Source organism: Cydia strobilella, chromosome Z, assembly GCF_947568885.1.
Source record: "Cydia strobilella chromosome Z, ilCydStro3.1, whole genome shotgun sequence".
Lineage (NCBI taxonomy): Eukaryota > Metazoa > Arthropoda > Insecta > Lepidoptera > Tortricidae > Cydia > Cydia strobilella.
The window spans coordinates 19,860,276-19,975,381 of NC_086068.1; the positions used below are offsets into that span (position 1 = coordinate 19,860,276).

The following is a 115,106-nucleotide window of genomic DNA, read 5'->3' on the forward strand; positions in this document are numbered from 1 at the left end:
TCGAAGTTAATCACGTTTTAATTGTTTTAGAACAGTCATTAAGTTTCGGCATATAAGTAATAGTATTTCATAATAAAATTCATCAACTGATGTAATACGATTTATAACTAGAAACAATTAAGGATGTAGTAAAATGGTTGTACAGTCGCCATCAGATATATCGTGCGAAGTGGCTGAGGGACTCACAAATATCTGAACACGTCTCTTGTCAAGGCGTTAGAGCGCGTGTTCAGATATTTTTGAGCACCTTGGCCGCTCCGATATATGTGATGGCGTCTGTACAAATTTTATGCGCATTCATATGCTTACCTATACACTCAGGGTGAAATACTTTGTAGCAACCAAAGTAGTCAAATAGTTCGTTACACCATATATTTAGTATGGTGTACCGAACTATTTGGCCACTGACTGCTACAAAGTATTTGATGCTGAGTTTACAGTCAAGGTATTAAAAACCGACATGGACAAAGTGCAAAAAATATGTACACACTACCTTAATGCATGGGCAATAAGGTCAATGGTCATGTGTATAACATATTTTGATACTCCGTCCGTGTCGATATTTACTACCTTGACTGTACTTATCATTTTACGGTTCTAGGACTCAAACGCCTTATAGGGTGCCTACTTCCCGTTGATCTTGTAAAGCCCCCTCCACACTCGTGCGCATCGCGGCTTCGCGAACGAGTGTGGAGGGAGCTTAACAGGAATTAAAGACTGTACACGATGAAACCCGGTCACGCATGATGTGGTCAATCTTTAAATGAATGTACATTTTCAAGCAGAAGTTTTCGTGGTTATCTGGGGGCACGGTAGTGCCCCCGCCAAGACGAGCAAAGCGAAAGCGCAAGGGCACTACCTACCTTTTCTCGAAGCGCTTCGTCGTTTTTTGAACCCTCATAACTTGGGTTTGGATTACACCAGATAAACAAAATTCTCGGGATATGATGCCAATGGTGGACTTATTAAGCATAAAAAATTTCAATTGCATAGGTCTTATACTTTAGATTTTATTCATATCTAAAAAAAACCCGATTTCGTCACTCACTCACTCACTCGCTCACTCATCAAAACCTTTTAGGGTACTTCCTGAAGTCCTAGGAAGCTGAAATTTGGTATGTAAGATAGTCTTAGTACACAAACAACAAAAAAATTCAAAAAATTGAAATTTTTAGCCCCTAAGGGGGTGAAAAGGGGGGTGGAATTTTGTATGAAAAGTCAATAACCGCTATACCGATTTAGTTAAAATTTGGTATGTAAATAGTTTTTGTTATGGGGAATGATATAGAATAGTTTTCAACCCCAAAATCACCCTGTAAGAGTGAAAAGGGGTGGAAAAGGGCGTAATCAGCAAAAAGCAGATTGTATAAAAGATGCCACCAGATACGAAATTTCAGGATTTTTAATAGTAAATTACCTCCAACCCTTAAAATTAGGGGATGGAAGATTATCATAAGCAACTTACAAAAAGAAGTGAAATCCCACCAAAAATATTTCATGTAAAATGTTGCCAAGACGAAACCATAAGGCTCGCACTGTCAAAAAGTTATCAGATGTTTTGTAGAGCCAAGGTTCTAACTCTACAGGCCCTAACTTCACAAACTCTACACTGCTCTACACCTTAGTTAAAATATGTGACTTGGTGGGATCAATGATCAAACTGACAGTTAGGTTGTCTATGACTTTGAGCGTTATATGTTCCACAGTAACTATATGTGGGTCAAGCAAATCTTGTCAGTAGAAAAAGGCGGCAAATTTGAAAAATCGCGGGTTAGCAACACTGTGTTCGAATAATCCCAAAATCGCGTGTCATCTGTGTCTTATCTGTGGAATGTGGATCGCCATCTTGCTTGTTTACATCATGTTTACATTCTGAATCGTCTCTATTTTATAAGAGAATTTCTGTTGTCATCATTAAATACCAATATATTAAATAAGATTGTGCAAATGTGCATGAACTTAAGGTGCCTACAATGTATAATCATGCTCATTGATGGTAAACATTTCTAAAATTTGAGGTTATGATAATTACTGGAAGAAGTTCAGTTCTTCCAGTAATTTTAAGATTATGTGCTGTTTTTTTTTTGTTTTAGGGTTAAAAGGCATAAATAAAATTACAAAGTATGCCTAAATCTATCTAATAAGACCACAAATGGAGTTCTGGAAACCGTCCATAGGCCCAAATGTCTAATATTATCAGCGACTGATGCGACTTTTTACAAATAATTAAAACTCGCCCAATATAAGGCGTTCGTGGTATTTTCTCTTCAGACAACTTACCTACGGCGGTTTATGTACGTGTACAACGCAACCAAGGCGAAAAATAAACTTATTATTTGAAATTTAACAAAAATATTGAGAGCAATGGATTAGATTATTCTTGTAATATTGGTGACTGTTCATTATTATATTATTTCAATGAACCACCTGAATTATAGTGTAAGCTAAAGTGACCCATATCTATTTTACCTTTAAAATAAATAAACACCAACATATAAATTGTTTGCTTTTATTTTTTTCCCCTCACTAGCTCGGAAAGCCGTCTTTTATCCTTTAAAACAAGCGGGGAAAAACGCATTTTATCCACTAGTGGGGAAAGTAATTTAACCTTGGATAAAGCGTGTTTAAGTAGCTTGACAGATAACAAAACGTAAAACGCTCATAATAATGGTTCGTTCGATATGAATTATCATTAAATAAATGGTTTGAGAATATAATAAAAAAACCAAATTTTGCTTTATTTAATAATTTTAAGTCATAAACCTTAAATTTCCATAAGAAACGTTAGATTTTTTATTTATATAAATATAACTCTGAACGCACAAGTTGAGTCGATGCAATTTCAAAACGAATCGTTGACATTTCATACGTCAGAACAGAAATGTCAACATTGTCAACAAATTTTTTACTTGAAAACACTTCTCACCGACTCACTTAAAAATCAGAATTTCCAGTGTTTTCTGTTATAGTATCGTAAAAGAATAAGTGATTCCAGTGATGAAGATGATCTAACGCCTGTGGATGTTGCACTTTCCTCGCTATAGTGAGGGGAAAAGTTTTGTGTTACACACGGGTGCAAATGTATTTCACTTCTCGTGTGTTGAAACACTCGCTACGCTCAGGATTCTATTTTAGAACCACTCGCTTCGCTCGTAGTTCAACTATAGAATCCTTTCGCTAGCTCGTGTTTAAATTCCACACTCGCGGGTAAAATACAACTTTGCACCCTTGTATAACAAATAACTATAATATGTATAATATACAACCGTATAAAAAAATTACACAAGTATGTGACATTCTTCAGGAAAAGTACAATTATTCTCTTCGAGCTCCTTCAGTTTCTGAACTGGCGTTAAAAACAGCCCCCTATCGCAGTGCTGATTTTCTGTTTGCTCCCTATCTGTCTTCTAAAACAAAATCATATCAAAATGTAAATAGTCCATATATTTGATATTTAATAAGTCCTGTAAAGTTACAGTGATACCCTCTACCAGTTACTGCTCAGTGGTTTATACAAATACAAAATTCTTTATTTCATAAATTAGTTTTACAAAATGATCTAAGGGGATGGAGCCGCCCAGTAAGCATAATAAAATATTAAAATCCAGTAGGATATGTACCTGCGGAAACAATGATTTGTTTCACATTCTTTTTTCCAACATAGTCCGTTTCTAAATATTTTTTGATCTTGTCAAACAACCATATTAATTAACAATATTAACATCGTTTTTACTCCATAATAATAACAATTTCAAAATGTTTCAATAAAGTATAAACCGCGAGCGGCAATTTAAGTTGACGTATATACGAAGAGCGCGCTCAGCGGAAAAAAAACCCATTTTGTACTTCGATGTACATTGCTGCTTTTCTTAGCGCAATACTGCATGAATACTGCTCTTTGAGTTTTGCCCTACTTTAGTTTGCTTTACATTGCTACTGACAAGATTTGCTTATGCACAGTCTAATCCTCTATGTTGCCTTCAAAATTCGTAAATAATGGCCAACATTAAGATAAACTGTTTTGTTATAGCTAATTTTTTATCTGTGAAAATGTTATTATTGCTAAATAATAACTTGGATTTCGATAATATTATTTCATTCAAATTTCGAACATCAAAGAAATTTGATTTGACCTCTATTCTACTCATTTCTACTTATGGTAATGCAAACGCGCATGTCACGCATCCATTTTTTATTTATTTAAAGATAAACGGACTATTTCACTATAAAATTACCTTGTTTTGTTAAAGCTTATGATATTGATGAAGATAAAGCGGTGTATATAACTGTACTGTACATAATTAGGCATTAAAATACTCGTGTGATCCTTTTATGAAACTCATTTCATTCGTTTCATAAACCGACACTCGTATTTTAAATAATGCCTTTCGTTTTGTACAGTCAGCTGCAGAGAAAAGGTACTCCACGTCCATACCAATTTACAGAACTTTGTTTGCAGGGGGGGTGCCTTTTCTCTGCAGCTGACTGTAGCAGTCACATAAACTACTACCTATGTATTATGTTTATTGATTAAAAAACCATTTGGGTAATGTAACTATAATTATATTCAGTTTTCTTTACTTGTGCAAGAAGACTGTACACTGATCAAAATTATTTGCAACTGACACTTCATTTCGAATAAAACGTCATCTCGACTGATATTAGAATAGAGGCCAAATCAAATTTCTTTGTTTCTCAGAGATGTTCTAAATTTGAATGTAATTAAGGTATCGGTTATCGATAACTTAAATATTTTATCTACACACATCATAAATCCTCTATGTTGCCTTCAAAATCCGTAAATAATGGCCAACATTAAGATAAACTGTTTTGTTACAGCATATTTTTTATCTGTGAAAATGTTATTATTGCTAAATAATAACATCGATTTCGATAATATTATTTCATTCAAATTTCGAACATCAAAGAAATTTGATTTGACCTCTATTCTAATATCAGTCGAGATGACGTTTTATTCGAAATGAAATGTCAATTGCATACAATTTTGACAAATCTCGCTTGTTAGTTGGTATCGAACGATATGGCAATCCACCCCCACTCTAGTTTGTCTTTGAATTAAAAAAAGACTGGCCAAGTGCGAGTCGGCCTCGCCCGCCGAGGGTTCCGTACTTTTTAGTTTTTGTTGTTATAGCGGCAACATCAGAAATACATCATCTGTGAAAATTTCAACTGTCTAGCTATCACGGTTCATGAGATACAGCCTGCTGACAGACAGACGGACAGCCAGACGGACAGCGGAGTCTTAGTAATAGGGTCCCGTTTTTACCCTTTGGGTACGGAACCCTAAAAACTACGGATGCGTGACATGCGTGAAAAAAGTTTGCCGCCATTTGACGTGCAGTTTATCTTTTAATTAGTTTGTAAGTAAAAATAATAATTTGCTTTGGTGTTTTTAAAGTAACTAGCAAAAGTTTCGTGTAAAATGTGCGATAAAGATATTTCGGAGACGCCACCTCATATCCACGAACTCCGCCAGAGAGTAAACTATGCCCCAATGTCGGCTGTAATATGAAGTTAGTGAATATATCATAGAAAGTTTATAATATGTGTGTAGATAAAGCAGTGTATGTGACTGTACATAATTAGGTATTAAAACACTCGTGTGATTCAATTATGAACTCACTTCGTTCGTTTCATAAACCCACACTCGAGTTTTAATGCCTTTCATTATGTAGCAGCCACATAAACTACTATTAAAATACTGCGAGCATCCTGCTTAAACACTTGCATGAATACTTACCTACACTTGCATTGTACCAATACTAGCACAGGTCAAAATAGTAATGTTATGCGACAACGGTGACAAAGTTCAGGCTCGCGCGCACTCGGGTGCGCTGGGCGGTGCGGTGGCGGGCCGCGGTCGCACTTCCTCGTTGCCCAATCGGCGCTTTGCTGTAAGATGCATCCTGTGATGAGCCGAAGTAGGTATGTTGATGACCCCTAGTGTCTATCTAGGGGTCATCAACATACCTACTTCGGGCTCTTTCATTTTTATTAAAAACATACTTTGATGTTTAGGAAATATCTAAGAATATTTACAGTTTTTTTCTTTATTTGTTAGGCATTTCCCGTTTGATATACTTTGCCTGCTTTAAAGCCGCACTGTTAAGGGACTAAAATTCCACAAAAAATCTATGTCACAATTCATAATTTAACTTATGGAATTATAACTCACTTGTGACTGTGACTGCCGAGGATTTACGTTACAATGTCCTGAAGGTGAGGATACCTAACGTTAAAAGTTGTATGTGACCCAACTATCAAATAAGATACCTGTCTGACATTGCTGATGTGTTTGTTTTTATTATTACCAAACATCCATCACATCTTCTGTATAAAGCTAAGGAGGAACATAATGTAGTACGACATTTTTGCCCTTAAATTATTACTTCATTATTTTCTCGGGCCTAGTATTTAGGTAAGGTAAAAATAGTGCAACATAATTTAATGGCAAGCAACGCATTCGTCGTATGTACTAGCATACGACGAATGCGCAAATTTCAGCGTTCAGCGCACGTTGATGTCTTTCGCAGCTGATATCTCGAGAGCTATCGTAACGTGGTTATCTTTTACTTCGCAGTCCACCTCTTAACCGTAAAGAAATAGATAGAAATTGTATTTGTTACGATGATCCTGCTCCAGGACATGCATAGTAAACCATGTAAAAGAGGGAAGCACATAAAAAAATATGTTATATTCATAGTTTTCAGTAGAATAAAACACGCGTGTACGGTATCGACATTGCAAGCAATTAAATTTGTGTTAAGGTACAGTCAATAGGTAGAGTAACTATTTGTACCTACGGTAGCAATCAAAAGTATTTTGACAAATAAATAAAATACCTATACATTCAATATGTTGATGAAAAAAATATATGTTTAATTTTTACATTTTATTCACCCCTACTTGTGGTTACAAGTTAATTTTCAGTTTTTATTATAAATCTGTTGTTTAGTTTTAGTTATTGAATTGCAAACGTATTTCCAATTAGATAACTAAAACCAAAACTAAACAACAGATTTGGAATAAAAACTGTAAATACACGTTTCATGTAGGTGAAAAGTATTTTGACATTTATATAAAATTGTTTTGCTGAACTTGCAAGAGGGTAAATAAAACATTTCGTTAATATTTAGTTGCATATCCTCTGGCCTTCCTCAGCAGTACATCGAGCCGGCACGGCATAGACGGCATCCACTAATTTCTGTATACGTTCATATGGTATGTTCGCCCATTCCAAAGAGGATATAATAAGATAGAGCGGTACTGTCATAGTAAATTTTGTAACCACTGTAAATTCACTGCCATCTATCGATATACTTTAAAACTAAAAATGAAGATTTATAAAAATACGTTAAAATGTATTTAAATATGGATAAATGTTTTTTTTATATGCATTAATTATTTTTATATGATTTTGACCCATGTTATTTCACTGATATGCGTTAAAATTGGTAAATAACAAACGAAACCGTCAATGCCCTCTATACGAGAGTAGGCCAAAGGTAGTGGCGCCATCTGATCGAGAATCAAATTTTCGTAATTTTCGAGGCACGTTTTTTCCTTAGACTGTATCCATCTATTACGGAGTTATATCTATCTTTGCCCATTCTGACTGAAGTGCTTGAAAGAAAGCTTCTTTGTTAGAATAATTTCTGCACCTCACTCGACGATCCAACTCTTCCCATAAATGCTCAATAGGATTAAGATCAGACTTTGACTAGGCCACTCAAAAACTTTGACTTTTATACGCTTTAAGAAATTCTTTAACATGATTGGATTTGTATTTGGGGTCGTTATCATGCTGAAAAACCCAGCGAGGTGGCATATTTTCTTTAGCTTAGGGTACTATCATATCATGTGTGTATTAAGTATATTTTCATACACATATCGATCCATTATCCCGTCAATACGTACGAGAGGCCCGACACCATGGCGAGAAAAACATCCCCAAACCAAACCATTACGTTGCCGCCACCACATGCTTGACTGTGGGTACCTGGTATAACACATCGTGTATTTTATTGTGAGGTCGAAGCACATACTTGATATCATCCGATGACATTAAGTTGAACTTGCTCTCGTCACTCCATAAAATTTTTGACCAATCGGCGCTTGTCCACGACTTGTCAGGTGTGACGAATCGCGAATGCTAATCGGGATGCCTTGTTCTTTGCTGAAATATGTGGTTTCTTTGATAGGCGCCGACCATGTAATCCTTGCTCTATTAAGCGTCCTTTAACAGTGGAAACATTAACATTTATGTTAAAGTTTTCTTTTAGTTCATCTTTAATTATTACTGCACTTTTCCGTGAGTTCTATGGACAGCTTTTTTATTACACGAATACACGATCAGTCGTAGAAGTCGTTTTTTGAGGACGACCGCTTCTAGGCTTATTGAAGACGCAGTTTCGAGCCTTGAACTGTTTATTCCAGACACTAATCAGTTGCTGTGATACACATAGAATTAATCTTTAAAAAAAAGTAAAACCGACTTCAAACAGGAAAAAATAAAATATTATCCTTTTATATGCGTTAGCATACTGATACGTTTAAAGTCGGTGCCAAGCGAAATCTTAAAAGCGTCAAGTTGCCGTCAAACCGAATGCCAACCAATAGTTTGATAAGAACAGAAGAATCAGTATTGAAATGAAAATGAAATGAAAATGTAACCAGTGTTGTAGCTGGGCACCGACTTCAAGCGTATCAGTTTGCTTGCGCATATAAGACGAGATAATATTTAATTTTTTCCCGTTTTAATTCGGTTTTACTTCTTTTAAAGATTAATTTTATTTTTCCATTTTTAGTGTTTCTTCATCTGTCTGGCCAAACTGTCACTAAACATTTTTGCACTTCGGGTAAGTTTCAAGGTCTGGATCTAAGCTATCAAGATTTGAGGAGTTGGACCTCATGGAACCCATAATCAGAACTAGACCTTAACACAAATGTTCCCTCAGAACTGTTTTGGATGAAAGTGCTTGGTTTGTTGATGAAAATACTAAAACCGATATATGTATGCCTATAAGATTTGAGGAGTTCCCTGAATTCCAAATGGATTCCTTCATCGTAACGTAAAAATAGCCATGACAGACATTGTGTATGACCATTGGCTGACTATTTTCGACAGAGGGGAAGGCAAGAACTATAATGTATACAATTTCAAAGTTTTTGTCGTTGTCAAAATACTTTTGGTCGCTACTGTAGATATATTTTCAAATGCTCAGACTTTTTTGAAAATGTCGTCTGGGATCATCACTTCTGCGTTATTAGCTAGCCATATACGCACGGATTTGCCCGTCGGATCTGCCTGAAAGATGTGTCTGGCGGAAACATCCGTCAATGTGTGGCGAGAAATAGACACAGATGGGCAGCGGACGGGCATCCGGCGGACAAATCTGTGGCTATTTCTCGCCACACATTGACGAATGTGCCCTTCAGACACATCTTTCAGGCAGATCCGACTGGCAAATCCGTGCGTGTATGGCTAGCTATTGTCTCTAGATTTTTAGAAACGCAGTTTTGGAATAATTTCACATTGCGTGTGATATGCTCATAATCTACTACTGCTGGGGAGTGCGCACACAATCTCTGTGGGTATTTTGGCTTAGATCTGAAGGACGACTACCTACGTGCTTAAATTATCAAACATGAAATTTCGCGTACTTTCTTTGTAAAGACAATGTTCCAGATTATTTATAGGTAGAACAAAAATGTTAACTAAAGCCTTGTTGTATGTGTGTGTGTGTGAAGTGTTAAGATAGTGGTTCCATACTAGAAATTTGTAATATAACGTGTACCTAAGCAAAGATAAATATAACTCCGTAATAGATGGTATACAGTCTGAGGAAAAAAGTGCCTCGGAAATCACGAAAATTTGATTTTCGATCAGATGGCGCCACTACCTTTGGCCTACTCACGTATAGAGGGCATTGACGGTTTCGTTTGTTATTTAACAATTTTAACGCATATCAGTGAAAGAACATGGGTCAAAATCATATAAAAATAATTAATGCAAATAAAAAAATCATTTATCTATATTTAAATACATTTTATCGTATTTTTATAAATCTTCATTTTTAGTTTTAAAGTGTGTCGTTAAATGGTAGTGAATTTACTGTGGTTACAAAATTTACTATGACAGTACCGCTCTATCTTATTATATCCTCTTTGACCTAAGGTTTGCAGTAAAGAGTAAAGTAAGCATTGCTACTAAGCTAAGTTTGATCAAAAAATTCATAAAACTAATAATAAGTTATAGCGCTGAATATACGACCGACGACCGGTCCGGCTTAGTGGGTAGTGACCCTGCCTGTGAAGCCGATGGTCCTGGGTTCGAATCCCGGTAAGGGCATTTATTTGTGTGATAAGATAAGCACAGATATTTGTTCCTGAGTCATTTCATACTCGTATATCGTTGTCTAAGTACCTACAACACAACACAAGCCTTGTTGAGCTCACTGTGGGGCTTAGTCACTTGTAACAATGTCCATTGATTTATTGTTATTATTTATTTATATACAACATGCTTTATGAGCCACGACAGAAATACAATATGTCTGTACCTATATGTGTTGTTAATATCTAAAATAAATTTTGCTTGCTACGTATAATTACAATCTATAGAAAGTGAAAAATGGGAAACAAAGGAAAATAAACTCCATTTTTCAAATAATTTCCTTTAAATTTTAATGGTTTTAACTGAGTATACTGAGTACGGTGGGCAGGACGAGGTTAAACATTTTTAAATATAAATTTAATACACAAATTCTAACATTACAAAGCGTTTTCGATGTACGCGTGTTTAGTACGAAATATCGACTAGGTATCGAACTATTTCGTGTTCACTTTATTCTTTTGATATGCATAAAATTTTATTCTAATCACACTGTCAACCTCGTTCTAAATACCAGCGACAGATAGTAGTATTGAGCTGCACTATTTTTCTTAAAAAAAATCCTAAAAATGCTATGTATGATGTTATTTTTATTATATAGGTATTAGGTAGGTACCTATTAACATATATTATTTCTAAATAGTACCTATATAGGTAGGTACGCGATTTGTGAAACGTGTTGCTGTTTATTGAAAGACTTATGGACCACTGGTAGAATAAGTAAGCAGTCAAGTGAAGATTCTCTAAATATGATTTTCTTATAGGCATGATTAGATGCTAAGTTCTCCTCTAAATATGATTCTCTCATAGGCGTGATTAGATGCTTTTATTAGAGTTGAAGTTTTGACGCTGATGTATATATGCTAACTGCCGCGTTTTCAGGGTGTCGGTTTTGGCCATCCCGCATGCTGAAGAACGTACTATAGTATGTAGCACTTGCAGGCTGTCGGCGCCGACGGGACTGACGGGAGTGCATTCGGGAATAGTCCGGGCGGCGACGGCACGAGTGGGCGCGCGGCTATAAGTATGAGCGGCGCGCGCGGTCGCGAAGTTAGTCGCCGATCGGATCGGCAGCGCGTCGCAAGCGGTGTCACTCTCCCCTCTGGTGCGTCCCCCACACACTGCCTTTCTCACACGACCGGCGATCCTCGCTTGCGCAACACCCGAAAGGTCGCCGCTATTGGCATTTAAACGCTCTCTGACATTAATGTTGCATTTAAATGTGCGATGTAGCTTCCTCTTTGAGCTCTGACTGTCTCTCGCATACTGTCGCAACAGTGTTTGGGAAAGGTGCGTGTGCTGATGAGAGTTTCTGTTGCAGCCCCAGCCCGACCGAGCCGGGCAGGCGCGCGCCCCATAACCCGCTACACCACGCAACGCAACGCCGTCAACATGATCATCAGGATTACGCTGTAAGTCATATACATAAGTACCTACTTCAACCCTGTCAATAAAAATCTTCAAAGTAGGTAAATTTAGATAACCGACGATATCGCAATAGTAATACTGCGCCGAGGTGTTTAACAAGGATAATTAACGCGATCACTTTCTAAAAGTAGGCTTATCTAATTTAATGCATCATCAAAAACCCGGCAAGCACTTAGCATAAAAGACCTGTCAGTGCGATGTCACTTTCATCGGATGTTTGCTTAGATCGTGCGGTAACATAACATGTCGCGGCTCCGGTTGCACAACCGTTTCTGGGATAGAGATGTCGCATCACATTTGATACCGTGAAAATATGATCTAATTTCTTGCAAGGAAAAATCAAGTTTCCATTGCTCAACGGCAGCTGGCTGGCATCACGAATGAGGGCACGAGTTTCTCAATGAAGGCTGCGAAACATTTGCTTTTAATATGCACGACTTAGTGAGTAGGTACATTGTCTGCAACGTAACACCTCGCTGCCCTCGACGCCCTCCGCCGCCCTCCGCCGCCTACCGCCGCCGCCCTCCATTTTCGCCCTTAACCAATATCAGCTTAAATTCCACTTTTAATCTGAGTTCACTATTTACATATATCACAATCTCATAACAAACAAATTCCTAATTTTGTAGTCTAGTTTGAAGTAGTAGATAGTTTATAAATATTTTACCTTTTTTTTACAATTAAACTCGTAACATCTAAGGTAAGATGGGGTAAGACTAACATAGTTTATTTTTCTCGGGGCGAGACAAATAGATACAAGTGATATTTAGTCTTATCCCGGTGATAGTCTTACCCCACCTTACCTTACATATTCTTTATTGTTGTTTGACTAAAGCTCTTTATTTGTATTTTCTGACCACACAAATAAATAATACTTAAAAAAAATTGTGGTATTTAAATCTTCAGTAAATTCCTTTTTGGTTCCACAAACTATAGAAACGATAAGAAAAGAGGAAAACACCGCAAATGGGTGCGGTTCAAAGTTAACCACCATGAAACTTTCTGTTATTGTTAGCACCAAGAAGCTCCGCCGGCAGTTTCCCTCGCAATGTAAATGTAACTTGTTTATTGATATGATATTACAGCTGCAAGCAAGTGGTAAACTTGTACTATTTCGCAAGAGGGTGTGTCTGCGGTATTCACATTGCTGTTATGACACAAGAGTTGATAAAACATCTACGGTCTGGACAATCTAACTAACGGATCCCATTGTTAAATATGCCAAGCCAGTGCTTGCAACACGAGGTGTTAACGATGAGGTGCATGACGTGCGGTATCGTTGTAACACAATGACAGATATATATGTTTGCATCTCAACGTTTACAGTCATGTAATAAGGCTGCGTAGGAAAGTGATAAAAATTCAACCACATGCTAGTGATTGATATGCACATGCAATGAGCGGGATTTTGAAGAATTGTTTATACTAACAGTAGCGGCATCTTATTTTTTTCAGATACATTTACATGGTAATTTCTTAAAAACGGCTTTAGCGATTTCGATGAAATTTACAATAAAGGGGCGTATGAAAACGACAATTCATTCAAACTAGGATACGTTTTTAAAATAACTACTGTGCCCGAGTTTTCGCGGTGGATATTAAATTGTAAAGTAATGATTCGATTTAATTTTCAAACCAGAGGCCAACAAGGCCGAAACGTCGTCGATCCATCTAGGTTTTATTGTTAGTTAAATTCGCTTTTGAGTGTTTTCAAATAAGAAATTCAATATTTATAACATACATTAATTGGTGTGTGTGAAGTCCCCAATCCGCATTGTTTTAACGTGGCTACCTGTTGCCACATGCAGTGGGACGTATATATATGTATATATGGTCGTGATGATGATACAATCATTCTTTATATGACATAATAGGGAACACCCAAATATTCCGAAATACGTTTTTCCGATTTTTATAACCACGATTTTCATAATCCCGATTTTTTTACAAGTCCGAAATATCTAAATTACGATTTTTAATAACACGATGGAATAAAATCACGTGTGCTATTTCCGAAAACTTAAAATCCGATTGTCATTTGACCGAAAGCTTAAAGTTCCGATTATACACTTTTCCGAATTCTTAAATTCCGAAAAATCATTGTCCGATCAGAAATAAAATAATTCGTTATTCAGAAATTCGGTCTTTTGTAAGGTCGGAAAAATAAAATTCGTAATATTCAAATGAATACTGACGTTTTAGTAATTATTACAAGTGCCTGTCGTGCCGCATCATGTTAAATTCGGCAGAACTGCGACCCTGCGAACCCGAACTGTTGCCAGAAGTGGGTTAGGTTAGGTTAGAACTGCGGCCCCCAAGAACACGAACTGTTGCCAGAAAAGTGGGTTAGGTTAGAACTGCGACCCTCAAGAAAACGAACTTTAACAATATATGCGGAATATCGTTATTCGGAAATTAAAAAATTGGGATATTTAAAATAGGAATATAAGGGCAATTCAGAATTCGTGATTTTGAAAATCGTAAATGTTAAATTCGGCGTTTGTCACTGTCGGAATTTAAAATTTCGGAATAATGGCAATTCGGAATTCGTGATTTCAAAAATCGTAATTGTTAAATTCGGTGTTTGTCACCATCGGAATTGTTAAATCGGAATTTAGTGGTTCGGAATTTACAAAATTCGGCTTTTTGGGCTTTTTGAAATATAAATCTTCGTAATTTTCATCATTCGGAATTAAATTCCGACTGTCGAATTTTGATGGGTCGAGCATTTAAAAATCTGAATGATAAAATTCGACATTCTAAAATTCGGAATAAAATTTTTCGGAATTATGTAGTGTACCCCGAACACTGAAATTAGAAATTAACAATACATTGTGTAATCAAGGCGATGAGACAAAAAATTTTTTTTCTATTTAGGCAGATTCTAAATAAAAACTTCACACCGAAATGGAGGGTTTATATGACTTGAGTTTACAATAATGAGGGCTAATGCGTATGAATTCGCCGCTAGGGGCGCTAGTGTAGATGGTGGTCTTTTCCATAGTTCGAAATGTCAAATGTCACTTGTCACTTCAATGACTGACAGCTGTTCTTTAGTCTTTTGGACCACCATCAACAGAGGCGCCAACTGGTGAGCAAAAAAACGATAGCCCTCATTAGTTAATAATAATGTGGCCCGTGTTACAACGTTGGCACATTGTACGCACGAACACGAAAATAATGCTTTTCGTCACATTTTCGACATAGATTTATAAGACAAAGTAAATGTTAATTACTTACCACACCACATACTCTAAAAAATATAATTATAAAGCGCGATTTTGTAAATTTTTGTTAGGAGTATTTTTATAATCATACTGCCATTTTATTTACTTTTACAATAACTAAAATTCATAAAATTATCAAAAACAAAACAAAAAAAATAGATAAAATTAAAACAGAATAATAAACTGTTAACATTACTCTAAGCCTAACCCGTTAAAGGTAGTAGCTTTAAATTTGAACGGCATATTTTTTAAAGATTGTAGGGCTGTACCAAATTATTAATTTCTTTAAACTAATGGATTGAAAATATTGAAATTATTTTACGATATCTACGCAAATCCCTGATCAACATTATGTTTCTGAGTGTCTTTTATTGGATAATGTCAAAAAATTATTTTGATAACCTATCCTATCTATTTGGATACTTTTGGTGGGTATTACCCTTTTGAACACGCTTTTATTAGGTCGACCTGTATGTAACTATGTAATGGAATCTAAGGTAACTAATTTAACCATCTTCCCGGTTTCCGATGAAGCTGAAAATTTGCATACGCATGTAAGTCGGGTGACAATGCAATATTATGGTACCATCGAGCTGATCTGATGACGAAGACAGGAGGTGGTCATAGGAACTCTGTGATAAAACAACGCAACCTAATCGTGTTTGGGTTTTTTAGAATTGTCTCGATGAGTATTAGTTGCCTGTGGAAAAAAAGTACAGTCAGCGAAAAAAGCTTGTACCAAAAATGTCATTTTTGCCAAAAAAATATTCCAAATAACACTCGTTACATGCCAATGTTTTAATTGTTTATATTTTGTGGAAATAAATATGTATAGGTAGGAACTAAATGAGGCACGTCTGGATCTCTGATATCAACATTCATTATACTGCATAAGACACTTTATATTTACTATTACAAGGAATGGTTCTGGTCATGAGGCTTTTAACATCTTGACAGATGATGTATGCAGCGTCTGTATGCGAGAAACGTCTCTCGTGGCTGTATAAATCAATGAGGGATCGGCACAAAATTTAAAAAAAAGGCTTTTTTTAAACTCCTCTTCACGTTTAAACCGCTGAACCGATTTCGTTGAAATTTGGTATAGAGATGGTTTGAGTCCCGGGACAGTACATAGGATAGTTTTTATAACCAAAATCATCTTTTAAGGGTGTGAAAAGTGGGGTGGAAATTTGTATGGGGAATCAATAACCGCTGAACCTATTTAAATAATATTTGAGTAATCACGAGTAATCACGAGTAATCAGTGTGTTTATTGCTGTCATAGGTATACAAGTTGGTACATTTTATTGGTTCAGCTATGAAACCCTGTAGGGCAATGCAATACTTAAATCTAACCTAATTACTGTGGCTTAAAGCTATCCCTAATACATTGCTTATAATGACCATGCATCATATTATATTATATTATATACATCTTTCAAACGGTTACAAATATTTTTAACTTGCGATATCAAAACTACTATACTATACATGTTTTTTCACAAAGAAATGCAAATATTTAAAATGTCATGTGTATTGCATGCTCAAATTACTTATACCTACTCTATTACAAATGTATATCATTGAGATATTCTTGAATAGTATAATATGCCTTAGAGGCTAAAAAGGTATACAATGCAGTTTTAAATTCTTTAATGTTTTCTAGTTTTAGGATGCTTAATGGTAAGTTATTAAATATTCGGGGCATCATACCAATTATGCTTTTAGACACAAAGGTGGTTCTGGATGACTTATAACTATTTTTTTCCTGATGACGCAGGCTATTGTATTTTGTAAATTTATTTATATTACATTTGACATAGGTTGCTATTTCATACACATTGAGATGGTCTACATGTTTGATTTAGTTGAAAATGATACCAAACATGACTTCAAACCTAAATTTAAACCCCCCGCGCGGGTTCGTACCTGGTGCAAAGGTTGTCCATCGCAATTCAACGTGGTAACGCGGCTAGTGTGATGGGCACCTTTGCGCCAGGGACAACTCGGGGGGGACTTTTTGACTAGGCTTAAGTTTAGTCTTAAGTTGTTATGGAATTGTTTTTTTTGTATATTGACATTTATTGAATAAATTTTACAATTTAAACAGTAGGTATTAACCTCAGTAATTCAACTTCGGCAAAGAAGCTGAATTCCCCTCACACCAAATTTCACACCTTCAAAGTATGATTTTTGAGATAAAAACTATATTATATCCTGTCTTGGGACTTAAAACATCTATTTACCAAATTTCGACTAAATCAGTTCAGCGGTTTAAGCGTGAAGAGGAGTTAAAAACAAGTTATTTGTTTAGTTTATATGTTTTTACTTCGGAAAGGTGTCAATGTTGATACCATAAATGAATTAAGCACTCCCGATTTATACGAAAACGTAACCAGACCCGGCCTAGCAGCTTCACTGATATAGATAATCAAGATAAAAATGAGAGCCCTAAATAAACCTTCAAGAACGGATGTCTCAAAAATTATACAAGATATCAAAAAACTTGACCTAATAAAACTTGTAACAAATTAAATCACTTTTCATTTTGTGTAAGTGGCCATGTCGCTCAGACGCATAGTTTCCGAGATATAATAGAAAAACCGAAAAATTGAAACTTTAAACCCCCCTCCCCCCCTGCACCAGGGTTACGGTCGGGGACTTTTGATATGTTCATCGCCTGACTAGTCCAAACAAAGCTACGAAGTCAAAAATTGTGTTCCTAGCATTTCCCTCTATACCTTCTTATTGCTTGGCCTAATTTGGAAAAGCACTGTGTTCAAAACTGTTTCAATAAACATAAAAAAATATCCGTATGTAGGGCGCTTGTAGTAATAAATAAACAATTCCGTTATGTATCTTTAAGTATCGTATGCCTCCTAAATAGTAGGTACTATTTTGATTCAATATCAATTATGACTATTGTGAGACCGAGAATGGATAATGCTAAGCGAAATTCTGGGTATTCAGTTGCTGAGGGGGCAACATTAGTAAGTAGTTATTTTTCCATACAAACGTTCTCGACATTTTCCTCGCTGGATTTTGGTCCTAGATGTTTTTTTTTATATGAGTACATTATTACCTGTGTCTGTACGTTTAGATTTTTTTGATATTTTGGTTTTTACATATAAGAACTAGGTCACTTCAAACAGCGCTAAAAACGGCCATAAATGCGCCGTTAATAGACGCCTAGCATACAAAAATGGCAACAATAAACGCAAAAATCAAAACGGTCTCACATAGATCATTTCTTCCTTATTCCGTTCCCAAAATTTCATTACGATTGGTTAAGTTTTGGAGGAGGAAAATAGCGAGAACGAATCTTCGATTTCTGAGATTTTTACGCAGGGGTTTTCGCCTAAGCTGCATGCAGTTGTCCTTGTCGCACTAATTTCGACTCGGCTTCGTCAGCGCAACGGAGATATTTACCTAAAATTCTCAAATCGGGGAAGGGGCTGGTATTTCCTCTTAATTACTTACCTTTCTATTTCAGAAAAAGATGTTGTCAAGTTCATCAATCGAATATTTAAATGCATTCGCACCTTGGCGTCACTTGTTCGCGTCTCGGGCAAACACGTTTTTATAAAGTTCGTCGATAAATCGTGACTGCAGACGTCATTACGTTATACCCCGTAGGTAGGTATTGAAAGTGACAACGACTTTTTATGACCCAGACTGACCTTCGTTTTAAATAGTTCCCGGCATCTGCGCTGGTCTTGTTTTCCTCAATCCTCGAACACTACCTTGCCCTGTCACTAAAAATACCAAGAATTTTTTTAAAAATTAATCGCCTGTTATCCTATTTATACTTTTAAGTTTCAGTATTTGTAACATACATAGTTCTCTGAAACGTACAATATGCTTTCGCCTTTCAGTGAGATTAACAAGTTGCTTACGATGATAAACACAACTAGATAGGCTTTATACATACGTTTACCCAAGCGTTATCGTCTAACATATTACTTACATTAGATACAATAGTTACGGTAAAAGGCGAAAAATTTCATTGTATTTTATAACCTGTATAAACGCTCTTTGAGCGTGTGTGTAAGAATTTTTATAATCAGCCTATAAATATTTTTTCCCCTCACTAGCTCGGAAAGCCGTCTATTATCCTTTAAAACAAGCGGGGAAAAACGCATTTTATCCACTAGTGGGGAAAGTAATTTGACCTTGGATGGAGCGTGTTTAAGTAGCTTTACAGATAACAAAACGTAAAACGCTCATAATAATGGTTCGTTCGATATTAATTATCATTAAATAAATGGTTTGAGAATCTAATAAAAAATACCAAATTTAGCTTTATTTAATAATTTTAAGTCATAAACCTTAAAATTCCATAAGAAACGTTAGATTTTTTATAATGATGTTAAATATAATTCTGAACGCACAAGTTGATTCGATGCAATTTCAAAACGCATCGTTGACATTTCATACGTCAGAACAGAAATGTCAACATTGTCAACAAAATTTTTACTGTTCTTCTCACCGACTCACATAAAAATCAGAATTTCTAGTGTTTTCTGTTATAATATCGCAAAAAAATTAGTGATTCCAGTGATGAAGATGATCTAACGCCTGTGGATGTTGCACTTTCCTCGCTATAGTGAGGGGAAAAGTTTTGTGTTACACACGGGTGCAAATGTATTTTACTTCTCGTGTGTTGAAACACTCGCTACGCTCAGGATTCTATTTTAGAACCACTCGCTTCGCTCGTGGTTCAACTATAGAATCCTTTCGCTTGCTCATGTTTCAATTCCACACTCGCGGGTAAAATACAACTTTGCACCCTTGTATAACAAATAACTATTACCACAAACTTACTTTTTAAGGTACTCCACTATATATACTTATGTACGTATTTAAGGTTAAGCTCGTGTGATCCGCAATGTACTTCGACCCCACTTGCCGTCGTTTCTGGCTTTCTGAATACCTTCAGATCAATTTTTTGGCGTTTTCTAACTACTTACAATTGTTTGATTACTGATAAAACCTATGTTAAACACAACTGTAATATGATTTAAAAAAACGCTTTCTTTTAAACTAAAATATTGAGCAATAGGGGTAGCTTTTCAAGACGACACATATAACGTCAAACTCACTCCGTTTGATAGGGACGGCGGGGGGTATGGGGACCAGAACTGGGAATGACATTTACAGTTGGTCAAACCAAATTGGCAGTAAATAAGAACAAAAAAAACTATATTCATCCTTTTCTTTAGGGCTCTAGTACTAGTGTAAGACAAAGATAGTATGATTCTCTCTGTCTATGTTTGAAATGAGACAGTCCTTTGACAAACTATACCTGATAATTTATAAGAAAATATCTATCACAAATTGTATCCTGCGATTGAAAATAATAGTAGATTATATTCTTTAGGTAATAAAAACACTGAAAGGGCGTGAAAGTCGTGATATATTGTCAAACTAACAGTTTAAGATTGAGTCGGCCAACGGATGGTTGATATGAGCTCCAAAACTCCTTAAAAACCGGCCAAGTGCGAGTCGGACTCGCGCACCGAGGGTTCCGTACTTTTTAGTATTTGTTGTTATAGCGGCAACAGAAATACATCATCTGTGAAAATTTCAACCGTCTATACTATCACGGTTCATGAGATACAGCCTGGTGACAGACAGACAGACAGACGGACAGCGGAGTCTTAGTAATAGGGTCCCGTTTTTACCCTTTGGGTACGGAACCCTAAAAAGTAAAGGTATTATTGTTTGTAACACTTCTGATAGTGAAAAATTGGTTTGGCATTTAATTGAGAACCTATTAATCACATGGTAAGTATAGATAATCTTTGTTTTGTTAGTAAAAAGTGTAAAACTAGAGCTTCTTGCGTCTTGAAATTTGCGTCTTGAAGTATTTTTTTGTAAACTCCAGGTACGAAGTCGGTAGATACCTGCCTACCGAATATACATTACATTAATAGTTATCTCATTTCTATTTTTGTAAATTTTTATGATTTTCTACAACATATACTTGAAATTTAATTATTTAATCACAGTTTTATTCATGTTTTAACTTATAATATTAACCTAATCATTTTAAAGTACCTTAGTACAATAAGCACTACCTAGGTAAGTACTAAGTACTTAATACCTGTCAGCTTTAGCTATTTGTACAACAAGAGAGCAAAGTTTGATATTTCTTCGAGGGCTTATGCACACGAGATGTAAATAACTGATCTCATGTAGTACACAAGACTTTTCATCTCAACAGTGAGAACATATTTAGGGAGGAAAAATACAACCTGAAAAAATGTAATCCTTCTTCATAAATTTTTCGCTCATCTTTTCTTAAGATATTCTAACAATTAAGTTTAATTACCGCAATAAAACACAAAAACAAAACGAAATAAATTTCAGTGAATTAATATGGAAATAACGAATATCATTTGACAGTTCAATCGACAACTTTTTTTGTTAAAAAAAACTTTGTAAGAGAGTCCGAACTGTAGATACTACTATTTGTCAACTATAGTAGAGATCGTTAAAAATAGAATTATTTATTTTGCGTTATAATCTTTGTATTTTTTTAAGTTTATTATTTTAATTTTACAATAAAATACGTAAAATATAGTGTTTCGATGAAATTTGAAACTTTTTTTTATTAAATATTTATTACGAATTCATACTCATAGGTGTTTTGGAACGATGCGTTCTGACTTATTTCGGGGTCTATTATAAACCGTCAACGGTATCGTTGAATGACCATTGAACTTTTTTTGTCTCTTTCTTTTTGCTAATGACGTGAAAGGGACAGAGGGAATAGAATCCAAGTATTTCGAACTTGTATTAGGCCCCACTCGTCGAAATGATTTTGTCTCACTCAGTGAGCAAAATGCGATTTTGCTCACTCTTTTTGAGCAGCAAAGTACCCTTGTTCGTGCTGCTGAGGTGAAATAGTTATTTGTTATACAAGGGTGCAAAGTTGTATTTTACCCGCGAGTGTGAAATTGAAACACGAGCAAGCGAAAGGATTCTATAGTTGAACCACGAGCGAAGCGAGTGGTTCTAAAATAGAAACCTGAGCGTTACGAGTGTTTTAACACACGAGAAGTAAAATACATTTGCACCCGTGTGTAACACAAAACTTTTCCCCTCACTATAGCGAGGAAAGTGCAACATCCACAGGCGTTAGATCATCTTCATCAACTGGAATCACTCATTTTTTTACGATATTATAAAAAAAAACTTTGTAAATTCTGTACTTTTACGTGAGGTTTTTAAGTAAAATTTTTGTTGACAATGTTGACATTTCTGACGTATGAAATGTCAATGATGCGTTTTGAAATTGCTGCGAAAACTTTTGCGTTCAGAATTATATTTAACATAATTATTAAAAAACAAACGTTTATTATGGAATTTTAAGGTTTATGACTTAAAATCATTAAATAAAGCTAAATCTGATATTTTTTATTAGATTCTCAAACAATTAAAATCGAACGAACCATTATTATGATAGTTTTACGTTTTGTTATCTGTCAAGCTACTTAAACACGCTCCATCCAAGGTCAAATTACTTTCCCCACTAGTGGATAAAATGCGTTTTTCCCCGCTTGTTTTAAAGGATAAAAGACGGCTTTACGAGCTAGTGAGGGGAAAAATATATTTTACAACCCTGTCCCTATCGTTACCTTATTCATCCCTATGTACCCTGGATCCAGTATGAATCGGCCTGTATTTTTTTTTAAGGAAATTTAGACTAAATTATTAAGAAAATGATACTAATCGATTTTCAAACATAAGACTTAAACCTTAACATTTGTGACGCTCATGGAAATATTCCTTTTAAATAACACTCAAAGTTCCAAATTGTCCCTATTCACCCCGTACGTAGGACGGTATTTAAAATGTATAGTGCTGTTCCTAAATATATTTTACAGTACCTACATACATTTGGTGCTACTTTCCTGCACTGGTGCGGGAATGAGCACTTTCCGTGCGTATGTCGAAAGTTTAAGGGCCATATTAGGTATGTACTGTAAAACGTTGTACGGGTACTCGTACAACTCGCACCTCCTCCCTCCTCCTTCCTCCTTCTTCGCACTCGAATTACCTAGTCGCACGTGTATACGTGCGACTAGGTAATTCGTAACTCGAGTCGTTTTAAAACACTCCCTTCGGTCCTGTTTGTCAGTATTTATCGCCAGTCGTTGCGAATTTCCTACTTTCCGCACTTGTATCGTAAATAAGTATTCCTAAACAACTACTTTAAAAATATTTACACGCCTACGTATGTATTTAACATCACCTATAAAAATGACCCCTTACATTAAAGACAATGCATCAATTGTGCACTTCAATTTAACAAATTACATACTACACGTACCTGGTCTATCTAGAGTTCAATCGTAAGTTACGTGTTTGTATTGTACGTAAGAATAACAATTGCTCGAGTTGTTATTGTTTCGTGACACTTCCTAATTAGGCAATTTAAGCAACCACGTCTGCATTCCAGAATTGTTTCACTTTCGCTGCTTTACAACAGAACAGGCTCACTGCGTTTTGTCGAAGCTAATGTGTCATTCTGGACGGTGTTTGTTTACGAATACAAATCAGTGAGAAATTTCACCGTGATACAGATTTTCAATAGAAGTGATGCGAATTGCTTCACACATAAAATAGAAAGTGAATTAATCATAGCGGTCGATTTTTTTGATTACCCGTTTTCTGTTATTTTACAAATCAAATAAAAATGAACATTTTTCACACAAGCGATCTTATCTTTGTAGTGGTTAATTTTCTGTCCAAATCCAAACTTGTGCTACGTATTCGACCGCTGCGGTATATTGTTCGTCCTTCTTGCATAAGACCGTCCCCTTTCCCTGCAACAACCAGACGCGTTGCATTTTATGTCTTATTTTTGTACAGTTTCGCCACATAATTGTTCACGCTCAACTGTTGATTATGCCTGCATGTGCGGGAAAATCCTGCAGTAGCGAGTCAGGCAGGGTAGGGATGAGATGGTACGGGCCGCCACGGTAAGTGGTTTGTCCCGGTGCCGCCGCACGCCTTTTTCACGAGACGCGTCTCCGCGCGACCTTCACTTTCGCTTTTAGGCGTAAGCTCCGAGACCGGCGTCAAAAGCTTTACTCATTTATCAGTTACGTTATCAGCTCAGAGAAAAATATTGCAATTATTGAGTTCTTTTTTTCGGAAATAAAATGGCTTCTTGACTTTGGCCTAAAATGAGAACAGCCATCATCAACATCCGCCTAGAGAGGTACATATAATATTAAGTTTCATTTAAGGTTGCGCTTTTAACGTAGGTAGGTACCTACAGTCTCGCTCCGTGATTGTTATGCCAATTAGGGTTCTAGCTAAATTGGGCATTCCATAGCGGAAGTATTGAACAACCAATTTACCTAGAATCCTAAATGGCTCAACAATCGCGCAGCGTGATGGTATAAGTACTACCTATATTCAAACAAAATCCAAAACGGATGTTGATCCCAATTCGCCTGTTAGTTTTTAATATGAGTTTTAGTTAGTTACCTACCATAAATTTTTGCGATTCACTTGAACACATTACGATTATATCGGATTAAAGAGAAAATATCATGTTTATAATGAAATTTACATACCTACCAGATCACAACGCTAGGTACAGTCAGCAATACTATTCACTTAGCACCTTTGCATACAAACTTCTATGCAGGGGGGTACCTTCTCTCTGCAGCTGACTGTACATAGTTAATGAAGCAGGTCCTAGTGACAGCTTTGACTTCATCAGCAAAATAATACTTAGTTTCGGAGAAATTCTTGTCCGTGTTAGTATTGCCAGAAAGAAATAGCTGATATTAATAATGACTAGGCAAGTTACGCAATGATTTGTTCATATCGATGAGTCTGCCTCGGGCGTCAGCTGGCCGGCGCGCCGCGCGCCGCGCCGCCCGCACCGCCTCGTGACGGTACGACCCGTACGACCGGCGCGCGCAGCTTTCGCTCTCATGCCTACAGTAATCACGAATCATCTGCGCCATCATTCATGGCAACCATTAACCATTAACATTAAATAAACATAAAACTTTTGCGCCCATTAGAACTCTTCTTCTCCAAAGAGTTCTAATGTGGCACCCTACCGATGGGTCAAGAGCGCAAGGCCCTCAATTAACACGATGGGAAGACGAAATTATACGTACAGTGGGACCACTCTGGACAAGGGTGGCAAGAGAGAGGAAATACTGGAAGGAGTTGGAGGAGGCCTTCGCCGACAGGCATACTGAACTAAGAGACTTCATATAAACACTCAAAACTACAACCACAAAACAAACATGTTCAGAACAAAGGGCTATATAACAATAATAAATTTGCGCCCATTAGTAACCTACTTATTTATTTTACAGATGGTAAAATAATATTTTTTTCCTAAAAAAGAATTCCTGAAATATCTACTAATCTACCTGTGTACTTATATCTGAAAATGTACAGTAATAAAGTACAGTCGAAGACAAAAATATCGATCCAGACAAATGGCTCAAAAATATATGTGAACACGACTTTATTGTCTAAGGTGTAAGAGCGTACACATATTTTTGAAACTTTGGGAATGTGTATATATTGACTGTACACTTAAATTATTTGAAAGTATGAGTTTTCTACTAAATTCTTACCATATAAGGTTAGGGCAAACAAACTTCCTTTTTGTACTTAATTGATACAATACCTAACCAGCAAAGCAACGAGAACAATGGACTGTGTTGACTGCGTGGGAGTGACATTGCCGCGTCACGCACACGGGGAAAGGGTTACGTTACGCGTTATCTACCGGCCCTTGGCTGACCGCCGCTCAAGGCTATCGGGCTAAACTTTACGTTGACTTGCCATTTATGGTTTATCAAATGGTTTGCCAGTAACAAGGATATACATTTTCGATACAGTTCCGGATTAGAATGCATTAAATACGATGATGGTTCATTAAATTTTAATTAGCTGATTAACCTTTTGAGTGGTGTGTGGTGGTATATAGTAGATTTGTAGCTGCGGGTGGTATGTTTGTTAGAGTGGTCGAGTTTGATGCTTTGCACTTTCTACAGTGAACCGATATGTCAAGGGCAGCCGGTGGGCAGCGGCGGGTCACGCGTTGACCCAACGCTCGCTAATCGCTGCGGTTACGTAACAAGCCAAACTCGTTGTCCAAATGACACACGGCGCGGTGCTCCGGGGAGACGAGCGACCTATGCTTAAGACGCTAGCCGGCCCAATGCCCTTGAGCGCCGGGGCGGAGCTAAGCGCTCTGTACTGTACCCGCACGTCGCACCACCCGCTTACCCCGCTCACTGCGATCGTACGTGAATTTTGTTTTACTGCAGACTGCAGCGCAACGAGGTTCAAAGAATAAGATACAGCCCAGAGGCGCGCGGTTGGCGCTAGACTCGTATTTATGCAACTTTTGCAGATATTTTGTCGTTTGAGTATGAGTAAGTCATGCGCTTAGTGGAGGTCGTAAATGATGAAAAAAAAATCCCTTTTGCATTATACTTTACAAGCCTCAGTTAGTTAATTAGTGTTTTATCTGTTTCTTACAAATAAATACCTAAGTCAAATAGACAGATTAAGATTAATAGTTAGCTAGAGCTAGATGCTAAATTGAGGCGTACAATGCGTTTATTTTATACACACAGTGTTTTGTCTCCTTGGTAAATAAATAAATACATATAAATATTTAATGTCATAAATAGTTAACTTATAAAATTAAGTACCTGTACCTACATATAAAAATTTTGGAATTGTTACCTAACTAGTACTAAACTAGTGTTATTTTTCGAAGTTCGAAGTTTTCTCAAACATTACGTGGGAATATCATTACATTTGTAGTAATAGACAGCGAAACACCTTGTTGCGCGCGCTAAAGCGCGCCATAACCAAATCAATCAAATAAAAAAACCGGCCAAGTGCAAGTCGGATTCGCGTTCCAAGGGTTCCGTACATTACACAATTTAAACAATGTATTTTTTATGTGAAATGTCTTTAAAATACCATTTTAAAGACTTTTAGGGGTTTGGATCAAAAACTAAGTAATTAAGTCCGACTCACGCTTGACTGCACTTTTTTAATAGGTTTTCCAGTAATCTATAGGTAAAGATCTATTTTGTGTATTTTTTAAAAAAAATTTGACCTAGTAGTTTCGGAGATAAAGGGGAGATAAATGGTCATTTTTTGCCTATTTTCTTGAATAACTTCTAAACTATTTACCTTAAAATTATAAAAAAATATATTTGAGATTCTCACAATGAGCTCTTTCATTTGATATGTAACACGATATAGTTTGATAAACTTTATTTTTTAATTTTCTCATTTACTCCCCCAAAAATGGCTCCCGTGCTTAAAATTAATTTGTTTACGTGCCATGTTCATCTTTGGGTTACAAGCTTACATATGTCTACCAAAATTGAACTTAATTGGCCAGTAGTTTCGGAGAAAATAGGCTGTAACAGACGGACAGACAGACAGACAGACTGACAGACAGACATACATACAGACAGACGGTTTTTGAGGTACGGAACCCTAAAAACCGGCCAAGTGCGAGTCGGACTCGCGTTTCAAGGGTTCCGTACATTACACAATTTTTAACAATATATTTTTTAATGTGAAACGTGAGTTTTTAAAAACCCGTAGGGACGGATCAAAAACTAAGTAATTAAGTCCGACTCACGCTTGACTGCACATTTCTAATAGGTTTTCCTGTCATCTATAGGTAAATAACTATTTTGTGTATTTTTTTCAAAATTTTTGACCTAGTAGTTTCGGAGATAAAGGGGAATGGAAATTTTTTGGCTATTTTCTTAAATAACTTCTAAACTATTTATTTTAAAATTACAAGAAAAATATATCTGAGATTCTCAAAATGAGCTCTTTTATTTGATATGTAACACAATATAGTTTGAAAAACTTTATTTTTTAATTTTCCCATTTACCCCCCAAAACTGCCCCATGTTGAAAATTCATTTGTTTACGTTACATGTCCGTCTTTGGGTTACAAATTTACATATGTGTACCAAATTTTAACTTAATTGGTCCAGTAGTTTTAAAGAAAATGAGCTATGACAGACGGGCAGACAGACAGATGCACGAGTGATCCTATAAGGGTTCCGTTTTTAAGCGACTTCAAAAAAGGAAGAGGTTATCAATTTGACCGTATTTTTTTTGTATGTATGTTACCTCATAACTCCGTCATTGGTGAACCGATTTGGAAAATTGTTTTTTTGTTTGAATGTGTATAGTCCCGTTTTTGTCAAAACCCAGTTCTGATGATGGGATCCATTAGGAATATACATTGATTCCTTATTATTGATTGATTTTAGAATTTTCATCAACAAACCAAGCACTTTCATCCAAAACAGTACCATTTGATGAAGTAGAACTACTGATGATGACCAGAACGGGCCTCATTAACAACGCATATTTAAATTTTGGCGATTTAAGTCCTCTTCGTTATATTTGTTAAGCACAAGTAAGTTCTGAAGGAACATTTGTGTTAAGGTCTAGTCCTGATGATGGGTTTCATGAGGTCCAACTCCTCAAATCTTTATGGCTTAGATCCAGACCTTGAAACTTACCCGAAGTGCAAAAATGTTTAGTGACAGTTTGGCCAGACAGATGAAGAAACACTAAAAAGGGAAAAATAAAATTAATAAAAAAAAACCGGCCAAGTGCGAGTCGGACTCGCGTTCCAAGGGTTCCGTATATTACACAATTGAAACAATGTATTTTGTATGTGAAACGTGGTGAAATGTCTTTAAAAAAACCCGTAGGGGTAGGATCAAAAACTAAGTAATTAAGTCCGAGTCACGTTTGACTGCGATTTCTAATAGGTTTCTCTGTAATCTATAGGTAAATATCTATTTATTTTAATTTTTTTCAAAATTTTAGGCCCAGTAGTTTCGGAGATAAAGGGGGGAATGGTCATTTTTTGCCTATTTTCTTGAATAATTTCTAAATTATTTATCATAAAATTATAAAAAAATATATTTGAGATTCTCACAACGAGCTCTTTCATTTGATATATAACACGATATAGTCTAAAAAAACTTCATTTTTTTTTATTTACCCCCTAAAAGTGGCCCCCATGTTTAAAATTCATTTGTTTTCGTTACAAGTCCGTCTTTTGATCACAAACGTACATATGTATACCAAATTTCAACTTAATTGGTCCAGTAGTTTCGGAGAAAATAGGCTGTGACAGACGGACAGACAGACAGACAGATAGACGCACGAGTGATCCTATAAGGGTTCCGTTTTTTTCCTTTTGAGGTACGAAACCCTAAAAAAGTAAAACTGACTTCAAACGGGAAAACATAAAATACTATTTAGCTTGGCACCGACTTCAAACGTATCAGTTTGCTAGCGCATATAAAACGAGATAATATTTTATTTTTCCCGTTTGAAGTCGGTTTTACTTTTTTTTAGTTTTTTTTTTCCTTTTGAGGTACGGAACCCTGAAAATACCCAAACTACATATCTTCATACCAAAGGGTCATCTAAATCGTTTCAGCTGTTTAAGACTGAAATGGTAACAGACAAACACAGTTACTTTCGCATTTATAATATTAGTAGAGATTAGTTGGTATCCAGTTATTTTTTAGGTAGGTAGTATGTCGCCATATCAGCCGAAAGACGTCTACTGCAGGACATAGGCCTAGGTAGTCTAGGTAGTATGTATGTCGGCGGGATCGTAAAATCGGGCATATCGAAATATTCCTAGGCATATCATGAAGATCAACTGTATCAAAGACAGTAAAATAATACCAGGCGAACACCTTACTTCACAGCATAGGCTGCTTGTAATCGATGTAAACATTAAAATCCAGTTTTGTATCAGAACCGAACTGCCCCCTGCAAAGATAAGATGGCATATGCTAGAGAAGAATGAATGTGCTATAAAGTTTAAAGAACGTGTGATAGATAAAATGATAGAAATGAATGGAATGGAAGGATTGAATGCAAACGAATGTTGGAACGAGATGGCAAATTATATACGAAGAGTAGCAAAAGATGTCTTGGGAGAGTCGAAAGGGAAAGGTGTGATAGATAAGGAAACGTGGTGGTGGAATGAGGAGGTACAGGGAGTATTAAAGAAAAAGAAGCAGGCATTTAAAGAATGGCAAAGTGTTGAAACTGGGCAGGAAGTTGAGAAGGAAATAAAGAGGACAGAGTATATAGAATGTAAGAAGAAAGCAAAGCGTGCAGTTGCTATAGCCAGAACCGCAGCACAGGAAAATTTGTACGAGTCTTTAAATAGCCCTAAAGGCGAAAAGCAGCTGTACCGCCTAGCGAAAGCGAGAGAAAGAAGTTCTCGGGATATGGCTCATATAAAATGTGTGAAAGATGATGCAGGTAAGGTGATTACGAAAGATGAAGCGATAAAAGAACGTTGGAAAGTCTACTTCGAAAGGTTGATGAATGAAGAAAATGAATGGGGCAGGGTGCTAGAGCACAGGCTGATAAATATGGGTGCAGTGAAAGAAATATGTATGGATGAAGTAAGAACGGCTGTGAGAAGTATGAAAAATGGAAAATCTGTAGGACCAGATGATATACCAGGAGAGGTATGGAAGTTATTGCGTGAGGATGGATGTATGTGGCTGACTTTATTCTTCAATAAGTTGTTACATGAAGAAACAATCCCCGACGAATGGTGTGACAGTTTGCTGGTGCCCATTTTTAAAAACAAAGGGGATGTACAGGAATGCAACAACTATAGAGGAATAAAGCTCATGTCACATAGCATGAAAATATGGGAAAAAGTGATAGAGAGACGCCTGAGAGATGAGAGTGATATAACACAAAACCAGTTCGGGTTTATGCCGGGGAGAGGTACAACAGACGCCATTTTTGCACTTCGCCAAATGTGCGAAAAATACAGACATGCCAAAAAGAACCTGCATATGGTGTTTGTTGACCTCGAAAAAACATACGATCGAGTACCCCGAGAGGTTTTGTGGTGGGCTCTGAAAGAGAAATGCGTGCCTGGGAAGTATGTGGAGCTAATCCGGTCAATGTACAACCGATGTTGTACACGCGTCCGGTCAGCAGCGGGCACCACCGACAGGTTCAGTGTCACAGTAGGCTTGCACCAGGGATCGGCTTTAAGCCCTTACCTCTTCCTGCTAGTTATGGACGCACTGTCATCGGACATACAGGAGGAGGCACCTTGGTGTATGCTGTTTGCTGATGACATTGTGCTTGTAGGTGAAAACGAACTAGAGGTGCAGAGCAGACTTGAGAAATGGCGGCAAAAATTTAGTTTTTAGAGTAAGAGTTTAACTGTTAGTTTATCTAAGGCATCATATGTGATTTAGCTGATTTTCCATTTTGTTTTGTTGTGAAACCGTAAAATATAGTCGCTTAATACAATATAATTCTAATTTAAAATTGATATTTATCTTTCCACTTGAAACCCTTGAAGATAGCACGATATGGCTAGTTGTCGCTAGTCAGATCACGAAATGCAGGCGTTTCATGATCTGTCTAGGAATATCACACCTTGAAGTTTGCACGATATGGCTAGTGGTCGCTAGGAAAATCATGAAATACCGGCGTTTGATGATCTGCCTAGGAATATCACACCCTACTTATTTGATATGCCTAAACGTCGCCGGGCAAATCGTCAAACGTTGAGGTTTGAACGATATGGCCGGTAGTCGCTAGTCAGATCGTGAAATGGCGGCGTTTCATGATATGCCTAGGAATATCTCGATATGCCCGGTTTTACGATTTGCCGCCGACATGTACAACAACAAAAAAAGTGTAAGGATTTCCGTTCGTTTATATTAGCGACTGTATTCTAAAATAAATCGTAGGGTTATACTTACTTGCTTGTAAAACAGGCAAACATTACGAAAGAAATGTGTAAAATAGTTTTAGAGCGGTCGAGCTCGTAGCGGCAAATTACAGGAGCAACTTGACTGAAGGAGTATTACTTTTGCAAGCTCATATTTCAACTACACTTGCGTGTTTGTGTGTTTTGTTTTTTATCTTAATGTTGTTTTTTTGTATCTCCTGTGTTTCTTCTGTTTTAACATGTGTGTATTGTGGCAAACGAATAAATGCTTTATCTATCTATCTACACTTTTTATAAAATATAAAACCTTCTTTGCTCAGGCTAAGTTTGCTTTAATAATTTTAAAATCAAGTCGGGTATTGGTAAAAAAATAACTTTTTCTCGGCTTGTGCCGGGCACTTTAATAGTTGCAGTAGCCCAATGATAGAATCAATTCAGTGTTGCAACGGCACGCAACTTCATCGTAGCGCGCCTGGAATGCGGTCAGGTCGTACCCTAAATAAACCAGCTATGCACACTTTGGTATTATCCATCCGAGATCTTCGCCTACTTAATAATCTATCAACTATCAAGTAGGTATATACAGTGTGGAAAAAAATAATGAGCCCTGGAGAGAAAGTGCCTTAAAACCTTAAGTTTGCTCATTTTACTTAAAGGAAACATTCTTTTATTTTTTAAAAGAAACAAAACTGCGTTCAAAGATTTTTTAAATTCGCTTGTCTCGCCCGGGAATCGAACCGATTAAAAATTCCAAAAAATAAACACGCTTTTTTATTCTACTAGTCTATACAGTCAATGTTAATATGATAACATTTCTCCAAGAAACATTAGGTCTTACACTCATCTGTCGTACAAAATATCCATAAAATCAAAAGCTAAACAAGCGAAATTGAAGAAAAAAAGAAAAATCTTTGATTGCAGTTTTGTTTCTTTTTAAAAACAAAAGAATGTTTCCTTTAAGTAAAATGAGCTAAATTAAGGTTTTAAGGCACTTTTCCCCCAGGGCCCATTAATTGTTTCCACCCTGTATAACTAAGACCTATACTTGTTCATATCTTGTATCATGGTCCTTTTCAGGTTTCAGTTTTGTTGGCGAGTTTTGATACGAGTACGACCTGTTTTTGAGGTCGTTTTTAATAGATTTGTTCAAATTTAGAGTGGTAGCAAAAATCTTGCTCAATTATACAATTGAGTTAAATCGGCATTAAAATATCGTCGCCTACCTATATAATAAAATAACTATTTACTTGCCATCTTGACTTTGAATTGGTATACACTGCCCCGTCAAGTCGAAAAAGATTCTGCTTTACCTATAGCTTGAGAGGAGGTAAACATTACGAACAATAGCTATTGGAATGTTGAGAAAGCCGTTACATAATATTGTTTCTATCAAGTCATGTATTCAAACGATCCATCTTCCTTTCAGAAATATAAATTGTTGTTGGAACTTTTAAAATTGTATAGGTTGGTATTGGTCAAGTTAAACGAAGGTTGGCTACTATACTATTACTGGTCGTTAAAGTAGGTATATCGAAGAAAGTAGATCTATAAAAAATGTTCACAAACGTGTGCATGTCACGCATACTCTACCTAATGTAACACCTTCATGTCGTGACTACACTGACAGCCCATGAGCCGGTGAGCAATTAAATAATGAACAGATACAATACATGTGGCGAAAGGAAAAGGTGCATCTCTATAGATAATCGTTTTTTAACGACTATGAATAAATTAAACGTTTTGGTCCTATATAATTAATATGTTTTGTATGTAATGAGTTAAAATAAAAACACTCTTTCGATGGAATCGATTGTTCGGTTAACCCAGCTCTAATATGTACGAGTAGGTATAGTCACGAGAAAGACGACGACTCTTAGTATATTGCACACCAAATTATCTATAATAGTTGGCAATGGCAAACATGTATGAAAATAACTAATAAGTAAATGTTTTTATGTACCTACTAAGTTAGCTAAATAAACAAAATGCATCGGAATTGCTGAAATGATTCATTAAGAACCACCCTTCTGTTTTGGAGGGAATATAATTTATAAAACAAATTACAATGATCTCTTAAAATTTTTAATGTTATGTGGTAGTATCTAATGAAACATATACCTACCTAGTACTCCAATATACTAAGGTCATGTTGGGTAAGAGAAACATAGTCTAATCCCAATGTTTCTCGTACCCTATATATCTAACCTTATATGTATAAGACCCATCATAATTCATTTTAATTTAAAATGTCGTAATTGTTAGTCAGAAAACTGATAATTGGATAAAGCTCGTTGCATCAGTGACAATAAGTCCGGCGACGCTATCCAACGTAATCGGATATTTATGTGCGTCTTCATATTTTGTAAGCGTCACTTTCGGTCTCAACAGTTTCACTTTCCTGCCGATGACCTTTAAAGGAATGCGTAGCTATGTAACAGATGACTAAAACAAAATGACGGTTAAGTCAACAAGGGACGGCCTGAAACTTATACAGTCAGCAGCAGAAGTTGCTAAGCGGGCGAGGTGTTCAAAATGATCTTGACGCAACTACATAGGTATATTTGTTAAGAGAATAAGAGCGTGTCAAGGTAATTGTGAACAACTCGCCCGCTTAGCAACTTCTGCTGCTCTGCTGCTGACTGTACAGACATACATCATCTGCGATACAGACAGATACAGACAATTGAGACTATTTAAATACTTATGATCCTGTCAAAATGACGTTCTTCTTTTTAATGTTGGTCGAAAGATACTAAGTTCTTACACCCCTACTAGTATATTTATTTTCGAGAGAATAGCGCAATTGACCGCGACCTGCCTGGCCTAGTGGGTAGTGAACGATGGTCCCGGGTTCGAATCCCGGTAAGGGCATTTATTTGTGTGATGAGCACGGACATTTGTTCCTGAGTCATGGGTGTTTTCTATGTATATAAGTATGTATTAAATATATTTAATCGGGTCACTCATGTTTATAAAGTCGATGATTGTTCGACATGTTTCGACGATATAACGAGCAGCATTTTCAATGAGCGCTGAGATGATATATAAGTATGTATTTATCTTTTTAAGTATGTATGTAAATATATTGTCGCCTAGTACCCATGGTACAAGCTTTGCTTAGTTTGGGGCCAGGTCGATCTGTCTAGGATTGTCCCCAAATATGTATTTATTATTTATTTATTCAATTCAATTCAATTCAATTTATTTATTTCGCTTGAACATACACAGTTGTTATGGTTACATGTCATTGGGATGTTATAGGTACATAGTGTAGCTATTAAGTGTTACATGCATGTATGGTCTACCACAATATGGCATGCAAAATCTTAGACTAACTTAAAATAATAATCTAAATAATCTAATTACAATGTTTTAGGTTAGTTTAATTTTTATACTCTATGTTTAGGTAGTTATTTATTTAATTTTAAATTGTATTTCAATAAAAATTCCTTAAATATTACAATTAAAATGTCAGGTTATCAAAATATTCATTCAGATTATAAAATGGTCTTATTAGTAGAAATGATTTTAATTTCTTGGAAAAGTCAATAATATTATCACATTGCCTAATGTCCTCATTTAAAAAATTATAAATTTTAATTCCTATGTATTCCAGACTACTTTTGAAATGTGAATAATTTTTAGATTCTGGTAATTGTATGTCAAATTTATGTCTTAATCTAGGGTGTCTATTTTTGTTTTTACATGCAAGTCGGGTCTTATTTTTATAAACAAAAATACAGACTAAGTATATGTAAAGCGATATCACTGTCAATATTTTATGCTTCACAAATAGAGGACGGCAATTTTCAAGTGGCTTCGCCTTATCAACATATCTCACAGCCTTTTTTTGTAAAATCAAAACAGGTTTCACATGGACACTGTTACCCCAGACCTCAAGGCCATATCGCATTAGGCTTTCAAAATATGCAAAATAAACTGTTTTAAGTGCAGATGAGCTAAAAATTTTAGAGAGGCTTTTCAGGGTGTAACAGGCGGAGGCTAATTTTTTTCTTAGAAGTTCTATATGAGTGGACCAGCGCAATTGTGTGTCTAAATGTATACCTAAGAACTTAACATTAGCGGCTTTTGCTACTAGTAGAGGCAGATCATACGGTATGCTATTTGTGTGTCTAAGAAAAGGAAAATATACCGTTTTGTCTAAATTTATTTTAAGACCATTGCAATCAAACCAGTAGGATAATTCCTCCCAAGTTTCGCCTATTTGAGTTTCAAGTAAATTCATATTTTCATTACCTATTATTATACTTGTGTCATCTGCGTAAAGATAAGGTGTACCATGAGTTATATTGGATTACAAGTCATTGATAAAAATAATAAATAGTAAAGGCCCTAAGACAGATCCTTGGGGGACTCCACAGTCAATTGCTGTCTTAGTAGAATTAACATAACTGACACAACCGGAATTATCTACTTTAACTATTTGAACAAACTGGGTTCTATCCGTTAAGTAAGATATCAGTAATTTTAGAGTTGGTCCACGGATTCCGTAATATTGCAACTTATCAATTAATATTTTGTGGTTGACACAGTCAAAAGCTTTACTTAGATCGCAAAAGATACCCGCACATTTATAATTTTGGTTAAGATTGTTCATAACGTCTAGGACCAATTCAGTAATAGCTGCTACTTTATTTCGATTCTGTCTAAAGCCAAATTGTTGAGAACAAAAGTAATTGCATTTTTCTAAGTGATTAATAATTCTATTTGCAATTGCCTTTTCAAAAATTTTGGAAAATACAGTCAGCAAAGAAATAGGACGATAATTCGATATCTCCTCTTTACTATCCTTTTTATGCAAAGGAATCACTTTTGCAGTTTTAAATTGGATTGGAAAAATCCCATCACAAATACACGTATTGAAAATGTCACACAGCGGTGCGCAAATAGCTTCTATGTTATGTTTGATCAGAGTCGTACTTATATCATCCGGACCGCATGAACTTGTGTTTTTCAGTAGCTTGACGATTCTTATGATTTCAAAATCATCAACGGGTGACATGAAAGCAGATTTAGTATTATTTATGTGTCTGTTTCGTAAAAGATTCATATGTTCACTACCATGATCTGAATTGATTTTGAAGACTTTACCCACGTTAACAAAGTATTCATTAAAAATGTTGCTTACTCTTGTAGGATCATCAATTATATCATTATTAACCCGGAGTTTGATTGTACTTTTGTCAGAAATTGATTTCTTGGCAGTATTTTCATTCACTATTCTCCATATGGCCTTACTTTTTGACTTTGCCCTTTTTATTGCATTTTTAATGTGTATGTTTTTTGCTGTAAAAATCAGTTTCTTTAAGATACCGTTGTAAGATTTGTATAACTGTCTAAGATTACTGTCGTTCCTAAATTTACGCATTGCTAATAGTAATGACCTTTTCCTTCTGCATGATACTTTAATTCCTCGTGTTATCCAGGACTTTTGGTGATTCCGTAGTTTTACTTGTCTAAGAGGAAAGTGCTTATCAATTAAGTTATACATTATATCATAGAACGCTTTAACTTTTCCATCACATGTATTTTCATTGTACAAGTCACTCCAAGAAGTTATTTCTAAGTCTGTTTTGAAATTCTTTAAAGCACTTTGGGAGTATATTCGTTTAACTTGAACCCTTATTTGCTGGACTGGCAGTATTAATTGATCGTGGAAAACTACGGTTTGAGCGTCATGATCTGAAAAACTGCAAGGGACTACTTGGCCTTTATACCTATCGTTATCACCCATATCTGTAAAGATATTGTCCACTAAAGTTTGAGATGTCTCTGTAACGCGAGTGTAGTTTCTTATCGTAGGCCTCATATTATGCTCTAGAAGAACTTGCAAAAAATCTTTAGTTACATTTGTTTTGCCTTTTAAATCGATGTTGAAATCCCCACACAGGATGGAGCAATTATTTTTATTGTTACTTAGAAATAATTCTAACTGTGTCAAAAATGTTTTAATGTCACTATTTGGACTTCGGTAAACTGTACTAAGATGTATTTTGGGCATGTTTCGAAGTTGAACTGTCAGACAACATACCTCAAAAACTTTTTCCTTATAGTATCTTTCAACATTATATACATTGCAACTCTTAAATATGTCGTCTCTAGCAAAAATTTATTGCTAATTCCTTACGTCACTCGTGACAGACTTAATGCAGTCGTTTTCTCATTTAACAATTATTAACATTGAACCAATTTACTACTTTAGAAATAGCATCGTTTATATCACTGCCAGCTTGTTGCTGTCGTTTGACTTTGAAAATAAGTGAGCTATCGCCAGCAAACAGTACTATATCATGATGAGTGGTTTACAAGGTATAACAGGTCATTAATGTAGATAAGGAACAGGAAAGGCCCCGACGAAGAAGCAAATATCCAAACGCACTACTCGTCGTGCGAGTTTCATTGTGCTACCGAAGATAAGAACACAATTAGGGAAAAAAATGTTTACATATGAAGGTGCAGCTTTATAATAAATTACCGTCTGATCTGAGAGGGACAGGCTCATTCATTGCGTTTAAAACTAAATTATCGCAATACATTTTAAACCACTACCCACCTTAAAAAAAATTGTTGTGTGAGCGTGTGCATCTCGAGCGACTTTTATGCTACCGTAAATAGAATTACTTTTACTTATAACTCTGTTCTCGTGTAAGTGACTTGTACTTATTTTATAAGAATAAATATCTTTAAACCTAAAGGCCCCAATATTGATCCCTGCGGTACCTACACCAATCGAGACCAATGACCCCGCGGACCGCTGTCCATTCACATCGACCCTTTGTATTTAGCCATGAAAGTAGGACTTAATTACTTAAATTAAGTGCCGCTCTTTCAATTTCAGACGATAGTCGCTGATGTGTCCTTGAGCGTCTCAGCGTCTCTGTACCCGCACCCCGCTCACTGCGATCGTACGTGAATTTACCACAACGAGGTTCAAAAAATAAGCTGTACAGCCCAGAGGCGCGTAGTTGGCGCTATACTCGTATTTGTGTATCTTTTGCAGATATTTTGTCGTTTGAGTATGAGTAGATTATGCGTTTAGTGGAGGTCGTAAATTACAATAAAAATATATTCCCTTATACATTATACTTTGCAAGCCTCAATTAGTTAATTTGTGTTTTATCTGTTTCTTACAAATAAATACCTAAGTCAATTCGACTGATTAAAATTTATAGCTAGAGGTGGTATGTACTAAATTGAGGCGTTACAGTGTGTTTATTTTATAGTCATTTTTTTATCCGTAATAAATAAATATATATAATGCCATTAATAGTTAACTTATAAAATTAAGTACCTACTACCTAGTCTACCTACATATAAAATTTTGGGAACTATTGTTAACCTAGTATTATTTTCCGAAGTTTTCTCAAACATTACGTGGGAATATCATTCGTGGGAAATTTATATTACAAGCGCGCCACAACCAAATCAGTACTCTGCAGTTTTTTATTTTTTGGCCACAATAACTCCGATATAGTGGTTAACGGCTATGTATGATGAACCCCCGTAGACGTCAGCTGCCGCTCCGTTGGTGGGTTGAGGAATGGCAGCCAGCGAAACAAGCAAAACAAAAATTGTCATCGCCTCCCGCAAGTCCCGCATGATACTTTGTCCGATGATATTTAGATGCTAATGTGAAAAAAAATCGTCAGACGGTTGTATCTCGGTGGAAGGTCAGCTGGTCACATGAACATGTAAAAAAAAAAATATTTTCAGTCATCGCATCCCATTTCATTTTACTTATTTCAGATGGCAGTTGAGAATTTAGATGATATTGTTAATAAAACAAATCGTCGGCCGGTTCTATCGCGGTGGAAATACTAAAACATTATTGATAGTTTAAAAATAATTTTAATAGATTTAGCCGTTAAGTAGAAATAACCAAAGTTAGCCGCAAAATGGCCCATTGTATTATTTTTATTACGGTGAAACTATACATTTCAAGAAAAATATTAAATGTTACAATTGTTGAATAATAAATAAAGATTCATACCTATATATATTTTTCATAATTTTTTGTTTACCCATTAAGAAGAAATACGCTCTAGACCGTAACAGTAAGAGTATATAGTTTCTGGATTAAAGAGGTATTATTTACCATTATAATAATTTACCACCTCCACGAAATACAAGGTCTATTCGTATCTGAATTATACAAGAAAACATTTGTAAAATAGGAACTAACTATTACATTATAGCATAGGTACTCGTATTATCGTTGCGGTGGTAAGTAGTACGTTTGATTTTTTCCTTTCGCCTTAATTTATAGTTTCGCCAAAAAAAAATACGACAGGCCGTTTTGGTCTTTTTACTAGACAAGGGTCATTATTTATAAATAGTTTATATTTGGGTTATGCCTACTTTCATTTATGATTAGCTTATAAAATAATATCAATTGACTCTTACTTGTCAGTTCCTTTTCATCATCAACCACCACCAATCAATTGGAGATTACCCAATCTCCCAACACAATTAAAAAAAATTAAACTTAAAAATGAATAAATAAATATCTATATACATCGTAAATTGATAGCCTATATTAATCAATTAATTATTGTCCTTGTTGTTGTTAGGAATCGAACTTTATTCAAAACGTAAAAATGGCAATATGTCCGCGCATGTTAGAAAACTTTTGTTTTTATATTTCAAATGAACCTTTATCAAACATAAATGGAAATATTGTCATTGTTTTCGTTATAATAGGCTGCGAAACACCGTGTTAGGCGCGCTAAAGCGCGTCAGAACCAAATCAACTTTCTGCAGTTATTTAGTCTTTGGCCACAATAACTCCAATTTTATTGCACTTGAGCTCAGCACAAGCATACAGAGTACAAGGAAGGCACGGAGCGACGAGCGACACAGCCTCCTCGTCTCAAAGCTAGCACACGACTGCCGGCTACGCTTTTTTCGAGCTGCATACGCACGAAATGTTGAATAATATTAGATTTCTTCAAAAAAATATTATTTTTTAACATTATGAAACGTTGCATTTGTAGTGCCTGTTAAAACATTTATTTTTGGTTAAAAATAACTTTAATCGAATAAACCGTTTAGGAGATATAAGCAAAGTTAGTCGCAAAACGACCTGTCGTAATGTTCCTTTTATGGAGAAACTATAAGTCACAGGGAAGAAGTCAAACGTTAGGATTGTTGTACATAAAATGGAGATTAATATATATTTTTTTCATAATTTTTTGTTAAGTCGTTAAGCAGATATATACTCTAGAAAGTAAGAGTTTACGGCCAAAAATAGCCACTAGCGCCTTCATAGTAATGCAGTTTCAAGTAGCTTTACCACGAGCTTGTCACTGACATGACACTGACAATATATATTCACTAGCGTGTGCGTAACTTACTTTCTATGCATCTCGCTCGTACTTAGTGCGAGCGAGATGTATAGAAAGTAAGTTACGCAGACGTTAGCGAATATTGTCAGTGTCAGGTCAGTGACAAGCTCGTGGTAGCCGTACTGATCAATGTTTCAAAATCACAGAAGATACTTAAAGCATCCCGTGACTCCTTCCAGGCATCAAATAGTAGATTGTACAACAAGGGCACAGCGATTCATTGTCATACGAGGCAATTCATTGGTCCGAGCGGCAGCGAGGACCAATATAGCCGAGGATAAAAATAGGCGTTTGTGCCTGAGTTATACACCTGCCTTTCACTTCGATTGTGAGTAAAATAAAACAATGGCAAACAAGTAAAATACATTTTGAATTTCGATAGGCAAAGTATGAGATGTTGAATAAACGGAAATTAATATTACGTACTTTTGTAGCCAAATATTGAGCATCGGGAGCGGTGTTTAAGAATGTTTCCACATGGTTTGCCGTGAGAACCTTTGATTTTTTGGTTTTGTGCCCATTAGAAAGTATTTTCAAAAAACATGTAAGTTTCACATAGGGTTTTATATTCAGGTCGTTTTTCACCTGCAACGTACTCACTCCATAATGTAGGCGGCTTCAATTTCTTGGACAATTCGTCGAAATATGTTAAGAAAACACCTTCCGAGAAAGTATCGACTAGTTTTTCGGCTCTAAAACTCATGAAATTTTCGTATACAGTAACATATTTTTGTTTGGATTTCTGCGGCAATAACTGCTCAATAACATTTTTCGCATTAAAAATAACAATCGTAAAACAGCAACAAATTGCAAAGCCGCAACAAGAGCTTCCCGCCAATATTCTTTTTTTCTTTTTTTTAAATATTTACCTTAAGCCCACTGCACACTCGTGCGCGAATCGCGGCGCAAGGCGCAAAGCCGCGAACGCGAGTGTGGTGTCGATTTCGCTGATTAGCGAACTGTCCACGCTTTAAGTCTTTATTCATACTGCCAAATTATAACTACATTTTGTAGTTTATTTCTATAATAACTATGCTGTATTGTAAGATTTTAATGATTTAGTAATATATAAAACACGGATTATTAAAAAAACGGGCCAAATTAAGTGGAATAACAATATTATCTGATTATGTTTTATTGTGTACTATGGCAGTGATTTGATTGTCTTAGTCTTTAAAAAAATATTACTTTGTGCACTAGAGCATAAAAGTAGCATTTTGTGCAGCCTACATCTAGCACAAAGGAGAACTTTACGAGCATGAGAAGTGAAAAATCTGTTTAATTAACTCAACACCTATTTATTGAGAAACGTGGGATAGGGTAACAGATGCCCATAAGTTATTTAGGTTCCAATTCGTCACTACTTTCGAAAAAACTCATCTGATTTTTAGGGTTCCGTAGTCAACTAGGAACCCTTCTAGTTTCGCCATGTCCGTCTGTCTATCCTTCTGCGGCTTTGCTCCGTGATCGTTTGTGCTAGGAAGCTGCAATTTGGCATACCTACCTACATAATACATAAATCAATGATGGCGACAAAGTGGTAAAATAAAAATTCCAAAAAAACCTCTAAAAATTTTTTTTAAGAAACGTGACGTGAAGTGTCGTTGGTCTTTCGAAACAAATAGGTGTCTCCAAAATTTTTTTTTTCATGAAATGAATCTTTTCGTAACTTCTGAACTTGAACTAGGACCAATGGCTTCAAAAAAATATGAAGAAAATCCTGAAAGAAAGGCTCAATAAATACTTATGATGAAAATACTAGCGAACATGATCGGTTAAGCCGTTTTTGAAAGTCTTCCCTTCTTAGTTAAAAGACTTAAAATAACTAGACGTACACACTTAAACATTATTACGACATTAAATATTTTTAAAGTTATGATTGGCATTCTTCATCTAAATAAAATAAAATATAAGATAAACATTGCTTATTTCACTCAATCAATTGTTATTTAATACATATTTAAATTATCTAAAACAGTTGTCTAACAGTAATGCCGCTGACTGTTTATTGGCAGTTTTAGAACCAAAAAGAAAAAAAAAGAAAAAGTAAGAGGCAATTCCGCTGTGTTCTTATATTAATGAACAAATCATTTTATAAAATTACTTTTGTTGCTAAAGTATGTTTTTTTCATATTTTTTTTTTGCGATTCATTGCGATCTAAATGTTTGTCGCCATGGGTTGTTTATCTTCAGACATGCAGTCTCCGATTGAAGTAAGTCCTAAGGAAAAAAACCAGATAAGTGCGAGTCGGACTCGCCCACCAAGGGTTCCGTACAAATTTCTTATTTTTTAATTTTTTTAATTTTTGTAAAATGTGTAAAGTTTTTAGATTTTTTCCTGTAGTTGTAGTGTAAGACGATATTAAATACTTGCCAAAGTTCATAGTTCCAGGTCAACGGGATAAATTTTGATTCCCTTGAGAGTGATACGTTTATTGCGGCAAAAACGGCCGTATTTTTTTTTAGGGTTCCGTACCCAAAGGGTAAAAACGGGACTACTAAGACTCCGCTGTCCGTCTGTCCGTCCGTCCGTCTGTCTGTCCGTCTGTCTGTCAGCAGGCTGTATCTCATGAACCGTGATAGCTAGACAGTTGAAATTTTCACAGATGATGTGTTTCTGTTGTCGCTATAACAACAAATACTAAAAAGTACGGAACCCTCGGTCGGCGAGTCCGACTCGCACTTGGCCGGTTTTTTTACGTTAACTTTGAAGTTGCATTTTTTCACAGCTTCAAAGGACTGCAGACCTGAGTATATGATTTTAATTTCAACTCGATACCTCCATGCGTTCCCGAGATAAAGGGGGCTTGACAGGCAGACGGACGGTCGGACGGACGAAAAACAAAGTGATCCTATTAGGGTTCCGTTTTCTTCTTTTGAGGTACGAAACCCTAATGATGGCCATAGATCTTTAATTACTGATTAGTGATTATGCAAATTTGCCTTGTCTTATTTGGTTTCATCTCATCCGATATGAAAAATAGTGTTTAATTTGGGTGAAAGGCACCATTGGCGAAAAGTTGTCCCCGTCTGGACAGGCCTTTACTCGTCGAAAACAATGATGTCTCGACTTGTATCTTTACGTACGCGGAATTTTGAGTGAATTGTTTTCAGGCAGTCAACTAAGCAGATAATTTTATATCAAATTTAAAATCGTGTTCATAAAAGTTTTTGCTAGCTTGGTAGTTATAGGATAAAAATGTTTTACATAATTTCATTAAGTATTTAATATTGTCTTCGGTTACCGCGATAGTGACTCATGAAACGGAGCATTTCCACTCGGGTGAAAGAACACATAGCTGATGTCAAGCACCGTCGACCTAGGTCTGCAGTCTGTGAGAATCATGTCATGGATAAAGCCAATCACTCAATCAAGTTTGATAAGCCTCTGGTTCTTGCCAAGGAGAAGCGTTACATACCCAGAATGCTGCGCGAGGCCATTGAGATTAAGAAATATCCAAACTTTAATAGGGAAGATGGCTTTTCTCTACCACCAGCTTGGGATCCTGTAGTCCATCTGATAAAGGAGCAAGCGAGACATAGACTGTGAGACCTTAGTGTTGGATGATGCTGGACATTCTGAGTATAATATGTTTTGAAAAGATGTGTCCCGCCGAGTTTGTTGCCGGTCCCATATTGGGATACCCTCCTACAATTTAGGAGGGAATTAAATCTTCTCGGGTCCGTGGTGTAGGGTTGGAGCCGGCGTAGTTTTTATCGCGTATATATATATATCTTTACTTGAAAATAATTGTAGTGTATAACTAGCCTTATGAACCGATTTTGCATGTACAACCAGCCTTAAAGTTTGTAGTCTATGATTGTTCATTATTTTAGTATGTGGGTATTTTTGCACTTTGTAATTTTTCCTCAGTCACCCGTTGACCACGAACGCTGTAAAGGGTTCGAAACGTCGGGATGTATTATAAATTCAATATACGCGATATAATCCATTTCCATAGTTTTATTTCATTCATTAAGTATTAAAAAAAGATTAAGAGCAAAACAAAAATAGCAGATATATCAAAGACACGTTTTTGAGGTGTGATTGGAGATGCACTAGCTTGCACGGCTGCACGTGTCGAAGTGGAGCCCGAGCGCACAGCGCAGGTTCTCATCGCCTGCTGAGTTTGGCTGAGCTGATGTACACACGTGTCTACGGCAGGCTCACTGGATCGGAACGCATTTCCCATTCGCTCTTCCCACGTCCGCGCGGACAAGTTTAGCTGACTTTCTTCGACTCGTGCTATCACCGCACTACACTTTCTGATATAAATTATTTTATACTGCGCTTTAAATAATTTTATTTAGGCCTTAGTTTGGTTGGACTAAAGCAAAGGGGGTGCCGGCGAGCGCCAGAACAGACATGTTATTGTACCTACTAAAAAAATTGTCAGTCTTTTTTTGCACCCCCTTTGCTTTAGGCCAACCCTTAGTTTCCAGTTTTAGGCATAGGTTATTAACCGGCTTTTTAACCGACTTAAAAGGATAAGGTTATCAGTTTGATCGTGTTTTTTGTATGTTTTTTTTGTTTAAATGTATATAGTTGCACATTGGCCCCATTTTTTTTCAAAATCCAGTTCTGATGATGCGATCATGTATAGGTAGGCATTTATAAAGCTATTTTTCAATTTTCACTAACAAACTAAGGATTTGCAATCAGTAAAGTGTCTTCTACATTAAGTTTGTTAAGCAAGTATATTTTTAAGCCATATTTTGTCAAGGTCCAGTTGTATAACACTTTAAACTCTCGCTGTTTGTACACATAACTAACCACAGCACCTGTGACCTGGCTCATGGCTGAGACGTCGGAGATGCACGAATTCTGCTCATAAGTCTCATATTCTAAGAAAAACATAAAACTAAAATTAGAAAAAAAACTAAAAAAAGACAGACTGCAAAAAGGATAATATAAAATACTATTCCTTTTATAATGCGTTTGGAATTAATATGTTGGATGTCAGTACCAAACCATATTGTATATATATTGAAAACAACACTAACATTTCATACATATATATAACGCCTTATCACAACTTAAACAAAATAAAAACAACCAAACCTACCTATCCAAAATCATAAATATGACTTTTGAATTTCAGGGCAGTTCAAAACTATTTTCCTTGAAATCTGGTTAAATCCCAGTTTCTTTATTTCTATGTTTTAGAACGCAATAAAAATAGTTGTGCATATTCTAGTGTTACTTACATGTCATGCTTTTTAAAGTTAGAACTCGAAACGAAAGGGTGTGGTATCTGCCCAACTCAGGAGTCGCGATCGTTCAGTCGGCTTGCCTTACCTACGCACACAAAGTTCCTGTTTGCGAAACGTGTTCACCCGGCATTGTGGTAAAAGTTGATTTTCCGCTTGAGGAAGCGTACTTATTTAGCAAGTATCAAGGTGTCTATCCATCACGTCCATCACTACCAACCCCTATTCTTGTATGTACTTACATATTTATTTTATTTTATAATATGCAATATTTTTTTCTTGATTCTTTTTCTTGATTTTTTTCTTGAGTCCATCACACATTTAAAGAAATACAGCAACAATTGGCAATTTGTTTATCGGTACTTAGTTGTGTGCTATTTGTTATAGTTCTCGCATAAAACTCATATGGCCTTGCTGGGTTACATTTGGTATTGGTACTTACAAGTTATCCTTAAGTGAACAGCAATGCAATTCGTAATGTTAAACGGTACCTGTACTAAGTTCGTCAACCTTACAGTTAGTAATCTACTGTATTACGGTCACGTAACAATTAACACTCGCGTCGTGATTAGAACTATAATAGGATAGTTGTAAACTTGTAACGCGCGCGTAATAATACGCGGATTGGAACAGCCAAATACCGAAAAGAATTAAACAACCTTTGTAAATAGTCAACTGAGTTACTAAATTAACTAGTCTTCTATTCTTCAAATAGTTTTTAACATTTGTACTTATAAATGTATATTTTTTTTTGTTTTTAGTTATCTTGTCAAATACTGTTTTTGTTTACCCAGTCATACGTTACCAAATTTCACATAAAAATTAGAGCATAACATAAAACGTAAATTAAATGAATTAGATCTGGTTTTGGGGATTTCCTATCCATGCATTGTGAAGATTCGTTTTCAGGTGGATTTTAATATGTGCCAAGCGGTGGTTTTGTTTCACGTCATAAACTGCAGATTCCATTCAATTGCATACAAAATTAGGCGTCTGTATACAAAAGTTACTCATTGGAGTGTCATAATAGTGCTAAGATTTCCGAAACAAACGAAATTGCGGCTCTTACTAAATCTTACGCATAATTACGCAGTGAGACGTAGCCAATGTTACAATACAGTTTTAACGTGCCCAATTCGCCAAAAAAAATTGTGTGAATGTGTGTTTTCTGAACACGACACGACACGTATTTCTTTTTACACCTTGGCGAAAAAACATTAACAACAAATAAATAGTTATTTTTATTTAAAAAAAATAATTTAAACTTTAATGTCTGTCAGTAGGTATGTCTAAACCAAGTAACATTGTGGCAGCGTCGCAGCCAAAAAGGCGTTCTTACTGAGTTATTACAGAAATAAATGTTTACAAGAATTGTCATTATCTCTAAAACAAGACCGATTTCAGAAAACCTTGTATGACATTTTAGTCTCTAAAATATGGTCAAGAATACACCTTTAAAATCTGTCGGGTTATTCGAGCCCACGGTGTATAATATTTACCTATGTAAAATTATTACATATCAGTATCACATTAATCCATTATATCATATATAAGTATGTTAAGGTATCTAATAGGTATAAAGTGTTAGCGTTCAATAGCCTCGAACGACGAGATTATGATTCGAATTCGAACGAAGGACTTGATGTCCGCTTTTGTGTAGATATTCCGCTAGCATCCCGCCGTCGCGTCGCGGCACGGCGCTGTATGCGGCGCACGCGCCGTGCCAACACGAAATATAGCCACTACACCGCACTGCAAGAGAATTTTTATTAAGTACATCCTCTGATTCATAGGCCATTCTTACTTTTTATTCGAAAGTAAAAACAATGCAACGCACCAAGCGCGCCCAACAACTTTCTGTGACCAGTTCGGTGTTCGGTTTATTATTATGTCTCCACTCGATCGACGCATTGCAGCAATGAGGGCTAACGCGTATGAATTCGCCGCTAGGGGCGCTAGTGTAGATGGTGGTCTTTTCCATAGTTCGAAATGTCAAATGTCACTTGTCACTTCAATGACTGACAACTATTCTTTAGTCTTTTGGACCACCATCAACAGAGGCGCCAACTGGTGAGCAAAAAAACGATAGCCCTCATTAATCATCTTCTCACAGCGTCTGCGTAATGACCAGTTACGTTAATGTGCACACTCCTACCTATCACGTTTATACATTTACGTATTACGTACCTACATTGTATTACACCACACAATTGCAGTTATTTTCTCTCATTATTATGGTGTCGTTAGAATGAGGAATATACAAAGTTCATGAAAACATATGAAGTTTTATGTAATCATTTAAGTAACTAAGTCCTTTTGTTGTCCGTTTGCATCGGCCTATGGATCCTATAATAGTTGCCTGTTGCCGTAGTAGGTACCTAAGTATTATGTTGGCAATTTAAAGGAAGTTAATTTTCATCTTACATACGCATGGCGTCTGAACAAAATTTACAAAATTTGCCATAGTAAGCGGATTAATGAGGCATAAAAGTTTAATCTGTACGAATAGCGGCGTGTTCTGGCCCCTATTTCACCACGGTGATAGGTGCGACAATTGTCGACATCACTGTTACTGATGTCACAGGCCATAGGCTAAGGTAACCACTGACGGGCGGTGGGCTTGTTTGCCACCAACATTTTAATAAATAAAAAATTTATATCGCCAATAAATAAGTACTTACCTATTTTGCAAAGCTAATGACAATTGTCACAACACACACGACAATTGTCACGAAATTCCGACACATTACCTGTTTTTTGCGGATATTATAAAGTTTTTTTAATAATACAATGATGGTTGCAAACAGGAATACGGCCCGCCCGATGGTAAGCGGTAACCGTAGCCCACGGAGGCCTGTGACGTCAGCAACAGTGATGTCGACAATTGTCGCACCTGGCACCGTGGTGAAATAGGGGCCTGGTGGTGGCCCGAGGACGCCGGCACACGTTCACCCGCGACCTCGCGCCGGCTCCCCCGAGCGGACCTTGTGGCAGGACACTGTAGTTATTGTCTCCAACCAATATCGCCTTGATAGAAAGATAGAAGCAGGAAATATAACTACGCGGTCACGTAGGTAAATATATAGAACTCGACCTGCCTTTTCTGTAAGTAGACGAAGTGACCTTTGCGGCGGTTAAAATGAACCGGCAGTGAATCAAACCGGCCTCATTTAGCGAATACCTAAACTAGAATTTATAAACACACGGAATTAATGTAAACAAAAATGTGGCCGGTGAGAATAGTATTTAATACAATCGTGATTTAATAGAGAGCTTTTCAGTCGAGTACCGTGTTTAAGCAACGAAGCTTGAAAAGCTTGATTATATCACTATTGTATACAATACTTTTTCTACGAGACAAAAAAAATATACTTTCAACTAGTAAAATCATATAGGTAGACAAACCAAAAGTATACAGCTAAGATACGCGAGCTTGCCGCAGCCCGCGATACCTTCATACTCGTACGCGCCCCGGCCGCGGCCGCCGGGCCCGGCGCCCCCGGCGGTTTGGTCAACGACACCTCGTAACTCTGAGGCCCTGGTACCTGCTGCGCGCTAAATTCAATTCCACCGTAGCCTATGGAGACTAACAACAAGCAACGCTAAGCGGTTTTCGTAGGGTATGGATGTTGCAATATGAAGGGTGTCACATGCGCGTTTATGCGACTTATGAAGCAATTGTTTCTACTACAACATAAAATAAAATGTTTTTTTGGCCAACCAATCACAAAGAAGATGCGACGCAGCAGCGTGTTTAAGCAGGCTAATTTGCATTGAATAGTCTCCTTAAACAAGAAATATTTTATCTAAATGTATGAAGTTCTATTTTCAAAAATTTTATAATTGACTAAACCGTATCGATAAAATTCTTATGCTTGAGTCGGAAGTCCATAGACTATCCAATGTTGAAAAGAGTAAGGTTGAGTGTTGTAATACACAGATTATACTCGACAAGTAGAAAAAAACCTTTGGTACTTAAATGGTACTTTCCATATTTACTCTTAAATCTTTTTTCAACACACTTGCTCAAAACTACGTTTTTATTCCACCGATTTTTGGCTCATAATCCTAGATATTAAACACGCGTGCTCTTTCAGTGTATTATTCCACTCGTGCTTTTTCATTATATTATCCGACTGAGTTAAGGAGGTAACTGATTGCCAATAATATGCATGGAAAGGGAGCCTTCTTTAATTGGTCAGACTGGCGGGCACCGCCGCGCCCGACCGCCTGCGCGGTGCGCAGCCCGGCCGGCCCGCCCGCCACGCCGCCCGCGGCCGGGGCGAGGGGCGAGGGGCGGATTTTATAAAGGAATACAAGTCGGAAATCATCTTTATGCACGTGTATCATACAATGTTTTACTATGCATTGTGGGAGTAAATAAAAAAACATATCATGGCAAATAAGTTTAATTATTTAAAAATTAAAAACAAAAAAGCACTAGTGCGGAAAAGTGCTCTTTTCCGCACTAGTGCGAGAAAGTAGCACCATATGTACTGTAAAAAAAAATTGAAAACAAAAAGCACTAGTGCGGAAAAGTAGTATTTTCCGCATGATATGGCTCCGTAGGAAACGCACTTTTCGAGCACATGCATTGTAAAATAATTAGGCTACAAATAAGCTTACTTCTAAAATGTAGATTCCTGTCAGTGTAAGGAAGCGTGTCTCTCGGAAAACGTCTCGAAGTGAGTCTAAAATTCATGCGATACATTATTTTTAGGCATCTTTTTTGTAGTATGAATGTTTTATTTAAATCCACAGAATTACACCAGAAAATAACTCCGTAGGTTAATAGCGGATACACGTATTTCATAATTATTTCATATTTATTTATTGCAACCATGGTTTTATAGGTATTACAAATTCTTGGTAGTTCCACATGGACCCCGTGGGGGCATACCAATATTACATGCATACTTAGGATCTAATCTTAAATCTATGTGTATAATATAAAAGTAGGTCTATTTAGCCTTACGTTACCATAGTATATTATATTTTCAGAGCATTTCTCTGATAGTATGGATAATGCGTAACAGTTTTTAGATATTTTTTTTGTTTATTTGCTCGTGTGCAACTAGAAATTTTATACTGTTTACTTCCTCTATAGTGGTTCCCGATTCCGATATACTTAGAGAGACAGGCACAACTAAAAGTAAATAACCGGGCAAGTGCGAGCCCACCGAGGGACAGTACCTAGTTTGTTTACATTAATTCCATGTGTTTAAAAATTCCAGTTCAATCGTTACCTGCAGGTTCCAAAGTTTGTTAATGCTTACAATGACACCGAACCTGCGTGACTGAGCCCAATAAATGCCTTACAATCGTATCTACTTACGAAAGTCACTTTATTAGGAAACCTTTCTCAATATATTTTTTTGCCTTTTAAGTACGAACCTTGAACACTGTGCTAATCGGCATAATCGGACAATAATATTTCATGCACAACCATTTCTATAATAATCGTTAACTGTTGGTGTTGCGAAATTTTCAACTGTCTAGCTATCACGGTTCATGAAGCCTGGTGACAGACGGACAGACAGACAGACAGCGAAGTCTTAGTAATAGGGTCCCGTTTTTACCCTTTTGGTACGGAACCCTAAAAACATCATTAATCTTTGACATGCTTGTGTAGTGTAGTAGCTAATAACTTAACAAATATTTCTTCATCACACCTGCTCGAAAAAGATCTTATTTCATGCAGGTGTATTACTGAAGGACAAAGGCCTATATTGTTCCCGCGGGAGCTATGAATTCTGAAAATAAAAACTATAACTCACGTATTTATATAACTGACGTATATAAATTATTTTTGGTGTTTATGCTTAAAAATATTTAATTTGATTAATTAAATAGCCGTTTAAAATTATATTTACACAATTTTCATTTGTGGCTGAATGTTGATAGCTGTGCGTTCGATGCCTAAACTACCAAAAAAATTAATATGGCGGACGAATGTTTGAAATGTCACCGTATTTAAGAATAATTTCACTTAAAATTTTGTTTTTTCTTCCCAAGTGTGATGAAAAACATTGGTTGTAACTCCGGGGGTAAGAATATTGTTACTAGAGTCTTTAAAAAGTAAATAAAAGAGAATATAATATACTCTCGTACAATATTTCACTTACCCCCCACGTTGCACAATGTACTATAATGATAACTGGTTGATTGTATAATCTTAACACCCGGATAGAGAAATTATTCAGATCCGGGTTTCTCCGTGCAGCGCTAATAATATTACATATAATGGATAATCACTGTTAATCGTTTCCAGATCAGTAATCGGTGATTACTTAATTAAGACTTTAAATGAGACTAACTTGATTTTTACCTTGAAATAGGTACATATATCAACTTTAAATAAACCGGCAATCTACTACAATTTATACATACTTATTTTTGCTATTAACATAGTTCCTGGTAGGTACGAGTATGTACCTTGTGTTTATTGTACTCGTATAGAATGGGAATGTTATGATAAATATATTCACATCTTTAGCAGTTTAGTATATAATAATGTTTCCCGGTAGGTATAAGTGGGTAATTATATAATTTAATGTTAAATTATGACTCACGGTACAACGGTCTGGGCCCGGGCCGGGGCCGGGGCGTCCGACGCTTCAGTTTTCAATAGAAAGCATCACGTGATCACCGATCACCTGTCACAGAAAAATAAGTGTCGGAAGCCTCGTCCCGGGGCCCGGACCGTTCGAGCGTAAGTCATCCTTTAACCTTTTGTAATACTAAATACGCGACTTCTTATGCTATCGATAGGTTTTTAATGCCACTAAATATTAGACTTCTTTCTATATATTATTATAAATTATAATATATAATAAATATTTTGTGTGGATTATCTTCTTACGAGATAAAAAAATCATAGATTTTATTATAGTATAAAATAGAGGTAACAAATACGTATGGCGTGTGTTAGGTAGGTACCTACTGAATCAAGGTTTCTATCCTTATAACTGACCTAATGTTGTACAAGTGTACAAGTACATATAGCTTTTTAAAATCTCAGCCAATTGTGTCTTTTTTTTTGGCATATTTTTTAAAAGCCACACTTCCCTATTTTAATGCGTGGTAGCTGAAGAAATTCTGAAGACAAATGTAGCGGAATGTACAGAAATTTTCACAATTTCTAATGTCACTCCGAACATAGTTCTTAAAACTTTCAGATCATTAAATTTAAATAAAACGGAAGATCTCTGAGGCTTATCAGTAAAAGTATTACATTCTATTGTAGAATAGATCGCACCTTATTTAGCTGAGATTTTCAACAGATGCATTGATACTGAAAATTTACCAGATATTATGAAATACAGCAAAATTATCCCACTGTTTAAATCTGGATTGAGAACAGACCACTAACTTCAGACCAATTTCAATACTACCGGCGTTAAGCATAGTTTTCGAGAAACTTATTCTTAATCAACTTTTGTTATATTTTAACAGAAATGAATTGCTTGACAATAATCAATTTGGTTTTACCCGAGGTCCGTAAACCACTGACGCCGGGTGCGGTACTTCTAAAACACATCTATACCTACTTTTGAACGCCAAGAAAACCAAGTGCATCAAATTTACGCTGCCGAACGTCAAGCAGGTAAACAACAGCAAGATTAAAATAAAAGGTGTTACGCTGGAATTTGAAGATCGAACGGTTTTCTTTGGAGTCACTTTAGACTCAAAACTGCAAAGGCATGCACATATAGCCACTCTAACCGGCAAACTTAGTTCTGCTGCCTATGCAGTGAGCCGAATTGTGTGTGAAAGTGAACGACAGCTGACAAACGTAGAGACGGCCAGGCTGGTATACTTTAGCTACTTCCACAGTGTTATGTCGTATGGAATTCTGTTGTGGGGAAAAGCGGCGGACATTCAGACAATATTTGTGCTGCAAAAACGAGCTGTACCTTCCATCTATGTACTGGGCGCTCGAGTATCCCTAAGAATGAAATTCAAAGAAGTTAACATTCTTACCGTTGCATCTCAATACATGCTTGAGAATATTATGTAGGTATGTTCGGAAAAACATCCATGAATACAAGCTGAACAGTGATATCCATAATTATAACACTACAAATAAACATAGGGTAGGGTGGTCTAAGACTGCGCGGTCGATAAGAATGCGCATACGTCATAACTTAAATACAAAGTGAAGTTCGTGGCTAACTTCAGTGCTGTTTTGAAATGTAATGACCTGTTATTGCCCTCGGAATCAATTTAGTTTACTGTGAAAATAATGAAGTTTTTATCACATTTTGATCTTATTTTTCTTCAATTTAAATGTATTGTCAGTTGTCACTAATAAGACCTAGGTAAATTAAAATATGAGATCTTGAATTTGGATCGCGTATGCGATGGCGCGTTTGAACGGCCGTCGCTTGTTCAAAAAAACGACGAAGCGCTTTGAGAAAAGGTAGGTAGTGCCCTGGCGCTTCGCTTAGCTCGTCTTGGCTTGGCTTTTATAATTATTGCAATGTGTATTTTTGCTTGTATGTAAATTTCATGTTGCCCTTGTGGCCTATTTACTGAATATGTTGAAGTTTGAAGTATGATAACTCACTATCGTAGAAAACAATAGTAACGAGGGACAATTCGGAACAATTCGAACCTGATGACCGAAGAGCAGCGGGTTTTTTAACTCAAATTTACAATTTCAATGGCGCCCGTAAAGCCCATTATTCTCTAGAGAATAAAACGGGACAATATGCCCGTTACCCCTGCGGCCTGCGCGTATACCACGCTCATAAGGGGCCCACTGTCTATCAGTCCGCCGGACGATATCGGCCTGTCAGTTAGAACAAAAATTTGACAGTTCCGAACAACTGACAGGCCGTATCGTCCGGCGGACTGATAGTCAGTGGGCCCCTTTACTCGTATGACAATGTGTTACGATTTTTTTTTATTTTATCATACTGGTATTAGGTGAGCGTCAATCGGTCCTCGCTAGGAATACGGGCGGCAGATTGCCTTTTAAGGTATATTTGGTCATATGTCTTTGTTTGAGGTGATATATTAATAAGTTTTTACTATTTGGGGGCTAACAGTAGTTATTTGTTGAATTTTAGTAGGTATCTACTTTTTTACAAGTAAGTTAGACACACAGTAATTGGCAAATAATGAAGGCGTATTTGTTGTGTATCTATTTTGCCGATATTTTGGATGGTAGGTATATAGTTTGACGACGACAATGAAGTTTCACCCAACCAATAACCTCAATTCAATCTGAAAATATTTTTTAGCTTTGTCTGCAAAACTTGGAAAATCCGTAGCTATACCTAGCTACTACACACATTAGCTGCGGCAGCAAGTAGGTACATACCTATCCACTTGCAAAGTATCGTGTGGGAAATGTGTTCGGTCCTTGATCTACTGCCGCCTGTAAAATAGCTCCCACGGATAACAATCGATTTTTCTGCTCAAATACGTTCGATTACGATGATGCTGGGCCCGACTCGCGCAGATTGTTCAAATATTTTTATTTCGAGTTATCATATCACCTCTAAGAATAAAAGATGTATTTTTAACTTTAATATTTAGCCAGCCAATACGGATACGGTTAAAAGTTTTTTAAGACCTGACAGTTGACTAATTATTGACCTTATTGTACATTTGTTGTTGACTTATTCTGAGGACTTATTAGAAATTTATACGTCGTACAAAAATTACATACCTGCACAGTGCGAATGAAATGGAATACTATTTGCACTGTTATGTAACATTAAATAAATATTATAAGCGGTAATGGTATTGTAGGTAGGTTTCTGGATAAGCATCCTTATCCTTACAGTACAGCAGGGGCTACAAGCGTTAGGGAACGCTACGCCCGCGCCCGCGCTATACTACGAGTTCGTAGAGGCCAACTCAACTATTGTTCAATATTGAAATAGGTCGGTTACGTTACGTTACGTCCCAGTAATAACGTTCCTAATGTTCCAAACAAAATATCTTGAACTGTTGGCTGTTATTGATTTACAATCTTACTATTATATTATAATTAGCAACGTTTTGAAGTCAAGTAAACGAGAATGCCTATTGCCTACACCAAAACGACAATTAGCCGAGTTGGTAACTTAATTAAGAAGCATAACGAGCTTAGCCTTGCATCTACTAGCAGTCAGAGCATTGGCCAATCTCTTATATAGAATTTGTTTATTTACATCTAACTTACCTACTTAGATTTTGCATGCGTCAAATAATTAGTTGTTAATCTAATGCTAATAAAGTATGTTTATCGTAAGTAAACGTGGTTTTCCATTATTTAATAGGTAGCAGTGACAAAAAATTTAATGATTACCTACCTGTAAGGAATAATATTTCCTATTTGTTCCATTTCCATGCTTGAGGCTGATGACAAATTGGAAATTGGAATGCACTATCTTAACCACACTACACTTCACACGTCAAAATGTGCCAGAGAATTTGGCGTACTGCCACTTTACTTTAACTAAGACTATTCCTTATTTTGTGGTATTAGCATAGAAACATAGTCATATTAGAAATAAAACCACCCTAAAGGATGACTCACGTTAGACCGGGGCGTGACCGGACCGGGGCGGGCCGGAGCGATCCGACACAGGGGCTATCAGGAGCGCCACCGTCGCCGGAGCGTTCCGGGGCCGGGGCGTCAGGGCCACCCGAAACTAGTTGTATATCCGAGCAACGGACTGTTTATGACAAATGTCACAAATAATTGTTTGCTGATAGTGATAACTAGGAGAAAAAATGGAAAGGCCGAATAAAATTAAAATTTTGTCCCTTGCTGCCGTAACGGCAGATGAAGAGGCTGCTGCGGGCTCCTTAAGCAGCTTTGGACCTACGACGACAATTTTTTTGATTATTTTCATATGACCCAGTTGAAATTTGGTACACATATGTAGGTTTGTGACTCCTTTTTTGAATAACCCCATACTGTAGCCCCTCGGGAAAACTTCGACATGGGAGCTCATTCCACAGCCGCAGCGTCATATGTATATAAACTTATATTGACCGGGATATAGACCGTGATTACCTTTTGTAATAATACAATATTTTTTTGTAATTTTGTAGTCTAGTGAAACTAACCGTGAATCATTCAAAACTCCAATATGTATATAAAAGTAAAATACAAAAACATACAAAAACAAAACAAAATACTTTTCATTTTTGTACCTTTCTATTGCTCTAGTGTAGTTGGTCTGAAGCAAAGGTCTGAAGTGAGACTAAAGGGTCTAACAAATAATAATAATATGTTGCGGGCTCTTTTCTTAAGCCTTTTTACTTATATACTTTTTACGACATTTACATATTTGATGCTGTCATGTTTTTCGAATAGCAAAATAAACATGTCAAGAGAGAGAATAGTGATCTTATGTTTAGAAAGATACCAAATGTATGAATAAATATGCAAGAACACTTTGAATGTAATGTATCGTGTTACCGCGCGGTCCGCGCGTCAGTAACATAACAACATAAGATGTACTAAGTAAGGTATGGCTAATAGGTGTGATATGGTGTAGTGTAGTGCCGCTTGAATCAGCTTAGTATAGGAACCAGACGGACAGAGCTTCCTGCTTTCGCCTTTGTGAGACCTTAATACCTACATATTATTAGTATGCATTAGACTTGTCTTTCACGTATTATGTAAGAACGTAAAGCTTTATTGTGCACAGTGCGACCGGATATTTAAGACAAAATTCGGTTTTGCGAGCCATATACGTGCTCATCAAAGGAAATTGTAAAGGTCGCCGTTGTCGGACACGATATGGAGGACTATATATAAGAATGTAAAAGGAACTGAAATAAGTAAGAAGCGGAGTAAATCAAATATTACCATACAAGTATGTCCAAAGAAACAGCGCTATGTTAGAAGAAGTTATTTTTTAGGGTTCCGTACCTCAAAAGGAAAAAAAACGGAACCCTAATAGGATCACTTTGTTGTCCATCCGTCCGTCTATCTGTCTGAGTGTATTTCAAGACCCTTTATCTGGTGAACGCGTGGAGGAATAGACTTGAAATTAAAATCATATACCTACTCAGGTCTATATAGCCCCTTGACAGCGAAAAAATCAAACTTCTAAGTTAACGTAAAAAAAAGATACTTTTGTATGGAACCCTTGGTGGGCGAGTCCCACTCGCATTTGCCCCTTTTTAGGGTTCCGTACCCAAAGGGTAAAAACGGAACCCTATTACTAAGACTCCGCTGTCCGTCTGTCCGTCTGTCTGTCACCAGGCTGTATCTCATGAACCGTGATAGCTAGGCAGTTGAAATTTTCACAGATGATGTATTTCTGTTGCCGCTATAACTACAAATACTAAAAAGTACGGAACCCTCGGTGCGCGAGTCCGACTCGCACTTAGCCGGTTTTTTTTTAATATAGGAGGCAAACGAGCAGAGCCCATAAACAGAGGTCGTATCGACATAAGATTGGTAGATTAATTAAATATTAATACTATACAGTATGTATAAAGAAACAGCGCTATGTTAAGTAGAAGTTATTTTTAGTGTTCCGTACCCAAAGGGTAAAAACGGGACCCTATTACTAAGATTCCGCTGTCCGTCTGTCCATCTGTCTGTCTGTCACCAGGCTGTATCTCATTAACCGTGATAGCTAGACAGTTGAAATTTTCACAGATGATGTATTTCTGTTGCCGCTATAACAACAAATACTAAAAAGTACGGAACCCTCGGTGCGCGAGTCCGACTCGCACTTAGCCGGTTTTTTTAAATATAGGAGGCAAACGAGCAGAGCCCATGAACAGAGGTCGTATCATAGGATTGGTAGATACATTAAATATTATTATTTACAAAGAAACAGCGTTATGTTAAGTAGAAGTTATTTTTTTGGGTTCCGTTCCCTCAAAAGGAAAAAAAACGCAACCCTTATAGGATCACTCGTGCGTCTGTCTGTCTGTCTGTCTATCCGTCTGTCACAGCCTATTTTCTCCGAAACTACTGAACCGATTAAGCAGGATATATTTGAGCCCCAAATTAAAATTTTCGTTCGTCACTATGGACCAGATATACCTATAGAAAAACTGTTTTTTTTCTTATTATTACAAGTATTCTCACGGAGCCCCAACAGAGGCTTTGCGGAGCCCTAGGGGTCCGCGGAGCACACTTTGAGAATGCCTGATATAGACAACCAGATAGCCAAAATAATGTTACAGGTGCCCTCTAGTAGTATTAGGTATTGTGATAGGTACAATGAATGGTATAATAAACATTTTTTTTTTCATATATGTACCATGGACATTCCTCGATGGCATCAAGTTGCAACCGGAAAGCGATGATCACATGGCAAATCAAATCCTGAAGACCGTAGCAGCCACGTCTAAGCAGGATATATTCAATAAATGTTTATTCTTTGTTGTTTGATATATAACTAGTAGTTCGCCCCGGACCGGACTGAGAACTCGCGGTTTGAACAACAAGAAAACCTTTAACAATTATATATGTTTGCCGTAATGTAAACGCTGCAGCTTTACGGCTTGAGGGTTCAGGCCCCAAATTCACCAGGATCCCTAGAGGATCAGGCTAGGGGATTCGTGTCATGCTACTCATGCTCCACAGCAGAACCACCTTAGCTTTAATGAATATATAGGAAATATCTATATAATGTCTAGTCTGTTCGGAAAGAGAAGAGTTGTGGAATGTATTGGGACCTATACATTCCACGACTCTTCTCTTTCCGCACAGACTCTTTACAATTCTAGACTAGTTTAAAAAATATCTATATTTATCACTAGTTTCGTTGTACGCTTTCTTACGTTTCAGCTGTAGAGCATACTCCATGGCAGAATTGTAGTTTAATATTGTTACACACGCAGTATGCCTGGTTTCATACTTTACAGTCAGGGCTATAACCGCGAACCACTTCATTTGTTCATCTATTTGCCTCTCTATCGATCTTATATATATCTGTGCGGAGGAGAGGCACATAGATGAAATTTTTATTTTGGATGTCTGGCGGCTCCCCTAAGGAAATTACGCGTTCCACGTCTTAGTCATTAATATTAAAAAAGAACAATAAAATATACGAAGAGTACTATTGTATTATTTCAGTAGTTAGTGCCTTTGGGTAATTTTAGACAGAAAAAAGGCAAAACTCTGCATAGGTAGAGGGCGTCACTAGCACAATCACAGGGCCTACCGCGTAACCGGCGTAACACGACAATCGAAATTTCGGTCTGCCTGTATATCATTCTTGCATATTCGATCGACAGAGAGGCAGATAACAAAATTTCGATTATTGCGTTTCGCGGTAGGCCATCTGTTAACAAATTACCTTGTAAAAAACTGTTTAAGGCATAGTATGTATACGTTACTTACACGCTATGGTGTATAATACACGCAGTTAGCAATAAATATCCCTTTATGAGTAATACAATGAAATAATATGATGTTTGTACTCTTTGCAGGCAGGCATTTTAATAGGAAGTATAACTGTAATGTTCTGCCGCCAGAGTGCAGCACTGGTGCACAATACTAAATCATAAAGTAACTTATACATACTAGGCCTTCAACAGTTTTTTGACAAGTTTTCACTGACATTATACATCAAGGCCCACTGACACTCTATGATAGAGAAAGATAGTCCTATTGCGATTCCTATAAGAGGAAAGAGAAAATAGTGCAATGCTTTGTCCCTATCACCGACTGGGTAGCATCATATATAGGAGGCGATGGCGAAATACCGAATTTATAAGAGTGAAAGAGAAAAAATCCTATGCTGCCAAATTTTATATGAATATTCTTTCTTTTACCCCCGGTCGCTCGGTAGCGCGTTTATAACTACTTGTATATTATACTATGTCTATGATCAAGGCGGTTTGTTTCTCAGGTCTGTTTACAAGTGGCCTACCGCGAACCGAGAAAATCTAAATTTCTTTATCTGCCTCTCTATCGATTGAATAGGCAAGAGTGATAGAGAGGCAGAAACCGATTTTTTTATTGTGCTAGTGACGCCCGCTACGCAAAGTTTTGTGTAATATTCCCTATTAACCTACATGTTCATTATTGAATTATTTTTACAAGCAGTAACATCAATAGGCATCTCATTTAATATAATCCGACTAAATTACATTTCAGCAACACCTCCATATTTCACAAAATAAATCAAGACATTATCTAACCTATATAATTTTGACGTATACATCCGAGTCGCCCGTGTTGGGACTTAGCTTTCATGTAGCAACACCTAACATTGAAAAGTAAATAATAAAGACTGCATGAATCTTAACGGATGACAGCGTTGTTTGGAAAATATTTATAGGTATTTATGAATTAGTTTTTTGTTGTAAATGTAAGGTATTTTAAATAGGAATTTTCCCTTATTTTAAATATTTATTACGTAAGAGTCAAATTAATACTTAGCTAAATCGCTTGTAATAAATCTTACATAACGACATGTATACTTATTATATAATTTATTTCATTGTCTGTAATATGATATTCCAACTAGGTATATGTTTGAAACGGCAGTCTTTACTTCTTAAAACTCTGCTTCTTGAAAACATTTTTTATTTCAATGCAATTAAGTCAAAAAATGAACGGAAGTATTAAAATTGGCAAAAAAATTCTTAGGCAACTGGCTGTCTGGCGCTATCAACTATCTGAAGTAAAATGTAGAGCCAGTGTGACTAAAATAGATTATGGTAATGTGCTTTTTTAAAGAGATTGAAAGTCATTGTTGATTAACTTCTCTTTGCGCCAAGTAACATAAACCGACCAAGTAACGAATTAGCTAAACCATCATATTTAAGAAACAAATTTATGACGTTTTGCAACCTTCTTATTTTGGCAAATATATTCCGACACACCCGGGCATGCATATTGCGAAGGGTGGTATTTCATCTGTCCAATCTTGGTCCAACGTGTATTTGCGTTTCACATTTTGCTTAATGAGAGAGTGAGCCGCAATGCACATTGGACACTGATCTTGAACAGTGGAATACCACCCCAAGAGAAGAATTGAGTCTCTGGCTTGTCAGGAGGCCCCGGGATGTCATGAACATAAACCGACCAATTAACGAATTAGCTAAACCATCATATTTAAGAAACAAATTTATGACGTTTTGCAACCTTTTTATTTTGGCAAATATATTCCGACACACCCGGGCATGCATATTGCGAAGGGTGGTATTCCATCTGTCCAATCTTGGTCCAACGTGTATTTGCGTTTCACATTTTGCTTAATGAGAGAGTGAGACGCAATGCACGTTGGACACAGATCTTCAACAAGTGGAATACCACCCCAAGAGCAATGGTTTGTCAGGAGGCTCCGGGATGTCAGGCCTTTGCACATAGCATGACCGGCCCGGGCCCGTACCGTGCCCGCACCGTCGCACTCCCGAGCCCCGGTCATGACGTAATGCTTTCCATAGAAAACAACGCGCCGGAAGCTCCGGCCCGGTCACGCCCCGGTCTAACGTGAGTCATCCTTAACTCACCCCTTCCCAATCGGGTAGAAAAGTGGTCTAACACGAACGTGACATCCTTTGGTACCTGTTATCTACTTAATTACAATATTTATACGAGTAACAAATAGGTATGTATTTTGGTATGCCTATCTGTGCTTCAAATCTTGTAACTAACATTTTAACCACTTCCTGGTACGTATCTGATTCAATTGAAATTTGGAGTAAGTACTATTGTACTAACTACTAACGCTAACATGCAGCTGATCTGATGATGCAGTCGGAAGGTACCTATTAAAGGATATTAAGGATTAAAAGATAAATAATAAGTAGTACAGTCAGCAATAAAAGTATGTGTCACAAAAACTGATTTTTACAGTTACTTGTTTTAATTGCATTAGACGCCATTAAATTACGTAGTATAAAACAAAGTCGCTTTCCGCAGCGCTGTATGTATGTCTGTCCCTATGTATACTTAGATCTTTAAAACTACGCAACGGATTTTGATGCGGTTTTTTTAATAGATAGTAATTCAAGAGGAAGCTTTATATGTATATTAATTTGTAAAGGTTTTGTGTAAATTAGTTGAACTACGCGGGTCGCTAGTTAAGTTATAATTACTTACACTGATAACCATTAAGCACTTGTATGGCTTAAGCGTATGGCTTTAAAACCAGATGTCGTGACTAATTCATGTGAACTGAGACATACAAATGGCTGTTAGACTTGTAAGGAACTAAGACTTATACTATAGTAGATACAGTCGGTGCCTTAACATAGGTATCCACTTTTCTATAATATACAGTTAGTACCTATACCTATGACGAAGTGGGTAGGTACTTAAGTTGGGACGCTTACTGTGCTGAATGTCTGATGTATGTTTAGCTTTACAAAAATCAAAAGGTTGCCTGTGATACCCTAGTACGGTGTAGGTATAGAACTTCGTAAACCTTTCGCGATGAATTGATACCTGTGTCAGTATAAGTACGATCACATAGCCTTGTGATCGGTGCGACCTTACATCCAGTGAAATTGAAACTCTTGGAACCGGTATATCGCATGTACCGGTCCGGTTGCACTGGCGGAATAATTATCATCGACTATCAAGCCTATTTTAATACCTACCTATTTTCGAACAAGTTTTGGAAACAAATCAAATTATTTTGTTAAATATTTTGATTTGTGTTTTTTAAGTAGTCACACTACTGTATATAAATTATAAACTGTAATAGATGTCATATATTAAGAGGCCGTAGTCGATTTTAGAGCCAAAATTTTAAATTGATAGATTTAGTCGTTGAAATTATACACGTTTTGTTACGTAATATCTAAATAACAAGTATTGGTTTCTATTAGCACGTTTTCTCATCTTGCCTTTTAATAATGAGGTCGCGAGCGTGCGTCACCAGTAATATATGAAGAGAAGGGTTAGTTTTTAAAAATTCATCAAACAATTATGGTGGTATATTATACAAATTGATGTATAAGAATAGTTTCAGCAAATGTTGTAAATTGTTTAAGTATCAAAATTACGTTGAAATTAAGTCGATTTTCAGAGAAATTGTCACTTGTTTTGAAGTAATTTCTGGAGAAAATTGAATTCGTTTAACTTTCATTTCCTCGAACTCTAAGTCATATAACAAAAATGTAATCTGATAAAGGTCAAGTACAGAATATGCATAATACAAATTTACCACTTTTAGCAGTCCAAACTTTACGAAATTTATAAATAAGAGCGACAAAATCAGTGCTTTACGCGCGTTTGCCTAAACGTCCTTCAGAAAAAAAAACATTACTAATTTAGTGAGTCCGTTTTCAAAAAATTGATCTGATAAAAGGCAAGATAAGAAGACGTGCTAATAGAAACCAGTACTTGTTATTTCAATTTGGTAACATAAGGTGTACAATTTCATCGACTAAATCTATCAATTTTACATTTTTGCGACTAAAATCGACACCGGCCTCTTAAAGAAAAAGTGACGAAGCCCTCCAGTGGTGAATGCCGGATTCGAACCGGCGTCTTTAGCTATCGCGGCTAACGCCATTAACCCCTAGGCCACCTCGCCACGGCGGTACCCGTCCCAATTTCTCGACTATATGCCATCTCAGTAAGACTAGGCGTCTTTGACCAGCTCTAAGGGCAAGCAGTGCACCTCCACGAATTCCTTACGGAATTACGTTATAGCGAGAGACTGGTGCTGCCATCTATGAACAAGTTTTAAAAACAAATCAAATTATTTTATTAAATATTTTGATTTGTGTTTTTTAAGTAGTCACACTAATATATATAAATTATAAACTGTAATAATAGATGTCATCATATTAACACCTCTGGCCACCTCGCCAAGCAGCGCAAGCAAGGAGGAGGAGGAGAAGGAGGTGCAAGCGCGCACTGCTTTCCCTTAGAGCTGGTCAAAGACGCCTAGTCTTACTAAGATGGCATATAGTCGAGAAATTGGGACGGGTACCGCCGTGGCGAGGTGGCCTAGGGGTTCATGGCGTTAGCCGCGATAGCTAAAGACGCCGGTTCGAAACTGGCCTTCACCACTGGAGGGCTTCGTCACTTTTTCTTTAATATATATATGACATCTAATTATTACAGTTTATAACCTACCTATTTTCTAGAATGCCGATTAAATTAAAATGGGTCATAACACTCATAACTAAATCCACAAAACACGTTCGTTTACACCTCCGGTTAAGTAAATACATACATAGTGCAGTTTGTAGCAAAATGGTGTCAATATCGCGCCCATCGCTGGCGTATGCCGTATCCCATCCTCAGTTCCGCGTGCCGCTGCATGACTGTAGCAAAATGCATGACTTTGTAGCAAAATTACGCGGAAGTAATTTCTTCCAACTTCAATAATGAGGGTTACCGCGTTTAATTTCGCCGCTAGGGGCGCTAGTGTAAATGGAGGTCTTTTAAAACGTCAAGTGCATAGAAGTTTTGCGGGTTTCAAGCTTTTTTATTGGGAATTTTCACTCCTTATTATTCAAAGTTGTGGTAAATCTTTGTCCATCTTTGATTAATCATGGTAAACAATAGATATAGCTCAATAATTGTTAGTGTTTAAAAAAAAGTACCAACCACAATAACAAAACACGAGTCCATTATTTTTTCAAGTTCTCCAACATATAATCATACCAGCAATTAACTAGCAATTTGCTTAAGCAAAACTCTTTATTCAGTAAAGTTAGATGGTTTGGTCACTTTTCAGTACTTTGGAGGCCAATTTCTCCCAGTAGGTTGAGTTTGGATGGCTAAAAAAAATATGTGTCTGTTATTTTAGACTACTCTATAACATATATAAAAATAAATCAAATCGGAGCCGGACAGTTGGGTACCCTTCCTTGTGAGTCGAAACCTTACCTGTCGAAATCTATATTTTTTAAATTCTGGAGTCGGAAGTGCTAAAGACTCATGTAGTTAAGCATTTTATTTTTAAAACTCGAGGTTGATAGACATATAACTATTGGCAAAAACGCCGCAATGTGTAATTCCATACATCGCGTGAGAATCTCTATAGGCGAAAGTGTTAGCGATGTTACATTACCTCATCGATTTGCACTTGTGTGGAATTAGATAGTATTCGTAATAAACACCCACGCTCTGATTTTCGCAAACATATCTCACGACCACATCAGTTATTTCCAACAGTGTATTGCAATGTTCGACTTTAGTCACCTAGAATCATACGGTTTCTCAGTATTTCTTTGCGCACTTAATTGCAACTGCATGTCAGATATTTTATTGATACGTGTGTATCGGTACGCAAATGTGCCGAAACGTTACGAAAGAACTTAGACATTTATTTAGTTGTTTAGTGTGTTTGTGTTGTTGGGATGTAAGCAAGCAGTGCATAAATTACAGCGTCGACTCCAGCGCACTTGACATATCTGTTGGAATGCTAGCGAAATCGCGCCAAGCGCCGGGACCGGAGTGATGAAATGTGGATTACTCATTCTTTGTGTCTCGGCGCGAGGCTGCGCGGCTGTTAAGGCGCAACAGCCAGATGTCATCTTGCTGACTCATAAATTGTTGGATCTTATCGCTAGAACATTACTTTCCCATGGTATCTATCTACTTTATAATGTTTCCGTTTGTTGTTACAGATGTTTGCTAGTCTGCACAGTCTACCAAGCCATTGCTGAGGTACAGATTATTACCGAGCCTCGACAAGGTGAAGAATATGTTTTAGTCAGCGCGGATCAACAAGGTCCAATAAGAAATTTTGAAAGCTCGCATAAGATTCCTGAAAAACATCCATCACATAGAAATTTTAGACCAGAAGATGATAAGAGTAATAAAAAAATAGTGAATGGTAAAGTTGGCGGGAAACACACCTCAGAAGGTATCGTATCAATCGAAGAAGATAAAAGAGTAGTACTTAGGAAAGTGCAGAAGGGTAAAATAGCTGAATCAATAGAGATCGATATTCCGGTATCTAAAATAGAAGATATTAAAATTAAAGAGAATGTAAAAAATGAAGATATTAACCCAAAAATTAAAATAGAATTAGAAGCCATGTCTGAATCAGGGAAATTAAGTGACAAATCCCGTACAACAACACAAAAACCTATTTTAACAACTGCACCTCCTGCTGTGAAGAAGACATACGACTATATTCCTATCAATTTCGATACCATAGATGACATAAACAGTGGTTTGTTGTCATCAAATGTAAAATTAGAACCAGCGGGTTCAGAGCAGAAACAACACTCTCGCATCCAAATCAAAAAGGGTCCAAATGGGCAGGATTATGAATATGAATACATTTATTACTATTATGACGAAGATGATGAAAACAAAACCTCTTCAAGTACTGCCGCACCTGTCCACAATTCTCACGACGGCCCTCAAAAAGCAGATGCTGTCAACCAAATAGGTAAAGAAACCAAGGCCAAGAACAAGTACAGTTCTATAGACAGGTCTGGTGCAACAACTGTAGCTACATCTGATAACCAAAATGAGGTTCTGCCAGCTTCCGGAAGAGGCCGACTGCGAGGACGCACGATTGCACCTGCGCCAGTTGAAGAGGAAATTGAAGAAGACAGGTAATAAACAATATATTAAAATCAGATCATATAAGTATTACGAATATTTTATTATTATTTGGCTGACGCAATGTTCTTTAACATTGTAGATTACCATCGAGCACACGTTTCCCACCTCGCGGACGCAACTTAACGCCTGCCAGTTCGACCACTTACGTTCCAGAGGTTTCCTCAGAAACAACCAGGCAGCGAGGCCGGCCGCAGATCGACAACGTTGCTGACGAGTCTATTGGCCAAACGAGAAGCAGGACCCGAGCGCATATAAGGTATGCACTTTGTTTCAAAAATATGTTTTCCACATTATAATATGTGTACATGTAAAATGTTTTTTTTTCTTTCAGGCGGCCCAGCTCAGAACTTGTCGATTTAGACAGCTTTAAGACAAACTCTGGAGACATTCCCTCTCAATACAAAGAGCCACCTACGAGATATTCCTCCGAAAGTAAAACATCTACTGAAATACCTGAAGGTGTACCTACCAAAGACCCCTCGCATGCCAAAGATTCAGTACGGGAAGGGCACAGCTTGCCAAGCGGAATTAGATTCCAAGAAATAATCGACGACTCGAAACTTCCCTCGGACTACAAACAAACGACCCCATATGAACAGGACACTACGGAATATACAACGATGACTGCAATGGAGAAGGTCGCTCTCGATCTATATGCTTATTTAGCAGGTGAAAACTTGAACAACGATGTCAACCCAACCGTCGACGATCTCGGTTTTGAGGGTACCACCGCCGCTGCCGCTGACGAGGAGTCATCCACAACAGAGGCTCTCAGCACAACTGAAGAGGCGACGACGCCCACAACAACCACGACCACCACCTCCACAACCACCACGACCACCACTACGACCACACCGGCCCCCACCACCACGGCCGCGCCCACACGGCCTTCCCGTTTCAAGGGCCGGCCCGGTGCCCGCGCGCGCGTCTCCACTACATCCAGCGCACCCACCGAACCTCCCCACGAATCTTCTACAAGAGCTAGAGGTAATTACTCATGCCGTTGACGGAAAAATGACGTCACGCTATATAGAGTATGATTCCAATCAGTCTTTTCGTAATACTTAATTATTTGTCAACCTCTTTAGTTAACTGATATATGTAGATACTTGACAATCAGTACAGAAACGTCTAACTGACTTCCATCTGACTCAACTAAATCTTACCTAGACTTATATTGACCGGGATATAGACCGTGATTACCTTTTGTATTATTTGTGAGCTCCCGATATTTCGACGCAGTTACATGCATCATGTTCACGGGTGACTAAAAATAGCGGGTGGGTGTCAAAGTTGTGTAGACAGCGCTCTGTCTACCCTCATTCTTGCGCGTCGGCTGCGTTCACTTTCAACGTTACCAACGGTCGCATTCAAACTTGTTGGTCCGGTCGCGTTCACACTCGTTGGTCTGTCCAAACACACTACACTCACGGTGTCACTACGCGTGTTTGATTCGGATATCACTGGTTTTTTACACAAACAAATCACAGGATTCCACACATTTGACAGTTTAAACCCATCTTCACGATTGAAATTTTTGTATTTGTGAATTTCAACGGCTTCTCTTACCAATCTTGGTATATAGTGGCGTTCTGTCGAAATGACCTTGGGACTATGCAACTCGATCCAGTGATTTGTACCCGACTCAAGGAGATGCTGAGCAATAGCTGACTTGCGAACGTCATTGTTCTTGACCGCAGCAATGTGTTCTTTAATTCTGCACTAACCGTGAATCATTCAAAACTCTAAATCTTACCTAGTCAGTATATTAAATAATACATATTTTTGATTTCTAACAGTGTATTTTACGTAACAAGTATTTATTTTTCTACGCGTCAATAGATTAGGTATCTAAATTTGTATTTATAAGAAAACTCCCTGTATGTTATAAATTACGTCATTTTTGCGTGAACGGCATGAAATGTACGGGCCCTGTATATATGTATAGGTATTTAGTCGATGTGGTAGAAGAATAGTCTCTTCGATATGTGCATGTCCTTAGAGGAAGTTACACTAATGACAGACAAGTGAACAAGTGTAGCTTCCAAACAAAGTTCAAAACCTAGAGCCATCCAATGAGTTTCTCGTGACTTATGTATACGAAATAACATTTTGAAATTTAGGTAGGTAGTTACTTTTCTTTCTTTCTTTTCTTTTATATTGCAGATTAAGCTCACGTGGGACTATGGCTCAATAGCAAACCGTCTAGCACAAGCAGCATCAGTGGGGCGTATATACAGGTGGACAAAATTAATGGGCCCTGGAGGGAAAGTGCCTTAAAACCTTAAGTTAGCTCATTTTACTTCAAGGAAACATAATTTTATATTTAAAAAGAAACAAACCTGCATTCCAAGATTTTTAATATTTTTTTTCGATTTCGCTTGTCTAAAAATATTCTTGAGTACTAAATATTCGATTGATGGATATTTCGTACGACAGACGAGTGTAAGACCTAATAATGTTTCTTGGAGAAATGTTTCATTAACATTAACTGTATCCACTAGTAGAGTAAAATAATGAGTATTAATGTTTTTGAATTTTTAGTTGGTTCGATTCCCGGGCGAGACACGCTAATTAAAAAAACGTTGAATGCAGTTTTGTTTCTTTAAAAAAATAAAGGAATGTTTCCTTTAAGTAAAACGAGTTAACTTAAGGGTTTAAGGCACTTAATCAGGGCCCATAATTTTTTCCACACTATATATATATATATCTTGTTATGATTATAAGATTATTGCTGTTGCGAAGTCAATTTGTTTTTGTTTTTGCTATGCGACTGTTTGATTTGCCACGCTAATGTTGTAAGCAAAAAGTAAATATTTAATACGAGTACCTATGTATCTTGTTTTAGCATAGATGCTAGATGCTAGTGTAAAAGTTTTGTATAAGTAAGTGGGTTGAGTGAGTGGGTACTGAGCATATTTGGTTATGGACTTTACCATTTGGTAATGATAATGATGGGATAATACGATCTGTTATAGTCTCGAAAAAAAAACTTATACCTAATAGTATTAAAAACCAAGTCAAGTCAAGTGCAAACAAGTATAGTAAGATATTTCCAATGCTTAAATATTTTAGTTATTTTTCTAAATACTGTCGCAGGTAATAACAATTTTTTTATTCGGGTTTGTGCGTTATGACGATCATTTATTCGTACCTATGGTAAGCCAGCTTATGGCACAGATTAATAAATAGTTATGCTTATGGTATGAAAACCTTCTATTTGAATTAAGTAGTGTTATTAAATAAGCTTAATAACACTAGGCACTTAATTTAAACAGAATAATATGGTTCGATGTTTTATTAGGCTTCCGAAGTAAGTAAATAATTTCGTTTTCAACACACTTGCTCAAAACGACGTTTTTATTCCACCGATTTTTGACTCATAATCCTAGATATTAAACACGCGTGCTCTTTCAGTGTATTATTCCACTCGTGCTTTTTCATTATATTATCCGACTGAGTTAAGAAGCTAACTGATTGCTAATAATATGCATGGAAAGGGAGCCTTCTTTAATTGGTCGGACTGGCGGGCACCGCCGCGCCCGACCGCCTGCGCAGTGCGCGGCGCGCGGCCCGGCCGGCCCGTCCGCCGCGCCGCCCGCGGCCGGGGCCAGCGAGGGCCGGCCGGCAGTACGAGTATGACAGATGTAACACACAATACTAACTATTTTAACTATTAAAATTTGATTAATATGAAAGTTTCTTTTTTTTCTCGCAAGTGTATTGAAAAACGTCGTATGAAACGCGTGTGCATTGGTCATTACACACATCGGCTTTCTTATTACGCGCTCGCTTACAGCTCGCTCGCACAATATCGCCTCGTGTGTAATGACCAACTTAGCACACTTGTATCATAATGTACTATTACGTAGTACCACTGTATATATCTTGTATGTAATTGAAATAAATACGATAAAGAAGTTATAAGTAACCCGTCTGCGTGCTCATCCGTATATAACAATTGTAAAATAACAGGGCATGTGAATTGTCACCAGGTCGGTTCAGCAAGCCAGGCGGCGTGCGCAAGAGTACCGCTGCACCAGTCGAAGCGTCTACGCCCGCCTCTGCCCCTCTAGACAAACCTGTGTCGCAGCCCAAGGTACTCTATACAAAATATATTATTACATTAATACCTCATTTATTCTAACAATTATTAAGTATTATACTGATACCTTATTGTAATATTGTATGTTTTATTCGTATTTACTAATTGCCTGAGCGAACAATGCGCAGCGAATGGAATTATGTTGATTTTCATACTTTTTCTCATTAGACAGTTCTTGGCGAAACTATCTCACTGACGCTGGCCGATTTAATTGGCCAGCGTTGACAGGTTTTTAGTCTACCTACTGGAAAACCTATATCTGAAATCTTAACACTGAAAGTTATAATGGACCTGTGATTTAGACCCGACCTTTTGAGAGGGGTAAACACTATGTACTTATATTTTTATCACCGACCTCATTTTTATCATCTGGCAGTTATTTAGGTTGTAAATATTATGCGTGTATGGTGTTCAGTAAGTAGTAGGTATTTAGTTTTTATAAACCTATAGAGTTATACTTGCCCTGCTCACATAAACATATTATTAGTAAGTAACATAACATAACATTAACATTAGTTAGTAAATAAGTAGGTAGGTAAGTAAGTAGGTATCTAGTATTATATGTATAAGGCGACATATTTAAACACTAAATTACACTATTAGCTACAGATGATATAAGATTTACCTGCTAAAAAAACCTCGTAATATAAGTCGCTATGTTATTATGTTCTTTACCTATATCTAAGTATGTAGGTAGTCTAGGTACATACAGGATTTTACTGACAGGTCTAACTCCCATCTCGTAATCATAACTCATTCAATATTAATGTCCATCGTATTTTGTAGCAACACATTCCAAAATCAAAATGCCTGTTTTAAAGATGCCCTAAAATCAAAAAAGAGGCAATTTTCCAATAACACATGAGTGAAGAATGTGTATGAATTGTTGCAGGCGTTTGGCCGACGCGGTTTGTTCGCGGGTCGCAACCGTCCGAGCTCCACGACCGCTGCGCCCGCGTCCGAGGACGGCAGCAGCTCGCCCGCCAGCGACACTCCTGCGCCGAGGTACATCCCTATACAAATTAACAACTCAAATCTGGAAACAGATAGCGCCACAGCTACTTATTAAAAAAACTAGCCATAAAATAAAACAAACGCGAGCTGTAACTATTTATTAATCTGTGGCTGTGTTCTTTGTTACTTGTTGGCGGCTGAACTATTATTGTAGCTGTTCCCGTCTACATTAAAAGACTCGAAAAGTCACTCCATTAAAAAAAACTTAAATTATTGGTTATAGAACACGCATGCTGATGATGAATTGAATTTATGTGTATAACCTTAACCAAAGATCATTGACCCAACACCGCTGTGTGAAACGAAAATTATTGTTGTTTGGTTTTTAGGGTTCCGTACCCAAAGGGTAAAAACGGGACGCTATTACTAAGACTCTGTCTGTCTGTCCGTCTGTCACCAGGCTGTATCCCATGAACCGTGATAGCTCGACAGTTGAAATGTTCACAGATGATGTATTTCTGTTGCCGCTATAACAACAAATACTAAAAACAGAATAATATAAATATTTAAGTGGGGCTCCCATACAAGAAACGTGATTTTTTGCCGTTTTTTGCGTAATAGTACCCTTCGTGTGCGAGTCCAACTCGCACTTGGCCGGTTTTTATTGAACTATAATTATTACTTCTAAAATTTGTACCTATATTTTATGTTGACTTGTAAAATTTACTTTTATTTTACCAATAAAAATCTGTATTCTGTATCCCTCTAGCAACATGCAAGCAACATTATCTGTATTCTATAAAGCATGACTAAATAATGTTATTTTATTTCCCGAGTTATATAAACCATAACAGCTGGGCCGGATTTAGAGGTCTGGAGGCCCCGGGGCAACAAAGGAGTGGAGGCCCCCTGGACCCAAATTATTTTTCCGAAGTCTCTATTGTGGGGGCCCCACTTTTGTTGAGGCCCGGGGCAGTAGCCGGTTGCCCTCCCCTAAATCCGGCCCTGCATAACAGACCAGCAGCAGTGGTGGTAAGATGTTAAAAGCATCTGTTAATTCCACAAACAAAACAAATCCAACAGCACAGCTCTAAAATACGTTAATACGTCAAGCTTTTGAGGTGGTCTACCAAATGGACATAATTTAAGTCGTTTCATAATTTCGTAGACCCCGCCTTCGCCCGAACTTGAGGAGGCCCATCGTCTCTACTACCAGCAGCGCAGCCCCCGCTGAAGACAGCACGGCTCCTGCCGCCAGCGAGTCGGTGGAGACCACCGTTGCTCCAAGCAGAACCATTGGGTAAGTGCCAAAGAGGTCTCCAATTGAACCCATCACTAAATACTATATTTCACTTACTTGTAACTTTTGAAGTACTACAGCTACGTGCTTGAAATTTCACACACACATTAAGTTTAATATGTTTAGTTAATAACTAGTCACTTGGTGTATTTATATTCACATTTTTTTCTTATTTCACGCTTAATATTAATCACTAAGAAATTGAAGAGTCTTAAGATACTGTTAGCGAATTTCTCAAGATTAAGGTTTAAAGTATTAGTTTATTGTATATGTAACACAACTAAATACTTAAATGATGATGATTATTGAAATATTGCAAAAAATCAATCACTTAAAATGTTGCATAGAAACAGATCTCTGCTACTAATGAAAAATAGTGATGTGCGCAATGCGCATATCGATACAATTGACGATATTTCTGGAAGTACGGGAAATAAGCTTAGCAAGTTATGTTTTTAGTAAAACAAATATATATATTCCATGAAATAAAACTATAAAAACGGATTATATCGCGTATATTGAATTTATAATACATCCCGACGTTTCGAACCCTTTACAGCGTTCGTGGTCAACGGGTGACTGAGGAAAAATTACAAAGTGCAAAAATACCCACATACTAAAATAATGAACAATCATAGACTACAAACTTTAAGGCTGGTTGTACATGCAAAATCGACCACGTTCGTTGACCACGAACGCTGTAAAGGGTTCGAAACGTCGGGATGTATTATAAATTCAATATACGCGATATAATCCGTTTTCATAGTTTTATTTCATGAGTAACTATCGCGGTAACCGAAGACAATATTAATATATATTCCAATTTTGTAACTAAATATTTGGACACAGAAAAGTGTAAAAACTAAAAATAACATTCAAAACACCCATACGTTTCACTCCTACAACAAGTCGATGAAGTATAAAACAACACTAGGTCCGCCATATTGAGTTCAATTATTTGCACTTCTGCAGTACGGGTGTCAACCCCTGTCAACTGGGGTAATTAACAGACTTCAAGATTTCAAAGGAGGAGGTTCTCAATTCGGTTATATGTTTTTTTTAGTTTTTTTTTTTTTAAAATGTTTGTTACTCCATAACTCCGTCATTTCTGGACCGATTTTGAAAATTCTTTTTTTGATTATAAGTATATACATACAGATTGGTCCCGTTTTTGTCAAAAAGCAGTTCTGATGATAGGATCCATGAGGAATCGAGAGAACTCCTCAAATGTGAAAGGCATACATATAGTGATTTTTGTATTTTTATCAACAAATCCAGCATTTCCATTTTAAAAAGTGACATTTGATGAAGTGGAACTGCTGATGATGATCAGAATGGAACTCTTAAATGACGCATAGCTTACGTTTGGCGATTTGTCCTCTTCTTTATGTTTGTTAAGCAACTTAAGTTTTTAAGACATATTTTTGTCAAGCTCGAGTTCTGATGATGAGACCCACGAGGAACCGAGGGAATTCCTCAAATGTGAAAGGCATACATATAGTGATTTTTGTAATTTCATCAACAAATCCAGCATTTACATTTAAAAAAGTGACATTTGATGAAGTGGAACTGCTGATGATGATCAGAATGGAACTCTTCAATGACACATAGTTCACGTTTGGCGATTTGTTTTCTTCCTTATGGACCCATACCTAAACTTGGACCCGGACTCGGACACGGACCCGGGTCCGAACATGGACCTTAACTCGGACCCGGACCCGGACCGAACTCTGACCCAAACTTGGACCCGGACAGCCAAACACGGACCCGGACTCGGATCCGGACCCAGACCCGGACCCGGAAATGCTACTAGAAAAGTGGGTTAGGTGGGTGGGTGGCTTTTGAACTGCGATTCTCACGGAACAGAACTGCTATCAGAAAAGTAGGTTAGGTTAGGTTAGAGCTGTCACCCTTACAGAAACGAAATGCTATCAGAAAAGTAGGTTAGGTTAGGTTAGAACTGCGACCCTTACAAAAACGAAATGCTACTAGAAAAGTGGGTCGTTTTACCTCCTTTTCTACATAATTAGGCAAAAGATGCTGTCTTTTTCATTTCATTGTCTGGAATCTAAGAGTGCACCATCAACAATAAGTGAACTTTCAGCGGCATCCCCCATTGAAGTCGGTTTTTTTTCTTAAAAATTATTTTAAAAATATGTTTATGTCAGAGCCATCTACCGAAACATTATGATATTTTTTCTTTGCACCTATATTGATACCAATGCATAATATGACCGCTATTACCAAGACACAAGGTCTCGTTTTGGTTAAAAAAAAATATTGAACATGAACATATCTTCGATCAACTATAGTTGACACCCGTACTGCAGCGGTGTTGCCTTACTGGCAACTCTGGTTGACACCCGTAGGTAAAGGGTTAATAAGCGCATGCACTATTTTCTTTTGTCCACCTGGGAAAGGGAATATAAGGTATATAGGTTTAGGGAATATAGGTTTAGGGTCCCTTTTTATAGTTTTTCGTAAATAACTCGTAAATGGTAGCCCATAGCAAAAAATAGTCCGTTACGTAAATCATATGTATAAAATTTCCTACAAAATAGATATAGTAGTAGTAGTAGTAGTAGTAAATCACTTTATTGTACAAAACAAAAATTGATAACATGAAACAGGCTGCATAGGCATATACAGGCTGTCCCAAAAATATCACGTCAAACTGACATAGGTACGACACCCTAGTAGTAGAAATTAAATGAAAAAACAGCCTGCATACCTCGTGAATCTTAACTCTCAAATTTACTTTGAGGGCTTTCCAAGTGAATACTGGCACCATCACTCAACGGTCAGTGATAAAAAAGTGCAAAATTAATAAAAACCTAAATCGGTTATAATACTTCGAAAACCGTGCAACTTTTACTGAGGTCATGTTAAGCTGGTATGGATGATCATTTTAGAGTGTCTTACCTCCAGTGTCAGTTTAACGTGCTATTTTTGGGACAACCTGTATTGCAGGAAATTTTATACAGATTATTTACGTACCTATAAGTCTATTTTTTGCTATGGGCCACCGTTTACGAGTTATTTACGAAAATCTATAAAAAGGGACCTTTAAATGTGTTCAGTTTTGGAACCTTTCGCTTGCTCGGGTATCAATATGAATTAGCACGGGAGGCTGAACAAAAACTTTGCCCCCTTGTAAAACAATAGTAGATTGTACAAGGGCATAAAGCGATCCATTTTTACTCGAGGCATTATAGTCGAGGATAAAAATGGACATTTATGCCTGAGTTCTACACTCTACCTTTCACTTCGATTGTGAGTAAAATATAAAATATCCAATATTGTAGGTTATTTTACCGTATTTATTCAAGACTAAAGAAAATTGTACTCGGGCCGATCGGGGGCGCGGGGCACGCCGGTCGGGAGCGCGCCGGTAGGGGGCGCGCCGGCAGGGCTGGCAGTTTGTATGGCAGATTCTGGACTTTATTGCTAAGTCGATAAGGGTCGTAATAGATAATTCTACTTTATGCTCTACATAATAATCAACTTTATGTCGTCTACGCACGACTTAAAGTCAAACTTTGCGAGCATGAGAAGTGAAAATAACTATTGTTTGGTTACTAAGCAGCCGCGGCCGCCCTGGACTGCGACCCGCATCTCTGCGCCCCGGACCAAGACTGAACCTGCGCGCCAACCCGCGCCCTCGGCCTGGCGCGGCTACTGAGGCACCCGTTGATGCACCCACGGAGACCTCCGCGCCTGATGCACCGCCCACGGACTCTGATGCTGAGGTTTGTTACTATCTAACACTAAAGACTGCACCGTAAAGATACGGGTTACCAACTAGGCCATCAAAATATCGACAACTATCTTAAGGCATCAATGACTGAAAATAGGCATCCAAAGCCCAAAGATTCTAATAGCAGCACACTGATCGCATCGCAATAAGGTGCACGAATGGTCTGTTCACCGTGTCGACGTCGACGATGGCAGAGAAACATTAGATACCTAGGTACGTATCTATAATGGGTCTAGGGTTCCGTAGTCTATAGGTCTATAGGTCTTAGTGAAATCGAGGCACACAGGCGATCGTGGTCCGCGTGGCAATATTGCTACGCCTATTTCGGTGTAAGATGCTGTATGTTGGGATGATATACTTCGGCCAGAACGCACAGCGCACGCTACAATCTTGTTCTTCTCAGTAAAATTAATTGAAAAGGGCACGCCCCAAGGATCGATTTTGAGCCCTATCCTATTTATTCTTTTTACTACTGACCTTCAAAATTGTCTAAACTACTGTAAATTTCATCTTTACGCCGACGATACCCAGCTCTATCTCTCCTTTGACCCTAAAGATACTCTCAAAGCTGTAGAAATGATAAACGAAGATTTAACTAATATCTATAACTGGTCACTAAATAACCATCTTATTCTCAACCCTACAAAAACAAAATATCTCATTTTGGGAACAAAACATCAATGCCAAAAAATAACTGATCTCCAACCCAATCTAAAAATCAACTCTCAACGTCTCGAAGTATCACACACAGCCAGAAATCTCGGTTTAATTATGGATGGTGAACTGCGTTATATAGAGCATGTAAACGGAAAGATACGGAACGCTTTTTACCGTCTCAAGGTTTTATACGGACTCAGGGAATATCTATCCGAAAAGGTTCGTGTCTTGCTAGCCGAGTCTTTAGTTCTTTCGCAGTTTAATTATTGTGACACTGTATACGGACCCAGGATACTTTGTAAAACTGCACAAGCTATTCAGCGTGTGCAAAACGCATGTGCGAGGTTTTGTTTTAATGTTCCTCGTAGGGCGCACATCACGCCCTACCTTAACGAGAAGGGAATCCTGAAAATGAACCTACGACGGGAATTGCATTTGGCTTCGTTCGTGCACAAAGTTGTACACACAAAAAGGCCTGTATATTTGTTTAAGAAAATTGCATGGGCAAAGGATCAACACCATTTTAATACGCGCAGCAAAATATTAAACAAGGCAGTCATTCCTAAACATCAAACCAAGGGATCTAGAGGCGGATTTAAAGTCAGTGCAGCGAAGATATGGAACAACCTGCCCCCACCTCTTCGACTTAACATGTCCCAAACATCGTTTAAAAATAAACTGAAACCCGAGTTGCTTAAAAGGCAAATTGACTTTAATACTCCATATTCAGTGTACCTATTACCTACAGGAACATGATTAATTATCTAGCTCTAATGTCTATATCCATAAATAATTATCTACTTATTACTTTATTTGTCTTGTAGTTAAATTTACTCTTTAATTTGGTTCAGTTTCGTTAGTAATTTTTAGTCGTATAAATAAGTACATAAAATATAGTAATAATATAATATTTAGTACTTAGCAGTCGTCCTATGTCACCGCCTCAATTCGGGCAGGCTGAAAACCAGCGCTGAAACCGCGCAGTAAAGGCGGGGCTTCCAGCACATTAGCTGAGACTGTCCTATTGTCACGTAGATATGTAATTTTAACTTTATTATACATAAATTGTCTAGATTAAGTATAGCATAAGTGTGTAAAAATAATTTGAAAAAAAAACCCTTGTTGTGGCAATAAATAATTTATCTATCTATCTATCTATCTTCTTGGACTCGTACGGCATGCCGCGGAACTCGCGCTACACAAAAGTTGAGATACACGTAAACTGTAGGTATCTCACCTACCCACAGCGCCTATGAGATTACTCACTATCTACCTATCATATGTGCGCAACTTTTATTGCCTTGACCTCTGGCATCTAATCTCGGTCTAAACGCTCACTCGATTTCATATTAAGTATGTGATTTAAGTCTGCTAACTCAGTCTTCTATAGCGACGTGATACTTTTGTTGTTATTCAGCATAGCGCCGTGCATGGCCACTTGATAACAATATCCAATAACCGTCGAGATTTTATTCGGACAGTACATGGAAATTACACACAATACTAGACTTATATTGACCGGGATATAGACCAAGATTACCTTTTGTATTATTTGTGAGCTCCCGATATTTCGACGCAGTTACATGCATCATGTTCACGGGTGACTGAAGATAGCGGGTAGGTGTCAAAGTTGTGTAGACAGCGCTCTGTCTACCCTCATTCTTGCGCGTCGACTGCGTTCACTTTCAACGTTACCAACGGTCGCATTCACACTTGTTGGTCCGGCGCGTTCACAATCGTTGGTCTGTCCAAACACACTACACTCACGGTGTCACTACGCGTGTTTGATTCGGATATCACTGGTTTTTTACACAAACAAATCACAGGATTCCACACATTTGACAGTTTAAACCCATCTTCACGATTGAAATTTTTGTATTTGTGAATTTCAACGGCTTCTCTTACCAACCTTGGTATATAGTGGCGTTCTGTCGAAATGACCTTGGGACTATGCAACTCGATCCAGTGATTTGTACCCGACTCAAGGAGATGCTGAGCAATAGCTGACTTGCGAACGTCATTGTTCTTGACCGCAGCAATGTGTTCTTTAATTCTGCAGGCAATAGTGCGTTTGGTCTGCCCAATGTACGAACTACCACAGCTGCTCTCAACTTTGTATACACCAGGTTTTTCCAGGGGAAAATTGTCTTTAGGCGACCGCAGAAATTGTGCAATTTTCCTGTGCGGGGTGAAGATAGTTTTTACAGAGTAGTTATTTAGTATTTTTGATATCTTGTCTGTCACACCCTTGACGTACGGCATAAACGCTGGCTGTCTCTCAACGCGATGATGATGAGGGTAGACAGAGCGCTGTCTACACAACTTTGACACCCACCCGCTATCTTCAGTCACCCGTGAACATGATGCATGTAACTGCGTCGAAATATCGGGAGCTCACAAATAATACAAAAGGTAATCACGGTCTATATCTCGGTCAATATAAGTCTAGTGAAACTAACCGCGAATCATTCAAAACTCTTACACACAATACACTTGTAAAGTAGACTTAGCACTTAAATACGTTCTTGATATTGAATCACGATGGTTACGATTAATGAATCCGTTTCATGCAGGGTGAAAATTTTAAGGTACTTGGGCTTCTTCATTTCTTTACGGTCAGCGCTTTTGGACCGTTATATATAAGAAGTATTTTGATTGCAGGGTTCCTCGCCGACGCCTGCTCCCGAGGCACCGCGCGGCGGCCTCCGCGTGCGTAACCGGCTGACAGTACAGCCGTCGCCCAAGCCACGCGTGGCCCCCACGCCGCTGCCCCGTCGGCCCAACCCGCTGCTCAAGAGGAAGCTACCGTCTACTGAGGTTATTAACAATCAACCAATATCCTAATTGTTTTAATCAGTACTGAAGCATTAATAATCAATTTCCGTAAGCGGAAACATTTCCTGACTTTGGATTGCAACGCGTTCGTAAATAAAGTTACTCAAATATCGGTGCAACGATCATATTTACACCTAGAAGAAAATGATGTGCATCGATGATGGTGAAAAGATAATTTTAAAATTCAACTAGTTTTTCGAGTTACTTATCTATGTCTGGCCCGCTCGTATCGTACCCCATAAGAATTAAAAAATACGATCGGCTGCTCGGTAGGTAGGAGTGCCTTCAAAAACCAATACCGACTCAACTAGCAATCAAAGTATTAATTTAAATTTTTAATAGTATATTTTATTTTTGCTATTTAAATTGTGTTCGAATATCAGTCAAAGTACGGTTTTTAGGGTTCCGTGGTCAACAGTCTGCCTGTCTGTCTTTGCTCCGTGATCGTTAATGCTAGAAAGCTGCAATTTGGTACGGATATGGATATACATTATATAGGTATAAGTAAACCAATCAATACGCCAAGTGGTAAAAAAAAATCTAAAAAAATATGGGTAGGTACCTCCCCTACACGTAAAGTGGGGATGAAATTTCTTTGGGGTATCGTAGGTACTCCCTTTTGCTTGATATGTACATGATACTACGGAACCCTACACTGAGCATGATCCAAAATGCCGGTTTTATGTATAGTACTAATAATCCGGAACAATCTCTATAAAATTTGGCAATTATCAACAGGCAACCACGGAAGCGGCGAAGAAAGTAGAAGAGGAAGTAACAGAGGAAAGTAACGTCAGCGGCGAGAAGAGCGAGGCGGAGACGGAGGCCGCGCCCGCGGAGACCACGCCGGCGCCGCCGCTGCGCGGGCTCGACGCGCTGTTCGCGCGCCGCCGCGCCGCCGGCGGCATCGGCGCGCGCCCCGCCCGACCCGCGCGCGACGCCAGGCGCACACGCTAGTGCGACCAATCACATGCCCCTACAAGTTCACTTCACATACAATGACGAAAACTCTAAAGTAGACGCGTTCACAAGTTGCGAGTCGTATTATATAAATCCGACACCACGCACAACTACACGTGTTTGACCGACGAAATTTTCCGTAAGGTACATGTCGTTGGCTCGTGTGTGACCTGTGAATGCTGGGGTCACCAAAACACAAAGCACAAATATTGATTTTTGAGATTGTTTATAGTTCACCCACATTTCACCTGTTCTGGTCATTTGTATGAGCAATATAACACTTTAAACTCTAGCGTTTTGAACACATTTAATTACACGAACGGATCTACCGGTTTTACGGGTCGGGTAAAAACAATGAAATTAAATCGCGGTAGACCGGTTTGTGTAATTAAATATTGTATGAGCAGGTCGTACCTATTATATTTCACTCGGTGCGAATTGTCATTATACTTAGTCAATTTCATACCCGAACAAATGGTAGTGATGTCAAAGTACTAAGTAGGTACTTTCAATCTCATTTCTAGCATAATTATATTTAGTTTAAAAATTCTTAGCCGACTATTATCTTCAACTGTAATACATGAAACCTATGTTTCAGAGAAATGGAGCAATACCGGGACTCTTTTTCTATAACCCTATTTATACGTGTTATGTACATATTAGAGTTAATTTCGTTACGAAAAATAAGTGGGTTCAAAAGTGTGCTTAATACCATCCCAGGGTGTCCCGAGAAGCCTGTGTATAGACGACTATTTCATCCTAGTAATAAGTATATAGCAGTAGGCTCAACCGTGTTGATCGGCTTTATGTCTCTTAGGGTTAGGGCCCCCAATAGTCGTTTCATTTTATAGCGCTTTATCTTCTACAGTGTACAATCTACACCGTCTTCTAATTCGACTACATTTCACTGGGTAGTTCATATTGCGGCGAAACGAATAAAAGTTTATAGGGGAGCCCAGGTTATATTGGTTAGGTTAGGACCTGCAGCCTAAAGTATCAAAAAGGCTTAGAAAAATATTTTACTAGAACTTCCTTCATTTGAACACGTATTTGAACAGCGCACATCTATTGTATCTAATATCGTAAACAAATTCAAAATGTCACAGTATGAACTACAAATATAATTCAAAACTAATTAAGAAGACAATAATAATGTTTGGGAAGTGAAACAATTATAGGTACGTAAATAAACATGAATCTAAATAATTGACAAAAATTATACTCATTTAGTCTTTATTTATAGGTAATAATTAGGATTTTTTTGTAATAATCGTTGATAATGAATCACCAGCAAGCATCGAACTACATCGATGTAATTAAAGCGTCTGAAGCACTGATAGCGAGTGCCATCGTGATATGTTTTGTATATTTCGTAAGTGTGATAATAAACTTAAAATAATAGAATATTTGCATTTTGATTGAATCCGCTAATAGTTACACCCTGGACCGGTGAGCCCCCCTTCCAATATACTTCGTAGTATGAATGCCGGAATCAACATAATGCAGGAAAAAAGCGCCTATCCATACTAATATGATATTATAAATGCGAAAGTGTGTCTGTCTGTTACCTCTTCACGCTTAAACCGGTAACCGATTTGGACAAAATTTGATATGAAGATAGTTTGGGCCCCAAAAAAGGACTTCGCGTCTTCGGATGCAGCGTCTTACGTAAGCGAACAACTCGCGAACGCGAAGCAAAGCGGCGCGGCGGGCCTACGGCGTTCGCGTACGCAACGAGATCGCCCACGTAGGGCACTTCTATAGGTATCAAAGGATTGATTCACCCTGCGCCGCATCGCTTCGCTTCGCGTTCGCATGTTGTTCGCCTATGTAGTACGCTGCGATTAGAGATGGGTAGGGGTGAGTAAATACTGAGTATTTACTCGGTATTTACTCAAAGCATACAGTAAATACTCGTATTTACTCATTTTGGTGAGTAAAAACGATTATTAACAAAATTTCAATATTTTGGTTAGATTTAAGTACTAAATTGGTTTTTATTTAATTGTGTTAACGTGTATTAATGATATTTATGTTATAAGAAGCTTATTACGCTTAGTTTTTGGCAAAAAGGTGATTATCAGTGAGAGGTCATTTGGGATTTAGCGGATATAGACGTGATAAAGTATAGTTAACAATTTTGTTTTAAATAAGAAGGTACTTAATTAGTAATTACTTTCAAAGTTACTTAATTACTTGCGTTCTAGATAAGTGCATGTTGCAAGCTGATTCACATATTATACAGTTTTTAACCAGTTGTTTAATTAAAATAAAACTGCGACGAAAATACTTTACAATATTATAGCTCTTACCAGATAGCGCGGCGATTGTTACATAGTATGTATAGTAGTTCTTACGGCTAACTCTTTGTCTATTGTAAGTAAAACCGCACGTGCTACTACCTGCAAAAAGGTTCAGTCATTGGCATATAATTCTAATAGGGTATTTGACTACTAGTCAAATCAGTTTCTTTTTTCGAACTGTCAAAACGATTTTGCTACTATGGAATTTATATGAAACACTAACATGTGACGTCACAATCAAACTACCTACTCTTTATAGTTTTATATGGGCTTTAAAATAGAAATTTTGTCTAAAAATAACTGCTGTTTACGTTTCTCTATTAATCTTCTGGTGCTTTATTTCATGCATGGTGTAAAATAATTAATTTTAAATACAGTCAAATACGCTATTGGCTTATCAATATTCGGGAATCTAAAATATTAAACACGAACTTTCATTGGGCATATAATAATATAATTTGGCTGTGTATTAATATTTTAGAGCCAATTATTTATATGAGCCTCAAATATATAGCCGTTTTCTTTTTAAAATGTGGTCTCCTCCTCCTCCTTGCATCGGTTTCCTCATTACTGAGGATCGTGGTCACTTCTAGGTAACTTCTAGCTTCTCTTGGACAATTTGCCGCCACTTCTTTCTGTCTGTCGCCGAGTGTAGGGCACCGTGGAGCGTTACATCAAGGGCTGAGCGAATTTGGTCTGTCCACCGCATTGGGCTCCTGCGTCTCGGCTTATCGCCTTCGATTTTACCAGTAATTGCCAGCTTTTCCAGGTTATCACTGTCTTTCCTAGCAATGTGGCCAAAATTCATAAAAATACAACTCATATTGATTAATTTAAGGCTCCGTTTTTATTGCCAATTTATTAATTTTAGTACCCATGGCCGAAATGGTTACTGAGTGGGACCCACGGAACACCATAGACGGTGCAGGCCGGGGTTCAGGCAGACCGAAAAGGAGATGGCGGGACGACTTGGACGCATTCTACCCCAAATGGTGGGAAAATGCCAATGACAGGGTCGAATGGAAAAAACGAGGGGAGACCTTTGCCCAGCAGTGGGACACCAAAGTAGGCTAATAAAAAAGTACCCGTTTCTGTTTTTTTAAACTACCCAAATTCGATTAATTAGTTGACCGGTTAAATACGTGCCAATAACAATGGAAAACTATTACTTACGCCACACGTTTAGGGGGAGGGAGGGGGTCTAGAAAATGTGACATGTTGTGACACGGGGAGAGGTGTTACAAACTTTGTGACGTCACTTTAACTTCACTTGTAGTCGAAAATTGTTTTGATTGTTTGATTCGCGATACAACTAAATAAGCTAGTTTTTGAAACGATATATCGTATCGGTTTCGTGTCATAAAATTTCTAATATTCCTATTATTTAAAATATTTTTTTAACATAACTATAATTCGTTCAATTTGCTAATTTCGTTGAAAACAAAATTGTCAAATATGAGAAGTCACACGAGGGGGAACGGGATTGCCAAATGTGAAATCACTAAATTCGTGTGATGTATAGGTAATTTATGGATGACCCCCTAGCTAGGCCAACGCTCAAAAACCAGTGTAAGTGCGCTCTCCGATATATATACACTTTATAAAAAGAAAAAAAGAAAAAAGAAAAAGTAGGGGTCGTGTCTTATCAAAAAGTCAAAGAGCTGGCGCGGGATAGGGAAAGCTGGAAGATACTCCACCGACAAGAGAATAACTCTTAAGTTAATGATGATGATGATATCGGATAACGCGCCTTTGTTATGCATCCCGTTGACATATTTTAGACTGGTTCTGTAGCGTTTACTCGCCGAAACTCAGTACCCGTAGAGGGACCCCACACAGCCTCGCAATTTTTCCGTAGTTCATTTTGAATCTTATTGCAAGTTCCATAGAAATTGTAATTCAATAACCGTTAAATTGACCGAACCGTTTTTTATTGAGTTGGTAGCACGTGCGGTTTTACTTACAATAGACAATGAGTTAGCTGCAAGGGCCAGCTTGAAAATTAACGACTTTACATAGTATAGCCGTATAGTATACGCGGTCAAAGTTAGCGATTCTTTTTTTTTTTTTTGCAGGTAGTAGCACGTGCGGTTTTACTTACAATAGACAAAGAGTTAACCGAAAGGGTCAGACTGAAAACTAACGACTATAATAAAATCATATTTTAACCACACTAAATACATAGTTACGGTATACGGCAAATACAGGTATTTTAGGTAAATATTTGGTGGGTTTTTACTAACCCATCTAATTGCGGTCAACTACTGCTTAGAAAGCGTCGTTTCACGCTGGGTTCAACTCTCCCATTCAAATAAGTGACTGAGGACTGGAATAGAATCCACAGGTCCGCCTTTTGGAATCCTGAATCCCCGTACACGCCAAATTACGTGTTTACGCGGCACTTACGTCCTTTTATGAAGAGTTTTTTAATGAAAACTCAAAAATGACCCGACCGATCATGTTTAAAGTATTTTTTTCTCAAAGTGATTTCTAGGGTCTATTTTCCTGATATTTTTTCATATTTTATTAAACTTTGTTCCAAAAGTTATAGAGGGATGAACATTATTTTGGCCTTTGGAAACGGTTTTTTCCCAAAAGTATTAAATTTATCGAAAAAAGTGCATAATAACATTGAAGTTATTTTTAAAGACCAATTTAATGATGGGCCACATGTTGGTGGTTTCAGATTTTTTTATTGTGACACTTAGTTACATGTATGGAACGCCCCTCTTAAAATATATTTTTTACTAATTGGACTACTAAATCCAGTACAAAATACACCTTTATTTCAGATTTCTATACCCTGTCAGCAGTGTCAGCACTCTAAATAGTTTATACCCACCAAATTGGGTATAAACGAGTAAATACGGGTAAATTGAGTAAATACTGAGTATTTACTCGGTATTTACTCTTGAGTATTTACTCACTACCCATCTCTAGCTGCGATAGGGTAGTTTTTATCAATCATCATCATCATCATTCCACGCAGAAGAAGTCGCGGGCAGAAGCTATTTAAAAATAACCTAAGATTTATTCTGTACATAAATTGTGTTGATTTAGTAGCTTTACTTTTTTGGGATTAAGTTATTTGTACATATTAATATACTCATGCCCTAAAAAGTTTGTGGTATTATAGGTATTATCGAAGAATATTGCATTAGCAAACCAATATGTATCGATTCGGGGTTTCACATGAATACCTCGCTACTGAAGTTTTCAAGCTAAAAAAGCGGACAAGTGCGAGTCGAACTCGCCCACCGAGGGTTCTGTACAAATTTAACTTATTTTTTATTTGTTACAAATTTATAGTTTTGAGATTTTTCCCTGTACTTGTAAGTTGTAGTGTAAGACGACATTTCTTGCCAAATTTCATAGTTCTTTTTAAATAACTATCAAAGTATTCAATAAGATCAACTAAAGTTCGCAAAAAAATTAAAAACATTTCACAATGTATCTGCGTCTGAAGATCTTGATCAAAGAAAGGGATGCAAAAAAAAATTATAGACGTAACATGGTATGACGATAAGGAATTTGTGTAGATAATTGTGTTTCATACAAAAGTTTCAATTATAACAATGTTAAATCATGACCATAATAAAATCACTGTCACTCCCTTTTTTCCCAAGTACGTTGTTTCAACCGTCCCCACGTCACATGTTTTACTTTTCAAGGACCAATATTATTTACAAACAACACTCCATCGCTGTTTAATGGCAGTTAAAATATTCCATAATTCCCATTCAAAGCACCTTTAAGAATTCAAAATACATAAGTATAAAAAAATAAACGAAAAAGTATGCGAGCGCAGGTCCTTCACTTCACTTAATACCTACAGCGAAATGTTTGAACGGCTCCTCATGACCAAAGATAGATATAACTCCGTAATAGACACAGTCTAAGGAAAAAACGTGCCTCGAAAATCAAGAAAATTTGATTCTCGTTCAGAGGGCGCTACTAGCTTTGGCTTATTGTCGTATAGATGGCGTTGACGGTTTCGTTTGTTATTTAACAATTTTAACGCATATCAGTGAAAGAACATGGGTCAAAATCATCAAAATAATTAATGCAAATAAAAAAAAACATTTATCCATATTTAAATACATTTTATCGTATTTTTATAAATCTTCATTTTTAGTTTTAAAGTGTGTCGACAGATGGCAGTGAATTTACTGGGGTTACAAAATTTACTATGACAGTACCGCTCTAGTATAAGTTACTCTATGTCATGACTAATACCGCGTTGCTCGCGTGTTCGAGCGCTATGCTATTGGTCCAGGATTTAAGAATGACTGACCACATAGCCTGCTGCCTGAGTATTGCGTCACATGCATGGGTATTGTAATTTTCAAGAAATTTGACTTAGTTCAATCATAACGTGTTTTAATTGTCCCCGGCCTCCCCATCCTATACATTTTTTGCGGCATAAACGGCCGTATCTTTTTTTACGTTAACTTAGAAGTTTGATTTTTTCACAGCTTCAAGGGACTGTTATAGTAAACTTGAGTCGATACCTCTACGCGTTCCCGAGATAAAGGGTGAGGACAGACAGACAGACGGACAATAAAGTGGTCCTATAAGGATTCCGTTTTTTCCTTTTGATGTACGGAACCCTAAAAAGGGAGGAAAGCACGAGAAATTTCATACATTGGATTGCCTGTTACTATCTCTATTGCACGCGCATACTTGTATTGCTGTCCCGCTCGCACAGGGTCATTGACCGCAGAGGGCCTACCGCGAACCACGTTTGACGTGTTGCCTCCCTGTCACACTTACGTACAAATTTATAAGTGCGACAGAGAGGCAACACGTCGAACGTGGTTCGCGGTAGGCCCTCAGGCATCACGGACGAGAGCAAACGTGACCTTTCTTTAGAGTAGGTATATCTTGAAATGTTTCGCTTCGCTCATGATTCTACCTCGGAGAAATGTTGCAGTTAGCTCCCATGTCATATAAAATCATATAAGATGTGTTATGACTGTTATGCAATACTGATAACGACAGAATTAGTAGGTGCGTACATAAAGCAGTTAGCTACAAGTTACAAAGCAGTTGCAACACTGGGTGTGGTCCAACTACTACACTATAAGTACTATGCGCATAGTGTGTTTGAAGGGCATTAGGGCACCACTAGGTGCACTTACTTAGATATAATATATGTTCCTGTACTTAAAGATAAAGGTAAATTAATGGCATTATAATTTCTTGCCAGTTGCTCTAATAACTATAAAGTAATATACCCACCTACTTAGTGGTTTCCAATTCAGGATGGAATTAACCATAACCCTAATATTTCACGTTTTAATTTTGCTTAAAATAAGCCAACCAACAACCTATGGTGGACACATTCAAGGGGCAGTTAGTAACTTTCCTACGAAAGTAAAGTGCCTGGTTTGCCCGATGAGTGGTTTCTTTTTTCCTTTTCCGAAAAGTTGGGTTTTTGGCTTTAAGGATGACACGTTAGACCGGGCCGTATCCGGGCCGGAGCATCCGGCGCTTACTTTTCTATGACATGACAGGTGATCACGTGATGCTTTTCATAGAAAACGAAGCGCCGGAAGCTCCGGCCCGGACACGGCCCGGTCTAACGTGAGTCATCCTTCATTTCATTAGAATATTGTTTGGTTCCATGTTGGAACAAAACCCAGAAACAGTTAACTTTTATTTAATTCACTTATATGATAAATACGTAAGTATGCACAATTAGTTACAAATTATACAAACGAATATCAGTCGGTTCTCCTACATTCAGTAACGTAATTACATAATGGAAATAATGATACTTAAGGTCGTAACAAACAAGATAAGCTCGCGTTCCCTGGCCGGGCCGGTGTAATGTAAACACTGCTATACCACGACTAATTGCATCATCTGATCAATGATCAGTAACTTGACCGCATTTGGTGATAACAATTGTAGTTTAGAGCCGTACGCAATTCATTTCCTAACAATGAGTAAGGTAGGTTACACATAAATACTAAATTAAGCAATCCCTAATAAACTATTTGAAAAAACCGGCCATGTGCGAGTCGGACTCGCGTTCCAAGGGTTCCGTACATTACACAATTTAAACAATGTATTTTTTATGTGAAATGTCTTTAAAAACCCGTACCTAGGGGTCGGATCAAAAACTAAGTAATTAAGTCCGACTCACGCTTGACTGCACATTTCTAATAGGTTTACCGGTGATCTATAGGTAAAAATCAATTTTGTGATTTTTTTTTTCAAAATTTTTGACCCAGTAGTTTCGGAGATAAAGGAGGGGGGGGGGGATGGTCATTTTTTGCCTATTTTTTTGAATAACTATTTATCTTAAAATTATAAAAAAAATATTTGAGATTCTCATAATGAGCTCTTTCATTTGATATGTAACACGATATAGTTTGACAAACTTTATTTTTTAATTTTCTCATTTACCCCCCAAAAGTGGCTCCCGTGTTTAAAATTAATTTGTTTACGTTACATGTCCATCTTTGGGTCACAAACTTACATATGTGTACCAAATTTCAACTTAATTGGTCCAGTAGTTTCGGAGAAAATAGGCTGTAATAGACGGACAGACAGACAGACAGACAGACGCACGAGTGATCCTATAAGGGTTCCGATTTTTCCTTTTGAGGTACAGATGACTTACTTGACTTATTGTACTATGTCCCCTAGGTGGGGCAGAGGGCGTCCACAGTGCGCCGCCATCTGGATCGGTCTTGAGCTTCGTGCTTGACTTCGCTCCAAGTCTTCCCAATAGCCTTCGCCTCTGCAATGATAGTCCGGCGCCAGGTCTGCTTTGGACGGCAACGTTTCCTCTTTCCTTGGGGATTCCAGTCTAGGGTTTGCCTCGGTATGTGTTCAGGATCCCTTCGGAGTGTATGCCCAATCCAACTCCATTTCCGGCGCTTGATCTGCTGGTCGATCGGAGTCTCATTGCAGCATCTCCACAGGTTGATATTGAAAATTTTCTCGGGCCAGTATATACCGAGAATGCGGCGGAGGCAGCGGTTAATACAGACTTATAGCTGGCGCGAGATGTCTTTTGTGACCTTCCACGTCTCGCACCCATACAGCAATACGGTTTTTACGTTTGACCGGAATATTCTGAGCTTGACTCTCCGTGTCAGTTTACTTGATTGCCATACGGGGCGAAGCTGTGCGAAGGTTGCTCTTGCTTTGGCTATTCTCGAAGCGATGTCCTCTTCGGTCCCTCCTGTTTCCGACACGACGCTCCCGAGGTAAGTAAATTTGTGGACTTGCTCCACAGCCTCTGTGCCAATAAGGAGCGGCACGGTACTTGTCGCCCTGCACCTCATCTCCTGGGTCTTCCGGGTGTTGACTTTGAGTCCCGTCTTCATTGCCTCACTTCGAAGGTCGTCCAGCTTCGCTTGCATATCAGCGCGTGTGTGGCTCAGCAGGCATAGGTCATTGGCATAGTCCAGATCTTCTAAGATGTTGGAGAGTCCCCACTCTATGCCGCGGCGCTTGTTGTCAATGGTATGATGCATGATGCCATCGAGAACAACAAGGAAGAGGAGAGGAGAGAGAAGACACCCTTGTCGCACCCCCGCATTCACTGGAATATCCTCCGAGACGAGGCCATTGTGCGTCACTCTACAAGAGTAACTCTTGTAGATAGCCTTTATGAGGTTGATGATTTTCTCGGGGGCACCAATTTCACGCAGCCGGTTCCAGATACAAGCCCACCTTAGCGTATCAAAGGCTTTTTCGAAGTCTACAAATGTTAGGTACATTTCCCTCTGCCATTCAGTAGCCTGTTCTAAAATGATACGCAGCGTGTTGACCTGATCCGTGCATGATCTGTGGGGTCGGAATCCAGCTTGCTCTTTGCGTATGAGAGGTTCAACGGCCTTCGACAACCTATCCAAAATGATCTTGCAGAGCACCTTAGATGGGATCGAAAGCAAAGTAATGCCTCTCCAGTTGCTACAATCGCTGAGGTCTCCCTTTTTTGGCACGGATACGGATTTGAGGTACAGATACGGAACCCTAAAAACAAGAGGGCAAGGATGTAATGAAACTTTTAGATTATGTTTATAATTAAATTATTTCCATTTCTATATATAGGTAGGTGGGTAGGTACCAACTTATTTTACATGAACTGGATTTTTCTAGTTGAGACAGTTTATCTAATGGTATAGGAGATCTATTATCTTTTAGACACTAAGCAAACCTTATTAACTCCTTGTTATTAGTTTTACAAGGGGACAAAGTTGTTGTTTCACCGACCAAGCGAAAGATTCCAAAATTAAATCAATAAATAAAAATATTGAATCTTGAGCGTTGTGAGGGTTTCAAGGCACGAGGGTTAAACAAATTTTGCCACCGAGTGAAACACAAAAGTTTTCACCACACCACACAGGAAAATACTAACTGTAAAATATCTAACATTATCGAAGCAAATCGATTCAAAATGAATATTAAATATTTATCATTCAAAATTATAATTTAATAGCAAACATAAGAAAGCAACTCAAAATTTGCATTTGATTTCTTTGCCACACATGTGAATAAAATCCAACTTTCTTATCAGTTTTTGAACAATCAAGAGCCTTTACTAGCTGGTGTGGTGAAATAGTTATTTGTTATACAAGGGTGCAAAGTTGTATTTTACCCGCGAGTGTGCAATTGAAACACGAGCATGCGAAAGGATTCTATAGTTCTAAAATAGAATTCGGAGCGTAGCGAGTGTTTCAAGACACGAGAAGTAAAATACATTTGCACCCGTGTGTAACAAAACTTTTCCCCTCACTATAGCGAGGACAGTGCAACATCCACAGACGTTAGATCATCTTTATCACTGGAATCACTTATTTTTTTACGATATTATAACAGAAAACACTGGAAATTCTGATTTTTATGTGAGTCGGTGAGAAGTGTATGTATTTTTTATTAGATTCTCAAACCATTTATTTAATGATAATTAATATCGAACGAACCATTATTATGAGCGTTTTACGTTTTGTTATCTGTCAAGCTACTTAAACACGCTCCATCCAAGGTCAAATTAGTTTCCCCACTAGTGGATAAAATGCGGTTTTCCCCGCTTGTCTTAAAGGATAACAGACGGCTTTCCGAGCTAGTATCTAAGGGGAAAAATAATTTTTGATAGCAACAAACACTGACACCGCGTAATTCAATTGCACACGGACACGGTCATGATAAAAGTGGTCTGACAACAACGAGCCTCTGACGATAATAACTAAAACGCCAACTTTATATTGCGGCCGCTAGGAAGACGCGTTGAAGCGACTATCATAGCTATAAAGGCGAGGTTCGTATGTCTTGGCCGATAAAAAACGACCGTGCCGACGGCACTATGATTGTAACGTAGTCTCTCGCGTCGGCGACTATTAGGCGTCAGTCGTCGCCAAACCTCCTCCGAGGGCCCATCGCGAACTCATCAACCACTCAACATTTACACATTTACACGAGTAAGTACTTTTAGACTTATACACTCATTATTACATGCCTATGTTACCCAAATTTATCTAAAGAGCCGGTTTAGTCCTACGTTTCAACTTTCAATTAGGTGCTCTGTGCTGTGTATAACAATTAATTACTGTACTATGTAAAAATTAAATTAAAAACAACACTTTTCGACATGATAATTAAAGATAGGGTCAGGGATATATAATTAATTAGCTGAAATTTATATGTAGGTTACCGGCAAACTAAGTTAGAAAGTAGGTAAGTACCTACCTAATATACCGACTCTGGCATGCAAACATAGACATATCCTCCTAAGTCCCAAGTGCCTGCTAAAAGAACAAAATGGCGTTCATAATTGAGTCCTGGGTAATAATCTACATCCGTGCCTGGGTATTGCTACGCAGAAGATGTCACTATAACCGAATGTCCTTTAAAAAGATCAAAAGTATTAGTCATTGAGTCCTGTCCTGAACTTATAGAAGCAATTTAATCTGTGTCAAACCCGACTATACGATTTTTTGCTAGACTATACTTTTTTTTTGCACTAAGTCAACTAATCCATACTTTTGTTCTTTTTAAAGAACTCTCGTGCTTAGTATGTAGTAGTAAATGTAATAATTATAGGTAAACAGCATGGGTAATTGGTTATTTGGTTTTATTTTCTTGACCAAATCAGAACTTCACCACGCGTACGCGCAAAGCTTCGCTTCTCAACTCCTCAACGTTGACCTGGCCCGACGGTTGCTGGTAGAAGGGTACCTAATCAGCCTCATTTTCCGAGTCAGAAGAATATTTATTTTCTGAGCTAGACGAGTCCGCATCAATAATGGTCATCGCTACGTTGACCAGAAACTACGTCTATTTCAGGGTCTTGATAAGTCGAACCTTCGCCATCCTCAGTGTCTTTTATTTCAGATTCATTGAGAAGCTGATCTATGTCCACGTCGCGTAGCACTAGAATGAAATACCATTTATTAACCGAACTCACTTTTAAAAGAACAAATTTACGTCGGATGTTTGTCAAAAATAATACATTATAGTTAAATATTACAAATTCATTAGAAAAAAACAATTTTAATTGCAAGAAATTCCAATATTTCTATGAAGTATTAATAGATTTACTTACGTTGTTTCCCACATGCTGCCATTGTCCCCTTTTGCTGGCCACTAAGAACAACTATGGCGACTTGGTTTCGTTTCATTCAACGCGTGTGACAGGAACAAATATATAAACATTTAGGTCTAAAATATCGCAATAAAGTTTAAAAATTGATTTTGTTCGTTTAATAGGTAGTTCGGTCATAACAGGACTTGTAATTTTCAAATCGTCAGGACTTAACAATGGTTGCCATTTAGTTCTATTAAAAGCTAGTTCGGTCTTTCTAACAAGTAATATTTAAAGCCCGGGTCTTAGGAGGATTTATATTACTTCGTAAAGGCCGGCCTTACGAGCACTACGTATGGGGCCGATACATTGGAGTCAAAATCGCATTTAGTTACACCAGCGCGCTCAGTCGTGTGGCGAATTGCGCAGTGGAAAGGCGTCGGTTACGGAGTAATATATAGGTATATGTCTATGCATGCAAAGAATTGTTGATATTTAATTTAAAGATCTACTTGTAACATGCCGATTTTATTTGTGTCTCCGACCTTAGGCTGTCGTGCATCTAAAGATCCCATCTGCAAAGTTTAGCTTGCACAATGTATGTCCTAGTTCACGAGTCCTTGATTTAGTCCTTGTAACATATATACAATTTTTTGCAGATAAAAATGGGTTTAGATATTAAATCTGTGTTAGTAGCCGATGGAGTCGGATCTAACTGTCAAGAAATCCTCAACTCACATGGAATCCATGTCGTCAACAGACCAAAAATTTCCAAACAAGAACTTCTTGAAGAAATTCCTGTAAGTATTGCATTGAACATTATTGTTAATTTCAGAAATATTTAAATCGAGTTTAAAAGGGAAAGTGCCTACTGTGGGACGCCAAGTGCGTCAGCGCTTTCGCCGCCTCACATCTGCCGGGCACGCAGCCGGGTGCAGACATCTGGCGCTGCGGCAGAGTCGGCAGCGTTGAGAAAGAGAGCGAAATATTCCATCCTCGACACAAATTATTATTTTGTACCCCTCGCCTTCGAGACAACGGGGTGTTGGGGGTCTGACGCCATAGCGTTTATTAGGGAGGAGAGGACCTCTGATGCTCGCGCGGGTTCGTACCTGGTGCAAAGGTTGGCCATCGCTATCCAACGTGGTAACGCGGCAAGTGTGATGGGCACCTTTGCACCCGGTACAGCTCGCGGATCTTTTTGAATAAAATATTTTAGTTAGTTTTGTAGTTTATTGTTTAATTTAGATAAGTTTAAGTTATTTTTTATGATTGTATATATGTCGGCGGCAGATCGCAAAATCTGGCATATCGAGATATTCCTAGGCATATCATGAAACGCCGCCATTTCATGTTCTGACTAGCGACTACCAGCCATATCGTTCAGACCTCAACGTTTGACGATTTGCCTGGCGACGTTTAGACATCAAATAAGTAGGGTGTGATATTCCTAGACAGATCATGAAACGCCGGCATTTCATGATCTGCCTAGCGACCACCAGCGATATCGAGCACACCTCAAGGGATGATATTCCTAGGCAGATCATGAAACGCCGGCATTTCATGATCTGCCTAGCGACCACTAGCCAAATTGTGCAAAGTTTTAAATTTTTTATGGTTTCAAGTGAAAAGATAGATATCAATTATAAATTAGAATTATATTGTATTAGGCGGCTATATTGTACGGTTTTACAATAAAACAAAATTCGAAATCAGCTAAATCACGTATGATGCCGTCGATAACTAATAGTTAAACTCGATCAGCTGATGCTATTCCGCCATCTTGCCGCAAACCAAACTTACGACGAATACATTGGTCCTATCGATCTGCCGCCTCTTTAATAAGGCATAAATAAAGTGATATGCCTGGGTTAATCTTAGTCATATCATGAAATGGCGGCGTTTCATGATATGCCTAAAAATATCTCGTTCAAGTTATTTTACGATGTGCCCGGTATGAAGCAAGGAATATCAACGAATGCATTGGTCTGATCGATTTGCCGCCTGTTTTATTAGGCAAATCGTGATAATGCCTGGGTTAATCTTAGTCAGAACATGAAATGGCGGCGTTTCATGATATGCCTAGGAATATCTCGATATGCCCGATTTTACGATCTGCCGCCGACATATATACCATTATTACATGCTACTACGGATTAAAAATGTTTAAAAGAAACATTCCTGCAATGAAGCTATTGAACGGCCCGAGTCACTATTAATTGGGGCCACCACTATGAGTAATGTCGTTAATTAAATATGATATATTTTTGTTTGGCAACAGAAACATGAAGGTTTGGTGGTGCGATCAGCCTCACAAGTTACCAAAGAAGTGCTGGATGCGGGCAAGAAACTGAAGGTGGTCGGCCGCGCCGGCGCCGGCGTCGACAACATCGACGTTGCCGCTGCGGGGGCCAAGGGAATCGGCGTCATTAAGTAAGTTTACGTGCGCTACGATAGGATATGAGATATGATAACACCATAAAAAAACTTCGCATGCCTTACATGGCACTTAAGGTCGGCAGAGTCTTCCTCCATAAGAAGAATAGCGAGAGCTAGATGCAATTAATAACAGGCCCTTTGGATGCAAAAGTTGAGCATCTAGGTAAATGTCCTGTGACTTTTTGCCTACTTACCAAAATTCACAACTAAATATGTAAGATCAAATTTGCCTGTGTAGCCTACTCATTTACATACCTACTTAAAATAAAATAATTGAGATCTGGACGGGTGGTCAATTTCGTGGTGGTAACCTTTGGGAATAGCTTGTGTAAAGTCTTTAGATTTCAAACGGGCCCCGTACGGCTAATCCTTTGTCTATTGTTAAGCATGTGTCACTTCTGCAAAAAAGAGTCGTGTAATTCTAATTGGCACCTGAGCGAGGGCTAGTCTAATGCTCAGAAAACCAGCCCCATACCCTAGTGGAAATGTTTCGGCTGATGTGATAATTGATAAAGATGAAATATTAAAATTACTAAAACAGTTGTTGTTTAAAATTTAAAATTATTATGTTATTTGGTCGATGTACCTAAGATTTCTTGAATTTTGGCTCAATGCAAGCTGACGAAACCTAATCTCAGGAGGATAACATACCTATTATTAAGGATGACTCACGTTAGACCGGGCCGTGACCGGGCCGGAGCTACCGGCGCTTCGTTTTCTATGGAAAGCATCACGTGATCACCTGTCCTGTCATAGAAAAATAAGCGCCGGAAGCTCCGGCCCGGTCACGGCCCGGTCTAACGTGAGTCATCCTTTAAGCATCTAAGTGCTGTAAACTTTCCAGAGCCAATAGTATTTTAAACAATCGTAATATATCTAATAGAGAGCTTTTCAGTCGAGTACCGTGTTTAGGCAACGAAGCTTGCTGAGTTGCCTAAGTAAGGTACGAGATTTAAAAGCTTGATGATTATATGTATGAATTATATCACTATTATTGTATACAATACGTTTTCTACGAGTTATCTAAAATAATACTTTTTTTACAATAAAACCTAAATAATTAATGAAAATTGGTATATATCTCAGTTAACCGTCGCCGATCTCAGTAGACCAAAATGTTGTACAAAAGACATAAACGCGCGACGATTTCATGAGCATATGAAATAGTTGCCCGTTTATGTCTTTTCTATGGGAGCGCGGAGGCACGTGATTGGTTAAATTTTTTATGGTTGACTACAGCGTATTGAAATGAATGTTATAGTTGAGTTAGGATACATGGAATGACACATACATGAAAACCAGGCAATTATAGTTTGGTATACGTAATCTTAATTCAACCACTACAGTCGACGAGTAGAAAAATAATTTTTCACCTCAGCAGCTCGAACAAGCCTACTTTCGTACGTCGTTTCGTAGGAAAGTCGCACTTTCGTCACTCCAGGGAGACTGCCACTTCATACTTCGGGGTCTATTACAAATTCTAAATAAATTTTAACCTTTAATATGTTCTCACTACTGTGGTGAAAAATTATATGTGCAACACGAGAGCAAAGTTATTTTACACATCGTGTTTTTGAGTCCCTCGCTACGCTCAAGATTCTAACTTAGAATCACTCGCTTCTCTCGTGATTCAATTATAGAATCTTTCGCTTACTCGGGACTCAAAATCAACACTCGCAAGAAAACCAACTTTCCTCTCTTGTTGCACAAATAACTATTTATTATTCGTTCTAGGTAGTTTGTTAATTTTTGATAAAACTTCCAGCGCTCCCGGAGCCAACGCGATGAGCGCTTGCGAGCTAACGTGCGGGCTGATGCTGGCGCTGGCGCGGCACGTGGTGCCGGCGGCGTCGGCGTTGCGCGCGGGCCGCTGGGAGCGCGCGCAGTACACGGGCACCGAGCTGCAGGGCAAGACACTGGCCGTGCTCGGCCTGGGCCGCGTAGGTCGAGAGGTCGCTGTCAGAATGCACGCCTTCGGAATGACGGTAAGGTTTTAATTAATCTTATTTTACAAATTGTACCAGCGGTTGTAATGATGATAAATGACAATATTCACTGGAAGAATTAGGCAGGTGTTGTGCAATGTGTCATCGTCAGGTTCCAACCAAAACTCACTAATTATATTACAAGTTTAGAGCCATAGTGAACCGAACCTACTAGTAATATAATAAGGTTGCTTATTGATTATTTTTCTGCAATTAATGAGTTCTGGTTGTCACCTGACGATATGCGTACAATAATAATAATGACACGGGCAAGGACAGCATCCGCTCGGTGTACCCCTTACATTTCATTAATGTCAAAAGGGCCTCCACGTGTGGGCTTTGGCTCCGCGCACGCCTCTCAAATGTCCGAAAGAAGCACGAAGGCAGCCTACTCGATGTTCAGCGAGCTGTATTCTTAATTCATTAAAGCTGATCTCTTGCATACCTACACAATTACCCATGCAATATGATATGGCAACATGAAATAAGTACCATCAATTCTACTTACTTGTAGTGTAATGAGACATTCCCGAGGCACCTCTTTATCGTGGAAATAGGTACTGTATTCCTGAGATCCTATTTTCCTCATATATTCAAAATATTTTGTTACTACTTATCCAAAAATTGGGACTAGCAAACTATGTGTTACACCAGCCAACAGGTCGGTTTGTTACAACGAAATCAGTTGTTAGATATTGATCAAAATTAATTTCTTATTAACAAACTTTCCTACATTCCAATCATATCCCAACTAGCAAAACAGTCGTATAGTTGGCTTACTCAGCCTGTAATCGTATAACAGCCGAGTGGTGGTTGAAACACGAATATAATGTATAATAGCGGTTTTAATGACTATTTAGTGATTTTCGCCAATTTGTGCTATAATCATGTCGTATAAACGTTTACAGTACTATCTTTTAGCACTTTTATTCCACCTTTTAACAAATGCTAAGTTAGCGCTACTAAATCACTTTTATTCAGCATAATTGTTCTATAAAAATCATATAACAGCTATAGAATAGATAATTTCCTGAATAAGGCGCTTTAAAACAACTGTTACTCAACTCTCTTCTCTGATGCTATAAAAGTCTAGTAAAAGCAATCCAATAACTATTTGGCAACAATACTGCTGTAACTGCACGCTTATATCATAAATGCTATTATAGCAGCTGAAATGTTTTTACAGGTTTTATTCAATATTTCATACCAAGATTACCAAGTGTTATCTTACTTTCTAGTCTAGCCAACTGTACTGGACCTTCACAGAAGCCATCTAATGTAGAAAATAACTAACTAATTAGATTCAGTCAGAAAAATACTTGGGTAGAATTTGGTTTCTAAAGAAACGTTTCTCATTTGAATTCGTCCTTGTTCCAATCTAACCTACAACGAAAAAACCTCCCTAACCTACTAAGAATCTGACCTCCCCAGAAAAAGACAAAATAAGAATTTGCTGAATATAGTGTGAGACATGTTTAGAAACTGACTCACTTCGAATCCAACCTAATAAAAACATGATCTATAGGTACTGAGAAGCCGACTAAATAAGAAACTGGAAAAGTCAGGATTGAACCTATTTCGAATTAGGTAACCTCCACCCAAACCCCTCTCAGGATATTATTAACATTATTGAAAATATTTTGACACAATTTCAATTTTATCATTTTGCTGCGGCAGCTCAAACGACCCCTTCGTTTTTTTTCCGTCGTGATTTTTTTCTCATTTTTTATTTCTATAAGTGCGTTCCGTTTCCTATAGATACCATTAAAATTTTTGTATGGATCTTATTTTCGGGCCTAACTCTTATGAATTACGATAATAAAAAATCGAAAAACTTGAAACGATAGCTATATATAGCACAACAGATTATGTAAAAATATTTTTCATAATGTCCATTATCCAGGGAGGAAAATGGGAACTACGTTTGTATGGAGAAGCGGTCGCCCCCTTTCCTCTTAACTGATTAATAAACCATGTGTGTTTAATTGTACACAGATCGTAGGATTCGACCCCTTCGTGTCAGCCGAGCAATGCAAGGAGTTCCATACAACCAAGATGGAGTTGGAGCAGATCTGGCCCGTGGCCGACTACATCACCCTTCACACACCTCTCATTGACTCCACCAGAAGTACGTAACATACTAATGCATTAACTTTTTAACCTTTATCTTTTTTAGGGTTCCGTAGACAACTAGGAACCCTCACAGTTTTGCTTTGCCATGTCCGTTTAATTACCCCCTTATTCATAAACGTCTACTAATCGTTTGTCCCTTTCCGACGTATTGGTATGATAGAAAGGGACAAACTATTATTAGCGGCTTGTTTTCTTTAGTAGAGGTTTATGAATAAGGGGGTTAATCTTTAAAAACTTTGACACCCTGTATTTTGGTAACCACATTCGATTTACCTTATTTTTTTAACGCAGTTTCTCAACCAAAATTTCATACCTATCAAGATCAAAGAGACACCATGTTTATTAAATGTAGATACTTATTTAAAATTTGGTTATTGTGTAGTTATCATTGGCAATCAACTTGTGTTAGCTCACGTACAGATAAGGATTTCTATCAGTACCAACATATTGCTATGGGCAGAGACAAGTAAATATAGATACCTCTGGGTGTTTTAGCTATGTATATAGGTACGAGTATGTATTAAAGTACACCAAAATATGGCGGTACTTCGAGTAATATGTCTTTTTTTATCCTTGTCTTTTAGTCTTGCACCAGACCTGTTACAGCCATTGAACAAACTCAATTTTACGTTGCGTCATAAAATGACAGTTTTGATACCTACGCTACGTAAAGCTATAAAATGACAGTTTTGATACCTACGCTACGTAAAGCTATAAAATGACAGTTTTGATACCTACGCTACGTAAAGATATAAAATGACAGTTTTGATACCTACGCTACGTAAAGCTATAAAATGACAGTTTTGATACCTACGCTACGTAAAGCTATAAAATGACAGTTTTGATACCTACGCTACGTAAAGCTATAAAATGACAGTTTTGATACCTACGCTACGTAAAGCTATAAAATGACAGTTTTGATACCTACGCTACGTAAAGCTATAAAATGACAGTTTTGATACCTACGCTACGTAAAGCTATAAAATGACAGTTTTGATACCTACGCTACGTAAAGCTATAAAATGACAGTTTTGATACCTACGCTACGTAAAGCTATAAAATGACAGTTTTGATACCTACGCTACGTAAAGCTATAAAATGACAGTTTTGATACCTACGCTACGTAAAGCTATAAAATGACAGTTTTGATACCTACGCTACGTAAAGCTATAAAATGACAGTTTTGATACCTACGCTACGTAAAGCTATAAAATGACAGTTTTGATACCTACGCTACGTAAAGCTATAAAATGACAGTTTTGATACCTACGCTACGTAAAGCTATAAAATGACAGTTTTGATACCTACGCTACGTAAAGCTATAAAATGACAGTTTTGATACCTACGCTACGTAAAGCTATAAAATGACAGTTTTGATACCTACGCTACGTAAAGCTATAAAATGACAGTTTTGATACCTACGCTACGTAAAGCTATAAAATGACAGTTTTGATACCTACGCTACGTAAAGCTATAAAATGACAGTTTTGATACCTACGCTACGTAAAGCTATAAAATGACAGTTTTGATACCTACGCTACGTAAAGCTATAAAATGCTAACATGATAATACCTAAGTAGTATTATCGACAAATGATGAGGCACGGGGGTTGTATGGAGATTATAAGTCTTCTTAATTTACTTGCCTTGAATATGGGGCAGCTTATCAATATCTAGTTACCTAATGTATTAGATAAAAATAATCATGTGTAAGAGCGTTTTCATTTCACATAGCACGATCAAATATCTGATACGAAGGTGGGGACGTAAAATGTATGGAATGTGAGTGTCTATATTTAATTAGTAATATGTCTGTGAGCTGTAGACCTCGTGAACCCACATGGCTCTACCAATTGGAAAAAAAAACAAAAACTGTTTTGACAAAAAATCCGTGTAATTATCGTACCTGCTCACAAAATTTCACGAGAAATGTAGTAGTTGCCGTAACAGCCGGAAAACATTTTTGCCTTAAGTTGAAACGGTAAGCTCTTCTTAATAGGGTAGTTGACAATTTTTTAGGGTTCCTACCTCAAAGGGAAAAAACGAAACCCTTATCACTCGTGCGTCTGTCTGTCCATCTGACACAGCCCATTTTCTCCAAAACTACTGGACTAATTAAGTTGAAATTTGCTACACATATGTAAGTTTGTAACCCAAAGACTGAACGTACGTGTGTGATGTACACAAATGAATTTCCAACATGGGGGGTAAATATGAAAATTAAAAAATGAAGTTTTTCAAACTATATCGTGTTACATATCAAATAAAAGATCTCATTTTGAGAACCTCAAATATATTTTTTCTGTAATTTTAAAATAAAATACAGTGGTACTACGTAAACGAAATTAATGACTAGGTTAAATCTAAAATAGGCCCTTGAGGCATTGTAACAAGGATGCTGGCGGCATTTCCCCGCTGTATCGCAATGCTGATACGTTAAATAAATAGTTTAGAAGTAATTTAAGACAATAGCTAAAAAATGACCATCCCCCCCCCCTTTATTTCCGAGACCTATTAGAAATGTGCAGTCAAGCGTGAGTCGGACTTAATTACTTAGTTTTTGATCCGACCCTACGAGTTTTTAAAAACTTACTTAAAAAATACATTGTTAAAAATTGTGTAATGTATATATATAGTCGTCCATGTCGTGTCCGACAACGGCGACCTTTACAAACTCCTCTGATGAGCACGTATATGGCTCGCAAAACCGAACTTTGTTTTAAATATCCGGTCGCACTGTGTACAATAAAGCTTCCCTTGTTCATTATAAGTATATGCGTAGGACGGCTTAGGTCGAGACTTCCGTTGAAGGCGCTTTTGGTCCAGGTGTTCAAGTCGAGCTTCTTCGAAAGTAGCTACACCTTCTCTTACCTTATTGCGCCATTCCGGTCTCTTAACCGCAAGCTCCTCCCAACGCTCAGATGGGATGTCGCAAGCTTTGAGATGGCGCTTGAGAACGTCTTTATACCGCAGAAACTGCCCCCCGTGGCTACGTTTCCCATCCTTGAGTTCCGAATAGAAAACGGATTTAGGGAGTCTACAGTCATCCATGCGACAGACGTGGCCACTCCATCTTAGTTGGCTTTTTATTAGAATGGCCTCCATACCGGACATATTGGCTCGACGTAATACCTCCGTGTTAGTCACACGATCTTGCCATTTAATTCTAAGTATGCTGCGTAAACAACGCATGTGGAAAGTGTCAAGCTTTCTGATGTCTCCCTTGTACAGGCACCAAGACTGAAGCGTACGTAAGTATTGGAAGCACCATGGCCTTGTACACAGAAAGCTTGGTTTGGAGTTTTAGATCGTGCGACTTCCAAACGCGTTGGTTTAGTTTTCCAAATGTGGCTGCAGCTTTGGCTATGCGTGATGGAATCTCTGAGGCAAGGCGATTATCGCTTCGGATTTGGCTACCCAGGTATTTGAAGATTGTAACGTCTTTCAATGCTGAATTACCTAAGACAATTGGAGTATTATCAGCGTTGGTGCCTCTGGCTGGTTGCTTCAGAACTTGAGTCTTACTGACGCTTATCACCAGGCCAAATCTGTCGCACGAGTCACTTAAAGATTCCATGGAGCCTTGAAGTGCATTTAAGCTGTTGGCCATCAGGCACACATCATCGGCATAGAGGACCTCCAGAACGGAAACCTGACGGACTTTTTGTTTTGCTTTGAAGCGTGAAATATTAAACACCCCCATGTCTGACCGTACATTCAGATGAATTGGTTCGTTGCTTCCGCTAAGCGCGTCCCTCATCACCGCCAAGAAATACAGAGAGAACAAAGTGGGAGCCATAACGCAGCCCTGCTTAACACCACTAGTAAATAATAATAATAATAATAATAATAAAAGCCTTTATTAACAATCTAACTTACATACATATTTCTAGTACCTAAACTTATGTTTACTTACATATTTATTTATTTTATTTTATAATATTTCTTCTTTTTATTCTATTTTTTTCTTTTGGCACTGGTTATGTCGTTTCTGCAGATTGTCTTGCTTTGCAGCATAGGCCTCCCCAAGATTTCTCCATGCTAATCGGTCTCTTGCTATTCTCATCCATGTTGTTCCTGCTGTTTTCTTTATGTCGTCCTCCCATCTACAGTATTGACCTCCTTGTTTCCTCTTATTGTACTTAGGACACCAATCCATCACATCTTTGGCCCATTTGTCTTTGTTTGTTCTTATAATATGGCCTGCCCAGTTCCATTTCGATTTCTTGATGTAGTGTTTTATATCAGTAATTTTTGTGCGCTGTCTTTTTGCTGTAAGTGTTATCCTATCTCGTAGTTTAATATTTAAAATACTCCTTTCTATGCTGTGTTGGCATGTCTGTAGAGCTTTGGTATTTTGTTCAGTGGGATTCCATGTCTGGCAGCCATAAGTCATACTCGGTAGAATGCAAGTATCAAATACTTTCCTTTTAGCATTCAATGGTATGTCAGGGTTTTTCATTACTTCTTTATAGGACCAGTATCTCTTCCAAGCGATATTTATTCTATTGTTAATTTCTTTTGATGTTAGATCATGTGGGGATATTATTTGTCCAAGATAAGTATACTCCTCCACATATTCTATAAAACTATTGCAGTGATTAATTGGAATTTTGGTGCAGTTAGTCATTACTTTTGTTTTTTTCTATATTCATTGATAATCCGACTTTTTCGCTTTCACAAACAAGTTGTTAAGTCTTTCGCTTTAGATCCAATGGTGTCTTTTGGAGACTTAATACTTTCAACTTTTTCCTTTACGTTTTTGAGGGCTTGTTCTATTAAATCATATTTTTCTTGTGCACCTTTCACTACCTTTGTTTCATGTAATTGTTTCTCAAGAGATTCTAAAATGTTGTTTGGTAAAGGTAGTTGGATTGGCAGTGTAGTCCGCTTTATATTTTTCCTAGATTGTTTTGGAACATTAGCATATAAATGCCCCTGAAGCAGTCTGTGATCTGTATTGTAGTTTAGCTTGTTTATTACTTTGGTATTTGAGAACAGTCTTGGATTGTTTGTCATAATAAAATCGATTTCGTTTCTTACTAGTCCGTTTGGCGATTGCCACGTCCATTTTCTTTTAAATTTACTTTGATAATAGCTATTCATAATATGCAAATTGTTTTCTTGAGCAAAGTTTATTAATTTATCACCATTATCATTCCTCTTGCCAGTTGTATGTGGGCCAAGTATGTTATTTTCATTTTTCATTCTCTTGCCAATTTGACCATTAAAATCTCCCATTACAATAATAGTGCTATATAAGTTTTCCATGGTTCTGTTTAGTTCTGTGTAAAATATGTTTTTTCTAGCAGCGCCTGCTGTTTCAGTGGGTGCATATACTTGGACAATTGAAATTGGTTTCTTGTGACCCGGAAGGATGATGTTCAACAATGCAATTCTGTCTGATATGCCTTTAAATTCAATTATTCTGTTTTTCAAGTGTTTTTTAACTAGAAATCCGACACCATATCGTCCACGTATTTCATTTTTGTAATACATTATAAAGTTTTTGTATTCTATTATTTTTTCCTCTGCTCGCCTTACTTCACTAATGCCGATGATGTCCCAATTGATGTTTTGTAGCGCTTGATCAAGCTCTAACAAGGATTCCTCGGACCTCAGCGAACGTGTATTGAGTGTTGCAATATATAGTCTTTTTCTGTGTGCTGTTTCTTTTTTTTTGTATCATCCAGGGTATTGTATCACCACTAGTAACTAAGAATGAGTCGGAAAATTCGCTGTTATGCGGTACCTTGGCTGTCATATTGACGTGGAACTGCTTTATTAGGTTTACTAGCTTTGATGGACAGCCAATTTTCTCTAGATTTAACCAGAGCCAAGCGTGGGACTCGGTCGAAAGCCTTTTCGAGATCTACAAAACACATGAACAGCATTTTGCTCTGCACATTTCTCTTGCATTTGTGTGTGTAATGTACGGAACCCTTGGAACGGGAGTCCGACTCGCACTTGGCCGGTTTTTTTTTAATGGCATCAGTCGATTAGGTTTGTTTTGAGCATCAAATCAGATCAAATGTCTGTATGGGATCCATTGACTTAAAGCAATACAAAAGTCACAAATGATGGTCAAAGTCTGGCATCGCCACTTTACTGAGCAAACGCTCTAACACAAATGGCAACACATCGTGACGTCACTGTGTCACATTGCTTAGAAGTCGTTTCGATGTATGGAAAACAAGGAAATTGCGAATTTGTCGGTGAAATGTTGCGTTTACTATAAAATAAAATAAAAATTGCCATAAAATATATTTTTTAAATAAAATGTATGGAATAGAATCGTACCGTTATTTTTTCATTTGAAAGTTAAATAAAAGTTTTTTTGTCCAAACTGAAGTCTTGTATTTTTTTTATTATTTCCACATATTTTTTGAGTTTCCAATTTATTGTGATAAATTGCTAATTTTCTATCTATTTAACTAGATTTAGTTATAAAACTCAACATGTGTCAACTACCCTATTCTTGCAGTTGCTCTTATCCTTGGGCCAAACGACTTGATATCGTCGGAAGTGGGAACTCTATCAGCTGTCGAATGATAGGTACTTGTATTTAAAATAATGATTTCACAGATTTCATTAACGCCGCTGTGCTGAAGAAGTGCAAGAAAGGCATCAAGATCGTGAACGTGGGTCGTGGAGGCTTAATTCACGAGCGGGACGTACTTGATGCTCTCAACGCCGGCCAGGTACCTATACCTACGCCTTACAATACTGCCGTTGGAATTTGTAATTTATAATGAAATAATAAGGTGAAAAATGCATGCGATTTTCAATTGGTTAACAGAATAATTTAGACACGAATCAGAATTAAGGCCGTGGTCTCCGACTGACGTCATGTTGAAATATTTTTGCCTTCTCATGAAAATCATGCAATGTGATTTTGAAAGGTTACGAATTATAATTGAGCACACATTTGTAGTTCAATCGTTTGTATATGTTGGAGTACCGAAATAATAACAAACTTGAGACCGCTATTGTAGAGATCACGGTAACAGGGATTAGTTTCTGCTCATTTCAAGAATAGCATCTTATAAAGTCACGTATTAATAATCCCTTTTGTTACAAGCTTTTATTTACCTTGCAATATTTGTTTGTTTGTTTGTATAGCCTGCCCGCTTTTGTAAGATCAAGTACGCCATAGTAAGACTATGGCCAACTTAATCTTAGACTTAGACAATCGGACAAGCTAGATATCACATGTTTGTTCGGGTCAAATCTTGCAAGCTAATCTAAACCCACTTCCCATTATTCAATTGAGCTGAAACTTCATATAAATATATCTTCATGTAAATTGGGTAGCAATGCAATATTATGGTACCATCGAGCTGATCCGATAATGGAGACAGGAGGTGGCCATATGAACTCTGTGATGAAACTACGTAATCTAATTGTGTTTGGGTTTTGTTAGAATTGTCTCGACGAGTATTAGTTGCCTGTTGAAAGAAAAGTAAAGTCAGCTATAAAAGCTTTTATCATTAATGAAATTTTTGACAAAAATCTTATTAATTTAACGTATGGTTTACCTTTTTAATTTAGTTTTTTAGTATTATTTTTTTTCATTTCATAAGTGCCAAATTAATCAAACCTAACCAAATGAGCTTAAACCATAATCGGTTCCTCAATGAAAGACTGTGACTATACATATATACTTATCATTGTTACTACGTTTGTATCTAGGTTGGCGCCGCCGCATTAGACGTGTTCGAGCAGGAGCCCCCTATTGACCCCCTCACGCTAGAGATCATCCAGCACCCGGCGGTCATCGCCACCCCTCATTTAGGTATGTCAGTGATATGTTCACTATTTTGGACAAAGTGCAAATATAGTCGGACCGTATTAACTCTGCATAGACTTTGCATTGACAAACTGTGGTAGTGTCTAAGAAAATATGACGTTTGTTATGGCACTTTCGCATTCTTCTACGTCGAGGTTGGTGCATCCGACCGACCGACCGGTGGTGGACCGACTATATTTACGCATTGGCGCCATTTTGCCAAACGCCAAATATTTCTGTTATGAATAGGTATTCAATTCAAACTCATGCACTGATATTTTGACAAGGTGTTAAAAAGACCTTTATTCTCTTTATAATAAAGTTAACAGTTACATTTTGAACAGTTAGCCCGCTTTAAGATGTCTGCACTGTACATGGACCCACCTAACTTCGGTCCTGACGTAGATAGATATAGTTTGAATCTTCTCATATGATTTTTACGCCTAAGACCCTAATCTGTTAAACAAAAGACTGTTTCTTTTGGGTGAGCAGTCGCCCATTGTGTCTGAGCGCGTGGCTATTGTGTCTAAGCACGTGGCCATTGAGTCTCAGCGCGAGGCACTAAATGACTACTAAGTCCGGTGGCCGGCTGCATGAAACCCTACCTGATAAAAAAAAATGAAAATACCTACTCTGTGGGGGTAGCTCACTTTTAGTAGCTTTAATAACTGCTCTTTTTGTGCAAATGGCAAAAAAGTGGTACAAACATTCGCCAATAAAGTGTGAAATATTGTGACTTTTTAATGGCCGAATGTTAAGGAAATTTGTTCATCATTAATTTGCACTGTGTCATATCGGAAATTATTTATAGGTGGTAGGTAACAGTCGTATAACAAATTTCGTGTGCAGGTGCGTCGACCAAGGAGGCACAGGTGCGCGTGGGCCAGGAGATCGCCGAGCAGCTTGTGAACCTGGTGAAGCCGGGCACCTATCCCACACCGCTTGCCGAAGTCACGCGCGTGTTCAAACAGTAACTTATATCTTACCCTGATAGTTACGAGTAGCAATGTACCTGTTGTGGAACTTTCAACTGTCTGGCAGAATTTTTTCCCATTAGGAACATTTTTGCCTTACGCTCCCACCGAATTTTAATATCGTCGGAACCCCGTCAGCTGTCGAACGATAATACATGTGTATTGTTTTACCATTTTACGGATCGTTGGAAGATATTGAAATAAAATTTAAAAGAATTATTAAATGGAAGTTTTAAACGAAAAGTTGCGAAAACGGCCAGTATGAGTAATTTTCACCGAGTTTCGAATTTATTTACACAGATTGTCCTATTCCCAAGTATGAGAATAAGAAACTTACAGAAATATTCGCAACTTCTGCTTGGTCCACTTCTATTTTCTAGCAAATATTACATGTACGTATAACAAGATTATTGTAATATAGTATTAACTCAATATAAAATTATATCGTTAATAAACATATTTTTGTACAGTTGTTATCTTAATCTTTACCCTGGCTAATTATTTCCTTTGCAGCTACTAAAAGTCGATCTATGTATATGTAGATTAACCATGTTTAAAGGCGCTTTCACATTGTCCAGATCTATCTGCGTGACTAAAATGTAAAATGTGAAAGTACAGATGTGAAAAGTTGAGAAACCTATTTCTCATGTAGCTAATAAAGCTAAGTAAAGTATTCTCAATGACATGAGAGTAAGTAAGCTTAGTTCAAAGTGTAGGTGTAGGAACCGTGCGCGTAGTGAATCTTGTGACCTTAATTGAATATAAACTTGCCATTGCCAAAGCTACAAACTACTTACGCCAAAGAAGGTATTGCCACTGCCTGCTACACGCACAGGTGCAAATGAAGTCAGCTCACTTACCTCGTGATATGTCATCTCGTTATGTAACAGAAAACAGAAGTTGAAGTTTGACATTAAAGGATGACTCACGTTAGACCGGGCCGTGTCCGGGCTGGAGCTTCCGGCGCTTATTTTTCTATGACATGACAGGTGATCACGTGATGCTTTCCGCTGCGCTGGAAGCTCCGGCCTGGACACGGCCCAGTCTACGTGAGTCATCCTTATTAGGTACTTTGTTGCTGTACTGTGTGTCTGCAGTTTACGCACGCTTCTTGATTTTTAACCGACTTCTTTACCCAGTAAGGACCGATTACTCTGGGACCCGTGGTACGATTTGAGTAATTCTTTTTTGTTCGAAGAGAGCTATCTCCAAGGTGGTCCCATATTAATCTGGTTCTGATCTGATGATGGGATCCATGAGGAATTGAGGGAACTCCTCAATTTTTAAATGCACGTGCACGGTGATTTGGTGTTTTCGTTAGTAACTCGAGCATTTTATCTCGAAAACCACCAATTTGATGAAGTAGACCTGATGATGATGACTGTTTTGATGATAATGATGATTGATGTTTGCTTTTAAAATGTTACTATATTCAGCGATTATTACTCCGGAACCTGTCATCCGATTTGAGTAATTATCTAATATGCTTGAAACAAGTTTCCTCCAAGGTGTTTCCGTAATATTTTTGGGTGTGATCTGATGATGGAATCCATGAGGAATTGAGGGAACTCCTCAATTTTTAAAGGCACGTGTATGGTAATTCCGGTGTTTTCTAAAGTAAGTCAAGTTCCTCCACAAAACTACCAATTTGTTGTAGTGCAACTGTAGCCTTACCACGAGTTTGACACTAGATATTCGCTAACGTTTTCGTAACTTACTTTTTATACATCTCGCTCGCACTAATATGCCAGTGCGAGCGAGATGCATGGAAAATAAGTTACGCACACGCTAGCAGCGAATATATCAATGTCAATCTCGTGGTAAGGCTACAGTTGCACTACAACAAATTGGTAGATTTCGGGAGGAATTGGACTTACTTTAGAAAACACCCGAGATGATGAGACCTGAGAGACCTGAGACCACGGACGAAATGTGGAACCCCTTGTATAATTGAGTGTATTATATAAATGATTTTTGATGTAGGTACTAGTGCTGAAAACGACCAAAGAGACTGAGAGGTGGGGGGTAGATGTGAGAGAAGAGGAGGAAGAGGGTGGTGTTTGGGAGGTTGAGGGGTTGGAGTTTGACGAGTCAGGGTTTGCGAGGTTAGGGCCATTAAGAGGGCGGTGAGTTGAAGGGTCGGGGTTTGGATATGAACCGTTTTAGGTGAAATTTGGCATGAAGGTAAATAGTTTTATATTTAGAAATGTAATCCTCTGGATAAGGGACGGAAAATAACTCAGTCCCAATACCACACTTATGTACCCAGTGCTATGGACTGTACGAAAATTAGTAAAAAATGCTCTTTAAAATAATTAAAATACGACGGCAAATAAACGCATTGGATTTACACTAATGTGCCGACGAACATGGTACGGACAGCGCCAAGAAGGTTGGACCGTGTGTTCTGAGGTGTGTTTGTTCATTAGTACGTTCATTGTCGTCGTGTAAGGCAATCCAACGTATAGGTACATACTTAACCTTTTCAATGGCGTGTCAAACACAAAAGCGGTCATCCAGACGCCACGTCACCGAAGTGTCAAAACTGAAATTGAACTTTATGCATATTATGCATATAGGTCTATGTTGCTCTGTGGTCTATGACCTATGTGCGTACAGATCGGTCATTGCCGTCCAAAAGTTTAAATGTATAGCCGCAATAGCCGTATTCTTATCGAATCGAACCAAAATTGCCAAAGGAGCATATTGCCAAAGTTTTTATACTTGCCAACTATGTACGAAATATACACGAAAAGCTTACAGCATCCTTAGATCCAGTACAATGACGCCTTGCGAATTCTGACCAAACAACCACGGTTCTGCAGTGCGTCAGCGATGTTTGTTAAAGCCAGGGTACCTGACTTCTTTGCCATTATTAGAAACCGAATAGCGTCGTTCTGGAACAGGGTACGCATTTGTAATAATAGGCTTATTGTGACAGTAAATGAAAACATTTACAAAAATGCGTTTTTCCTGCATTGGTTGTCCGCGCATCAGCAACCGAACCGTAAGTAGTTTAGTTTTTAGTGAGTTTTATTTTATTTTTATCCTATTTTATTTTTACCGTATTTCTTTTTTATGTTTTATTGTATTGTATTTACATTTTAAAACTAAAACTATGTAATGGGTCTATTGCCTGAATAAAGATACATTCATGCATTTATTCATTCATTCAAAATCATGGTATATGCTTCAAAATCTGGCTTCTAACATATCAGTTGATAACGCATATACTTAATAATTTTTAAGAAAAAAAACCGACTTCAATGGGGGATGCCGCTGAAAGTTCACTTATTGTTGATGGTGCACTCTTAGATTCCAGACAATGAAATGAAAAAGACAGGATCTTTTGCCTAATAATGTAGAAAAGGAGGTAAAACCACCCACTTTTCTAGTAGCATTTCGTTTCTGTAAGGGTCGCAGTTCTAACCTAACCTAACCTACTTTTCTGATAGCATTTCGTTACTGTAAGGGTCACAGCTCTAACCTAACCTACTTTTCTGATAGCAATTCTGTTCTGTGAGAATCGCAGTTCAAAACCCAACCACCCACCTAAGCCACTTTTCTAGTAGCATTTCCGGGTCCGGATCAGAGTCCGGGTCCGTGTCCGGCTGGCCGGGTCCAAGTTTGGGTCAGAGTTCGGTCCGAGTCCGGGTCCAAGTTGGGGTCTATGTTCAGACCCGGGTCCGGGTCCGAGTCCGGGTCCAAGTTTAGATCTGGGTGCATAAGGAAGAGAACAAATCGCCAAACGTGAACTATGTGTCATTGAAGAGTTCCATTCTGATCATTATCAGCAGTTTCCATTTCATCAAATGTCACTTTTTTAAATGTAAATGCTGGATTTGTTGATAAAAAAACAAAAATCACTACATGTATGCCTTTCACATTTAAGAAGTTCCTCGGTTCCTCGTGGGTCTCATCATCAGAACTCGAGCTTGACAAAAATGTTTCTTGAAAACCTAACTTGCTTAACAAACATAACGAAGAGGACAAATCGCCAAACGTGAACTATGCGTCATTGAAGAGTTCCGTTCTGATCATCATCAGCAGTTCCACTTCATCAAATGTCACTTTTTTATATGTAAGTGCTTGATTTGTTGATGAAAATACTAAAATCACTATATGTATGCCTTTAACATTTGAGGAGTTCCCTCGATTCCTCATGGATCCCATCATCAGAACTGCTTTTTGACAAAAACGGGACCAATCTGTATGTATATACTAATAATCAAAAAAATAATTTTCAAAATCGGTCCAGAAATGACGGAGTTATGGAGTAACAAACATTAAAAAAAAAAAAAAAAAAAAAAAAACAACAACAACCGAATTGAGAACCTCCTCCTTTGAAATCTTGAAGTCGGTTTTCTTGTTATTGTAAAAAGTTTTTATGCTGTTACAGACACATCTTTCGTCTACCATGTTCTACATAGACAAAAGATGGACAAAAGATTGATGATCTGGCTA

At 37.6% G+C, this 115,106-nt stretch overlaps 2 protein-coding genes across 3 annotated transcripts; both read left to right on the forward strand.

Moving 5' to 3' along the window:
* Positions 1–11,407: 11,407 nt before the first annotated feature.
* On the forward strand, positions 11,408–83,881 carry LOC134754185 (mucin-5AC-like). 2 transcript variants are annotated; one of them, XM_063690319.1, is made up of 11 exons: positions 11,408–11,519; positions 11,736–11,826; positions 66,958–67,899; positions 67,989–68,165; positions 68,241–68,896; positions 71,905–72,008; positions 72,907–73,019; positions 74,137–74,268; positions 77,855–78,017; positions 81,344–81,499; positions 82,256–83,881. In XM_063690319.1, the coding sequence occupies exons 1-11, from the start codon at positions 11,441–11,443 to the stop codon at positions 82,472–82,474; spliced, it is 2,832 nt and encodes a 943-aa protein (XP_063546389.1). In that variant the 5' UTR covers positions 11,408–11,440; the 3' UTR covers positions 82,475–83,881. The 2 variants fall into 2 exon arrangements, with proteins under 2 accessions (XP_063546389.1, XP_063546390.1); XM_063690320.1 differs by having other exon boundaries at positions 11,465–11,584.
* A 10,199-nt stretch (positions 83,882–94,080) lies between these two features.
* Positions 94,081–111,111, forward strand: LOC134754383 (D-3-phosphoglycerate dehydrogenase). Its single transcript, XM_063690686.1, has 8 exons — positions 94,081–94,220; positions 95,983–96,123; positions 97,605–97,756; positions 99,528–99,747; positions 101,743–101,875; positions 108,465–108,580; positions 109,572–109,674; positions 110,518–111,111. Exons 2-8 carry the CDS (start codon positions 95,989–95,991, stop codon positions 110,640–110,642), a joined length of 984 nt encoding a protein of 327 aa, XP_063546756.1. The 5' UTR covers positions 94,081–94,220; positions 95,983–95,988; the 3' UTR covers positions 110,643–111,111.
* Positions 111,112–115,106: the final 3,995 nt, after the last annotated feature.

What these genes read in the sequence shown, in the direction of transcription:
- LOC134754383 (XM_063690686.1), top strand. Translation starts at nt 95,989, where the DNA reads ATGGGTTTAGATATTAAATCTGTGTTAGTAGCCGATGGAGTCGGATCT. An exon ending in AACTTCTTGAAGAAATTCCT is followed by an intron (nt 96,124 to 97,604) that starts GTAAGTATTGCA and finishes GTTTGGCAACAG; the next exon opens with AAACATGAAGGTTTGGTGGT. An exon ending in ATGCTCTCAACGCCGGCCAG is followed by an intron (nt 108,581 to 109,571) that starts GTACCTATACCT and finishes GTTTGTATCTAG; the next exon opens with GTTGGCGCCGCCGCATTAGA.
- LOC134754185 (XM_063690319.1), top strand. Translation starts at nt 11,441, where the DNA reads ATGAGCGGCGCGCGCGGTCGCGAAGTTAGTCGCCGATCGGATCGGCAG. An exon ending in AACCTGTGTCGCAGCCCAAG is followed by an intron (nt 72,009 to 72,906) that starts GTACTCTATACA and finishes GAATTGTTGCAG; the next exon opens with GCGTTTGGCCGACGCGGTTT. An exon ending in GGAAGCTACCGTCTACTGAG is followed by an intron (nt 81,500 to 82,255) that starts GTTATTAACAAT and finishes AATTATCAACAG; the next exon opens with GCAACCACGGAAGCGGCGAA.